Below are 144,179 nucleotides of genomic sequence, written 5' to 3'. Positions count from 1 at the left end.
AGCTCCCTGTTGTATCCTTATCACCAGTCAGGTTCCTCCTTCAGCGCAGTCCCGGCGCTTTTCACCCGGGGAGACCAGGCGGTAGTGAAGAAGGGTGAACTCACTCTTCCAACCCACTTTTTCTATGACTCCTTCCCAAGCTGTCGCACCTCTATCGATGTTTTTTTTTTCTAATCAACAAATCCATTTCAAGACTATTTTACCGTTTGCCTCTCCTTCCGTTTCATTATACGAAACGGCTCAAAGGCATTTATTGAACCAAGAGTCATCCCATGTTTCGCATTTATTTTGAGTAGGAAAAGTGATGAATCGATTCTGTAATTCCTTAACAAGGGTGGGCAATGTGACTGCCCTACCTATTTGTAAGGGTTTTTTTTGTGAAATCAAGGAGAAATGATGTTCTCTCTAGTAATGGAAATAAAATTTCGTTTCATTAAAATTATAGGACAAAATACGGGTCCCCAGCACTCTCTTAACAAAACTAAGGAACATTTGTACATAGGATGAGATTAAAGTTACTCCGTTCATCTGGAATAAGAACTGAAGCCTGCCTGATATCAGAGCCTGTTGCAGGGGTTCCTGAGTTCATCCCTCTCCCCAAATGATTCATTGCGCTTATATTTTCACGGGTGTAGGTATGCTAGTCTTGTTGTATTCGGGTCTTTTCCCGTGTAAGATTGAGATTGTCTTGACAACGTTTCAGCGAGGTCTCACTCGCCATTTTCAGGCTGGGTTTTGGCCTTAAAGCGTGTTCGGAGTTTTAACACAACAAGACCAGCATATATATATGACATATAGACATATAGACATATAGACATATAGACATATAGATATATATATATATATATATATATATATATATATATATATATATATATATATATATATATATGCGCACACACATATATACATATATACACATATACATATATACATATACATATACATATGCCATTAAAACTCTTCTTTAATTCCAGAAAACAAACTACTAAGGGTATTGATTTCTTTATTATTTGTTCCAAGTAATTTGGTAAGAACCAACCTTGTATTATGTGTGCTCAGATTTTCTGTGGAGAGAAACTTCCTGAAAAAGAAAGTATCAAAGACATTTAAAACCGAGGAAATACTCAAAACATCTCAAAATATTCTAAGCTGAATAAATGAAATTGTGCTGAAATGTTAATTTTAGCTCCAAATTACACTGAATTTAAAATTTGATGTAGTGGTATAATTCTAGTTTTCAAGAGGTTCTGGTGGGTATAGAGACTAATACATCATTTTACTACCAAACTTCATGGTATTGGTCTGATCCTTGAATACAAATTGCATGAGAAATAGAACTCAGATTTTAAGTTACTTAAAAAAAAACAGGTTGTAATTTAGGTATAAAAATATCTGCTGCAGCACAATTTATTTCCATACAAGGTTCGTCATGATTATTGCTGTAGATTAGTGACTGAAAAATAAATGAAGCAAAAGATTATATATATATAGTTACAACTGAGAGATTTATTGATGTTTTATGGATATAAATGGCTAGCTAGACTGAAATGCAAAAGTTCCAAAACTATACGTCAGTCTGCTGGGAATGTTCCTACAATATAGAAAACATGCTATTTATTCTGTAAAGCCTAAGAAACAAACTATGAGCACATCCTTTAAGAGCTCACTTTATCCTTTTAGTGGAGCCTCTCTTGATCTACCCCTTCTTGCATAAACAAAAATACAAAAGCTGATGCAATTTAATCTTAAGAAAATTGAAACACTCTGGTGTTAGCTGACACTTCAGCACGAAATGTATTATGGCTTCAATGGGATTTCCTTGTAGACGCATATAATGAGTTCACAGAAAACCTACAGAGAATGGTGGAGAATTTCTCTCAGAACTATACATTTGCACAAACCAATGCATTTTTAAGTAGGATTTCAGAGGATTTTGTTCTAACCATCACAAATTAACCTCTGACATTTAGTCAAAGGGTTAACATATGTATTAATTGTTCCTCAATTCAAGAGAACATCTTTGGCCTCCAAAAAACACTTTCTTGTGGCATAGTGAAGATTATCAATGCACACAGTTGCATCCTAGCACACACAGGTTAATAAATCACAAGAATTAGAGTTAGAACAGGAAACCAAGAGATCACTTTTAATGAAAACAACCATGTACAATAAAGGTCCAACTACAGCAATTCACAAACCAGTTGAGACTCAAATTCTAACCAAAACCAAAGCTCAAAAGCTGACTCCTGGAAACAGAATATTCTCTTATTTCATTGAAACTTCTTTGTGTAAAGTGCTTATCTGGTAGGTAAGTATGTAAGTAAGTGGGAAAAGGAGAGATCAACGCACACACACTTAAAGCAGAATAGTACTTTTGAAGATAATAAAAATGTTGTGATAAGCATTATTTTTTTCTTAAAAAACAAACAAACAGAAAAATGCAAGTTTTGCACATGTATACAGCAATATAACATTGATGTGTTGACAGGCTGAAACTTATTTCCAAGTAAGGGTCAAAAGGGCAACAAGTTTACACCTTAGCTTCAGGAACTTAAACATCTTTACTGCAGTCTTTACTGTACCATCTGGTGGCAATGTTTCCAATCTGACATGGAATACATGCAAATTTAAACCCCAGATTCTTTTTTAATCTTCACTTATTTCTGTGTTTTAATTGTTTCTTCTTCATTCACAAAATGAAGAAAAATCAAAAGAAACTGAGAGTTAATGAATAACTGAGAAAGACTCTAAATTGTTTTAGTTGTAATATTCCCAATCCATAGCACAAGTTTCATTTTTAATATTCTTTAGGTCCTGGGAAATTCATGTTGCTCTAATGTTCAAAATTATCAAAATTACAGTAACAAAAATATAACAAGAATAAATTTTAATTAAACCTTTAATCTTAATATCAGTCTCCTGAAATCATGGCATTCTGTTGCTGCTTTATTTAGCTTCCTTAATTTTTAAAAGCAATCTACTTTACTTCATTCTTGTTTGACACTGTCACTTTTGATCTAAATTTAATAGTTTGAAATAAGAAGGATTTAATAAGTTAATAAAGAATTCTGTGTGATTTAAAAGCTTGTATACCTTAAATTTGCAAGATCATGGTGGGGGGATCTTTATTTTACAGAACAAGTGGCAAACCCCAATCAATGACAAAATTTTCTGATTTTTATAGCTCATAGCCTACAGTGCTAAAATACTTCATTTGAGATATGTATATGTATATATATATTTACAAATTCACTCCAACTACACCTCACTTTTGCACATGCTAACATGAAAATAAGTGTCATTGAAATCACGAGGCTGACCCAATACTGGTGGAATTCTAATAGGCATTCATGTAACCTTGATTCTTTTCTATTGCAATAGTGGTTAAGGGTAACTTATTTTCAAGAAATTCAGGGAGGCAAAATTTACAACAATTGTATATAAAGTTTCTTTTGGGACTGGAGTTTGAGGTGTCTGTGTGTGTGCATGCGTGCTTGTGTCATTATATAGCAATTTGTGTGTTAACTGAATACAGCTTTAAATATTTCACAAAATTAGTATTATTTATCTGTCTGCTCTTGAAGACTATTTCTGGGTTTATGATGGCTAACATTGAACACAGAAATTCTTACCTGAACCTGGCATTGAACACTTTGATTTTACAATAGACAAAATACATGATAATTGTAATTATGATACAAAATGTTCTTTCCAAAGACATTTAGCAGGCCCAGACCAATCTTTGCCTTGTGCTTATATTTTAGAGGATAGGATTGTGTCAAGAGTCATACTTCTCCATCTTCCATTCTATGAATGTACCAAGGCAGAATGTAAGGAGATTTTGCCATTGGAGGAATTTGGTGGAATCTGTTCAAGAAGGGAAGAGGAGACACTGGGAGATGTTGTCTGACAGAGCTGCTGTGTGACATGGTTGACCGTCAGAGCAGAGATGGCAGTAGATGGTGCAATGGATGGGGTGGGCTTAATTGGCACAGGGATAGCAGGCAGTGTCTGTGTCGATGGGTGGCAGATGGTCTTGACCGGCATCCCGAAAGGTCCGTATTCTCTTGGTGAAAGGGGAATGCCACCCGCTGGCTCGAGCATGCCCACATGGGGCCACACCGAGCTGACCATGGTGCTGATCTGTTGACCTGCCATTGGATAGCCCAGGTGGTGCATTACGGAAGCCAAGGGCAATCCACTGCCCTGGATCACTCCTTTGTAGTCTCGGCCAATGAGGTTCTCGATGGCGAAGGGATGCTTGAAGCCAGGTGCCGGGCTGTAAGGCTGGAACGGAGGCAGCCTTCCTACGGCCGCAGCCACGGCCGCCGCCGAGTCTGGATGTCCTTTGGTTGCCGCTGGAGGCTGCAGGGGAGGCGGTGGCGGTGGCGGCGGGTGATGAGGGTGGAAATAGTGGCTCAGGTGGGGGTGCAGCACCCCCGCTTTGCCTGCAGCTGCTGGCATGTGGGGCTCCGGCCGCGGCACCTTGAAGCGCTTTCTGCGCCTGAGGAAGCTGCCGTTCTCGAACATGTCGCCGCAGTCCGGGTGCAGCGCCCAGAAGCTGCCTTTGCCGGGCTGGTCGGGCCGCCTGGGGATCTTAATGAAGCAGTCGTTGAAGGAGAGGTTGTGGCGGAGCGAGTTTTGCCAGCGCTGGGTGTGCTCGCGGTAGTAAGGGAAGCGCTCCATGATGAACTTGTAGATGTCGCTGAGGGGGAGCATCTTCTCACTCGAGTGCTGGATGGCCATGGCCGTCAAGGAGATGTAAGAATAAGGAGGCTTCTGGTCACTGTACGAGCTCTTGCCCGGCCGAGGCATGGCACATTCCTACCCTTCCTCCGGCTTGTCCCGCCCAGAAGGACCGCGCTCTAGGACCAGAAAGGGCCCCTACACCGCGTCAGGAGAGGAGCAGGAGGATCTGTCGTCGCTTCTCAAGGAGAACCGCTGCCTCTTCGGCACATTCAGCCGGCATTTCTAAGTCGAGAGTCGGAGGACACTTTGTAACTTCTCCTCCTGCCCAGTCCGCGTGCGCAACAACTGGCGGTCCCTTCGCCGCCTCTTTTCCCCTCACGCCGTTTTTCCCGCCAAGCCCGGCGGTCGCCGCTCCTCTTCTCCTGAGCTCGAAACTGAGCCGCTTAATTCCAAGGGCGCCTCCCGCCAAAGGTACGCGAAAGCCTTTCCTTAGCTCCCTTTGCCCCGCCTCGGAGTCAAACCCTCGCCAAGCGCTTCAGCTCAGAAGCGCCACAGAGTCCAGCCGCTCCGCTCCCTCCATCTTCGCCTCGATTTTGACCGAGCACAAGTTCCCCGCGAACCCCAATGACCGCCGGGCTCTCCTTCAGCTTTTCCCCAGTTTTCCTTCCCTCACACTCGTCCCTTTTCTCCGCGAGGAGCCGCACCCAGCGTCGCTTCCGAGTTTCTGGGCCGTTTTCGCGCCGCCCGAAAGCGGCGACCTCAGACGCCTGTCTGTGAGGCGGAGACTTCGGAGTCCGCTTTGAGATTCCCGGGGACTGCAAAAAAGAGGTCCCTCTCGCCGGCTTGAAGTGGGAAAGCAGCAAAGACCCGACCGGTTCTTTTGAAAAAGAAGCGGATGGAGTCGGTGGAAGCCGCGGAAGCCAGAGCAGGCGGTGGCCGGTGCCCTTGGGCTGAAAGACGCGGGAGCGGCCGGCGGGTTGGCTTTGGCGAGGCGGCTGGGCTTGTGGCGCGACGGAGCTTCCCAGCTCAGTTTTGTGCCGGTGCTGGGCTCGAGTCCGAGAGCCCCCCGCCTCGCTCCGCTTCCCTCGCGTCACATGACTGGGCTCGGGGAAGAGACGGAGCTGCAAATGGTCGCCTTTTTCTCCCGCTGCTTCGGCGGACGAGGAGGTGGGAGCCAGGGAAGCCTGCGGCGAAGCGAGGCGAAGCCGGAGGGAGCCTTCCACGCAGGTCTCTCTCCGCTCCTCGCAGGCACTTGAAGGACGGGCAGCTGGCTTTGGCTCCCGGCCTGGGAATTGGATTCCGTTCCGCCCCTAGTTCGCTCCTCCGCCCCGCCTAAAGCCTCGCTCGCCCTCCTCTCTGAAGACGCCCGCGCCTGTCCTCGTTATTGTCGACAGGACAATGTGAGAGAAAAGACCACGCCTCTCAGGGCACGGCGATGCTGGCTGGCTCCGTGGAGGGAATCTTCCAAACTTTGAAAGTTGGTGCCTGCGCTTTCTGCTAGAGATAAGGAAGGTGTTCCAGATGTTGGGACTCTGGAAAGAGTGCAGAGAAGAGCAACAAACATGATTAGGGGTCTGGATGCTAAAACAGACGAAGGACGGCTACAGGAATTGGGTAGGTCTCTATTCTAATGAAAAGAAGGACTAGGGGTGACATGATAGCGCTGTTCTACAAAGACGAGGAGTCAAACTATTCTCCAAAGCACCTAAAGGCGGGACAAGAAGCAATGGATAGAAACTAACCAAGGAGAGAAGCAACCTAGGACTAAGGAGAAATTCCCTAACTGTGAGAGCAATCAACCAATGGAATAGCTTTCCTTCAGAAGTTGTGTGCTCCATCAATGGAGGCTTTCAAAATGAGACTGGACTACCATTTTCTGAAACGGTATATAGGGTCTCTTGCTGGAGCAAAGGTTGGATTAGAAGACCTCCGAGGTCCCTTCCAACTCTATTGTTCTATGTTCTAAGGCTGCCTTAGCTTCAGGTATCCTTGGCCTTGGCCAAATCCATTTCCACGGTTTTTTTTTTGTTTTTTTTTTTGTGGTGAGTGGCAGAGTCCAGTTCACATCCTACTTACCTTTCAACTAAGAGTCAAGTGTTCAATTTGTCTCAAACAAGTAGCACAATCTTGCACCTTTCCTGAACTGAAAAGAGGAAGGCAGCAATTCGGAAGTCACTTTCTGGTACTAGAGATAGAATACAAAGATAGGAAAACGAAAGTTGACATCTCCACGATGGCTGATAGTTTATACTTGCTTTTATGGTCATATAATACAACGAATCTGAAGTGCCTCCAGGTTAGCATAACGGGCCAATAGGGAAAGGCTTAGCCTTCGGGTAAGATCTGTTGAAATCAATTGGACGTCATTGTAAAGCAGCCTTCCTATACTGCGTGCAGTCCAGAGCAATTAAAGCTAGAATTTATCTGCGTAGGGAGGCGGGAAGTGCTTTAAAATAATAGCATTTAGGGCTGATTGGTAAAAATGTGATCTAAGACTACCTGAAATTGATGCAGAGAAACCTTGGAATTGCACCCTATCGTCTCTGAAAGGATATATTACGTTTTTAGGCTTGTGGGCTAAATAGTGTCACTTCCCTTACCCCAACCTAAGCAAAAATTGGAAGGTGCTGCACTAAAATGAAGGTGCTTTTCCCCATTTCTGGGAGGAAAGTATGTTTCTTCCGGGCGGAGAATGCACTTTTGAATAGTATCTTCAGTCACTGAATCAGCACCGAGGAACGGTCAGAGCGAAAAGACACGGAGACGTTTCTTTCAGCGCTTCGCCCTTCGCAGCATAAACAAGAGCGCAAAGGGGCAGGTGTCTTTCTGCAGGCCAGAACTGAGACTTCCCAACGAGGAATTTTTGGTGGTCGGAAAACAACTACCGGATCCGGAGAAGAATGTGAAAATACCTTGAGTGGGAAAGAAAGGTTTGAAATGTCTGCGTAATTGTGTCGCTGTCTCAACCCTGAGCGATGCGCACCATTACCCTTTTTTCGAGCGTATTGGAATCCCCCTGCTGAATCGGTCGTGAAAGGATGGTGCTAAAGTTTACAAGCAAAAGTAACCCAAATTATCAGACAGCAGAGAGGACCTCACAGAACACAACACATTTTAAAGCAAATGAAAATACACACCCACAAAAGAAACCATGAGTGAACAACTTGTTGCATTGTTAAGGGGAGAAAAAACACTGGACAAAAGCATGAATTCAGTTTTGAAATGGCTCGTGTCTCTTCTCCAGCCAGAACGTTCCGTGAACATAAAACTATAGATGTATGTAAAGGATTACCCTCTCCCCAGCCCAGGCTATGTTCAGAGCTAGCTGGGACAAAAAAGGTTTGAACAACAACAACAAAACCTTGGCATCAGTATAGTAAAATACATTTCCGCGTAATTTCTTTTTCTGCTACACTCCCCCATCATTAGGCAACCTGGCGGGCAGAGGTTCGCCTCAGTCCCCAAGCCCGGGTCCCCCTTGCCTCCCCTGCCCGCTGCCTGACCTGCCGCTGGAAGCCGGCGAGACAATTCCAGAGGGCAAAGCAGCTCCGCTAATCGGGTTGGCATCAGGCAGCGGCCGTTTCGGGTTTCAGGAGTTGGCCGTGTGTGTGTACAGTACAATTACCGGCTCTCCAAACACTGGCTGCTGCCAGGGAGGCTGGCTGCCAAACTGCGCCCCGGGATTCCCCCAATTGGCAGCGGATCCGCTCCTTCCCGGCCGGCCCTGTGCGCGGACCCATTTCCCCAGCACTGACCAAAAGAGGCCATTCTCAAGCCCGATCGCCCACCCACCCCCAAGAACCCCCCTGCTCCTGGCAGAGCCGGGAGGGGAATTGTTCGCGCCCGGAGCAGGGCTGTCAAAGACAAGGGCTCCCTCCACCCCCTCCTCTGGGCAGCTCCCTGGGCGCTGCCGCCGCAGGTTGCCAAGCAGGCACCAGATTTCTGGTGGTGCCGCTGTGGTTGCAGCCGAATCGGATGGCGCATCCCCGCCGCCAGCCCAACTGTCAGCGCTCGGCTCTCCTCTGGCCTTCCAAGACTGAGGGATTCCCGGGGGATAACTGGGGTTCAGCTCAGCAGAATCGGGCGCCCAGGCGCGGCAGGAGGACTCTTTCTTGAGAAGGAGAGATCCTCCCGTTTCTCTCTCTGGAAACTCCCAAATATGTCCCCAGGTGGAGTCATTGACACGTGATCTCTGAAAAATATTTACAATATTTGACAAATATTGGGAAGACAGTGGTATGATTAATGATTATGTGTCATCAATTATGTGTAGACTCTTGGAGACCATATAGATTTTCTACAGGAAGATATCCCCCATATTTCGAAAAGGCTTAGTCTTTATATAATGTGTCCAATGTACAATATTTTGTATGTGTTTATTTGGGTCTGGGAGTGATTTGTCCCATGATTTTGACAATCCATGATATTTTCTGGAATATTTTCCTACATCAAAGTTAAAACTGTCAATCTCTTTCTATCCTACTTATTCAAAGTCCAACTTGTGCTTCAACAGAGTTTCATGGGGAAAGCCTGCACAATTGTGATCTTTGTAGGTATATACATATCTTTGCATGTGAATCACTTTTCCAAAGACTTATTGCTTCTCTATTGCTGGTTGGTGCTACCGGTAGTATCTTTGTTGTATTTCTTGGCTGCTTTTTAATGTGAACAGTTGGTCCTAAAGGCATACTGTATATCTTCATTTTTAATTATGTGGTTTATCAACCAATAAAATTGGGGATAAATGGGGTTAATCTCTTTGTACCCAAAACACCACCTAGCAATGGTCATTCACTCACATATTTAATTCTAATCCCATTTCAAAAAAGCAGAGATACTTACTCCCTTCATATTTGAACTTTGCAAAATTATCATAGTTTCAGCATTTATTCTGAGGGCAGCTTTTCTGGTTCTCTTTCCTAATTTTCTACCACCCTCAGAAGAGAAGATATGTATTTTTCAGGTTAGATTTTAGTTCCACCCATCTACCCTTCAAGACTTTAAGTTTGCTTTCATCTTGTCTTTATCTCTGAAGAAATAATGTTGAGCAGAAAGAGTGGTCCAAAGTCCTATAGGATAGTTCCGTTCCTAAGGATGGGCCTGAACCCATCCTTAGGAATGGACCTATCTAATCCTAATTCAGGATCTAAATCATTGCATCACATTGTCTGGTAATGTTGTGGAGCAGCAGAGAAAACTGTGCAAGTGATTAACCTTTTGAATGTTTCAACGTTCAGAAAAATTAATTAAGATTGGGACACAAAACCCAACCTTAAATATGGCTTTAGAAGCCAAATTTATGCTTTAGTCCAGCTTATTATCCAGTTTGCAAGGCCTTCCAAGGCTTAATTGTGATGGGCTTCAAGTATCTTGGGATCCTGTCTGGCAGCAGGGGGTGGCAGAGCCTAAAGCCAAGCTAAAGATGGATTTCCTTGTCTCTCTCCTTAGAGAGATTGCTGCAAGATCCGGTCCAGATGTCTGCCTCTGTTCTCTTTATTTCCAGTAAAAGTTTCAAAATCCAACATTTAATGAGAGTCAGGCTTCCTTATCTGCGAGATCTGATGCTCTGTTTTTGCCTTTTAATATTGCATTACTGCTTTTAACTGTTGATCATTTTTAATATTCCTATTTTATCGTTTCTATTGTATGCTGTCCAGAGTCATGTTCTCTGAGATAGGTGGTTATTTAAATCTGATAAATAAATAATTTTATAACATTATTACAGTTCATATATTTTATCCAAGAGTGATTTAAAAAAAACAACTATACTTGTGGATAGGGAATGGAGGCATCTAGGTGGTAAAACAGACTTTGCCTCTTCCATTGGAAAGATGTCAGAAATTGGTGCTTGGGGGGGGATTGCTTTAAGTCAAAAGGAAACTCAACCCCCCCCCCCACAGCTATAAGGAACAAAGTTTTTCCTTTATCTTGGAAAGAGTAACAACAAAAGATTGTTCATCAGCAGCCAGGTGTCACGGTGCAACTCTTGACAGCAACTGTCTTCCTTTTGAGCCAGCCAGCTCTGGAATACATTACATTAATTAAGTCTTTGGTGATTTAGCCTCCTTAGAGATAGTCCAACAATGTAATTAAGAGCATGGTGGTTATATTAGGTATGAATATTCAAACAGCGTCAATTAATTAGCCAACAGATCTCTCTCACTGTTTCTCAATAGCCCCTTAAGTCCTCTGATACATTTCAAGAGTCATTGTCAGGAAAAGAAGAAAGAATTTAAAATGTTTAACCACCCACCGTCAAGCACCCACACAAGCAGGGCAGAGCAGGCTTTACATGGTGCACAACATTTTGTAATATTGCATATTACTCTCTCTCATCCCCCCCCCCTTACCCCCTGGAGCATGTGTGGAAAGCAATGAAGGTGGGATTGAGTGACCCAGGAAAGCCAAGATCACTTACAATTAAAGACAGGAGCAATTGGAGTGGAAGGCCTTCCTTCCAGGCACCAGGAGGCTAATCCATTCTCCATCCTTTCAGACATGTTAGAAAGATAAATATTAAATCTGCTATCACAAAGGGAGCTGTTAAACAGATACTAAGCTGATATGCATAAAAAATTAATTAGGTAGTTTTCTCAGCTTCAAACTCCTGGACAAATAACTACTTGTAAAGTACACCTTCTGGGCATATTGAACATATGCTGGAATTATCCTTAATTGACTAATTACATAAATTACTCATTAATTTTACAGCACATCAATTATAAAAGATATATCAATTAATTTTGCATAAATTAAGACCCAAGCCCTCCCCAGAACACAAGAGAGAGAGGTTGGAGTAACAGAACATGCAGAGCAGGAGGAGAAAAAACAATGTTTGTGTATTGTAGATGGCAATAATAATTTGTTCTGCTCTGGGCACCAAGATTTTCTTAAAGAACACTTCCTTGGCAATTAAAATAGTCCTAAAGACCACTTACGATGTGATCATGCGTGCACCAAGGCGAAACAGACCATTTAAATCAATTAGAATTGCTCTGATGGAAAATGAGAGCTTGGCAATGACAAAGTACTTAGACATTAGTAATCACAAATGATTAACATCCACATTAAATGGCTGACTGGGTAGTAAAGCTTATTTTCCTAAGTCAGCAGGGTGCCTATAACTAAGTAAGTTATCTCTGTATATTCCAAAATAGACTTTGGCAACGATTTCACACACAATTGGTAAAATTAATTTGACACTCCTCATACCAAACACATGCATATCTGTTTTTCCTTCAATTTCCAATAGTCTTAGGAGCATACTTTTTATTTTATTTTCTCACATTGTGTTACCTTAAAATATAGGCCTGAAAAAGTTTTTTTTTAAAGAAAAAACCAAAGGAACAAATAAAAATAAAGACATGTTCCTTTATTTGTAAGGATAGTAAAGGCAAAGCCATCAGTTTAATCTTTTGGGGGGTCAGTCTAGGTACAATTCTGAATAACATCTTAAATTGTGTTAATCTTTCTTGATTTTTCATTATCAGATTAAATGAGTCTTGATGAAAAAAGTCTTACTTGGTTGATATGATAGATTATTTTGTTTTGCTTCACTAATTATTCCACCTATTTCCCAATATACAGTACATGGTATATTTGTAGTGCAAAAATACCTGGAATAAATGTATATACAAATATCTGATGTATAGTTTTTATATACATTATACATACTGTAGAGTTTCTGCTGTTATATACTTCTAATATTTGAATAGATTTTTTTAAAAATATGCAAAATCTTTGAATTAAAAAAAAGGTTGAGTAACAGTAGATATTGAGCAAAAATGCAATAAAATGCAAATTTAAAAACTGATTTAGCAAAACAAAAAATTATCTCAGAATAACTTTTTAATATTAAATAATTTTAGCAGCTAAAGTTAGATATATACATGTGAACATGCAGTTACACAGTGTATACAATAGCTAAATTTTGATCACAGAGATAAGACAACAATTCAGGCCCACATATTTTTTCTAGCCAACATTATAGCATTAATCCACTGCGCAAATTAAATATCTAGTTCTGGCTATCTAAATATCATGAAACTTGCCCTACATTGTCAAAAGGACTTTGATTAGACTTAGATTTGAGTAAATTTGTCAAGATGGAGACTTTAATATTTATATCAGATTATCACTTATGAAAAATAATATGTCACAATTAGTTACAGATAACATTTTGTATTTGGAAGTCTGATTGGATGTGGATAGGGTTTTTGGAAATCTGAAGCAATTATTTGTATTTTGTCTTATGAACACTGAAGGTGCAGTGGGACAAATTATTTCATCTGAACAATTATTTCTCCATGGAAGAATGAAGACCAAAGTCAGTGGATATCAAAGCTAAGATCAAAGTTTAGTGATAAATTAAAATCAGCATATAGCTAGATTTGAGTGGCATCAATTTCAGTTTATAATTGCTGATCATCTAGCAAGAGGATGATGCAAGACAAAATGTAGCTGAAAAAGCTGAGAGGCAAAATGTTGTGTTTCTTTCAGGTACCGAATATGTTACTGTTAGGAATATAATCTAACGGTTGAGTTGGCACTATATAAATCATGTAACAATGTTGTACCTGTTTCTTTAAATCATACTGTAAAATGTGATTGGTTGCTGTTTTCCTCAATTAGCCATAAGAGGGAGCCAGAATGACTGTTAGGTCTCTGTTAGATGCTGGGCTGATCTGATCTCAGTGTTTTGGAAGCTGGCTGTTAGAAAGTGCCGTGAGCTATTGTAAGTTTTGCAACTGCTAGCAAACTTTGAGTACCGGACTGTTTGTATGATTATGGACTATGTTATTTGGATTATCCCTTAACTGAAAGACATTGATGACTGACTGTCTTATCCGTGTATGACTTGGACTGTTTGATGGACTCTGATACCTCTATTTCCACAAAAGTAAAGCCTATTTAAACTGCAGTGTCTCTGTATGCTGGTTTGTGTGTTCTCGACTCTCACAATGCTTCTCTGAACCCACTCGCTCTCCCAACGAGGAGCTTACCTAACAGGATGATGCAAGGCAAAACATAGCTGAAAAAGCTGAGAGGCAAAATGTTGTGTTTCTTTCAGGTACCGAAAATGTTACCACTATAGTCACCTTTGTTTCTATTCTCATTTTGGTGTGTCCTAGGCAGCAAATGTCCTAAGCCAATTTTTACTAATTTTAAGTCCCTGCTGTTAGTCCTTCTGGAAAATTTAAGTGCCAGTGTAGAAGAGAGGACTTGGATAATCAATTAGCATTCTTATGTTCCTAGTTTAATATCTTCCAGAGAACATTTAAAAATTATATTCTGTATTGTATTGACAAATCAATGTTCTTGAAATTATCCATACTGCAGAAATGGCTGTCCAAAGTGAATTGCAAAACAGTTATTTTAAATCAGCATTTACCCTGAGACCCTGAGACTCAGCTTAATTTTTTATGGAGGGTAAGGATAAGCAAGACTCTCTTATACTCTTATAACAGTTGTCTGTTCATGTGAGTGCCACTTCTTCATCAGGGCCCGACTGAGCCCAATTAATTAGTGGCAAACTCTGTCATTTACTTTCATGAGATATCTATTAAATAAAAGAATGACCCAACACACAGTTTATGTAGTTAGTCAGAAATCACAGTGAAATGTCATTATGTTTCATCAAGGGATTTAACCGAAGTGAAGTGAGTTAAATGCAAAATTAATTAAGTTGTTAATTAGTTAATTAACTGTTATGCTTTTAAGTGATGCCATTAACAAACTGACATAAATTTCAGTTTAATTTCCTAAATGTAGAAAGTGTTTGTGAAGCTATAAAAGCCCGAGGGCTCCATTTACCCCACACAATTTTAAAGCAACTTTCATATTTATATGAAACTATTAGATTGCTTTTTAAAAACAGTCCAAAGTGAACCTTGCTCTATTTTTGGAGTACTGTAATGGTGGTGAATTTTTATATATTGTTTTGTGATTGATCCTCCATCATTCCAACTTTTTAAAGATGCCTCAGGTGGCTCTAGTCATGATGTTATTTATTCAGCTAATGCAATGGTTTGAGCGGTGGACTAGGAGTGGGCACCATCTGGGTTCAAATCCCCACTCAGCCATGAAGCTTACTGAGTAACCTTGGGCCAGTCATTATCTTTCAGCATAGTCTTCCAGGACTGCTGAGAGAATTAAATTGGATGGGTGGAGAACCTTATAAACAACATGGAATGTTATTCTCAGTGTTAATCATACTTCGCATTTTAACACTTTTCTCCCAAAGGATCAGTATTAAATAAGTTATCTAGTTACATCAAATTCAAAAAGGTACCACTGGATTGTCCTACTAACTGGAAATTCATCTAAAATGTATAGACTGTATTTATGTCTTAAATAATCAGCCCTTTCTAAATTTTGGAGCATATGGGTTGCAAGTTTACCTTATTTTACAAAGTTTCTCTCTGGTAATGCTATATTTCTAACTAGGGCATACAAAACCTTTGCCAGACCTATCCTTGAGTACTGCTCACCTGCCTGGAACCCACACTGTATTTAGGACATTAGAGAGGATCCAGAGGTATTTTACAAGAAGAGTATTCAACTCCTTTGCTCACAATAAAATTTCTTATACCACCAGGCCTGAAATTTTAGGCCTGGATAACCTGGATAACGTCTACATTCTGACCTAAGCTTAGTATACAAGATTATCTGCCACAACGTCCTACCTGTTAGCAACTACTTTAACTTAAACCGCAATAACCCAAGGGCTAACAATAGATACAAACTAAATGTAATAATCTCAATAGCAGAAAATACGTTTCAGCAATAGAGTAGTAAATGTCTGGAACACTCTACCTGATCCTATTGTTAGTTCCTCTAAGCCCCACAACTTTTACCTTAAACTGTCTATCGTGGACCTTACACATTTCTTAAGAGCTCCCTAAGTGGGTGTCCCCTACTGTCCCCATGTACTCATTTTATGTTTATGGCTATGGTTTGCTTACTTATATTCATTTATTTGTGCCATTTTTCATGTGTCCATGTCTATGTCTATATTGATATTTGTTTTCTTGTACTTTTGACAAATAAATAAATGAATAATGAATACATAAATAAATAAAGTTTGGAAAGTAAATTCAGGAATTGAAAAATTGAGGTGTTATCTTTAAAAATAATAATAATGGCTTGAATATAAGGATTATTTTTCTTTAGCTACACATACCATAACAGCACCTGCTGTAAAGGTCATTAAAACAATAATAAGAGTCTTGGGTTTCTTTACATAATTTATTGCCAATATTCTGTTATCTGAAAATAATAAAAAGCAATGAATCCATTGATTTTACTCAGACAAAGCTGATATTCGAATATTCATAAATGGTCATCTTTTAGCTTTAAATAGTTTACTTTCTATGAATCATCTTTTCCAAAATAATATTCTTAAGGTATTTGGATATAATTGTTGGAATTCCCATAGTCCATAGCATTTAGGAATCTTTGCTATTAGAGTTCCAACACATTTACAGATATTTAAGGAATCAGATATTGTTTTAAACCAGTTCTAAGCAAATGGATGTACATGTGAATGTTAATATGCTCCTAGCTTTGTCTGTGAAATAATAACCTAGTTATTTTTCCATTTATGTAGCTGCTATTTTCAATATAGCCAGCAGAGGAAGTAATACTTTAAATATAAAGCTTTAGTTTTGAAGAACTTCATTCTTAATAAATGAGGAAAAATACTGTTCTCCACTCTTTTATTTTTATTTTAAATTTACTTGAAGTATTATGAGCTATTCCCTTCCCCTAAATAAATATGTTTACAAAAGCTGATTGGGTTTATATTTAATATTTATAGATTATTCTAATAAAACTTTGCCAAAGGGATGGGTTGTTTCTTTTCATTCCAGTCTGGCTTTTTTCTTATCCTTGCCTTCTTTACATTTCAAATGATGATTTCCTGGTGTCGAAATCATCATCTGTATAACTAGAAGAAATGAAAGTTACAGTATCTAATAGTAGAATTTAATTTGAGTCGCTCTTAATTAGAGGACCAGTTTGGTATAGTAGAAACTAGGAGACATTGAATTCTAGTCCTTAGGCACAAAGTCAGCTTGGCCAGTCACGATCCCTCTGCCCTGGAAAATAACAAGGGCAAAATAACAAAAAAATATTGCCAAAAAAACTGCCTGCACTTGTCCAGGCAGTTCCAAGAATCAAAACTGTCTCAAAACCATAGGGGGGGGGGGGGGGGGAAGAGATAACAAAGGTTGTGGCTCATACATCAAACCTCTCAGTTCACGTTCTGGATAAATTAACTTCAACACTCATATTGTAGTCATATGCAATTTTACTAAGCCATAAGTAATATAGAATTGATTGACTGCAATACTCTGCGAATATATTTCAGTGTGCAGCCTTACAATTATTAAATAGTTATAACTTCTGAATATGACCAAATAGTGGGAAATGATATTTTTCTGCTTTTAAATAGAAAGACAAAATATATCCTAAGTTAGTCATAAAACTGAGCAACATAGTTAATTAATTGGCCCAATCAACACTGCAGGATTTCTCAGAGGTTATAAAAGGAAGGTGCAGTATATAAAATTCCTTAGAGTAGGAGCAGAAAATACATGTAATAATTATAAATATAATTCACTGGATATATTTTAAATTCTTCTCTGATGCTCATATTCTTCATATTAATTTTTAGATTCACAAAGCATACAAAATTATCTATTTCACCAAATCCCTACTGGATTACTCTCTTCATATAAAATTTGATACCCAGTTTGATCAGAAATCTTGAACGTAGATTTATAAATGTAAATGAATGAGATTTAGTGGTTATTCTCTGTTGAATCATGTGCTTAATTCCCATTGATGTTAAGAGAAGCTATGCAAAATATCAGTCGAGATGCTTCCCTTAAGGTTAGCTTGTGAAAAGAATGCTAATTTGATGTGTTTACAAGCATCAGAAATTGGAATAATTTATAAGTATAAATTCTAACTAAAAATGCTGTCTAAGTGGGACTGTCTGTATCCAATTGTCTCTTCTCATTCTATGACATTCAGCAGGGTGGGCTTATCTGAAATAATGTCGCCTAGTAGGATCTTTCTTTCTATTTTCATCCACGATTTGGATGGCCCCAATTGTGTTGTCTTTTGTGGAAGGCTTTGAAAATCTGGTTTATCTCCTGGGTGCTGGGCTAGACCTATCCTCAAATGACTTTGGGACTGAAATATATGGTGGCTTGGCCTTTCTGTTGTGTTTTAGGTATTTTGTTTTTGGTCCTTTTGTTTTTATGTTTTTAACCTGATTTAAACTACCCAGAATCACTACTTGCAAGATGAATGATCATATAAGTAATATAAATAAATACAGTTTTTTTTTCTAAGATGTCAGTCTGAATTAGAAAGAATCACATTGCAATGACTGTGTTTGCATCACTATATGTACTGCTATAAGGCTTGGCATTTTGACAGAAGCTAATCAATGGAGCCCAAATAGTGCTGGAAATATAAAGCCAAATCCTTACTTAGGAAAATTATAGTAAATGGCTCAGAAAGTTATTATAGAAGATTTGTTCTAATCACTGTACTTCCAAAGGCTGTGCAGTTTTGAACACTGACTATAGAAAAGACACAATTGAAAATCAATTTGTTAATTGGAAGAACAAGCCAGTTCATGGTCAATACTTGAAGAATATAGAAGCAAAAGTTGATTTAAAAACCCAAATGGAGTTAGTTGAAGTCAGTAGTGTTAAAGAAAGAAGCAATTTATCAGATGTGAACACTCTAACTTTACAGAAAAAAATCCTATTTTGCTTGAACAGCCAATATCCGTAGGTGCCACCTTAATAATACTTAGGTCTTGGTTAGAACTTGATATATTAAACTAGCACCAGTCATACACTGCAAATCTAACAACAAATTATTCATCATAATAATAATTTAACAAAAATGTATGTTGTCCAACCCTCAATGGCTCTTGTCAGCTCACAAACAATAAATCACATTAATAAATAGTAAAAATAAAAGACAGTTAGTGTGATGAGCAAGGGTTTTCACCAGTGGTGGGTTCTGGGTGGTACACCCCGGTATGGGTATACTGGTGGCAGCTGGGAGAGTGGCCACCATACTGGAACAGTGTTTTGGAGAGCCCGCCAGCATTCCTTACCTGTATTTAAGCCAACTGGGCCATTTGCGCATGTGCACATAGCTTACAGCGCCTGTGCAACTTCCTCCGAGCAGCTGGATTGTCACAGGGTGGTGGGTGTGCACGTGTGCACAGCGCATGTGCCCGGGGTGGACACCCAGCCCCGCCACAGCTCACTGGTTGCGATGGGATCTGGAATCCACCACTGGTTCTCACCCTTCCTTGCCAAAGTCCTTCACCACTCTTCTAAACATCTAGCCATCTGGATCTTAGGATGGTGGGAAGTTGACCCCTTTGGGGGTGAGTTTCCTGCTATATAAATATCTCATTGAGTTAAATTTGACATCTAGTGGCTATATTACGTTCTCCATGTAGTTTTAGCAATAGCAATAGCAATAGCAGTTAGACTTATATACCGCTTCATAGGGCTTTCAGCCCTCTCTAAGCGGTTTACAGAGTCAGCATATTGCCCCCAACAACAATCCGGGTCCTCATTTACCCACCTCGGAAGGCTGGAAGGCTGAGTCAACCCTGAGCCAGTGAGATTTGAACCGCTGAACTGCAGAACTAGCAGTCAGCTGAAGTGGCCTGCAGTGCTGCATTTAACCACTGCGCCACCTCGGTTTTCTTGACAAACATAAAGAAGTATTCAAACTTTGCCTTTTCCTGGGTTTTAGTTCCTTTCTTTCCAACTTCCCAGTCAAATATATAGCCCTATACTAATTTTACAGAAAAGAGTATTTTGAAAGGGTCGATTTGTTGTGCAAAGCAGAAAAGCTCCATACAGTAACATCAATTATTTCCTGCAACTACTAAATGCCAAGGAATCCTCTTTGGAAAACTTAATCTTCTTTAAAAACAACATAGTCCTCTAATTTCAAAGTGATGCTGTTTTACATTCAAGTTAATAATTGTGCAGCATTTTGTGCTTGGCAGGATTCTACAGGTATTAACCAACAATGCTATCTTTTTTATAAGATTACTTAAATTCATAGGGAACTTATGGATAACAATAAGTACTTTATGACTATCCATTTAATGGCATTCTATATGTGCATATAATTTATAGACATTCAGTAAAATACACCAACATATTAAGTACAATACTTTTCATTAATTAATATAAAAGCATTATTTTCTTGTTTATTCTCAATTATTATGAAAATAAGTAGCAGTCATGTAAGGCTATGTCATTCAGCAATTCATATTCCTTGTTTCAAGGTGTTCTTCAAAACAGAAGCTGATTGCCCAGTAGAACAAATTGTTACTGACAGGCAGCTCCGTAGTATATTGTACAGAATATCAAGAACTGGTAAATCAAATGGGAGTAAAGTAGATCTTTATGAAAGATTTGCTAATGAGGAAACAAATGCTCCAGAGTGTTGCCGTAATATCTTCAATGAACTGTAAAATAGCACAAGTGAGGAAAAAAATTCCCAAGACCTTGAAATGCACCACATTTATATCTGATTATGTGGCTTCTAATTTATGCACCATTGTAGGCTGTCTTTCTTTTTGTTTTGTTTTGTTTTTGTCCATTCACGTCTCTCTTGACTCCTGGTAATTGCTTGGACAAATCCTGCAGTTTTTTGGCAAGATTTCAGAAGTGGTTTGCCATTGCCTCCTCCCTGGCTGAAGCCAAGTGACTGGCCCAAGGTCACTTAGCTGACTTTGTACCTTAGGTGGGACTAGAATTCATTTATACTATTTGCGAGCAGTGGTGGGATTCAAATAATTTAACAACTGGTTCTCTGCCCTAGCGATTTCTTCCAACAACCAGTTCACCAAACTGCTCAGAAAGTTAACAATCGGTTCTCCCGAAGTGGTGCGAACTGGCTGAATCCTACCACTGCAGATATCTCACATGACGTATAACTATTTATTTTTCATTGGTTTCTGATGGCCAGACTCAAATAATCAGGTTTGTATCATGACATGATTTTCACAACCTCTTGTTGTGTTGAGAAGGGCCATGAGAGAACCCTTCTCCTCTTACTTCAGCATTTGCTCCTCAGAGTAGCCATCCAGATGCCTCTGGTTGTTGCAAGTAGGAAACAGTCACATGTTACTGTCTCATTTTTACTGCCCAGCAAGTGGTATTTGGAGCCTACAGTTTTTGGGACTCTTGAAGAGTAAATCTTGAATACCACTAGCTTGGATAGACTTGTCCTCCATGAATTTATTCAGCCTCTTTAAAGCCATCAATGCTAGTGGCCATTGCATGACATGAGATAATGAATTCCATAGATTAATTAAGCATTGTGTGGAAAAGTACTTACTTCTGTCTGTTTTAGATCTTTTATTTTCTCCACCAGCATCCCACCCTTCTCATTCTTGCCTTCACATTATTTATACAAAATACCTCAGTTTTAGCTTCATCATTATTTTTCCAGTGAGCTGTTTGGTTTTATTCATGCCACTATGGAATAATTTATAGGCCAAAATATTTTCAGCAATTTTAAATGCCACCACAATTAAAAGGCAAACCTTTTTCTTCATTAGCCTTTCTGATGATCCAATGTTCATACATACATGTTATAACTGGGAAAGCTATGTCCTAACAAGGCATACGTTTGTGGTCAATGCTAGTCTCTGTATATTAGTATTTCATCTGCATTTTTCATAAATTTTCTCCAAAGAGCATATGTCGCTTTTTTTGTAAACTACAGCCACTGTCTCTATAAAAGTCTGAACCTTCTTCCACCTAGATTTTCCAAGTTTTCTTTTTTTCACATATAATTCAATATTACTTACATTTTTTTAAATTAACCAATTAGTAATCCATAAAAAGATGAATTATCTGATAGTTGCTAGTTTACTCAAGAGCTGTTTGTAAAGTTTTTTGGCAAAGTTTTTTAATCAAGTTTTTTCCTTTCTACACAGCTTGTTCTATAATGTGTGTGTGTGTTTTAAACAATTTAATTTAAACAATTAAATTTTGCTTTAATTCTAATTCTATCACAGAGGAATTCAATAGGCTTAGATATATCTCGTACAACTTCTGTAGTCAAAAACAAATGCAGAGAATTCATTGAGTTCTTTGCAATTTCTATAAATTGATTGATGATTTCTTGCTTTCCTTCTTTTCTCGATTTTATTAATTAGTTTTGTGCTACTTGTGACTTGGTCCTACCCATTACGCACTTTGCATTTTTGAAATTGTCAGGCAAAAATTCAAAATAATCTGCAGAAGAATATTCAGTTTGCTAATATTATACACAGTTTTTTCATGGATAAACTATCTTCAGATGCAATTAAGAAAAAAATAGATGTAGTTGGGAACCAATATTCTAGGTTATAATAATGACTCTGGTTTGGCCTAACTGAACCTAATGAATAATGAATAATAAAATATCTGGCTTCAGATTCCTTTTACAGGTTACAGTCCTTGAATTGGCTGTCTGACATCTGGAAAGTCATTAACATACTGTTCAAATAATGGCCAATTTAATGAAAATGTACTAAGGTAAGCAGAAATAGAAACAATATGCAGATGGTTTAGGTTATAGAGAAGTGATAAGCTGCCTACATTTTATTGCCCCATCAATCAATTTTCACAATGGATTTTAATATGTAAAATGTTTTCATGAAAAGTAATAGTATACCTCAGGTATCTGTGCTGTTTGTTAAATTTAATGTATAATTCAAATTTGCTGGTGAAAATTATCTTAGTACATATTTCACTAAATATGTTCTGCAATGTTATTTCAGATCTTATAATCCATCTTGCCTACCATTGATTACCCATTACATTTTACTGGTCATTGCCATTTACAACTACTTAAAACTTAAAATCTTCTGGTAATTACTCAAACCTTGAAGAAACCTGATACTAGGAGACCCCAGGGTGCTTTACCTCTACCCAAAATCCTGGGGACAGCTAAGTTACAGTTTTTCAACCTTACTATTTCTTACATTGCTGTAATCAGTTATTATTTTGCCATCTCATTTGTCACTTCAGTCAGAATATGTATTAAAATCAAAGAACTGTAAGTTGGTCCCTCTAAGTTGCGCTTATTGTAAAACAGTAACTTCGTTTTTAGAGTTAGAATACAATGACCTTTGTCCAACATTTGGCATGAAGTCAGCTGAGTGACTTTGGGCCAGTCATTTTTCTTACCCTATGAAGGGGCAATGGCAAAGCACTTCTCAAAAACCTCACCACCAAAACTGTATGGACTGGTCCAGGTAGTCTCTGAGGAATGGACATGATTGAACAGAAGAGGAAAAAAGTAGTCTAATGTTACTTATGCTTTTGAGAGCTAAAGTAAAGCAAGCACAAAATTCATACAAACATATGCTTATATATAGTAAACATGCACCCCTTAGACTGGAATATAAAAAGTGGAGTTTAAAATCATATTCAAACTAGGGATTCTCTTTCCAAGCTAAACCCTTTTACTAAGTAATTATCCTAAGCTAAACTGAATTCTGAAGTGAAGGAGAAAAAAAAGATATATTGCCTTGTTGGCTCATTTGGAGTCTAGGATCTTGGCTTACTAGCAAGTATTAAAGAATTTGGGCAGTAATCTGAGTCCACTATGCCAATTTGAATTATGTTTAGTAATGAATTTAAACAACAGTTGCCTTGATATAAACACTTGATATTGCTAAAAGTCATCCTTAGGAATTTAGATACTTCAGTGGTCAGAAAGAATGCCAATCTAAATACATTTGGTTGTTAAATGGAACAACTGTCCAGTGACCAGAAGGGAAGAGTATTTCCACTTTATTGCATGTTTGCTAAGAAGCAAATCTTAATGACTTTTTGCAGTCTCAAAGCAATGCACAGAGATTACACAGAAGATCTCATTAAATGTTTTTTTTTAAATCCAGCTGTGGATGAGAAATAGGAATGTATGTTCTGCTTGACATGGGTCATTCCATGCCGACCTGGAAATTGTATTAAATAAAACTGTAGCTGCATTATTTCCATTTCTCCTTCTCCAAACCATCTTTTTCTTTAAAAAAAAAAAAATCCCTGTAACAATTCTTTTATGGCCACCAGAATTTCTCTGTCAATTTTATAGGTTTTTTCCCCTTCCTAGTCAACACTGAATATCATGTGACATATGGATGGTACTGAGAATGCTTTTTGTCCTGATTTTCTTCTTTATCTTGTAATGTATAATATATTTAAATGCAAATATTATCTTGGCACAAATAATCCAATGTTCAGGCTTAGGAAATGTCACCCAATTTGCTAAGTTAATATCTGACACTGGAAGAAGTAAGTCTGTAAGCATTATTATAATTAACCTTAGGAAAAATATTCAAAGCAAAGTCATTGTATCACTGAATTCATTATTAAGCAGAATCGTGGAATATAATTTGTACAGCTAAATTGTTCACCTCCAAGGCCATTATTAGTCAATTAAAAGTAGCACATTATTATCTGTGTTCTTGGAGATTTGTTAGAAGGTTTAAACAGTATCGGAAACAACAATAACAACAGAAAAAAGTAAAAAAGTAAAACATATAGTTTATACAAACCTATATATGTATATAAAGTTTACAGAATGGTTTCATTCACTCAATAGTTTTAATCATATTTTATTTAACTATCCCTCCATAACCAGATGTAAATAATTATTCCAATAATAATATCTTTCCAATGTTGAAGGTTGAATCTCTTAGGGGGAAAGGGGGGGAATGGAGAATCCATTTTCATTGTCCATAGATCAATTCCATATAAAATGTGTATAATGAAGAGTCTTGATATTAAAAAAAGCACTGTCTCAAGTTAATAAATGTAATTACAGGTTCCCAGAGTGCAACAATTTTAGCTTCTCAAAACTTGTTTAATGAACTGTTTTTTATGCTATCTTAACAACCTAATATACGTCTTTTCAAATGTGACCCAATAAATCTGAAGGATTCTTTTTCTGCTAAATTAGACAAAGTCTAAGCACTATTTAAATTTTGATACAGACATTGAGGCAATTTTCTATAGTTCAGACAAAATGAAGATCTCCAAATTCCTTTTTTTTCTTCGGGTTTTAAAATTTGCATATCAGATAAATTGATTGGTAATGCATTTCTACAGACTTTTTTCATAAGATTTGGTGATCAGTTCTACTAGGCGTCATGGTGTCAATACAAGTCACAGATACTGCCAATTGGCAGCAACAGGAAAACAATATTTATCTCAATATTCATTGAGTGAAGTTTTTTCTTCACAAATATGAATATTCTATATAAAGTACAAAATATTCTGGCTTAACGCCTCTTTTATCAATAGCCAAAGAAACCTCTTTATAGATCTTATTTTTATTTAATGTAATTATTTGAGAAATATCACGTGGAGTCAGAGTACCTAAATAGTTAATGAATTATGTACACATGTGAAACTTGTGAACTGTTTTAATAAACAAATATTTCTACAATGCATTAATTCTGATTTAGTCCATTAACAGAGTATCCTGCAGAAGAATCCTTCTGCAAGTCAGCCAAGTTTCCAGAATTGGAAGAAAAGTACAAAGTGCAGGGGGGGGGGGAGAAATCCAATCACAATCCAGATATTATGATTTGGACCCATTTTCAAGAAAATTTTCTTGAATCCTTCAAGAAACTTTAATTTAGTATGCCCAAGTATGCCTTTGTACATACCTAGTATAAATAGCACATTCTGTTATGTATGTATGCTGTATGTGCATATGAAATACGTTGGAGTATGTTTTACAGCAGTATATTAGAAAGATTTGAACAATACTCTACACTTGACATCTGTGAAAAACACCAAAATATATGAAGTTATTGCCATGCTTCACTAAATAAAGTAAGACATGTTGTTTACTTAGGTTCCAGCAAAGGATAAACACACGCTGACAAACATCACAGCCATGATAATCTACAGAAAAATGTTACCATTTTTAGGATATTTCTTTAGAAACCTCATTGAAGGCCATAGGATTTACTTCTAAGCAAGCAGGATAAAATTTGGACGTCGGGGCTGCATCTGGCAATCGGAAGTTTCCAGTACCCATAACTCTAATTACAAGGAAGGAATCGTGCATCATCACAACACAGTAAACAACGTTTTTTTTTGTGTGTGTGTGGAGCTTTCCGGCTCCAGATATAGCTCGCTCCTTGTTCCCACATATCAGACACCCATTGGGGCTCTGCAGTGCTGCTGGGAGGAGAGCGAGCGGACCGAAGGGAGAGAGGTTCTTCCCTCTGCCGCAGATCTCCGCATCTTGTCTTTCGCCTCACTTTTGGGCGCTGTCCATGGTTGCAGCAATGGTCCGCGTGACGTCAGCCCGCCCGAACGTCCCAGCCATTGGTGGAAGAGCTCGGTCGGCCTGTGGAATCATGTAAACTCTGCCCACCCACCCCTCGCCCCCCTCCCTTGCCCGGCGGGGACCCGAATCCACTTTGTTGCCTAAATAGGCAGAGGAGTCCACCGGCAGCGCCGATCTGTTGGGAGACGTATAGCAGCCGCGCGGCGGAAGAGGCAGAAGCCAAGGCAGCGGGACAGTCGATGCCTGGGAGGCAAGGAGCCGCCCTACAGAAGCAGTGCAGAGCTCTGGCATGGGACTTTGCCCTGGCTGAACAGAACCCGCAGGCCGAGTAAACACCATGGAAGACTTTTTGCAACGCACCAAAACAAGCTGGTAAGTTCTGCAGAAAAAGAGGGTATTGGAAACACTTTTTAAAAACCATACCAGTTTGTTTTGCTACACTTTCCTGCACGTTTTTGTTTTTTAAAGTTTTGGAAGACATCCAGATGAGCTTGTATGAATCAGCATTTTGAATAATAATATGAAATAGCTAACAATGACACCAGAATGTTGAAGGTTGCAACACCTGTGTTATTAATGGAATTCATTACTTCTCAAAGGTCCAGACTATTTTTTTAAAAAAACCACACACACAACAAATAGCTGAATTCTCACTCATTTCATTTGAAGAACTTGGTCTGTAGTTAGCAGGAATCCCGAAGAGCCGTCAAGCTTCTCTGTCTGTAATTTTTGTCAACCACAGAAAACGATAGCTTATGTTTGTAAGACAATTCAATCCATGTTTATTCAGAAAAGAGTTCTACTGTACTAAGTTAAGTATACTCTTAGGAAAATGTGTCCAGGATAATCTGTTCAATACTCTACAAAGTGCATGGAACCCCTTTTGATTCTGTGGGTTTAAAATTATGGAAGTAAACAACAATAAGTGAAAAGGTGAAAGTTCAATCAATGTCATAATATGAAAGCATCAGAATACCAAAACAAATTCACCACCATTGAGATCCCTTTAACTTAAAATGACTGTTGATATGAACCAAATGTAATGTAGACACAATAAAGCAGTGCAAATCAGTATCTGGTTCTGTATATTTCTAAAGAAAGTTGAGTTGACAATACATAAGGGCTACAAGGGCAGAAGGCACGAGCTGCTTCATTTTAGCATGTCATCTAACATTTAAAGTTATGTTTAAAAGTTTTAGCATATGGTCATTAATCAAAATTCATGCCACTTGAAATAAAATTACTCTTAGACTACATTCAAGTGCATTAAAATTAATATCTACAAATAACACCATAAACAATATTACATCTATCTTCAATAATATAAATTATATAATATATAAATTCAAAAATAAATAAATAAGCATTTCAAATATAATTAAATGGCATTATATGCCTTCTCCAGACTTTTTATTTGTTTTTTACCAAACATTTTATTTTTGTATTTTTAAATATCTTTAAACAGATATCAGTTATTTGAAAAAGTCCTATATAAGATTTCTTAAAGTGACTAATATTATACCTCTTTTTTTGAACCTCATTTTTGCTTAAGTTCTCTTCAAAGCAAAATAGAGCAAAATCTGATGACAAGCACAGAAAGCATGAATAATTGAGGACTTTCTTTTAACTCTAGAACCAGAACACAAGCACTCAAATTATAAAATTAACATTATACTATTGTAGCAGAAATTGAACATTAAGAATGTTGAATTACATTTTTAAAGTTCTGTTAAGATCTTATCTTGCTCATCTAGCCTTAGATGAGAATTAGAAGGTGGCACAGATCAGCACATCTGATGATGACTTAGTTATATTAGTAGAAGTAGCCTGAATGGGAAATTGTAGTGCTCTCCTTGACTTACCATGAGTATCTATGCTTGCTGCACTTGTAACACTTTGTGCATAGCTGAAATATTTTATCATTTTTTCAAACGTGGCTAATATGTATTATAAGCTTCTCTTTGGAATTGCTAACAACAATGAATATAAAATACAACCCCTATAGATTCTTAAGTAAGCAAATTGTGCTAAAGGATAAATTCCAGATGAGTTGCTGAATTTGTTTGTTCAGCAAGAATCAAAAAGTGCAATGGAATTACAGAAGAGCATTTATTGATTGAAGCAAAAGCTTTCATAATTAATAGCTTACTTTGTAAGATACAGTAAGGTTTTTTAACCTAAAGGTAAAGATGCCCTTGAATTAAACTCAACTCTTAGTGACAGATTTGTGGCAACAGGACCTGAATTGTTTTCAGCTACCTTTTTTAATGTTTTAAAAGTTTTTACTTTGGTTTACAATGCTAGAAGTCCATAGTGATGTCTCATTTGATATTTGCCAGGCAATTGCCTGCTTATTTTCAGGGGCTAGGTAGTTAGTCAGCCAGGGAATCCACTGTATATGTTATAATTATAAATATAATATAATGAATAAAATCTAAAAGTAGCCAAATAAAATTAGGCTTTGATAATTCAAAGAATGGATGAAGAGTATAGACATTTCCTAATGTCAAACAGAAAACAATATAGTTACCTGCGCTAAGAATTTCACAGAGGGAAGAAACAATTGTGGAAAATTTATTTGCTACTTGGTGGGAAAATTCAAATTGGCAATTTTTAAGTATGCATATGTAAATAATCTTTAATAGCATGGATTAGCAATATTTTTGATGCCTGGCACCAATGAACAACATTGCATTTTATATATTTATTACCAAAAATTGGTATGTCACACAATTTCACTGACTCTAAAGTAGCTTACATTGATAAAACAAGACCGAGCCATCTGATATTCAATGAGACTGCTGACTACTTTGTATGTGGGCATGTTAATCAAATGAATCTATAAATAGATAATAGTCAATATTATAAAAGACAAAGAGCCATAGCTAAATCTCATTTTGTGAGATTTAGTGAGCTTGAGATATTTGGACCATATAAAAACACTGAGAATCATGTCACTGATGCTATCTGTCATATTATGGTCTATACAGGTACTCCCTCCCTCTGGAATGAGCTGCCCCCAGAGCTTCGTATAATCCCCGACCTCCGGTCCTTCCAACACGCTCTAAAAAGTTGGCTTTTCCAGCAAGCCGGCCTGGCTGAACTAAATAAAATTTATTTATTTATAGGGTTTGTATGCCGCCCACTCTCGAGAGACTAAATGATTGATTATTGTTAATTTTAATCGATTTTTTAAAATGTTATTGTTAATCTTAATTGGGTTTGTTTTTTGGATACTCTAATTTTTTTAACTTTTGTAATATGTGTTTTTTTAAATGTTGTACGCCGCCCTGAGTCCTTGGGAGAAGGGCGGCATATAAATCCAGTAAACAAACCAACTGCTTGAGACATGACCATAATGAAGCCTATGTTGCAATGGGCATTAGGTGAAGCATCTAACATAATGGTCATTAGGTGAAGCATCTAATGAACCCCCCCTCATCCCTGCTGTCCCAATGAATTGTTAAATGAACACGTGGGTTATTAAGTGGAGCATAGGGTGTCTTGGGATGGGGGAAGCCATTAAAAGCCTAGCACAGGCACAGGCCTGTCTGCTCTGGCCTGCCCAAGGTTTCCTCCATCTCCTGAGATGCCCTGTACTCTGCTTCCCACCCCCTGGGTCCCACTAGTTCTCTGAGTCCTTAGGCCTCAATCCTACCTCACCAGGTCAAACATCCACCTACTCACCCTTTGAAGAGCTCCAAGCTTTCTAGAGCATTGGAATGGCTTGTTTGTTCTTATTTTATTGTTTTATTTATTAAATTTATTGGCCTCCCCATTTACCACTGGGTAACTATGGGTGGCTTACAATATAAAAAGATAAAATTATATAAAACCCATACAGAATAGAATAAAGTACAGCAAAATATAATTGCTCAACCCTATATAAAAGATGGGAATGGAGGGAGTAGGATGAGCAGAAGGGGGGAGGTGGAATCTGTTATTAATCTGTTAATCATCCCAATGTAAAGTCCCCCCCCCAATTAGATCCCCCAAACCAACTGCAGAGCCATGTTTTTAAACTTTTGCAGAAGGTGCAGTTGACTTCACTCTGCAGGACAAGATGTTCTAAAGGGCAGGAGCAAAATTCTACTGGACCCCATCCATGGAATACCCTGGCCAATGGAGCCCACAGCAGGCCTTCCCTGCTGTCATGGGTGAGGCAGGCCAATCCCATTAGGATGAGATGGTCCCTCAAACTACCTGGACCCATTCCAAGAATGGCTTTAAAGGTGATTACCAACACCTTGAATTGCACCCGGAAAGAAAACCAGCAGTCAGTGCACTCATGGAGCAGTGATGTGACATGGGCTACTCTTGGGGCTCCCAAAACTTCCCATGCCACTGCACTTGCACCACTTGTAGTTTCCAAATGCTTTTCGATAGTAGCCCCATGTAGAGTGTGTTGCAATAGTCCAAACACAAGTTAAATAGGGCTTGAATGTCCGAGAGCAGGGACTCTTGATCCAGGAGAGACCACAACTGGTGCTAAATCTGAAGTTGTGCAAAGGCTGTCCTAGCCACAACTGCCACTGCTCTTGGATTCATCAAGAAGAACTCCAAGAAGCAGACTGTATCTGTCTAGGGTAGTGCCATCCCATCCAGAACTAAAGATGTCCAAATCCCAAATCTTGGGGTTCCATCCATCCAAAGCCATTCAGTCTTGCTAAGGTTCAGTCGAAGCCTGTTTTTCCCTCATCCAGGGCCCCACGGTCTCCAGCCATCAAGAGAAGGGCAGCAATAACATCACTTGGATCATCAGGGTAGAAATATAGAGTTGAGTATCATCAGCATATTGAAGATATTTCAACCTGTGGTGGATTATCTCACACACTGCAACTATGGCTTTGCATAGTTGCAGGGTATGGTTCCAGAACTGGCCACCTCTATGCCCACCCACAAATAGTAGCCACATTTAAATCACCATCCCATAGCCTAGAGACAAACTGCTTAGTTTTGCTGCCTTAACAAGATTTGCACAGTACTGCAGAAGATTTTTTGGGGAATTCAAAAGTTTCTTCAGCACTGTGCAGACCTTGTGAAGAAATAAAAATGAAACTGTTCGTTTGTCAACCACCATTTTCATTTCACACAGGAGTAGGACAAAATGGCGGATGTATTCTGGTTGCCACTGTGTGGCCCAGGAACATGTTCCTAACATGAAGTTCCAGAGAACTTCAAAAGGGAAATGTGATGGGTGTGTGGGGAGCAGACCCAAGCACTGTGGGGTCCAGCATAGGATGGGGGAGATGTGAGGAGTGGCTCCAGAATCCCTATGGTTGGTTATAAGGGTAATTGACCACAGGGATGCTGTAGCCTTTGTAACTTTAAAGTAGAATTGAATGTAATTTTGGGGTGTCTGTTGTAACTGAACATTTGTTAAGAGACTCATCATAGCTCAAGGACTACTTTTATAGGTGTGTCTCATATTTTTAAAGAGAATAATTTGTTAAAAGTTTTCAGCTTCATAGAAATCTGATATTAATTTGAGAACCTTTAGCATCATACAAGTCTATACTCCATAATGTATTATATGATTTAAAAATTCCAGTAAAAACTCCATGTATTTATTTCTAACATCTTATATGTGAACTATGTATGCACCTATATTTTTATCAGCTTTATGTCTTTTTATTTTTACATAAAAGAAATGCCATTATGCAGCCAATTTAATAAGGTTAGAAGACTATCCCAGATGAAGGAGGGTATATTGGAGAAATATATAGGATATACATTATTGTAAAATAGACAATTTCTAACTATAATAATCTAACACTCCTGGCTATCTAGATAGCAAGCACAAAAATATATTGCCACATTTAACTGGGCTTAAAACAAGACTTTTCAGAAACTGGAAGTATATTATCTCTATCATCATACTACTAATTGATATAAATTTTTGTTTCTTGGAAATAATCAGAAGATTTCATGTTGAACATGACTTTTGTATAAAAGCCTAGTATACTTATAAAAATTGGACATGTTTATAAGAATACACATGTTAACTCTACCAGTGTTCTTGGATTAAAATATGAGTATTGGTATGTACATGTGAGTTATTAATTTAACATATTACCAGTATTAAGTGGTACAGGCGTGATCCAATGAACAACACATTATCACATCAGTTCATGTTATGATTTTGTTTGAAGTGTGGCAGAAGTGGGGAAACGATAGAGTTGAAATGAGTCTCTATTGGGGCTGTTCTTGGCCCAAAGTGGTATCATTCCAGTATTGTAAGTATTTATATATAAAATAGGATAAAGGAGGGTGACCTTGATTACCTCTCATGAGGGGAATGTAGCTAGTTATGTAGCTAAAGCTGATATGCATGAGTGAATTGATTCCATGAAATCAATTCATTCATCGCATATTGTTGAATCTAATTGATGTTTCCTTTATTCAAAACAGTTCTGGATATGCAATAAAGATTGAAAGTATTTCTTTAATTCTGAGTTGGTTCTCTACAGATCCAATTTCTTAATAAAATACTATGCATTCAGGGATTGGTCAGAAAAAATAGCAACAATAATTGAATGAAATATTTATCTTAATATTATGATCAGAGTTATACATAGTGCCTAATTATATGTTGCAAGTCAAACTGTTGATTAGAAGGCACAGAGATTACACAGTAGATTTATTGCATGCTTCCCTGGCATGTTGAGCACTCTAAAATATTCTTGCTATAAATCTTCAGAAGCAATGGCTAAAAACTGGTGATCCCATGTAAATGTTCTGCTAATTTGGATACTAAATATTTAATTAAAAATTCTGCAAAATCAGCTTTTAACCTTCTATTTTAAGAAACTATTGATATCTTAGAAGACTTATTGTCTTCTTAGAAACAAGATTGTTGTAGCTACTCTGTTCATTTGGCTCATTATCAACTTATTGATAATTAAATGAAAAGTATATTTTTCAAGCTTCTTTTAGTTTAAGATGAATTAAGGTGATTCAGTGTTGAATCCATTTACATTTAACTTGTAGTGGTTCCATGGATGAACGTTTTTAACCAATGGGGTGAGCTTAGAATGCCATAGATAATACACTTAGTTTAATAAAAATGCAACTAATGTAATTATTAGTATTATATAACTGATATGAAAATCTTAATTGTTCTTAAGAAACCATTCAAACTTGGTTTGGAAAACATTGTTCTGAAGACAGTACATATAGATCAAAGAACGAAGGTAAAATAGTAGAGATGATGTTTTTACTTGTATTTTATTATTTCAATGAAATGACATGTTGAAGATAACATGAAAAAATATTTTCATAAGTTCTCAAACAACTCTCTCTTCTGCATAAATGATTCAAAAATACAGCTGTGTTTAAACATTGCTGCCACCTGCACAATTTTAAAACATGCAAGATAAAATGCATATTTTTTGCACTTTGATTGATGATTAGATTTTAATTAGTCAGCTAACCACTCTGAAGTTATAGTAGCTTCTATTTAACATCCAGTTTGTGAATGATTTAATACTGAATGCCCCTGAAGAGAACATTAATGTGCCTTTTATTTTAATCTATTTGTGACTAAAAACCCCATTTAGTTTCAGGGAATTCCCTTCCTGAATTGTTTTGTCATGTTGCATTATTTCTATTAGACTCTCAAAAGTAATTTGCAGAAATATAGCATATAGTCCCATTTGTCAGAAATTGGTTTTCCTTTGTGGAACAGCTAGGCAAAATATTTAGCTGTTAATTACTGTGATTATAAGATGTTATTCTCCAAAGCACCTGAAGACAGGACAAGAAACAATAGATGGAAACTAATCAAGGAAAAGAAGCAACCTAGAACTAAGGAGAAATTTCCTGGAAGAGAGAACAATTAATCAGTGGAACAACTTGCATTCTGTTTAACTTCTTTATAGTGGGAGGACAAATGTCTTGAATAAAGATAATGGCAGAAAATATTAGGATATTAATACTTTTAAAAAAAAGTGATTTGGAGTCTTACAATATACAAGATCTGTTAAAATCCAAGAATCACATCCTCAATAACAAAAAGGCCAGTTTCACTACATAATCTGACAATTAATTTATTATATATCATGTTAGAAAACAGTTTACAGTACAGCATAAAAACAAATGCATGTTAAGTCCTTTGAAATATACCAGTTGTGGCCCAGGAATAAATATAGTGTATTATCTTACTTTTCAATAATGATTTTCTTGTTGATATGCAATTAGAGAAGAGGAAAAAGAGTGGTGAGTGTTTTTTCTGTTTGTTCATTAGATTTATATCACTGAGCTCTCCCTTTGGTTAAGTCCCCAACAATATAGAATATAGAATAACAGAGTCGGAAGGGACCTTGGAGGTCTTCTAGTCTGTTTAAAACTAGAAACAGACATGACAAGGCCCTGACATACAATACAATACAATACAATACAATACAATACAATACAATACAATACAATACAATACCAGAGTTAGATTAGATTAGATTAGATTAGATTTAGTTTATTTGTATGCCGCCCTTCTCCGGGAGGGACTCAGGGCGGCGAACAACTCAAAAGGGGAAAAGGGGATACAAACACAATACACGTAATTAAAATACACAAGAGTCATACAGCCATAAAAGTCGAGAGGGGAGGAGAACTCATCAACCCCAGGCCTGCCGGCACAGCCAGGTTTTGACAGCTTTCCGAAAGGCCTGGAGAGAGGTGAGGGTCCGAGTTTCTGCGGGGAGTTCATTCCAAAGGGCCAGAGCTGCTACAGAGAAGGCCCTCCCCCGGGTGGTAGCCAGATGGCATTGGCTGGTAGACGGAACCCAGAGGAGGCCGACCCTGTGCGATCTAACGGGTCTATGGGAGGTAATTGGCAGCAGGCGGTCTCTCAAGTACCCAGGTCCAATACCATGAAGGGCTTTATAAGTTACGACTAGCACTTTGAAGCGTATCCGGAGACCGATCGGTAGCCAGTGCAGCTGGAAGGGACCTTGGAGGTCTTCTAGTCCAACCCCCTGCCTAGGCAGGAAATCCTATACCATTTCAGACAAATGGCTATCCAGCATCTTCTTAAAGACTTCCAGTGTTGGGGCATTCACAACTTCTGGAGGCAAGCTGTTCCACTGATTAATTGTTCTAACTGTCAGGAAATTTCTCCTCAGTACTAAGTTGCTTTTCTCCTTGATTAGTTTCCACCCATTGCTTCTTGTCCTACCCTCAGATGCTTTGGAGATAGTTTTGACTTCCTCTCTTTGTTGGCAACCCTGAGATACTGGAATACTCCTATCATCTCTCCCCTAGTCCTTCTTTTCATTAAAGTTCCTGCAACCATTCTTTATATGTTTTAGCCTCTAGTCCCCCTAATTGTATGTTGTTGATTGGTAGAGGACTGGCATAAAGTCAATGAGTTCTCCTTGGCTAATGATGGAATTTAAACTGGTTTTTACCAAACTTAGTGCAATGTCTTAATTCTCCAGTAACTGAAACCTAATCCAGTATTCATAACACAAAATAGTTAAAAGTTAGGGACACAATTTAATGGAGTTTCCTCTTGTGCAAGGTCTTGCAAAAAGGAATAAAACCTCTTGCTAATTTGAGTTTGCTCATGAATTATTTCCAATGGCATGTGCCTTTGGATGTGTCTTTCTGGTGCAATTCGATTTTAGCTGTATAGTTGTAGCTAAACTGCAACAAATCTAGTAAATCTAGTAAATAGCAATTTTCAGGATTTTTGGAGCCCAGGTAGGGTTGCCCTACTAAACAGAAATTAAAAGGAAGGAAAAGGTTGGAATCTACTTTAGGCATTTGGGCAAACTGAAATATACAGAGATAAAGTGCACTATATAGTAATACTCTTATTGTTGTAGGATAATTGCTATGTGTTCTTAGCCCAATAGTTTAAAATTCTACTGCTATTTAATAATATTCAAATTAAATAAATTAAATAAAAATACTTCTTAGCTGATAAAATTTTATAGTATTACATTGTTATTAGAAATGATTGTGCTTTTCAAGAGCTGAACTTAGATAACAATTTCTCAGAAAATTCTGAATATATTTTTTTCTCAATAGGTCTTACTAAAGCCATGGTGTCATACTAAATGTAGCCCTTTGTAATTTTATGGATAAATGTAAAATATTAACTTCTGCCTTCCACTTGCTACAATTTGGATCTTCCTTGAAGAGAAAATCATTGAATGCCATCTAAGTTTTGAGAATTTACAATGTACATTATTGATTTAATCTAACATAAGAGCTTGAATCTCTTTTAAAATGCAGATTACTGGCCTTGCAAGTCTAATGGCTCTTCTGTAATGATCTAAATTGTGCTAATTCATTCTTAGCCATGCAACAGAATAGCTCTGTAAAAGGAAATAGAGCCTTCATTTTACTGACTATTGATAGTGGAATAATGACTCTTCTATAACATTTGATTGCTTTCCTTATCATACCATATAGTGCGTGCCATTTCTCCAATATAATCAAAGCAGAGTTTTAATATTTGCTTTTATTTTTTGCAATCCATATGTTTTTCTATAATACAAAGAAATGAATTTGGGATCAAGAGTGCAAGAAAAAGTAGATGTACTGGCATGTTTTTCATCAAATTGGTGGTATGCCATTTTTTCTAATGGTAGTTTACCATTGAATAAATATTTAGTAATTTAATAATAATTTGGAATGGCATAGCATATCTAATCAAGTACACAACAAAACTGTTTTTTCTCCATGTATATTCAATGTTGACATTTTTGTATTTTATGAAAGAAAGTCAGAATGAAATTATGTGCCCAAAATTGCTGAACTAATTGAAATAAAATGTATTTTGTTTTAATCTATTTGATGACGATTTTCACTGAATGAGAGAGGGTGAAAAATATTTCTGTATTATCTCAATTCAGATTCTAATTCTTAAACTTCCATTATTTTAATGGAAATTTAAAATTATTCCTTAATTTTATACATATTATATATTGCCAGTTAATTCCTTAACGTATGTCTTGTAGAATTCTTGAAACAATTATTGATTTTCTAGCATTAAACTAACATAACCAGATAAATAGCATAGATTACTCTTTCCATAACAGACAACTTGTATCAAATATACTCAAAAGAGATTATACTTACAAAAAAAGGAGAAAATGAGCCTCCCTTAGATTTATTTCCTGACACATTAATATGTATATTTGCAAACTTTGAGATTAATGAGGATGTCATTAAGAAGTGAATCAGAGGCAACTAGATAATACATGTAGGGTTAGCTGACTGTCTCTTTTAACAGAAAGTAATGTTGAAGCGATGGTCCCCTGAGGCCTAGAATGAATACCATCTGTAATTAATGTAAGAAGTGACTGGATGTCACATTTACTTTCTCTTGCAATGAAAGATATTCATCTTGAAATATAGAAGCCCTAACCTTCAAAACAAACAATTCATACATAATAGCTTAAGAAATCTGTTTCCCAAAGCATATTTGAAGCAGATCACACTGATATGTAGAATCTTTCTGAGAATCTTTTTTTTTTTGTTATATATATCTTTATTTCATTTTCATTTATACAATCACTTATATACTGTGCATAAAAAAAAAGAAAAAAAGGAAAAAAAAAAACCCAACATAACACTTCATTCCCCCATACACCCTCTCTTCTCCCCCTCCAACTTTCCTTTCACCCCTCCAGCATTCCCCTCTTCTACTTCCCTACCCCCTCAGACATCTCCCCCTCCCTCCATTTCACCCTCCTTACATTCCCTCTCACTCCCTCTTTACTTCTCCCTTCTCTTTCCCTCTTCTCCTCACTTTGGTGTATCCATACAATTCAATTGTTTTTACAATAAAAGTAGAAAAGAAAAAAAGAAAAAAAAAGAAAAACGAGCCGCAGTACACAAGTGAATTCTTATTGTTCTAAAGATTGAAACTGTAATTCCACCCTCCACCCTCCCCCCTATAATCCCCCCTCCCTAACCCCCTTACGGCTTCGCAGGTCCATGCCGCATAATTCTTTAACAAGCATTTGAGTATAATAAGGCCAGCTAACTTTAAAATTAAAAAATAAGATAAAAGTAAAGCCAAAAAGAAAAAAGAAAACTTTCGCTGCCCTTCCCTCTCCCGCGCACCTCCCAACTCCGTTCGTCCCAAACCGCAACTCAACAAGATCACAATTTCCGCTCTCCTCGCCTAAGAAAATAGTTCATGCACAATTTGAGTTAGAGTTCAGACAAAACTTCTGTACAATATATGTCCACAATCAGCAACGCTTCTTTCAGTCTCCATGTCTCATCATCGATATGCCACTTTTCCATTTTATCCCAGACGGAAATCATAAAACTTTAAAACATCGCTTAGTCTTTATTCTTTAGTCTTCTGCCCTTCCGGAAGAGAAAAACAACACCCTCCGCCTTGTAGCCACGTGTCCTCAGCTGTTTGTCTTCTCCTTCTCCTTGCCTCTCCCCAGATCCGATGAATCAGGAAGTCCCGCTTCAGGGTCTCGTAGTAAAATTTTCGGGCTTCACAAACAGAGTTAATGCGGTGTTTTTGGTTGCCAAATGTAACTGTAATACCAGCTGGGACTTCCCATTTGTATGGAATCTGAGAGTTTCTGAGTTCTTCGGTTAAGAAAGCGTACTGTCTTCTTGTTCTTAATATTTGAAATGGTATCTCTTTAAAAACAATCAAGTCCTCCCCATCAATTATCAACCTCTTTCCGTAAAGCCTCTGTATTATCTCATTTCTAGATTCCCTTGTAGTAAAGTATATTATTATGTCCCTCGGAAGCTGTCGCTGTTTTGCTACCCAGGAATTCTGGCGGTAAATTCTTTGAATCTGCCAATCAAAGTTAAGTCCCGGACTTCCCACCAAGCGACTGAAAGCCTCAAAGAATGTCTGTTTCAAATTCTCCTGTTGGTTTTCACGCAGTCCTCTAACTCGTATAGCAAAGGCAGTCTTGTTATAATTTATCATGACAAGTTCTTTTTGGGCAGATTCAATTTCCTGTTCTAACGTTTGAATTTTTGATATCAGATTAAGGTTAGTTTCTTCCAAAGTTCCAATTTGTCCTCCGTTTCAGCAATATAATCTGTCATGACTGTCATTACTCCGATCATATCCTGCTTTGCCTGAGCAATTTTAGCATCAAATTGATCACATAAATCCGATATCAGTGTATTAATCTCCTGTCTGAAATCATTAAGCGTTTTGAGAAGGAATTCTTGTGTTAGCAAATCTCCCGTGGAGGGTGTAGGAGACAAGGGTAGCGACTTCATAGCAGTTTTTGGAGATATGTTATTAAGGAAGCGCTTCTGTTTAGGTTTGGGAGCCATTCCAGAATAAAAATAAAAGACAAGCAATCAAGCGAGCCAAAAATCAAAGTCTGTGCTCCCCTCAGTTAATCTTTTAGCAATTAGTACGGAGAAGCCTTCAGGAGGGTAGGGTCAACTAGCTACGTCAGATCAAACACAAAAGCTACGAGATCGCCATCTTGTGACGCAGCTAAAAAAGAAAGGGAGCCTTTTGCGAAATTGAAGCTGGTATTTTAAATAGTAATAGATGAAATTCCTCGGGAATGGTCCCCGCCCGGATTGGCTTTTAAATAGCTTAGCTTTGTCCTGGGGGGGGAGGCAATCTGCCTAGGCTGCAAAAAAGGCAGCGCGGGAAAACTGGCCGGAGTAAAGGCTCAGCTAATGTTGAACCTCTTCTCCATTCACAGCAAAAAGAAAAGCTATGAATTACAAAGAGATCCTAACGACTGACCTCCTCTCTGCCCCTTTCTGCCAGAAAGGGGAGATATCTATAGATCTTATGAGATATACGAACCAGAGTCCTGGCAGGAGCTTTGTTGAGCTCCCGACGGCGGCAGCTCCTCCCTCGAAGCCAGTTTTTCTGAGAATCTTTAATATTCAGGCTAGTAGAAAATTAAACAGAAGAGCTAAATGAGATATAAATTCAATTTCAATTTTTTGTGGTCAAAGACCAGTACAGAACAGAACAAAATTTAACAGAGTTAAAAATACATTTATAAAACAACATAATTAACATCTGCAGGATCCAGTCTGTGTTGGTCATTGGGACCAGAGGTTTTGTCTTCCAAGCTTTTGGACTCATGCTGGAGCACTCCTCAATCTATATCTAAACACCCCAATCTACATCTAAAACACTACATACAACAGCCACCATATAAATACCACACCCAGAGAACAGTCGAGAACACACAAAAAAGTTTCCTAAAGATGGGCTCTAGCATCCTGAATCTAAAACCTCAGAAGACAAAACCTCTGGTGCCGGTGACTGACCCCGATTGGATACTGCAACAGATATATTTGCCTTCGTTCATAATTAACATCTGTATGTGAGATACAGCCTATATTAAATAATAATGTAAATCCTAAAATTATATGAAACATGATAATATCTAAAATTACAACAAATTAAAGCTATTAATACCAATGAAGTAAAAATATGTAAAATTTGAATGAATTATACTTGCATAGAATGCATTGCAGGATGTTGGCCCATCAAAGTTTGACAAATCTTCTGTGCATCTTGGCATAAGCTGAATCTGGGTAACCAGAAATGTCTACTAATGAGAGGCACCATGAATTGCAAAACATTCTTATAATGCTTTACTGGGCTTATACTATTTGTCTCCCTTACTGGTCTTTAGATTGATCTTTATTTGATTAGCATCACAGTCCTTACCTCATATGTCGTAGAGTACAATGTATGTCTTCTATTCCATTTATTCATGTTTCTAGAAAGAATCACTATCATCAGTCATACATTCAGTCTGCCCCAATTACAATTTTTACATATGCCTAAAATATAAATTGTTATCTTTTCTTTATGTTGCGGCAATTCAAATATTCCTTTTATATTTGATTTCATGCCTCTTTACTATGTAATGGATTGAAAATAATATTCACTTTACTTTAGATTATATGCTAGAGAACAACCCTTGGAGAAAAAAATTAAGAAGTCACATGAAAGAAAGATAAATGATGCTATAAGGGTCCTGTCCCCATATAGCATCATATTAGTTGATATTACATATTATATCAGTATCAGCCCATAAAATATAGCGATCCGAGAACCAGGATTCTAAATAAAGGCTATATATTGCTTTTAAATTGGTTTTATTAAACTAACAGTCAATTCTGCCATAATACAATTCTATCAGTTCCCTGGTCAAGGTACTGAGCAAGCAGCATGGTGACAAGATAAGTTGCTCTGTCTTGCTCCATATGTTTGTTGTTTCAAATTTTTCATACTTTTAATTGGTTCCCTGTAGAATAAGATTTACAAGCATATGGTATTGAAAAATGCTGACTTGTATCTGTTATCATATATTTTAATATGCTGGTGGCACAGATCACTTAATTTTAAATGTGATTATGAACTTACGTAGTGTAGACAACTGTGTTTTAAAAATGCTAACAGTCTGCAATGAACTAAAATTCATTCCAGTTCTTTTTAAAGCATTTAATGGAAAAGCAAAGTAGCCACATTTTTAAAGGTCTTGACATAAGAGTTTTGGTGAAATAATTATGCTAGTAATAGATATGAAAGACACATCTATGGTTAGTTGCAAGTGCAGAAGAACATGTAAAGTCTTGGGACCTTAGGTGAGACCAATAGCCTCCATATCGGTATTAAAAATATTTAGTATTTCAAAGCAGAAACAATGGAAAACTGAAATAAACCTCCAGCAATATGGTTACCTTCATATTGCTATGAATGTATCATATCCATATGAATTTATCATATTTAGATTCAGAGGCTTTCAGAGGCTTCAATGATTGTTAGAAAGATTATGAGTAAAGTTAATAACGTTTTTGTAGAAGACTGGCTGAGTTATATGCTTGATTTCTTAGGAAAAAATTGTAGTGCTTTTTAAGTTTGAGGTTTATGTGTATAATGTTGTGAAAAAGTTCTACTGACTGACATATAGGCTATTTCAACTTTCATTATGATTCTCTTGATCAAAACCTGACTATAGAGTTCTAAAATGCCACATATTACTTCCTCATTTTTTGTATTCTACTTTCCTCTATTAATTATCATTTTTAGAGTAGATCTTCCCTATTTCATCATCAGCCCATTTTTAAGGCAAAATGTGTAGTCGTGTTACTGTCTTGCTGTGGTTTCATGATGTTTATCTCATGCTCTCCTGTGGTAATGCTGACTGGAATTTTTCCAGTTAATTTCAAGAATAATTATTTTAACTATCCTTATTAACTTAGAACTTTCTTATTTTTAAAAAAGAAAAAAACAACTTTTTTAATGAAATAGAATGAAACCAGGACGGATTTAGGCTACCAAATCCAATTCTTGCTCAAAGCAGGAATCCAGAATAAAATATCTCTGACAGCTATTTGTCTAGTCTCTGAATACGTCTATTGCCAGACAATTAAGCAAATCCTTCTGTAATTGTTTTTACAGTCAAATCTCTGTTCCTGTTGGGAAGCTTTTCCTCACATTCAGTTGTGATCTGTTTTCCTGCAACTTCAGTAATAAAGACATTATCCAATGTCTTGCTCTCTGGAGAAACAAAAGACATGTTTTTGACTTGTGTGATCAATTGCACTTTATTTCCTTCTGGTCACCTTTCTGCAAGATTTTACATCATTTTTCAGTTTCTCTTAGCTAAGATCTGCTGTTTCCTGTGGCTGCTCTATTACATACTATTTTTATTCAGAATTACAATCCCTAGTGCAACTGAGGATAGTAGCCATTGAATTGGGATGAGCAAACAGTTTTGGGCTAAGCACCACTTTCTTTTTCACGTACCATTTTTAGAGATGAGTTTTAAAAAAGAGTTTGGGGGAAAAGGTAACAGAATTTAGATTTAGAGCAAAAATGGAGATTAAAATTTAATAATCAAATACAAGAATAAACACAATCAATATTCTCTTCTGACAGATGCTTCCAAAAGCTCCAGCAGAATGATGAGATAGGATAGTGGATTCTGATACATGATTTTCCTGTCCATTGGCCAACATTTATTGTTCTAAAATAGATATTAAATTGCTATGAACTGGTTACATATAGAATTCCCATGATGCAAATGTCCTTTAATTATTAATATTCCTGCTTAATATTTTAGAAAGAAGGCTCAGTTAATTCAGGGATTGTTTGCTGATTCTAATAATCAAGTATTCTATGCTACTTGCAAAAGAGAAAGCAGTTTTGTTGCTTTAACGCTTCAAAGGCAATCATTTTTGTTTAAGCCAAAACGCATTAACAAGTAAAACACCAGATCCATATACCAAGGAAATTTGGTTCAGCGCCAATGACTTGATATACAGCAGGCCAGCACAATTCATAGAGGGGAAAGGGTCACATTGCTACATTAAAATGTTTACTGGCCACAAAAGAAGAGTTGGCATGCCAATCAGTTATTCAGAGGGTAGTGAAGAGGCAACAGTATTGTTGCTGGCAGTGTTGGTGTCGGTGAGAACTGGAAACACTGGAGGTGCTTTGCAGCATGTCTTCAGGATGGAGGGAGTTATGAAAGCCTAGGCAATGGCAGCAGATCCTTTGCAATGGTGACATTTGGCAGTAGTGGATTGATTGAGTTTCAAAAAAAAATATTGCAGGCTGCTTGACACACGTTGTGTAGGTCTGCTTTAGAAGAATGCGTAGATACCCTGAAGAAGTGCAGTGCAGTTAAAGCAAGGAAAGGAGGAGGCGTGAAAAAGAGAACAGTCCTTATTTGGTACAAAAAGGGCCTACTTGGCCTATCTCTAAAAGCTGGCACTTGATGATTGTATGCATTATGAGAGTGTTTATATTATATTCAGTTGGCAACTCTTCCAAGTTTTAGAATGTGGTACTAGTGTGGAATGCAACATCTAACTAATTGAAGAAGGCCGCAGGGGTGGGCTGTTGTGGGTTCTCATGGGTTCAGGCGATCCTCTAGCTAAGGATCTGCCCAGTTCTGTGAACCTGCAAATCCCACCTCTGGCTAGCCCCACCCAACCCACCCCTCCCACCCCACCCTGCCCCTCCCAGGAGTCTCCACAGGTGACTCCTGTGATGCCAGGTAAGTACAGGGCCTGCACGGAGCCTGGGGAGGTTGAAAAATGGGCCTCCCAGAAGTTCCACAAGGCCAGAAATGGGCCCGTTTACAAGCTTTGGGGGGCCTCCAGAGCTTGGGATTGGCCACTTTTGTCCTCCTGGAGGCTTAATGAAAGCCTCCAGAGCCTGGGGAGGGTGAAAAGTGGGCCTCCAGGAAGTTCAGAAATGGGCACGTTTCCAGCTATCAGCTCTGGAACCCGGGGAGGCCATTTTTGCCCTCCCAGAGACTCGAGAAAAGCCTTCCAAGCCCAGGGAGAGCAAACACTCCCCCCCCCCGCTGTGGTGCAAGAGGCCAACTAGGCCATGCCCACCATGGCCACACCCACCCAACCAGGCAGAGAACCCGTTGCTAAAATTTATGAAGCCCATCCCTGGAAGGCTGGAAAAAAAAATTCAGCTAGTCCACAGTTATCTATGTAAATTGATTATTTTTCTTGCTGTCTTCTATAGAATCAATCATGTCTTACAGTTCTACAAACAACTGAAAACTACACCAAGACAAGAAATCAGAAAAAAGTGTGTGTAGGTACATATACCAACAACAGTTTAGTAAATAGATTAAAGTGGGTGAGGTTGTCTCACTGTGAGAGTATGATCCATGAGGGACTTGCCAAAAGTCAGATTTCTTTTTGACCCTTCTCTCTTGCATTTTGCTAATTCATTCACCCCATGGCAACAATTTGAAATAGACCAGATCTGGAAACAGACATTGGAAGAAATACTAGGACCCTATAGATATAGGCTACATTCTTGTAAGTCTGAAATAATTTCTCCTTCCCTTCCTCTTATATCAAAGAAAGACAAAATAGAACAATCATGTATTTTTTCCTCACACTTTCCTGTTTCCTTAGGCTAATCTTTTTTTTTTTTTAAATTTACAATCTCCACATATTTTTTTCCAATCTCTGAATTCTTCCTCTCTTTGTTTTTACACATCCATTTCTTCCTCAGGCATCTAATTCTTCTGCAGTAGGAAATATACAGCAAGGGAGGAGCCCTTAGGAAATATCACTTTAAGATTTTCCCAGAACCTTGATCTGACTGCTTTCCATTTCCAGAATGTAATATATACTGTTTTTATTGTATGCACTTTTGTGTAAGTGCATGCAACTATATTATTTTTGAAATGCATTGTAAATTTCTTATAATGTTTGTTGTTTGACATAGCCAGACAGGCAGGCAGCAGACATGCCAAGTTGGGAAACAAGATAGAATGGAAATTTTAGGAGCACAATTTTTGAGGAGGAAGAAAATACAAACTGGGCAGTAGACACAAATAGAGTTTTTGTTTGGATCTCGATGAGATGGTTACTAGCTGCTGAAAAGAGAATTGAGTGGAGTATGTTAAAGAAGATATGCACGCATTACGGGAACTTGTTTTGATACTTGATACTTTGATACTTATGAAAGATTTATAAAGTAATTGCAGTAATATCTTTGTTTTATAATCAGATAAAGACAAACTAACAGTCTGTTTGTTTGTGTAATCATAAAGGCTGAAAATACTCTTTGCTACAAAATGTCACTTTCAAATTTTTGTTTAGATCTTAATAAAACTCATACATTTATGTGAGTAAATATTCACTTTGCATTCATCTGGGTATGTATTTCATTTATCTCAACGCAGAAACTCAAGGCATTTCAGGATGAACTACATATGGGCAATGGGAGTGCTTCTAGGAGATATTTTATTCCTTTATTTGTTTAATAAATAGTATATTCCTTCAACTCACACACAGGTGATTTCAGGTGGCTTAAGAAGTTATGCTCCTTAGTTGAAGTTGCTGAAAAATAAATTATCCTATGAGGATTAATTATACTTTATTTTTGAAAACTTGACTAATTCCACCATTCTAGAAACCTGAGAATGTAGATACTAATCTGAAAAATTTCAGAGTAGATGAGATAAAAGACTGGTGCTAAATCTTTTAGTGGATTTTGTTAAGCCAAAGTAATTTTGTATCTTCTGTATGGCTATCAATAGAAGAACTAGTTCTTGCTTTATATAAGTATATAGAGATGGCGGATTGCCTTGCTATCATATTTTGTGTAATTTATTGACAAATGTTATAAAAATTATTGGTATATTTTGGCAATAGTTATATTTAATATCTCTGAGAGAAATGCTATCAGCAGATATGCTGATAGTCTGCAGAAATAAGTACTGTGTAATCAATTGATTACAACATTTCTATTATTCTCATCACATTTTATTTTGCTTTGTTAAATCAAAGAATAAGTACACTTAATTTTAAAATGAGACACTGTTGATGTCTCATCAGCACTTGTCTTTGATCAGTTTTAACAACTGCATTATTTGACAAACATATTTTGATCTTGAACAGCCTGGTTTCTAATATTACTTCTTTTTCATAGAGAATGAGCTATTGATAATAATTTTTTACATATTTACAAAGATATGCATGAAGCTGCAGATAAAATACAGTGGGCAGAAAGATTTCTTCCTCATCTCTTTACAGAGAATTTAAAATAGTTAGGAATGGATGTGCTTTTTTTCTTTAGACATATTACAGTAGTTCTTTCAATATCTCCACTATGTCTTGCATCATTACTCGTTATACTTAATGTTTTCTTCTGAATCTGTTTGCTTCAAGTCAAGTCTACTTTGTCCATCTGTTGTAATGTTTTATGTTTGGCCTGCCACATGGACTTCCTCTTCTTAGCTTAATTCATTTAACTAACATATTTACCAAGAAATGTTAATGCAATATGCAAAAATATTTATGGGTGTGGGTATAATCAAAGGGAATAGACCACTGGTGGGATTCAGCCAGTTTGCACCACTTTGGGACAACTGGTTGTTAATTTTCTGAGCAGTTTGGTGAACTGAAATCATTAGGGCAGAGAACCGGTTGTTAAATTATTCGAATTCCACCACTGGAGTAGACTCTGCGAGATAGTAAGTACCAGTGGTGGGTTTCAAAATTTTTTAGAACCTCTTCTGTAGGTGTGGCCTGCTTTGTGGGAGTGACTTGCTGGCCATGTGACTGGGTGGGAGTGGCTTGCCAGCCATGTGATCGAATGGGAATGGCTTGGTGCTTAGCAACCAAAATGATGACTCAGAAACTCTGGCATTTGAAGTCTTAAGCTGTCAAGTTACAAGACCCTTGCACCCCTAACCCTTTAGAAAAAAAAACCCAGGGAGTGTTCAAACTTGACAGCTTTAAGACTTGTGGACTTCAACTCCCAGAATTCCTCCTCTCACTTTTCTTCTTGATGATGTGCGGACGGGCAGTGGGAGGGAGCTGGAACCGGTTGTAAATGGCACTGTAGATTTATGGGACCTCTTCTATAGAAGAGATTAGAACTGGCAGGAACCCACCCCTGGTAAGTACCTAGACATATTTAAAATTAAGAGCAGCACTTATTTTTCTATCACTCCACATCCAGAAGAAGTTATTGAAGAGTTTGATAGTGAATAAAAATATAAATAATTTAAGAAATAGAAAACATTGATAATAAAAGCTATGGTACTTGAAAAAAAGTCTGGACGAGGAATATTAAAAAGTAGTTATCCCAAAATAAGGAATATTGGAAAGTAATAAGTATCTCTTTATTCAGATAACAACAATTAAGATACCCGATATATTCCTATGTTCCAGTCAACCAATCAGGATTAATGTTTCATATATTTATTGACCATCCCCTATAGAACTGATCATATTCTGTGCCCACTGTGCATTATCAATTTGTACTGATCTATTTTATTTTACGTGGGTTGTTGACCCCTGGTCTTCATCTCTCCAATAGCTGAATGTTTAACAAGCCATGGCGGCCTGTGCATGGAGATACAGTGGTACCTTGGTACTTAACTGCTTTGAAACTCATAAATTTGGTACTCAATGCATTTTGACATGAAAGATTTGTCCTGGTACTCATTGTTTGTTGGTTCTCAATGCACAAGCTAAACCTTGTCAGTGTCAGCTGCCTTGTGGCTCACTACATTATTCCTTATGGTAAACATGTGTTTGGTAATTGTTTTTTGGTACTCATTGCACCTCCCAGAAGCAATTACCATATTTTTTGGAGTATAAGACGGACCTTTTTCCCTCAAAAAAGAGGCTGAAAATCTGGGTGCATCTTATACACTGAATACAGCATTTTTTTGCCTCCTGAAACTTCACCCCTTCATCAAAATGGTCATGCATAGCCTTTAGGAAGCTTTCAGAGTGGTCCTGGGGGCTGGGGAGGGCAGAAATGAGCAAAAATGGGCCATTTTTGCTCAATTTCCTCCCCAGCCCCCAAGAGCACTCTACAAGCCTCCTAAAGGATATTAAAAAGGGGGGGCATTTTTGGGAGGTCTGCAGAGTGCAAAAACCTTTTTTAAATATTGCCTATACAAAATCTTGGTGCGCCTTATACTCCGGTGCATCTTATACTCTGAAAAATACGGTAATTATGAGTAACAAGGTACCACTATAATGAGAAATTATAGTCTGTTTAAAACTAGAAACAGACATGACAAGTCCCTGACATATAATACAATACAATACAATAGCAAAGTTGGAAGGGACCTTGGAGGTCTTCTAGTCCAACCCCCTGCCTAGGCAGGAAACCCTATACCGTTTCAGACAAATGGCTATCCAACATCTTCTTAAAGACTTCCAGTGTTGGGGCATTCACAACTTCTGGAAGCAAGCTGTTCCGCTGATTAATTGTTCTGTCAGGTACTTTCTCCTCAGTTCTAAGTTGCTTCTCTCCTTGATTAATTTCTACCCATTGCTTCTTGTTCTACCCTCAGGTGCCTTGGAGAATAGTTTGACTCCCTCTTCTTTGTGGCAACCCCTGAGATATTGGAACACTGCTATCATATCTCCCTAGTCCTTCTTTTCATTAACTAAACATACCCAGTTCCTGCAACCGTTCTTCTTATGTTTTAGTCTCCAGTCCCCTAATCATCTTTGTTGCTCTTCTCTGCACTCTTTCTAGAGTCTCCACATCTTTTCCACATCTGACCAAAACTGAATGCAGTATTCCAAGTGTGGACTTACCAAGGCATTATAAAGTGGTATTAACACTTCACATGATCTTGATTCTATCCCTCTGTTTATGCAGCCTAGAACTATGTTGGCTTTTTGGCAGCTGCTGCACACTGCTGGCTCATATTTAAATGGTTGTCCATTAGGACTCCAAGATCCCTCTCACAGTTACTACTATTGAGCAAGGTACCACTATACTGTACCTGTGCATTTCGTTTTTGTACCTGTGCATTTTGTTTTTTAAAAATGAAATGCACATAGAAAAGAAGAGCAAGGATATTAGGAATGGCTTGATTATTTTTTTGCTTGTTCTGTGCTGGTCTGTGATCATAATAACGATTCTTTGCTTGTTCACATAGATAGAACTACGGTTTCTCTAACATTTGAGCTGGGCTGCCACCTTTGTTATATCATTTCTAATCTCATATGTACCAAGCAGCAAAGATGGCCTGCTATTATCCAATAAATGGTGGTGTATTGTTTTTTGCTGTCTCAAGAAATAACATATGTATGCATTTCTTAACCACTTAAAATTGATTTTGTTTTAGAGTCACAATAAACATTTGGATAAAGTACATGTAGTCCTTGGAAAGAAATCCTGTGATTTGGATTCACTTATTTCTGCTTTAGCTTATGCCTACTATCTTGAAAAGGTAAATATTTTGTATGTCATTATGTTTTTGTAATTCCATTATCATATAAATATTAATCATTTACCATATATATAGCAAAACTGATTTAATGATCGTGAACAAATAGCAAGGCTATTTGTTTTAATCTCTGATGTTTGTCTAATAACTATAGCTCAGGTATCCAAAACATATTTTACTTATAAAATTTGTCTAAATTTAGAATTTTATTTTGACTATCCCATATAATTTTCTTTATATTTTTATACTTAAAATATTTGTTGCATGGAGATTTGTCTTGCTTACCTACACATATCCACTAAGTAAAGCTGCATAGTTTTTGGTGGATACAGGAAAGTCCCCCCCCTCCTTCCATAACTATACAACTGAAAAGAATTGCTCTGTTAAAACTGATCTCCAAGGACTGGCACCAAGGTTTGTTTGTTTAATAAATCATGTTAAAAATAAACCATAATTTACCATGATATATCTATTCTGTGCATTTATAGTAAATTTTATCTGTTGATGTACTTTATTGTTGAAGAAAAAAAACTTCAGTTACTTTAGATTGATACATTCTATCAGACATGAACACGGGGTACTTTAATATTCATATATCATAATAACTCTACACTGTTTTTAATCATGAATATGCTTGCATAATATCTATTCCATGTTATCTATTTCTGGGCTGGAAAAAATGTCAACTATAAAGTTGCAGTGAAAAATTTCCTAAGGAATCAAACTTTTTTTTTATAGAAGTGCAAACTTGATCCAGGGTGTAGTGTCAGTTCATAATGAAATTGTTATCCTCACTATTGGAGTGCTTTCTAATTTCCAGGAATTTTCTTGATGTAGGTCAGTTCATCTAACATCATATGTTTGCCAGTATTGAATATATCAAGAAGAGAAATCTGCTACCACCCAGAAACTAGATTTATTTTGGAGGAGCTGAATATCCCAGAGACTCTCCACATCTTCCGTGACGAAATCAATTTATATCAACTGAACAGCGAAGGAAAGTTGCTTCTTACGCTAGTGAACAGCAGTACATTGACAAGGTATCATCTCGAATTCCTTATTCATGGTTATTATTACTAGCAAACTCTGCTTAAACAGATTCATGTACATCTCAAAGATGCTTTTTCAAACAACCTGGATGTATGACCTGGATGACGGAAAATCTCCATAGACAGTTTCATGTATAGCTTTTTCTAGAAATCTTCTTTCCTGGCAGTTTATCTTATGCTTGGATAAATTACTTGTACTTTATTTTGAAGCTTTTGCATCACGCAATGACACTGATATTCATAAAGTTTTATAGTATTAAAAGGATAATGAAATGTTAGGGAACACAACACTCACAACAATCATTTACCACATACATTTAGGCAGTTCATGTTTGGAGTTGAAGATAATTTACTCAAGCCTTGTTCACTTATCTCTATCTGTAGAGTCCTGCCTCTGTTTAAGGAATATATTAGAATATATCTTTTAGTGATGTGTGACATTTCAGTTGGAATTAGGTGTGCAAGCTATGTTAAATGCCAGGTTCATAAAAATGGCATCAGCAAAAGGAGAAGAGTAGTAACACTGAGATTAACTGTAGAAGTAGAGTTCAATATTTTTATTTCCTTCTGTAGGTTTTGGGGGAAAAAACCTTATCTGGACCTGGAATCTCCTTTAAGTGAACATATCCTCTGGTTTTTACTAAGTTTTCACACAAAAAGTGTATTAATTTATATCAGGATATTCTTGGTGTAGACAGGATTTTGCCTGATCTTCCACACTTTTTCCCTCTCACTTTTTCCATGGGGGGGGTACCCATCCTTTCTGTGCTCTACTATCTCAGTTCTGAAATTCATTCTTTCAAATCTATATTACTAGAAAAGAGGGAAGACTGCTTCTAGAAGGGGAGAGGAATTTCATCACAAGCAATTCTTGTGCTGCAGTTTATTTTATATATGAGTAATGAATATATGTTCTTCAAGTGCTGCAAACTAAAACTCCCAACAATCCCACCCAAATGACAGGTGGTGAAAAATGCTTGAAGTTGTAGTTCATAAACTTGGCAGAACAAGTAGGACTGGACTGGAGTAATCTTGGAAAATTTTGGAGAATCTTACCTTTCCATAGCAAAATGCTAGTGTAAACATGTCCTTGGAATACCATAGAGAAAGTGTGTGAGAGTGAGATTTCTTATGAAACACATGTGTTCTAATGTCTGCACAGATCCTAGTTGCAAGATGTATTTATGTGCCATCATTAGCATTCAGGGGTTGATTCTGTGTAAAGCAGAAATTCAAAACACCCTTCAAAAATTCCCCCCCTCTCAGCAATATCACATAGGTTATAATTGTTAGAGTCTTAACAGAGCTGCTTTTCATCAGTGTAAAGATTTCTCAACAGAAAAAAACAGATTTTATCCAACAAGAGTTCTGTATGCTTAAGTCATTCTTATCACAGAATGGCTGGGGAATGTTGTTAGCACATACAATATTATAAATATGGAAGCAGCGAAATAAATTTATGGTGTTCTTTCTGTGCTGTTGGCTACCATTGGTTTCATATGCCCAAGTGATAATATAAAGCCATAATGGCGAACCTATAGCATGCGTGCCCAAAGTGGCACACGGAGCCATATCGCCTGGCATGCACTGTGTTGCCGGTTCCTCTTCTGGGTTTCAAGTGTGCATGCGCACACAACAATGAGCTGGCCTTCATGTCTGCGGCAGTGCCGGAAACTGGAAGAGCTGGTCTTACATTTTCGGCCATGAGCATGGCCGCTGGCCAGCTGACCATCGCGCGCGCATGTGCACCAGTAACCGGAAGACTAGGTGGCTCGCTGGAAACTGGAAGTTCATTTTACGGCATGCTCATGCCCGCTGGCAACTCCTCTTCTAGGTTCTGGTGAATGCTCCCTTTTTGGCACTTGGTGCTGAAAATGTTTGCCATCACTGATATAAAGGAATTATTAATATATCACAGTAGATTCATTTCTTATTTAAAAGCAATATTACTTAACTATATTTAGATTAAATCTCCATCTGATAAAAAGCATCCACAAAAGAGACCGAAAACAAGATGAAGCAATGACATCAAGCAAATATTGCGGGCCCAACTGGCAAAGGAAAGCTCAAGACCATATAGGTTGGAAACATGCAGAAAAGGCCTTCATCTTGCAGTGGATAGACAATGGTTAGAATATGACGATGATGATAAGATTAAATCCAATGTTATATTAAGAACCAGTTTGGTGTAGCAGTTAAAATACCAGACTAGAAACTGGAAAACCATGAGTTCTGCACAAATGAAATACATAAATGAAATAATGAACAATATATGCAAATGAAATAATGAGCGACATTTAACATTTCTCTTTTTATAGTGAAGATAAAATTTTAGAATCAGCTGTTGTCAAAGTCATCATCCCCAAAGAGCAAAATGAGTTGCTAGAATCTGCTTCCTGTCTTGTAGCAAAAGAGCTCCTCCGAAAGGCTCCAGAATTAATCACTCAGCAACTGGCTCATCTTCTCAGAGGTAAGAGATTGGTCTTCATATTAAATACTGAAAAGTTTAATGGAGTGTTTCTGGATCTACTCATGCAGTGAGACTGATCCATTCTTTGGTTAACAATCCTTTTGAAAACCACAGGAAGCTGCAAGAAACAAACAGAGTGAGAAGAGTTTGTTACATATTATGCGGAATATTAAAAGTAGGCATGGCTGGGATGTTTGTTGCATTGTTAGATACCAGTGTTATGTGAAGGCAGCCTCATGAAAGAACCAAAGTATATCTCATAAAACTCTATTTTTGATATATGTGGGATTAAGGAATAATGCCATAAGAGGTGTCATGTAGATTGTCCTATAATCTACGACCACAGTCGGAAGCAGAATTTTCATTGGTAAGCAAGGCAGTTGTTAATTGCCCAATTGTATGATCTTTGGGCTGTGGTTGTTAAGCAAATCACTGCAGTTGTTAAGTGAATCATACCATTATTAAGCAAATCCAGTTCCCCCCCCATTGAGTTTGCTTGATGGGAGCTGGCTGGGAAAATCAAAAGTGGTGATCACATAACTCATAAATACATGCCAGTTGCCAAGTGCCTGGATTTTTGATCACATGACCATAGAAATGCTGCAATGACTGTAAGTGCAAAGACTTTTTTCAGTGCTGTTGTAACAAATTGGTTGTAAGTCGAGAACAATATGCATTATGCCTTTGAATAGATATAATGTCTAAATACATCTGCCATTCCATTTTGACAACTTGTGGTGATGCAGAATTTTTTTAATATGTAGAGTCATACCATTGTACTTCAATTAACCATTGAAATGTTATAGAAGGCTATGTTAGCTTTCTTCTTTTATGGATTAAATAATCAAAATATTTTTGAAGGTTGAAATAACCAAAGTTAGGAGTTTGGTGAAACAATCCAATTTTGGAAGGATGATGTAAACTGTTACCCATTCACTCTTCTCCGCCCAAGATTACAAATTAAAAATTTCCTCCATGCTGGACTTCCTGGGCGGGACCTTGCTGATGGTAGCAGCTTAATAGAGCTGCTCCCAAGTTCCTGGTTGCGTTATCTGTCTAGACATCTGACAGGTACCTTATCCTTCAGGCAAAGAAGGGAAGGAGAGAGATCCAGCTGGCAAAGTGCCTTTTTGATCTTTGCAGCTTTTATGTCTGCAAAGAGAGGGGGGCCAGCCGAGGCTGAATCATCTCCGTGCCAGAATCTACAGCTGTTCTTTTTACAGCCCAAAGTAAGATCCTCCCACTTAGAAACAATATTTGAACTATTTGATTTTAATACAAGCAGAATCCGTACCTGAGAACTTCATTTGCTTATTTAAATCCTAGCTTCATTTTTTTTACAAGATCTTCCTTCGTTATTTGGCTACTTAAAAAAGCTTTAAAATGGCGACTGTGAATTCTCCGTAACAACGCTCACCTTCTTAATCTTCTTGCAAAGAACAGCTATAAAACTTCAAAGGAAGGGAGTAACTCATCACTCTGCCTTATAGCCGGCCAGCAGACTTTTATTAATTAGTTTCACTTCTACAAGATTTTACAAGACCTTTTTTTAATTAACTTTGCTAATATATATTTCTAATATAGAGAAGTCTAAAATGACGTTGAATATGCTGAGCTGTTTCATTACAATGCTTTTTTTGGAAACCTTCTGAAAAGTCCTATGGAGCTAATAAAGGGGTGATTTAATACCTCTCTTCGTAGCTGCAGAGCGGGCCAGTAGAGTTTGATTAATTGCTTGAAGATAAAACTTGGAATGGCCTCAAAACTAGGTTCTGGACTGAAACCCCCCCTAGAGGTACATCTCCAATACCTGGCACAAAGCCGCAGCTTCCACCCTCTATGCCCCCTACTGGAGACTTGCTAACGAAAGAACTTTTTTTGGAAACTTTTAGAGTTTTTAAAGAGGAGATAAAAGAGGAGATAAAAGAACTTAAGGCGGACTTGTATGATAAAATTGATACTAGGATTGATAAAATGAAAGATGATATGCTGGGACTTGTAACTGTACTGACAGAACATGTTTCTGGAATTGAAGATAATCAAGAGGATCTTAACAAAGCTAATACCAATTTGACATCCAAAACTGAGGTGATGCAACAAAAAATTGAAAATGCTGAAAAACAAATTATTATGATACAGTACAGGCAGATGGAGCTGGCATTAAGAGTAAGGGGGTCACGTGAGGATAAACAGGAGAACTTGAAACAGATTCTTTCAGAAGCTTTTGATTGTCTGGTGGGAAGACCGGGGTCTAACTTTGACTGGCAGATCGATAAAGCTTATCGCGTTAATTCTTGGGTGGCAAAACAGAAGCAACTTCCCCGAGATGTAGTTATATATTTCACTACAAGAGAGCTCAGAAACATGATACTACAAGAGTCCCTATAACACTAGGCTCCAATTGGGGGGCCAGGATTTGACTGTTCTGAAAGAAATACCACCTCAAATGCTAAGAGCCAGGAGAGACTATGCTTTTTAGTGGAAGAACTCAGAAACCGTCAGATACAGTACAGATGGGACACACCTTTTGGTATTATATTTACATTTGACAGGCAAAGATATCGTATCACCATTTTATTTTGTTCACTTATTGTTTGTCTCTTGTTATTGCACCCCCTTCCCTCATGATTGTAAGCCGCCCTGAGTCCCCTCAGGGAGAAGGGCGGCCTATAAATCTTAATAAAATGTCTTAATAAAAAAAATGTCTCAACTCTGTATGGAAAGTTCGAGATTTTATCACAATATTTTGAAGGCGGGACACCCTGCACTATCTGGATCCGGAGAAAGACCACAAGAAGGACAAGACAGACAGCAAACCACACAACTACCAGACAAGATGTACCATCTCCCCTCCCTAGAAGGGCAAGGTGTTATGGAACAAAGACCTAGCCGTATGACTACCAGACAAATGGAAAAACAAGCTAAAAGGCAACAACCTCAACAATCACCGGCCATCGATCAAGGAGTTATAGCAACAAGCTCAGAAGCCGTGGGAGGAGCTAGGCCAAAGGTTAAACAGGCCATGCAGGAGTCTCTAAAAAAGCTTCAGGTAACCAAAGATGACAACTAAGTTTCTAACATGGAACGTCAATGGATTGAATTCTCCACAGAAGAGAAAGAAAATATTTCACTATCTTAAACAGTTTAAAAATTATATAATATGTTTGCAAGAAACTCATATCAAATCAACTGACCAAAAATATTTGATTAACCCAAAACTTGGTCAACATTTTGTAGCTTCTGCTATGGAAAAGAAAAATGGTATAGTTGTATACTTAAGAAAAGACATCAAAGCTGAATTAATTGAAGCAGATCCCTTTAGAAGATATATCGCGTTAGATCTAATCTTAGAAGGGAAAAAGACATTACTTTTGGGAATTTACGCTCCTAATCAACAGCAAGATGGATTCTATAGAAATCTTCATGCTAAATTAGTACAGTGGGATTATAGGTCTTGCATACTATTGGGCGATTGGAATGGTGTGATAGTCACTAAAAGAGATAAGAAGATTTCTCGCCCAAATACTCATTTAACTAATGATAGAATATTGAATATTGAGGGACACGATCTGGTATATGGTTGGCATGCCTACCTGTTATTCAACAAAAAATTGGACAAGAATTTTAAAAAGTCATATTTTAAGAAATGCGGGTCTGGAAAAAATACCAATATAAATTAAATGACAAGATACCCATGTGGGCAATTCCTAGACACGTAATTGAAAATATGAATATAGCACAAAAACAGGATAGAATTACCTACAGACAGCTTCTCATTTTGGAAAGGGGGGTACTACAACTAAAATCTTTAAAGGTATTAAAAGAGGAGAAGGTAGTTCAAACATGGTTCCAGTATGGGCAATTACAGGCCAGGTGGAAAATAGATCAAAAAATTGGTTTTATCCAAATTGAGGATAATCTGTTTAACAAATAAGAGATCAAAGCTTAATGCATATAAAGAGGATATATAATGTACTAATACAGATGGATTCAGAAACAGAATTAGTTAAAGATTGTATGATAAAGTGGGCTCAAAATATTGAAGAACCAATAATGCTGGATACATGGGAAAGAATCTGGGTAAGAAATGTGAAATTTACACAAGCTCAAAACCTAAGAGAAAATTTTTATAAGATGTTCTATAGATGGCATTTAAATCCTAAAAAGCTGGCTTCTATGTATCCGAATTTACAGCCTAAATGTTGGCGATGTGGTTCTCTCGATGCTACATATTTTCATATATGGTGGACCTGCCAAAAGGTTAAGGCATTTTGGATAAAAATATGGTGGATTATGCAAAATATTTTTAAAAGAAGGATAAAATTTACTCCTCAGTTATTTCTACTAGGTATAAGTACTGATTTTACAGTGGTAGAGACTAACTTGATTCTGCATTTAATAACGGCAGCAAGACTGTTGGTGGTGCAATACTGGAAGAAGGAAGACTTGCCTACAACTCAAGAATGGACATTGAAAGTTACAAATTTAGCCAAGATGGCTAAAATATCAGCATATCTTAAAGATCATTCAAATGAGAGATATAAATGAGACTGGAAAAAATGGATTGACTATATACAAAACAAATATGGGACTAAGAAATTCCAGATAGCCTATGCTTAAGATCAGGAATGATTTAAACTGTTCAAAGTTAGCGTAGCAAGAAGAAGCTAAGATCAATGTAGAGATGTTATTAACCCTTTTTTTTCTTTATTTATTTTTTCTCAATATATTTTAGACTGTGTTTGCTAAAAATCTATACCGTGTACGGGCTCTGGGAAGTCGGGGGGGGAGGGAGGTGGGGTGTTGGGGGGGAGGGTGGGGGGAGGGAGGGATATATACTAGGTTGGGTTAGATTTCAATGTAATGCGACTTCACATGTGTATTGTTTTTCTTTAATTTCTCTGTAAAAATAGGATAAGTTAAGTACATTGACATATAGTGGAAATACACCAAGGGGAGGAGGAGGGATAGAAGAAAGAGGGGGAGAGAGGGCAGGAGAGAGGATGGGAGGGAGGGTGAGAAGGAAGGGAGGGAGTGGATCGGGAGAGAGGAGTGGTAGAGGGGGAGGGGAAGTAGGGTAGAGGGGGATGATGGAGGGAGGATAGAAAGTTGGAGGGGGTGGAAGACAGAGGTGTACGGAGAGTGGAAGAGGTATATTGGGTTGCTATTTTGGGGGGTATTGTTGTCAAGAGGATTTGCTGCGATTATTGTTTAATGTTGTATGGCTCCGGCTATGTACAGTATATATGTGAGTGTATGAAAATAAAAAAATGGAAAATAAAAACCTTTCAAGAAAAAAAAAATCCTCCATGCTGTTTATGATATTATTGTCTATGAATAGTGTTCCCAATTCAGATAGAATTGGCAGAGAGATATCAACAAAATTGGCGTTTCTGCATAGTGATGATGTATGTGTCCAGCAGACATATAGATTGTATAACTGGAAAAAAATAAATCAATACATGAGGAAGATAAAGTTTGGTCATTTCTGTAACAAGTAAAATAGTAATTAGTTTTAGAAGCATAGAGAAGAATAAGTGAAAAATTAGCAAATGAAGGTGAATGTAGGTATTCCAGGATACTGTTGCAAGATCCAATGTGGGTCGGGTAGTGGGACCAGAGGTTTAGTCTTCCGAACTTTCAGGACTCGTGCTACAGCCCATCTTCAGGGAACTTTCTAACAAAATATGTGTTTTGGACTATTCTATGCATCGTATTTATGTGGTGCCTAATTGTGTGGGGGATTTTTATTTGAAAAACTTAGCTTTTAAAAAAGAAGTGTGAGAAGAAGATTACCGAAAAGCAAACACAGAAGGACTAAGAATATAATCATAATAATTGCTACAATTTTACCTGTCCCTGCAAATACTTTTTTGCTCTGGAAAATTAGAGCCACAGGAGGTAAAAGGGGAGCCAATGAATTGTTTAACATATTCTGGAAACTTTGCCTTAATTTTGAAAATATTTTGTTCAGGAGTTGCTAAATTTGATTTGTTACAGAGAATAGCATAATTACATTCACTGTATGATTACTATTGGGCTAAATTATTTTAGGAAATTGAACAAGCTGTGGTAGGGAAGAAGAGCAGTACTGAAGCTGCAGCAGATACAAGAAGCCATATAATCAAAAGACTGAACAGGGAAAATGGACATTCTTTCTCTGCCTACACAATTTACCTTCCCAAAAACAGATATATGAATCAGTATGATTCAGAATAATAAGCGCAGAAATGAGGCTTGCCTGCCATTAGCACAAACAATGCTGCAAACTAAGAAAATAATTCAATACAGTATTTGCAGAGATAATTATGAGAGGTAAGTTTCATATTTAAAACATTTTTAAAGCTCTGCTTTTCAGTGGCACTCTTGCCAATTCTCCATTCTACACAATAAATTAATTCTTCCCAGTAGATTTGAGCAAAACTGAGATTCACTGTACTTCAAGACAGACTCTGCTGTTACTTGAGCTCTGCTCCAGCTTTGGATTTATGCCAGAAGCAAACAATTAGAAAACCTGCCGGAGACCTGAACCTGTATCATCTTATTTCCCTAGAGGTAGCTTGTAGGGAACTCTTGCCAAACTCAAGACCCATTAAATTGCTGAATCATTACATTTTTGGCTGCAGCCAGCTGTCAAGGATATAATTTGGTAACTGATTGTCAAGTATCTTGAGCCATTGCATTCTCTTCTGTTTGTTTATATGAGGCCATAAAAGATGCCACAAGGTGCACAGATTCTAACATAAATAAAACAAATTTAAGTGAGGGAAATATTACAGTACAAATGAACTATAGAACAAAAACGACATCCAGTTGTTAAATAATATGAAATAAATTGTGTTATTTTTCTTAGCAGCTTGTATTGAATACATGTGTTTAAAATGTCTTTTTAAGGAGTTTGGGAAGACAACCTGCATCTTAAATTCTTTGAACTTTTTCTATATGGTTATTAAAAACCAAATGGTCATGTGAAAGATGGCTTGGAGAAGGATCTTCTCCAAGCAGGATTTTCAAGGGCAGACCCATGTAGAGTGTATTACAGTAATCCTCAATCATACCATGGAAGACGACCAGGGTATGAGTGACAGTGACGAAAATCTTCCAATCTAGGAACAGGCACAACTGACGCTACACAAAGCTGTGCAAAGCCTTCCCTGGCCTGACTGCTACATGCTCTTTGAACAGAGTTGAGTTGAGAAGAATTCCCAAGTTGCATAACAGGGCTACATGGGGCAGTGCAATGCCAAAGATGACATCATCCAAGGAACAGAAGCCCCCAAAATTGAGAGCCACTCAGTCTTGATCTTTTAAAAACAAAACAAAACAAAAACAAACCAGGAGAGGTTGATGTCTTTCAACTATTGCTTTTGGGGTTATATAAATTGCTTTAGGAAGTTAAACTTGGGTTAGTACAATTTGGTAGATGTGATCAAACAGGTTCGATCTACCTTTCCTGACATAAATATCTTTCTCTGAGCCCCTTTGAAGCAAAGGATTTGGGCTGGAAAGGGAGAGTGGCAAAAGGCAGCATTAAAGCAACCATTTGTCTGGTTAAGTCAGAGAGAAGTAGAACAAGGAAGTTTGGATGCTTCTTTGTGTTCCTCTCTGCTGCCTGATTGAACAGCAAATATCCACCCACAAAGTTACTAAGCTCAAGAATTTATGTCTCACCTTAACTGATATTCTAAACTGACTTGGCAAAAGCTGGTGTGCAATTGTTGCTCAATTCACTATCAATTACATAATTACATTGTGTTGACAAGCAATAAATTAAAATAAAATTAATTAAATCATGGTACCACCATGGCTGTATTGAAGCACAGTCTTTTTTATCTTCTATTTTATGTACAACTAACCTCACAAATAGGTGTACATATTTTTGCCACCTTTAATTCTAAAGTAATGAGCCTTGGTTGTTTTACATGGTAATTTGGATCTGAGAGTTTAAACTATTCGATATTATGTACCTTTTCTTTTTCCTTAGAACATTTCTAAGAACAGTATCCAGTAGAGGGATAATTTAGGCCTTCTGGTCTGTAAGCTAGTTGAAGCTTCTAAAGGAATTTTGGACATCAATCTGCATTCATAAACAATGAAAACTACAGCATCTCAGACTTCTTTATATTTGTAATCATTTAAGAGACCAGTTCAGAGGTGGGTTCCTACCGGTTCGCACTGGTTTGGCTGAACTGGTAGTGGTTTGGTGGGCTGGGTCACTGGAACAGGCAGCAACCCAGGCCTGCCATGTCCCCGAATTGGTTTTCCTGGTGGCGTCTATGGTGTCGCCATCTTGTTTTTTTGCTTCTGCGCATGCGCAGAGCAATTTTTATTGCACTGTGCATGCACAGGCATGCAGCACGGCCACGAGAAAACCAGCAGTAGTGACTGCCGGAACCCATCCCTGGACCAGTTGATATAAAATAAACCTTATTTATTACCACTATGCATCATTCAAAATTTGCGCAATATTGTAAATATTATAGACACAGCAAAACTAAAGTACTGCAACCAATTTAGTGTTCATCTATATTTTATAATTGTTTGGTAACCTCAGGAAGTACAATGGTGTTGATTGTGATTTTCTTTCCGGAGTACTTCCAATTTTCTGCAACCTGCTTCTAATGATTATGGAAATGCTTCAAACTGTGATTATTTCTTACAAGATATTCTCCAACTTGATGTCCTCCAAATTTGTTGAGGTAGTGAACTGTAGTCCCAAAATACTGGAGGGTGCTATAATTGAGACTTATAACCACAATTGAGCCCAGAATTTCTGTTGCTTAGTGAGACAGTTGTTAAGTGAACTTAGCAACTCCATTTTATGACTTTTCTTGCCACAGTCGTTAAGTGAATGACTGCAGTTGTTAAATTAGTAACATGGTTATTAAGTGAATCTGGGTTTTCCATTGACTTTGCTTGTCAGAAGTCACAAAAGGTAATTATATGATCCTGGGCAATCATTATAAATATGAGTCACTTGCCACATGTCTGAATTTTTATCAGGTGACCATGGGGATGTAGCAACGGTCATAAATGTGAAAAATTGTCATAGGTCACTTTTTTTCAGTTCTGTCATAAATGTGAACAGTCACTAAAACTGTTGTAAGTTGAGGACTACTTGTATAGCCTTCATATGTGCTCAATCATGTTGTACAATCCTGTCAAGAGAAAGGATACACGTCGAAACCAACAATACTGTACAAAAAATAATTTATAAACTATTTAAAGATTCAAAATGGCAAAAGTCCATATTTTTCTATAGCCAAGAACTATATCCATAATTGTGATCTGGTATTCCCTGAAAAATCAGACTAGACATGACATGGGTCATCTATACTGAGATTCTACTATTTTTACAAAAAAGTCATTGACAGAGGCAGTGCTATATTATTATAGTATTATATACATTATTAGTTTGTTGGGACTAGGTGGATAATGGATTGAAAAGAATTCAACATTAAAATTGCCTAAATATTGTTCTTGGCTATAGAAAAAGTATAGACTTTTGCCATTTTGAATCTTTAAATAGTTTATAAATTATTTTTTGTACAGTATTGTTGGTTTCTCCCTGTATGGAAAATAGCAGTTTTTTTGAACAGGGATGAGAGATGGTTAATTTTGGTTCTTCACTACAGAACTGATCATGCATGTAAACAATTCCTATTTTATTAATTTGTTTGTTAATTAATTAATTAATTAATTCATGATACACTAATGCACATTGTGTATCATGAAAGTATTAAAAGGATGTATTTTTTTCAAATATGAATAGAAATTAAACCACAGAAAAGTACATCTAGATGGTATGCAAAGTACAAAAGCTCTATCAAGTTAAAATAGTGAATGTAAATAGTGAATGATGAAAAAAGAGTCGCTTAAGTGAGATGAGCAGTATAGAAATGTAAATAAATAAATAAATAGAAAGAAAGAAAGAAAAAGAAAGAAAGAAAGAAAGAAAGAGAGAGAGAGAGAAAGAAAGAAAAAGAAAGAATGTTTTGTCAGGGAAATTGCCACCTGGAGATATGAAACTAGGTGTCTTAGGTAGCAAAATAGTCTGATCTGTCATAAATATTCTTATGGGTGAAAAGTCTGCCTTTTGTGATAGTATTGTAGAAAACCTGAAACAATTATTATGCAAAAGCTCTTTGCAGTTCAAAAGTTAATCCATTTAGAGACATTTTGGAGCTGAGCGGCCAACAAATTTAATAAATAAATAATACATAAATACAGGTATTTAACCTTCAAAAACATCCCTTGGCTTTTTAATGTCATCCATTAACATACGTTGCTGTATTCTTATTTGCACAAATTACTTTAATAACATTATACAGTAGATGGGGAAATTACGCTTTGGGAAAAACTTTTAGTTCACTTAGAAGAAAGGCTAATTATTAGGTAGCTTTAAGGCTTTTTTCCTTTATTTTTCAGCATAGCCCAGCACTGGTAGTATAATATTATCAAGCAATCCCTTTTAGGCATGTATGTATATATGTATGTATGTACGTATGTACATACATACATACATACATACGTACGTACGTACGTACGTATGTATGTATGTATGTATGTATGTATTTAGTGTCACAACCCCTGGTATGCCCAAATATTTACCTACTTCCCTGGCTCAGCTGATAAAGGAGGAGAACCTTGTGGTTTAGTGGTTAACACAACTACTTAATATGTAATTACAGCACAGGTTCAAATCCTAGTAAGGGTATGGCTAGCTGATGAGAGCTAAATAGCTTGAAATAGATCTATACTAGTTCCCTTTATTTATTTATTTATCAGCACAAATGCAACACACACACACACACACACATAACTATATTTTTAAATTAGGCAATAGTTTGTCTCATCACTTTACAAGCATCCCCATTATTGAGTATTGTATGCCCAGCAACAGCCTGTGCTGCGCTCTAATTGGTTGGGTCAAAGCACAGCCTGTGATTGGAGGTTGTATTGACAGTTAAAATGACAGTTGGTGCCTGAGGGTATAAATATCGTGACAGTTGTAACAGAATCGGAATCGCTGTCATCTATGTTTAATAAAGATCTTGTTCCTCACATCCATGGCTCCTGCGTCCTTCCCTCAAGTTACAACACCCATGATCATGTGATCAAAATTCAGATGCTTGGCAACTGACTCATATTTATGATGGTTCCATGGTTCTGTAATCATGTGATCCCTTTTTGCAATCTCTTGACAAGCAAAATCAATGGGGAAGCCAGATTCACCTAGCAACTGTGTTACTAGCTTAACAACTTCAGTGATTCACTTAACAACTGTGGCAAGAAAGGTGGTAAAATGGGGAAAAACTCACTTAACTCACTTAATAACAGAAATTTTGGTCTCAATTGTGGTGTTAAATCGAGGACTATATGTATTCCCTGGACTGTGGCTCCTAAGATACATTTTTCCAGATTAAAAGCAAAGGATGATTTATTTGTGGTAAGAAGATATTTGTAGGAACAGATATATTAAAAAGATACACATTGAATGTGAAGAAATGTGACAGAAACTACTAGGAATAATAATGAATGAAAAGAAAGGATATATAGCTTTAAAAAATAATTATTATTTACATTATTTAATAAGTAATAGTTGTCTTTTTTAAAATTTCTTTTAAAAAATGTCAGGGAGCATTCTATCAAAAGTCATGAATGAAGATGCCCTCAAGATTCCTGAAGAACAGGAAGAAGTTCTTTCATGTTTGGAGGAGAAATTTCCAGAACTTTCCTCCCGAAAAGACATTATCACCTTCCTTCAGGAGGCACAGCTGCATGCCGATGGTACAGCATTGCTTTAATTTTTCCCTTTATTCTTTATTGAGCTGTCTGATACTTTCTCATTAAATGTCTGCCGGACTCTTAACTTTACTGGATTAATGGGTAGTAATTGCTGGTTTAGTTCCTAGTCTGACTTTTGGCTATAATCTAAACAACATAAGTTATGAGATATGTCTCCATATATCTGGCTTATTTTATATTCAGTACCAGTCATTTTGAACCAAAAATTCTGAAAATGCTTAAACAGTATATATTCTTTTATTGCATCAAAGTGTTTCCATTATATATGGCCCAAAAAATAATAATTTAGGAGAATATCTGGACTTTGATATAGATGTAAATATACAGTAGATCATACACAGTAGATCATATATTTAATACATTGAAAGCCAGTTCTCAAGGTCCTGAAATGCAAACACAACACTCCATCATGGACTCCAGCTGCTACTGCAGCTCTCTCTGCAATGGGTTGTTATTTACTGAATGTCTTTACCAGGGGTGTCAAACCTGCACCCCTTGGGCCGGATGCATCATGCGCGGGGCACGCTCACCCCCATTTCAGCAAAGGGAGGAAAAGTTGTGATGTGATGATAATGTGTCATTGTAAGTTTGACACACCTCCTCTACATGAAAACATGTCTGAGTAAAAGATTAAACAATAAAAATGATCTGATTACATTGTAAATGTGAAGTTCTGTAAAGCTGCTGCCCCTCCTTCATTCCTTTATCATAATCCTTTTTTTACAGAAATTGTTCTTGACTAGAGAGGAATTATATTCCAACAGGTTCCTATTATGTTTGCATTGATAGATACTTTTGATCATCTAGTTTTATCTCAGATTGACCAAGTATAGATGTATCTTGTTGATATCAAAAGGATTTTTAATTATCATATTTTCTTGGAAGAAAAATAGAAACCTTCTCTTTTGTATATGTTTGTACACACACATACACATACACACTCACAATTTATACTTGACAAAAATTATTTTAAGCAAAACTGAATGGTTTTCTATCTGTTTCACAGAGCTGAGGATTGAGGAAGCTTTGGTCAAAGATCTCAAAGAGGTGTCAGATGGAGAAATAAAAGTAGCAGTTAGTACCATATATATAAATTTGGAGGTAAGGAAAAATCAAACTGGAGGCTTTCACCAGAAATTACCTGAAGAGTAATTCTTATATCTTTTTTTTATTGCTATATGGATTTTTAAAACTGTTAATGGATTTCTTTTGGCTTAATTTGTGATGTTAATATTCTAGAATAGGTTTTTTTTCCAGTTTGGACATTTGAAATATATTCTCAAACAATCCTCAAACAACACAAGGCCTGAATCATTGTATCTATGGTTGTCAAGACCATAGATTGCAGAAAGCCCCTTAAAGCCTGGTAAGTGCATTTCCTAATTAAACCAGTTCCTAAACATGTGCCTTCATTACCCAAAACCACTTATCAGAAAGTCCTTCTTTAATGTCTCTGTAGAAATTAGATAATGGTTTTGTGTGTTGTTACCCAAAGAAAAACCAGCTTTATCCAGTTTGGCTTAATTTGCCTAGGTTTGGGAAGTATTGCCATAGGGCAAGGGTGCCAAACTGGCAGCCTGCAGACTGGATGTGTCATGCGCAGACCAATGCACACCCCAGTTCTGCAAATGGGAAAAAATGTTGCAAAATGTCATGTGACAGCAAAGTGATGCTGTCAGTTTGACATTCATACCATAGGGAGTGACTTATGGCTGGGATTTATCATTTTATTAACATTTTCTCTGTTGTGTATGTCTACCTACACATAACAAAATAGTAATGGAAGAAGGGGACCCAATCCTAATCTTACAAATAGACATGGCTACATGTTTCTATGAAAGAAATCCCAGATAACCTTCTATCATCTCCAATTAAAGTTTTGAAAGTAATAAGGACCAGAAAAACTAATCCAGACTTTTCCGGGCTAACAGCATTGGCAAAACAAGGTTTTAATATTATAATACACTCATAATTTGTAGTCTCATAATCTGTCTCTCCATCCTTACCTGTGGTTGTCCAGGTTGAAGGATTATAGAAGTAGTGCAACTGCCATTATACAGAGACAATTCTTAAATTGTTGGGGGCATGTTCTACAGTGGTGGATTCAAAGATTTTTATTATCGGTTCTGTGGGCATGGTTTGGTGGATGTGGCTTGGTGGGCATGGCAGGGGAAAGATACTGTAAAATCTCCATTCCCTCCCCACTCCAGGGGAAGGTTACTGCACAATCCCCATTTCTTCCTGATCAGCTGGGACTCAGAAGGCAGATAATAGATGGGGGTGGGGCCAGTCAGAGGTGGTATTTACCAGTTCTCCAAACTACTCAATAGCAGTAGACTTATATACCGCTTCATAGGCCTTTCAGGCCTCTCTAAGCGGTTTACAGAGAGTCAGCATATTGCCCCCAACAATCTGGGTCCTCATTTTACCCACCTCGGAAGGATGGAAGGCTGAGTCAACCCTGAGCCAGTGAGATTTGAACCGCTGAACTGCTGATCTAGCAGTAGCCTGCAGTGCTGCATTTAACCACTGCGCCACCTTGGCTCTCAAAATTTCCACTACCAGTTCTCCCACAACTAAGCAGAGAAAGGTTATGGGTATCAATGAACCTTCTTTGTCAATGTAGCCATAATATAGTTGCTTAAAAATAATTGGAAATGTGGATTAAATATTATTTGAAAAAAAATAAAAAGATTATGTGTTCACCCAGATAATACACTATTTTCAGCTTTTCTAATTTTCCCATTAAATAAATGCATGATATCAGTGATTGATTATTCTTGCAAACATACTTATCATAATGGTATCTGCTACATGGTAAGAGATATGCACCACATACTGTGATTGGCATATTTATCTCCTAGGAATTTAAAATTATTTGTTAGTGGGCGTATTGCTAAACATTATAGATTGAACTGTAGCATTGATATCTGTCATTCTGCTTGGTTTTAAATATTTTTTTTGAGGGGGGGGCATTACAAAATATAAATTTGTCAAATATGTCTAATATTGATGGGATGTTTTGAAAAGTAGAAGTAAAAATTTCTGATGGAATATTGTTCTTGGATGCCACTGCAGAAAGACATAGATAATTGCTGCCAAGAAAACTGTATAACATAAAATTACCAGGAGTTGAGCTGGACATAAGGAGACTTACATTTTTCAGAGTTTCGATCACATGAGAGGTCTTGTATTAGATCATAGCTAGACAACCATTGGGTCATCTTTTCAGAGATAGATTAGATAGACATATCTAATATTTTGTATTATGCCCTAAATGTCTTATATCTTTTATGTCCTAAAATGTTTTATAAAACTTGCCAAATTTCAATTCCACAGGAGTCACGGGTTATGGATTTTGGATGAATTCTCTAAATTAGCGCATTTGAGGTACCTTGGTTCAAAAATTAGAGCCCTAGGATATGCCCTTTTTCCCAGTTAAAATCATTACAAAGTGTTTTAATAATTTCTAGATTGTACAAAGCCTTAAATACTACTTTACAGACTACGTTCAGGCTGATTATAAAAATTCAATTTCAATTTAGAAAACCCAACAAAAGTAAGGCACTCTTTAATATTTTAATAATGACACATGAAATAAATTCCAGACTTTATAAAAAATATATCTCCAGATACTTCTTACAAAGACATAGGATACGAAAAATAAATGATTTATGGAGCTCTAGGAATGTGACTTTTGCAGGCTACCTTATGTCTAAGGAACATTAAACATGAAGTTTTTGTTTAGCAAATAAATAACCATTCACTTCAATGGCTGCATAGTCTGGACTTCTGTGCATATTTTTGCAAAGATAAGGAGAGGCCATTAGGGATTTAATATAAAATAAATCGCCAAGGGGTCTTCTTGTAGTCCTAGTCTTTCTGCCACATGGTGTGTTACTAATGTGCATAAATGGGCTTAAATGAATGTGTTATCTGTACTACATTTGCAGTGTGTATATAGATATTATTTTAATTGCATTCTTTGTAAAAGAACATATATCATATTTTTGGATCTTCAAAATATTCTATACACAAACAGATTAAACTTATTTTCAAGTATCAGATAATTTCTGCCTATAGGTGATGTTTTGATGTATCTGTTGTACAGCAGGAAGTATACTTTGATTTTGTCCTGTCATATGTATTCCTAGTTAAGTAATCACCTTCTAAGAATAAATGGGCCAGTTAGAGATCCATTATCAAATACCTTCTGTTCACAAAGCTATCATTTAAACTTGTGTACCACTATGGAGGAGAGTAGGGGTGATATTGTTGATGCTCTAGGTCAAATTAAAACTCACATCTGTAATAATAAACACCACATCTGCATAGGCTTAAAAATGTGATGCCTTCTGAGACTGCTTCAAATTTAGATAATTACTAAAATGGACTTGAAACATTAATTTGTCTGTACACTAAAGTGATACTTCATTGTTTTGTCAATACACAGATAGCCAGGAGGTTAGCTACCTTAGAAGCTTACTAAGTGAAAATAATACAATTCTTGAACCTAGTCGTACTATAATAATAAACAATGTTTTATAGCTTAACATTTGTCTACTTATCTATATAATGGTTTATATAATAAAGCGTAGTTAAACAAACTTTGATTCTACATGATGCATGTTGTTAGGGTGGGTGGGAATTCTTTGGAAATCCATATAAAAAGATAAATCAGTACAGAAATTATTGGCATCTTTGGGAGGCCTATTTAACTTCCCCGGATTGCCTAACTGAAACACAGACCTTTTCATCAGTAAATGCACCATTAGTCCTTATGTATACTTGTAACCAAATTCATGGAAGCTATTGATAATAAAACTTTGCCTTTCGTAAATTCCCAGTTCTGGGACACTTCTGTCCTGCAATGCTTTCATCTTTAGGAACATACAGTCCTACTTAATTATTGGATCTTCTATAATGCCTGTGAATGTCAGATGCTGCCATTTATTAGTGGGCACAGAATTGGGCCTTGCTGTTAAAATTTTAATATATGGAGCTGTTGAAGTCTTGTCAACACCTAGGCCTTTTCCAGGGAACTGAAATTCTGTTCTGTTCTACTCTACTCTATTCCTTGAGACCTGATCTAATCACTTAATATTTATGGTCCAATATGCATGCTTGCTGAGATGATTTCAAATTTTAGTCCTCAGGTTTTTGGTTTTTTTTTTGGTTTAAGGGCTCAGTAGAAACTCACTTGTAGGGTTGCGTGAGCTCAGTGGCTAAGACACTGAGCTTGTCAATCAGAAAGGTCAGCATTTGAAGGTTTGAATCCCTAGTGCCACGTAACGGACTGAGCTCCCATTACTTATCCCAGCTTCTGCCAAGTAGCAGTTCGAAGGCATGTAAAAAGGCAAGTAGAAAGATAGGAACTACCTTTGGTGGGAAGGTAACAGTGTTCCATGCACCTTGTCCATGGGTGTTTAGTCATGCCGGCCACATGACCACAGAGACATCTTTGAACAGTTCTGGCTCTTCAGCTTTGAAACGGAGATGAGCACCGCACTCTGAAGTTGGGAATGACTAGCACATATGTGCGAGGGGAACCTTTACCTTTAGAAACTCACTAGAATGTTGTATTTTTATTTTATTTTTAAAATCACATTTGTCACCATTGTTGCTATTTCAGAATATTATGGCGTAATATCAAAACAAAACTTGATATAGCCATTTTAGCTATTGAGGGGAGACTACTTTCTTAATCATTCTTCATGGCAAAAGACATTTTCTATGGAACTTACAGTACAGTATATTCATTTATTGTGCTAAATCATTTTATATCATGAAACATCAGCTTAATGCTAAAATTCGTGCATCTCCGGTCTACTATTAGAAATGCAAAGACTAAACATGTTTCAAATAGCACTCTGTGCTGCCAACGATGTATCAACGCCCTATGCCATTACTCTTTTCTAAATGTGATAATAATGTGATCTGTTAACATAAAAAAAGTTTGATGCCACAAAGCAGCTGGAAATGGACAACTGAAATATGCATATATCTAACTCATATCATCAAATGCACAGTTTGATATATGTTGTTAAAAGCTTTTCATGTCTTTCTGTTCTTCTCAAGCAAAAATAGCAGCTTTTTAATGTAAATCGACAGGTTTTGTAACACCCATTTCTAACTGTGATATTTTGCTAGTTCCAAACACTGTTTGGTGAATAGGGATAGCAATGTTTAACCTAATATATTTTTGTGCTAGTAATGTCAGGATTTGTAGGATAGATGCTCATGAATAATTGCTACAGTATGTGAAGGCTAGCATTAAAGGTAAAGTTCCCCTTGCACATATGTGCTAGATGTTCCCAACTCTAGGAGGCACTGTTCATCTCCGTTTCAAAGCCAAAGAGCCAGCACTGTCCGAAGATGTCTCCATGATCATGTGGCCGGCATGACTAAACGCCGAAGGCACACGGAACACTGGCTAGCTTTAGTAACTCCCTATACACTTGATTCCATAATAGTTTTGCTGCTATTTTCTCTTGTTTGTCCTAAGTTTAAATGTGAAATTCTTCTTTAGGAGGAAAAGGAAAGTTGCATAAGGCTTTTGCAGTCTTATTTTTTTTTAATTAACACTTTCTTTGGCATGCCTTAAAGATCTAGCGGTAAACATGCACTCTGGTGTAACCCAAGTGCATTTTTTGTGAAGTGCAGTGTTGGACTGACAGGCAGGATTGCAAATCCCCTTGGGATACCTGAGAATCAAGGATATGTGCTACATAAGTGCAATATTCACCCTTGATTTCCTGCGTTTAATACTGATCTTAAGAGCTTTCTACTCAGATTCAGTGGCTTTTACTCAGGTTTCCTCTTATTGGATATTGCTTTGCAACAGTGCAAATGTATCTTTGTCAGTAGCTTAGTTCAGGATTGACTCAATCCTTAGAACCGGTTCAATATAGAGATCCCCTTTTATGCCTGCTGAATGTAATTTGTAATGAAAGATAACGAATTACAAACATAAATAAAATACATTATAAATGTATTAGCAGCATGTATTAGCCAGAATTATTCTCTCCCTCACTTCCTGTCCAGTTGTTCTATTACATCAGCAAATATTAAGGAGAAAATGTTGTGGACTAGCTTGTATATACAGAAAATGGCTAACATGGTAGCTATGGTCAATCACAAGTATTCAATTTATCAGCACACAAACTAGGGAAGAAATTACAAGTTGACACACCTAATAATATCAAGAGTATATACTCAACTTTGGATGTTCTGGCTTCTAAAACTGGTACTAAGGTTGCACCAGTATTATCACCAGAGACACATGTTTTAAATTCGGAACAACTTTACCTATAAGCATAGACTTTTATATTTTACCTTAAATCTGTCCCTCTTTTCATCTTTTATGAAACACATTCTTTCGTTGAAAATTAAAGTAACACTTCTATTTCAGTTAGTTTTATCGTAATATTCTAATGTAGAATTTAACTTCCTATATTTGCTGAAGAAGGGTATGAGCATTTTTTTAAAAAATAGCTAAATATTAATGTTGACCTTTTGTGAATTCATGTCTATACTTAGTATTTTTTTTTACATTAATAAGTTCCTTTGCAAGCTTTCTTTTTGTTTAAATCTGGAAAGTGCAATTATATTGACATATGGTGATAATGTGATAAATCTTAAGGGTTAGAGGTTGAAGGAACCATGGCTTGTCAATTAGCAATGTAAATGAAACATTCATTATCTAACATGCTGAGAAGTTGATGAAGTGTACAATAATTTGATCCCAAGTTTTTTCTGAAATAAATAGGGTATTATGAGGATCAAGGACAATGGTTTGGATTTCTTGTTATTTTTATTTTGATTCAATATATAGTAGCACATAGAAAATACATTTTGAAATCCTATTAAATTTCAATGTAGGAGAAAAATATTTAAGCATTTAGAAAATTATTCTATGCAATCATCTGTGTTTTTCTCAATCCAGTATAACCTGACTTAATGTAGCTGAATTATCTGTATTAAAAACTTAAGGTTGCATATTAAAAAGTTCAACAACACATGAAGAACTATTCCTAATTTTTGGATCCACTTTAGAAAAAGTTGCAAATAATCCCGGGATATCAAGTTAATTGTCCTTGTGTTACTGTGGTCATCACTATAACGGAGTCAATTTTTGTTATTTTCTATTATGGAAGTTGAAATCAACCTTTCAGGGTAATATTGGTGTTGGTGTTGAGACTGTTGGCATCAGTATGAATACAGTTAGCATCACCATTCTTGGGCACATGGAAGAATGATATATAATAAAAACATGGAGTTTTACAATAGCTGAAAAAGTAAATTTATTTTTTAATAATTTAATTAATTGTATTTATAAGTGAACATTTATTATCACTCATTCATACCACTCATTCATAAATTATTTTTCCAAGAAGCTCAGAAAAGTGCATGCATTCTTCCCTATCAAGGCAAGAATGCTGGTGGGTAAAATACACTGAAAAGGAATTTCTTGTCTAAAATTCCTATGGACCCTATTCTGAAATTCAGATTGTGGCATCATAAACAAAACAATAACAACAACAATGAGTAATTTCCCAGCTTATTGTGACCAGGCATTGCATTGATGCAATGCAACTTATACCTAATACTTTTAAGTCTGCTATTGTGTCAGTGGAACTCAATGAATATAATCTCCCAAACACCAACTTGCTTGTTAGAAAAAAAACTTTGAGAAGCATTCTGTGTAAAATGATGTTTTTCTGGAAAGTTGCAGCCACCCAGTGGCCAGGAAACCTAATTTCAAAGCAAATGTTCATATCCAGAGATAGTCAAATAATAACCGAAATGCACAAAGGCATTTCTGTTTTCATATGAAACTAACAACTCACTCCCACATTGGATTAATGTCAATAGTTCATTAATTAAATATTTTAAATATACAGAATCTAATTATTGAACTATTGACATTAATCCAGTGTTTCATGTCTGATGCAATTCAACATTGTACATTTTTAAAATTAAAGATATTTTTTTAATTGTATGACAATCTGTAGATAATCTTCCCTCCAAAAACTCATTATGTCCTTTAAGTTTCATTGCTTAAAATAGTTTGCCAAAAGTTGTATATTTCTTTGTATGAGTTTGAACAGTTTCCATCGTTTGTAGAAACTTTTAAATGATTAAGAAAGCAAACATGAAGTTTTGTTGAGATAATTAAAAACCCAACTCACATGGATGCATATGAGTAGATGAATGCCATTGTAATGAGTAGCTAAAGAGCCATTATAATGAATTCAGAGTGCATGAAATATTTAGAGATATTAGAGTTCTAACATTTAGAAATAATAGTTTCAGAATATTAGCCTCAATTTTTATTTTGAGTGAATATTACTTGATAGGGGTTGTTATCCCACAACATAAATTATGGGGAACTGTTTAGGTATTTTGACACAAAAGAAAATATGGCCTTTATAATGAAGAGGCTCACGGAACTAAGCCTCTTTAAAGAGTTACTGCATGTTTATATACATGAGGGAGGCAGTGGCTCAGTAGCTAAACACTGAGCTTGTCGATCAAAAAGCTTGGCAGTTTGGTGGTTCGAATCCCTAGTGCCGCTTAATGGAGTGAGCTACCATTACTTGTCTCAGCTTCTGCCAACTTAGCAGTTCAAAAGCACGTAAAAATGTAAGTAGAAAAATCGGGACCACCTTTGGTGGGAAGATAACAGTGTTCTGTGTGCCTTCGGCATTTAGTCATGCCAGCCACATGACCATGGAGATGTCTTCGGACAGCGCTGGCTCTTCAGGTTTGAAACAGAGATGAGCACTGCCCCCTAGAGTCGGGAACAACTAGTACATATGTTCAAGGGGAACCCTTACTTACATGTTTATTAACACACAATCTTTATCACTGCATGTAAATACCAGTGCCAAGGAAACCAAGAAAGGCTTGCTTGTAAGCAGCTTTACCTCCTCCTTATCTGTCTGATCCTTTGCTGCTCATACCACTCATTTGTGACTACTGGTGAGTTTTCCCAGCGCTCCTTATCTGTTTCCAGAACAGATAAGTCCATGTTCTGGAAAGATGTGTCCATGTTGTCATCCTATTCTTCCAGTTTGTGCATAGCTTTTTGGGTTGCCAATCTGCCTAGAAAAATGAATGTATCATGGCATTTTTTGTAGTTTGAACCAAATGATTATAAATAAATGAAGGATGTCTTCTGGGATTAGACATAGAGCTCTTGTATACACACACACACACATACACACTCAACAAATAGCTATTGGGAAGGTAGCATTATGCTGCAATAGATGCTATTAACATCCATTAGCAACCTTGATGGATTGTTTGAGTTTGATGCATCATTTTCTGTTAAAAGGTTTTTGTTTCAAGGTTTTAGGAAATTGTTACTTAGTTTTCAGAATATGTTAATAATAGAGTACTACTCATTCTGTATTCTGAGATTAAAACTCATGTATTTCACATAGGTCAACTGGTGACTTCTTATTTGTATATTATATACTTGAATGTCTGGTTTTGGTATCTTCTATTCTGATTACACTTGGCTGTCTCTTTACATCTTCCATCTTCACTACATTTAACAAGCAAATGTAGTCCTTGTCTATATTTACAAATTGCATAGTCTGTTTTCCTAAAATGAAAGTAGGAAAAAATGTGTAAAATTGAGAAAAGCAACTTAATTATACAGTATTAAAAGGAACTATGTTTTATATAAAGCAAGGCTGGGCTTCAGTTAAGTCACTTCATTTGATGTTGCTGCTTCTGCCTCACTTCCTTCCTTCTCAGTGGCTCTCGGTTCTTTAAAGAAGAAATGGAAGGGAGAGACCTAGAACAATCTGACTACAATATTTAATTCAAGAAGAAAAACAAGATTGCTCTGAGTACAGATAGTTTAACACCGCCACCTGGTGGCTGTAATTGTTGGGAAATACAGATGTTTCTTCACTTGTACCTATACAGGCAAGTCCTACTTTGAGCCCAACATTTATGTTTCTATGTGAAACATTTGTTAAGTGAGTTTTGCCTTATTTTACAACCTTTCTTGTCACTGTTGTTAAGTGAATTGTTTCAATTGTTAAGTTAGTCAGTAGCACGGTGTTTAAACGAATCTGGCTTCTGACCTTGTCAGAAGGTTGCAAAAGCTCCACACGTGATCCCATGACACTGCAACCGTCATAAATATGAACTAGTTCCCAAGAAGCTGGATTTTGATCATGTGTCCTTGGGAATGCTACAAATGGTCATGAGAAAAACAATCATAGCTCACTTTTTTCAGTGCCGTTGTAATTTTGAACGGTCACTAAATGAACTGTTGTAAGTCGAGGACCACCTGTACTGTACACCTGCGTTATTTCCTTACAGGATTGGCAGTGTTAAGCAAAGTACACTAACAAGATGAGAAACACAGAAAATGAATAAATAAAATGTTAATTGTCAATATTAGGCAATTAAGGCAATAAAATATTAAAGGTAAAGGTTCCCCTTGCACATATGTGCTAGTCATTCCTGACTCTAGGGGGTGGTGCTCATCTCCATTTAAAAGCCAAAGAGCCAGCGCTGTCCGAAGATGTCTCCGTGGTCATGTGGCTGGCATAACTAAACACCGAAGGTACACGGAACACTGTTACCTTCCCACCAAAGGTGGTTCCTATTTTTCTACTTGCATTTTTACTTGCTTTTGAACTGCTAGGCTGGCAGAAGCTGGAACAAGTAACAGGAGTTCACTCCATTATGCCGCTCTAGGGATTTGAACTTCCAACCTTTCTGATTGACAAGCTCAGAGTTTTAGCCACCGAGCCACCATGCCATTAAAGGCAATATTAATTGTCTTTAATTATTGAAACCATTATTTCAATCCTAGTTTCTAGTCAATGTATTTTAAACTGAGGAAAAAAAGGATACTAAGTGTGGTTGTTGGATATTTGATTAGACACCAAAGGCTTTCTTCCATATTACTTATTTTGTTTACCCTAATACTTAGAATGTCTAACTGAAAATTGTTACAGAAGAAAAATCCTATAATAAGATTAGAGTGCGTTGGCAGGGTAAAAACAAGAATGGAAATACTTTCGCATTTCTCTGACATTTTCCAGGGTTTTATGGAAAATCTATGCTACTGCACAATAGAAGAGAGTTCATTTATAACAAATCTGAAATGTTATGGAGGCATACCCTCATCTCATTCTGCCTTACTGAAAGATTTATTATTTTTTCATACTATTTTTAGAGATTTTTCAAAGTTCAAATTCCCAATTTTGCACTCAAATACTAGTGTTCTGTTCCCAACAGAGTGGAAAATTGAACAGTATTGTATCTTGGAGGATCTTTTAACACTCATCTATGAAAATAATTTTTATTATGTCACTGGCCAAAATTCTATAGGTAGACCAATAACTGAAGCAATTTAATTGTTTCTATTTCAAATAAAATAAACCAGTATAAGTTATTAAGGCAATCACAGCATGTTTAGTTTTACAAATGTAACAAATGTAAATGTAACAAAATTTAGTCCCATTCAAGGAAACAAAATTGTATGAAATAAATGTTTGGCTATTTAGCCAGATAGGGAATTATAAAGTGAGTGTTTGCAATTTGATATAGCGGATTCTAAGAAGACATGACAGCTATGAATCCAACTGAGTTTTTGCCCACTCTGTCCAATGGAACAATGTTAGTTTGAATCTGGGAGGATACTGTAATGTGTTAGTGTCTTCAAAGTTTGGGGATGGTTATTTGTTTTAACCATATTTATCTTTCCAGGCTAAAGGAGGCCATAACTACTCATAGTTATTCCTAGATAGGTCCCTTTATGACCTGTGGACTTTAACTCCCAGAAATCCTGAGCCAGGTTGGCTGAGGAATTCTGGGAGTTGAAGTTCACAGGTGATGACTGAGTCATAGTTACTCGTACCTGTGCTAAGTCAAAAACAACACAAAACAACACAGAGTTTAGCATCACAGCAACACTCTAGATCATGGCTGTCAAACTCCCAGCTGCAGGCTGGAGGTGTCACACTCTGGCCACGCCCAGTTTAGCGAAGGGGGAAAAAGTCCAGCCGCTGCCATGACTACGTGAGTTTGACACCCGTGCTCTAGATTTATGTTATAGTATTAATATATACAACTGCACTGGCTTCCATGCTGAAGTACCTAATTATTCCTTCTGCTAGAAAAGGGTTGGGCTGAAAAGCAATTATGAAGTAAAATCAATGGGAGCTCAGCATCCTTAACTTGGTAAGTTGGTAAATAAATCCTTCTTGTCAGTGCAAGATATAGCATGATATTAAACACAATAAGCTTAATCCAGTTTAGTTCTGGTGAATATATTAATATTTTGTGTTCTGGATCTTGATTGCTATTTCATTGGTAAAGGGTCTAGGATTGGGAAGCAACATGTAAATTGTTGAGTTCATAAATTATAATCTCCTTTGTAATAAATCACTTTGATTATTAACTGTCCTCAAGAAATGCATTCTTTTCCCATCTCTAAGTTTCATAAGTTTTATTTCTAATTAACATTAAGCATTCCATAGCTTTTGCAAATGCTTAGTGCCCCTAAAATATTCAGTTCTCCTCAAGCTTTTAGATCTTTTTAACCAAAACACATTTCTTTTAGACTTTTACAAATCTCAAAATTCAGCCCTCCTTCTTTAGCTTCATATTTCCAGTTGGTTCTCACTGCATGTGATAGGTTTCTATACTTGGAGTCTACTTTTAAAATTAAAAATATTGACTGATTAAGCAGTTAGAGATCTCTGTCCTACTTGCTGTATTCCAGGGAAAATATGTGTTTACAGCTGGTGAATGTCCAACAGCAGCTATTGGAACATTTTGCATAGGATGGACATCTGGATATATTTTTTTCATCGTTGATAGGATAATGAGTCTTACCATTTCCTCTGAAGGAACTGACTGTTTAATAAATGAGTTGCTAAAGGCATCTTCTAATTCATATAACCATGAGTGTTTACTAGGGTCTTTAGCAAAACAGCAGTGGAATTACAAAGAATGATTAGAATACTTGTTTTATATTTCACCAATGTATTTTCAAATTTTTGGTATAAAATAATTTTTTTGATTTTATTTGATTGATGTGTGTGTATGTGTAAAAACATGCAAATGAGTAAAATAAATAATGAGATTCAGTTAATGACAAAATATTTCTGTGAAAATTGTATTGTTTTCTGAGGAAAGTGAAAACAGGACTGTTTTTTTCACTTTCAAGAGGATTTAATGAAGAACATAAATTTTTACCCTTGTTTTCAAACTCCGTTTCCTTGATATTCTTATTCCACAATATTATTAGTAGCATATTATTATAAGGCAGGCATTCATGGCAATATTTTGGTTTTATGCTTATTCTGCATTATGCCTATGGTAATGATATCTTGACACTGTCTGAATGAGAGTAATGGTTTGAAATGCTCAAAAAAAAAAAAGGAATTTGCACTTGGTTTCTGTGAAATGAAAGGAGAATTGTTAATTTGGCTGGGAATAAACCTTCACAAAGGAAAACCTGAACTTGCAGAAAGAAGTCTTGAAAAATGGCTTGCCCAGGGAACCTAGAGGCCTGGGGCTTAAGAGGAGAGAACAAAATAAAAGAGAATTAAAAAAAAAAGACACTGAAAGAAGACTATTTCAGAAACAAGGTTGGAAGGGACAAATAAGGGAGATGAACAGGAAGACTTACAATGGTTTTTAATGCTTTAGGTACCTTTGGTTTTCATGTTTTGGATTTCAATTATGCATGATTTGTGGAAAAAAAGTGGATAGAAAACTTTATGTCTAGCCTGTCTAGGGCTAACAAAAACCTGTATAAGCGCTGTCTTTTCTGCAGATGCCATGATGGTTAACAACTTTATTCTTCTTGTGATGTCCATTTATATGAAAAACATCATAAATGTTTTTAAATCCTGACATACTAAAATAAATTTTTCAGTGATAATATCTGGAAAATAGTTGGTTAGGATGTAGAATATACTGTATTTTGTGAAAATATCTGAATATTTTTTATGATAATCTAACTTTTTTTTTAAGTTTGTGAGCTTTTCCAGCCAAAAAAGTATTCTATATGCAATGCTTAATAAACAACTTGTTCTCTGAGTAAATATGTGATGGCATATAAGTAACTTGACTCTGCTAGTAATTGCAAAGATAACATCAGTAAAAGACATCAAAAGTTATTTTGGTGCGACAGGAGTTTTAAAACTATATTAATTGATACCCACAATACCAATTAATAATGTTTTTAGTATTATTATTTTTTAAATTAATCTATTTTTGAACAAATAAACTTGCATTTAAGAATAGCTATTCAGGGCTGTAAAAAAAATCAGGGATAAAATATTCTAGGTATTAGATATGAATTAAAATATCTAAGCAATATAAAATGAAGGATTCGCTAAATAGGAAAAGTAAAATACCCCAATAAAATTTTCATCTATTTATGACTAATAGATTTTAGTTTAAAGCAACAACAACAACAACAAAAACAATCTCTATAATTTTGAGCTAATGCCTCATCTTTTTCAGATCAGTAGTGGTTAAACCAATAGTTAATGATGTTCATCATGTAATTTGAGTGTCGAGTTTGTTTATGCTAGACCAACTTTATCTATACTCCAAACAAATTATCTCTTATAATCACCAGCCTGAAGATAAATCTGTAAATGTTTTTCTGATGATAGTGCTGTGGTTGGCAGGTGTTAAAAGTGCCTCCCAGGGACAAAGATTGAAGATGGGCTTGTTCCCATGAATCCTTTAGGCGATGGTGTTTAGCTTTCTATTCTGTCATCTGCGAAGAAACCTTGCATGGTGCCCTGCTAATGAAATCTAATGGGCAGAGGTCACATATCTTTATGAAAAAGAACTAAAGCTACTGAGTGATGAATGGACTCTGTGGGTTGTAGCACATTTATATATTGTTGCAGATTGCTATTTTTGCAGAAGAACTCTTTCTAAGCATGTGGATATTTGATTATTAGGCTATCATATGCATATCCACTTAAAAAGTTTCCCCTCTAACAGCTGCATTTATGTACGTATATGGGGAAAAAAGCAAGGTGCCAAATGGAGAATAGGGATACAAGCTCCACACATCTTGAATGTGTGTGATGATAACCAATACACATATGAAATGGGTAGGATTTGCATTGTGACGTTCTCTCTGCCATCCTGTTGGTTTTGACCCTCCCCTGCAGATTCTGTTGCCTATGGATTTAGTTGGAATGTATATCCAATCTGAGCAAATAGGACTATCTCCCGAGAAAGCAGTCAGCTTCATCGGCTAGAGTGCACCAAGTAGAGGCACCTGCTTTCTACTAGCTTTCCCGCAGATGATCCAAAGGAAAAAAAAGACAAAGTTCTCATTCAAAATAATGAGAGAGATATGCTTAAATATGTCAAAGACTAGCAGAATAGCCTATCTTTGTCCCCTTGACATTGTATCTCCCTTTAGGAAATTCAAATCTGATCATATATGGGGATTCTCAGTCATCCAGGTCATGGTTGTCCCAAAGGTGCTTATTTCAAAAGGCAACTGGACTTTCGCTTCTCATCCAAGAAGCTTCTTCAGCTCAGACTGGATCCTTCCAGTTAATCTTTCCATTCCCCACCATCCAGTCAGAGCTGAAGAAGCTTCTTGGATGAGAAGCAAAATGTCTTCAAAGAAAAACCAGGAAAGTCCAGTTGCCTCTTGAAAAAGCACCTTTGGGTTCAAATCTGACAGAAAGAGCTAGTTGCAGAGATTTGTGGAGAGCAGGAGGGGGAACCTGATAATGGATTTCACTCTTTGAAATTGGAATTCTCCATCCAAACCTGGAGTAGAAACCTATCTTGGATACTGTCTCAGAAGTTATATGAATATAACAATATATATTCAAGATACACAGAGAACTATCTTTATTCTTTTGCTGAAACAATTTGCCCATCAGCACAACTGTGTAAATGCAAATTTGCTGAATGACAAGATGTGCTGGAATTTAATTGCATCCATGCTAAAATGTATTAATATATTTGATTATATGCATGAGAAGGGCATTAGTAGCGTCTTTAAATTGTTTTCCAAATATGCTAACTTTTATCATTTTGCAATACTCAGTTGTTTGCTGAGCCACGATTCAAGACTTTTAAAAAATCTTTAATCTGTGAGAAGGAACTTAATGCATCAGATACTGCTGAACATTACTGAGTCTTTTTTTTAAAAGTTGTTATCAGTTCATTTGCTGTAGTAGTACTGCTGTGCTAAGAGACAGTTCAATAAATCAACTCAAGCTTGATGGATTCGATAGTCTATTGCAATGAGTGCACGGAACACGCAAAGAATCTCTTAGCTTTCCCTCTTTGAGAAAAGGGTATGCAAAGAGCCTGGATGGATGAATGGTTGATTAATTTTCCTAGACATTTTCTTGACAGCAAGAAATGTGTTTCTTTATTACCATGTTTGCATGACAGTGTTACTGCATGGGTGATGGTACAAATTACTGAATATAAATTTACACTTGGGACGGTCTTACTAATAGACAGCTCCTGGACAGTAACTATGCTGGTCATTTTTCTGCACAGTTTAGTACTTTATCACTTGCAGCCTGACCAGGGTACTTTGGTCAAATAGCACATTTCTCTTGGTGTCTTATGTGTAAAAACAGATTGTGGAAAGGCATACTATGGATATGTTTGAGCAGCTTTTCAAGAAAATGGCTTTAAGTGTAAAACAACAAAGTTTTGTACAAGTTCCATACTTAAAGTGCTTTTGTACTTTAGATTCCAAAATAAACAAGACAGTAGATAATAAAATGTCATTAGGGAAAACTGTACTTTTGCTTGTTCATAAATTATCTACGATTTAGATGAGCATTGAATTGATTTCTGGCCTCACATTACTTAAAATAGTTAAAAAGGAGCAGTGAAGAATTTTCCAGTCAGAAGACAGTAAAGTTAAAAAGGGAAATGTGACGTAAAATGATGAATATTGTGTCAAAAAACCCTTAATATGCATATGGTTCGAGTTGGTACAATTGACCAGGAAAGAATTCTAAGCCTAGTAGTGACTAGCTTGATGAAAACAAACTTCTGCTGTTAAGAAACAGTCCTATAATGGATAATTTTTTAAAATAGAAGTATTTATGTATTCACTTAATTTATTTGAAAATTTTATATGATTTCTCATGAATGTACTACTGAAATTCTCATTGTGTATATCTATTTGTCTGTTTGTACCCCAAAGTTGCAACAATTTTTGAATCGAGGTACTTAAACTCTGCTAAAATAAATAATGTGTAAAAAAATCTGGGATCCGTTAATCCTGTGCAATTGAAATTTCTATGATGACCAGTTTTAACTGCAAAACTATGGCCACTGCACCATCTCTACGACCACATGATCACGATCTCCAATGGTCCCTACAGACTCCCCACAAGTCAAGCCAATAGGGAAGCTGATAGAAAGTTGGAAGTTCTTTCTTCCCACTACTTTTTCTGTTTGCTTATCCTTGGTCGTTCTGTATATCTTTTTAGGTAAATAAATATTGATATTATTGAACTTCATTTGCCACTACAATCATGTATTTATTTATTATATATACTCTCCATAGATGATCTTGGGACTTTCTAGCATTGGATAAAATTAGTCATCCTAAAAGATCATTCTGGTCACATCAGGCTGCATTACCTTTCTCTCAAAGCATGAACCAATTGGTCACAGGGTTGACCACAGAGATCACAGAGAGGTCTTCGGACAGCACTGACTCTTCGACTTTCAAACAGAGATGAACACTGCCCCCTAGAGTTGGGAATAACTAGCCCATATGTGCAAAGGGAACTTTTATCTTTACCTTATGGAGAAACTAGACTAGGTAACATCATCAGTGTTGATGAGCACTGATGATGTTACCTAGTTTGAGTAATGAAATATCTGTAAGAAAACAGCTAAGCTCAGAGAGAACCAAGGATCTTTCAGGTTAAAAATACCTTGAAAGAAGAAAATGATTTAAGATTTTTGTATTGTTACCAAGAAAACTGTGTGAATATATCCATGTAATCATCAGGAATCAAACTTAAATTGTGGGTATTTTTGTCTTTACCGTACTGTTAACCAATTACTTTGCCTTAACTGGTTGCAAAAAAAGAAAAAAGAAAAAAGACCCTGGTTTCAACAACTGTAGGAAACTAGATAAAATAGGCATCCAATGAGAATGCAGATAATATACCTTTCTAGAAAGAAAACTATAATAAGAAGACTGGAGTCTGGGAGGATCAGTATCAGCTCCCTTTTGTTTTCACAACAAAGCAAGTCAGTATTATTATTATTACCTGAAAACTTTTATCAAAAAGTCATCCATATCGGGGTTCAGGAGGGGGGTTTGGAGTAATTAGCACACATTTTTCAACAAACAGCACACAGGCTGTTGGCACGGCATGTGTGCGAAAACATTGTTGTTTACTCTATTATATTGCAATTTAAAGATGTCATGAAGTTTGCCCATGAGTTCATAAAACAGAAAAGAGCAAACTGAAGCATTGTCCATGAAGAAGCTGTTCACCTTTCTGCTACTGAGCAGAGTTGAGTTTATTCCAGCTTGAAGATCATTGGGGTTCATGACATAATTGTCAATATGGGGGAAATGCAGAGTAATGAGGAAAGAAATATATTCCTCATTTATACTTTGCGATAGTTGGATATTTTTAGCAAATGAGTTGTCAGCAGAAAGGCTTCATTAGACCCATCAGGATATCTGGCCATGAATAACAAATCCCACACTGTAGTGACAGTTTCTTTGAGCCAAAATGATGGAGCGCCTCTGACAAAAGCCATATTGTGCTCCCCATGCAAGAAGAACAAAAAAGACATCTTATTTTTAATTTGGGCAGGTTAATATTGACACAGTTAGTTTCTCCAGAGAGTCTGATGTATGAACAATGAACATTTACACAGGGCTCACTTGAGTAATCAACTGTCATATGCCATCAATCAGAAAGTATTCTAACTATTGAGAAGGACAAAAACAAAATAAATTTCATTTTAGTCCTGTGCTTAAAATGGTGTTATTTTTAATTATGCAGGTTTACCACAGATTTCTCTCACAAAAAATGACAATATATTTGACTGTATATTTTCTTCCTGCACCTCTATATCTCTGTGTTGTACTTGAATTGCAAGTTAGTAGGATTTTTTTCCTGTCCTTTAAGTATTTTAAACATACGAAGGTTTTTACAGGATAAAATAACAAAAAAATGCAAATTACCATATTGCTTCTGAGCATAATTTAAGGGACTTATTCTTATGAAAATAATGGCAGCCCAAGGTATCGCACACAAAAGAATGGAAATAGCCAGTATTTTTTTTAAAGTAGGATTAGTTCCATATTTTTTGTCTAAAGAGCTTAGGAGTGGCAAAGCAAATTGAAATTATTTATGATTCAAGGAATTTAAGTAGATTTCGCTCTTAAACTATCTAGAAATAAAATGTGACTGTAACTTATTACATATTTGGGTTTCAGTATGTGGGTGAATGATTTAAAATTTAATCTAGAGTTATTGAAACTCAGTTTTAAGACATTATCTAATTGAAATTTGACTTCTAAATTTGAAAGAAGTTAAATTAAAATATGGAATTTATTGGAAATATGAAGCATGAAATGTCAATGGTTATATTTAGCATACTATATCTACTAGTCAAAACAGTATATTGAACAACCGTCAACACTAAGAGCTCTGCATATTAGATTGTTTGAATATATGTATGTTTTTATTTATTGGCTTATCCCTGCCTCAACTCTTGGGGGTATACAGTTAATGTAGCAGTCCTTGACTTACGACTACAATTGAACCCAAAATTTATGTTGCTAAGACATTTGTTAAGTGGGTTTTACCCCATTTTATGACCTTTCTTGTCACAGTTGCTATGAGAATCATTGCAGCTGTTAAGTTAGTAACAATTATTATTAACAAATATTAACAGTAATTTTTATTATATATTAATCCATTACATGTATTATTTATGATGAAATATGTTTGACAGCATTTCTTATTTATTGTAAGCCCAATAAACCCAAAACAGATTTTAATAATGGCTATAGGATTAAAATAAAAACTGAGGATTTCCATAAAGAGAAACAGATTTTTTAAAAAAGAAACTCTTCCATAGTTCAATGTGCTCGAATAAATGACCTGGGAGAATAGTTTGAGAGGGCAGTGCAGAAGAGGGATTGTCAGAATAATGCAACTGAGTTCATGTTTACCTCAGATTATTAATGTTTGAAAGCTCTGGCTCGATCATCATCATATCATACTCCAAATTAATATTTTGCATGGCCCAAGATGCTTTTATTTTTGCTGAAAATTGCATCCTAAGAAAAACTTGAGAGACCTATCATTAATCCAGGTTTTCAAATGACTTAAAATATCACTTTGTATGTATGGACATGACAGTGTCAGTTGTTAATTCAATTACTTTCTTCAATAAATAGTTGATTTGTCATATTACAGGATTATCTGTTTCACAGAAATATCAATGAAGACCTGAAAGCATTTGTAGATAAATATGGTTTTGATGTCCTTGTCATTTCGGCCAGCTACTTATCAGAAGGACAAGAAAAAAAGCAAATAGCAGTTTATTCAGAAAATATGGAGCTAGGAAATCAGGTATGTATTCTGGAAAGAGAACGAAATAATATAAAAACTGGCATTGTCATAGAGGATGCAATATTACATCACATTTTGCCATTATTTTTTAATAATACAGGATGTTAAATTCTTAAAAAATATTGCAAGAATAGAACAGAAGCTTCTACAATGATCTGAGAACAATAAAACATCATTATATGGTTATTTGATAGGAAAATTAGAGAAGAAAAGAAATTCTAAATTTTTAAAACTGAACTCTCTTTTAATAGTTTTATGTCATTATTTTCATTTAACACCTAAATCATGAATGTGCATGGATTTCTCAGTATAGTTTTTAAATTTGCATATTTAAATAGAATATTCATTAATACTATATATTAAAAATAACCCAGTTTCTGTATATTTTGCTTTGATTATTTAAATCAAAGCATATTTGTATTTATTGTTTTGGTTGAAGAAAAGATATGCTTCTTCTCCATGTCCTAGAATGCCCCCTACTCTAGTGTTCTTTACAGTATATTATACTATTTACTGTGCCTTATTTGCTAATTTTGTTATATTTAAATTTAAAATATATTTTCTTACAGTTATATTTAATCTTAAAGTCTATCTTGTGATAAAGTTATAGAAATAATTTTCTAAATTCAGGTGGAAAAGGTTATTTTTGTTTGTATGTATGAATGTTATATAAGTATTATGTAAGAATATAATAGAACAACAGAGTTGGAAGAGACTCTTTGGAGGTCTTCCAGTCCAATCTCCTGCTCAGAAAACTCTATACCAATGATGGCTAACCTTTTCCGGACTGACTGTCCAAAGTGCACGTGTGCATGCACCCACAAAATACAATGCATGTGTGACTCCCCCACATGCGCCCCAGCCCCACATGCACCCCGCCTCCCCGCTATGCACGATCAAGACCCAAAGACCAGCTGGGTGGTGGGAGATGCATGCGCATGCGTAGCAGAGCTGACATGGGGTGATGGCTTGCATTTGACTCTGTGTGCTACCTCTGGCACATGTTCCATAGGTTTGCCATCACGGTTCTATACCATTTCAGAAAAATGGTTGTCCAGTTTCTTCTTAAAAACTTCCAGTGTTGAAGCATTCACAATTTCTGGAGGCAAGTTGTTCCACTGATTCATTGTTCTAAATATCAAGAAATTTCTCTTTATTTCTAGGTTGTTTCTCCTCTTGATTAGTTTCCATCTATTGCTTCCTGTCCTGCCTTCAGGTGCTTTGGAGAGTAGCTTGAATCCCTCTTCTTTGTGGCAATCCCTGAGATATTGGAACACTGCTATCATGTCACCTAGTCCTTCTTTTAATTAAACTACACATACCAAATTCCAACAACCGTTCTTCATATGTTTTAGTCTCCAGTCCCCTAATTATCTTTGTTCTTCTTCTTTGCACTCTTTCTTTTACATTGTGGCAACCAAAACCGGATGCAGTATTCCAAGGGTAGTTTTACCAAGGAATTATAAAGTGGTACTCATACTTCACTTGATCTTGATTCTATCCCTCTGTTAATACAGTCTAGAACTTTGTTGGCTTTCTGACAGCTGCTGGCTTATATTCAAGTGATTTGTCCACTAGCACTCCAATATTCCTTTCACAGTTACTACTATTGAGCCTATTGAGCCTATTGAGCCTAATATCCCCTACATTATACCTGTGCATTTGTTTTTTACCTAAATATAAACCTTACTTTTCATTTTGTTAGATAGTACCCTATGTTCAAGTTTGTCATGATTCTTCTGTATCTTAAGCCTATCTTCTGGAGTGTTGGCTCTTCCTGCCAGCTTGATGTCATCTGCAAATATGAATTCCCCATCTATCCCCTCATCCAAAACATTGCTGAAGATGTTGAAGAGCACTGGGCCTAAAACAGAGCCTTGGGATACCCCATTGTGAACTTCCCGCCATGTAGATGCAGTTCCGTTGAGTACTACACTTTGAGTGCAATTGGTCAGCCACTTACGAATCCATCTGGTGTTGATGCTGTCTAACATATTTTTCTATCTTATCAAGTAGTAAGTTGTGATGTACTTTATCAAATGCCTTACTGAAGTCCAAGTAAATTATATCCACATCATTCTTCTGATCCACTAATTTTGTCACTTTGACAAAGAATGCAATGATCTGTTTTTGACAAATCCATGTTGCCTTTTGGTTATGACTTTACCTCTAGGTGTTCTCTGATTTATTGCTTGATTATCTTTTCCAGAATCTTCCCTGGTTTTGTGCCCCCTTTTTTGAAGATGGTAACTACATCAACTCTTTTCTGGTCCTCTGGCAGTTCCCTGATACTCCAAGATCTTTGAAAGATATAGTTCAGTGATTCTGAGATCACATTTGCCAGTTCCTTTAGAATCTTGGGATGTAATCCATCTGGTCCTGGTGATTTGAACTTGTCTAGGATGGACAGATTCTTACTTACCATTCCCTCCCCCCCTTGTTTTAACTTGTGTTCCTAATCTGTACTGTTTTTGATAGGTTGGACTGATTTTTCCTTTTGTGTAAAGACATTTGTCAGGCAGTTCTTTATGCACCCGTACTGGTTTCTTTTGAAAGCTGTTATTTTTCTTCTTCATTGGTATTGTACTAGACTGTGCTTTTATAATCTTACTTTTCAAAGTTTCCCAAGCTTCTTGGGTTGTTTTCTCCTTGACGATTCTCATCCATGGATTCCTTCCCAAGCTCTCTCTAAGTCTATTGAAATTAGTCCTTTTAAAGAGTCTACTTCGATTTTGTTCTTATGTTAATATAATGTTAATATGAATAAACTTGTTAATATGAATTAATGTGACACTGTATCATAGAAAGAATCTATCTGGTGGTGATGAATGGTGGTAATGGTATATCCAAATTGTCCATCAGACAATTTGGATATACTCCTATATGTGAGAGTGGAGGAGTGGAATTGTCCTGCTGACTTTATCTTTGAAATTGTCCATTATTTTATGCTCTATAGCAGGGGTGTCAAGCCTGATCACATCTCAGGCCATGTCATGACGTATCACAATGTTTTTTGCCTTTGCGGAGCCAGGGTGGGTGGGCCTGTGCAGGCCGTATCCAACCCACGGGTTGCCTGCTCTATAGGTAGTTCTCACTCATTGACCACTAAGCAACACAATTGTAAAGTGAAAAGTCATGTTAAGAGTAATCTCATATGACCTTGACTTGCAACTTCCTGCCAGCTTCCCCATAAACTTTGTTTGTTAGAAGTCAGCTCTTAAGGTTTCAAAGGATGATCATGTGACTGTCAGATGCTACAACTGTTGTAGGAACTTACTGGTTGCCAAGCACCCGAATCATAACCATGTGACTATGAGAAAGTTACAATAATTGCACCTTTGAGTACCAGTCATAAATCTCCTTTTTCTGCACAATTTCTGTAACTTTGAATGGCCATTGAATGAGTAGTCGGTAAGTGAGGACTACAGTGCTTATATACTTTTTTTGGCAATTCACTTTGAAATTAAAAAAATATATACAAAAATCTATTCCTCTTCTGAAGAATAAATTAACGTACTTCAAATATTATTATTAACCACTGCTGTGGTCAAATGTTTATTCCCACTAGGGAAAGAATATGATTAGCCTGTCTAAAATTGGCCATGCAATTAGGAATCCTGGGACTCATAATTCCAGCACATCTGACTTGTATATTTATAGGGTATTATTATTATTATTATTATTAGATAAATATTTTAATAGCATAATTAAGTCATGTAGGAATGATGGAAATGTCACTAATGTTTGCATTATGAACTCTTTATCAGAGTACATATTTCATGGTCTATTAATTAGAGGACTAATTAGTAATTAAATAAACCCAATGTTGAAATTAATTTTTTTCTTAAGCATTTCATTGGCTTTTGCTTTAGAATGATATTGAAATGCTCTAGCAGTCTATGCCTCAAGTCCCACATAAGTTTATTAGGCAGCGATTAGCAATAACTGAACTGAGCCCCCATCAAACCATAGATATATATTAGTGCAATGCTTCCTTCCCCAGTATTTGCCCCCATTCTAATATGGTAAGATTCTGGTGAATTCTGCGAAAGGTGGATGGCTATTATTATATCTAGTTCTTCTAAATAAGACTGAGAATACTGCATAACAATATTTTCAGTTCTTCTAAGGAGAGAGGAATATTAGGGACCAAGATCAGTAATATTAGACTCTCTGATACCCATATGCTAAAGTTTTATTTCCCTTAGGTTCCTGATGCTTAAGCAGAATACACTTGCTCAAGAGTATATTAGAACATGAAAAATATTACAAAGTAAAAAGAAGTAGAATTACTAAATCAGTATTAATTTTTACTAAACTTACTTTCATTATGTACAGTTGCTCAAACAAAACACTGGTGTTTTTTTTTCTTTAATAGATTTGCTGCGAATTAGAAGAGTGTCAGAATCCATGCCTGGAACTGGATCCTATGGAATATGGATGTGACCAACTTCTTATTTACCAGCAAGAGAATTACGTAGCAAATGGTGATGAAATTTTTTTGCTAATGAAAGATGTTATCAGCAGAAGACATCCCGAAATGGCACCAAATAGTAGAACATCTTCCACTGAAGCTGTGGCTGGAAGTGCTCCACTTTCTCAAGGTTCTTCTGGTATTATGGAACTATATGGTTCAGACATTGAACCACAACCAAATGTTGTGAACTTTATAGAAAACCCTCAAGATCATAATGGATCAGTGCAAGCCCATGCGGATGTTAACATAGATCTTGTGAGTCCTGACAGTGGTCTTGCTACTATTAGAAGCAGCAGATCATCTAAGGAGAGCTCCGTTTTTCTTAGTGATGATAGTCCAGTAGCAGAAGGGGGTGCATCTCATCACAGTTTTCTTTCTGGATTTGACTCTTATAGTCCCATTCCTGAAGGAGCAGTTGCTGAAGAAGAAAAGCCTCCATCTAGAAATAACAGTGACAATTATGATCTTTTCAATTTTGACTTAGCACCTATGCCATCAGTTGAGACATTGTCTTCACATTTGGCGGGCTGTTCTGTGGATGATTTCTCCCATGACAGTGGTTCATCAGAAGAACAGTTGTCAGCTAGTTCAAAAGCAGATGACAAGACAAATCTATCGGAATGTGATATTGCAAGTTATTCAATAGACTTTCGAAGAAGAAATGAGGAGGATGATATAGTAACATTGAATGAATCTGGCCACCAAGAAGAAAATCATAGAAGTTTCTCTGATAATAAATCAAATTTGGTTGACTTGGAAAATGAATTTTCCTCTTGTACAGAAATCTTGAAAAATGGTGAAAGAAGAACTCCACCAACCCCAATGAATAGCCTTGTAGAAACATCACCTTTAGATAGTGGGCCACCTTTATTTTATCCACAAGATATAATTGAAAGAATTAATGAAATTGATCACGTTAAAAATCCTCATTCTCACATTAGATATGGGAGCTGGTGGGATGGTTTTGAATTAGATTCCAAAAATGTTGATACATGGAATTCAACTGAGCCAGAATCTGTATTTCAGAGTCCTGATTCATGGAAAGATTATAAAGTAAATATGTTACTGAGACAGCAAACTGATAGAAGAGCATCAGATTCAGCATGTATACAAAAGCAACCAAAACATATGGAATTTTCTAGAACAGATACTTGGAAAAAACCATTTAGCCCTGCCCAAAATACTTTGGAGTATCAACAGAAAGATGATAAACAGCAAATAGAAGAATTTGCTAATGTGTGGAACTCCAGTCAACCAGCTTGTGGAGAGTGGAATAATAGTGGACATATAAAGACAAACTTGCCTAATGTTTGGGCAGAGTTTGATCATGATATCTCAAAATCCACAGAACATCCATGGAATGTTCCTCAAGTGGAATTTGATCACTTTTCGCAAAATTTTGATAAATATTCTACGTCTAAATCTTTGCTGGAATTCTCTGTAGATAATTTAAGTGAAAATCCAAAAAATCAAATTGATTTAAATTTTCAAAACAACAGGCAAGATAGCTCATTAGAAAATCACACAGCATATAAAAATGCAAAATCTAGTTTTGGCATAATGCAGAAAGATGTTAAAGAAAATCATAGTAACACTAAGTCTGACAATACCTCTGTATGGGATCCCTGTGATTCAAACATCAGGAAAGATATGCTTGGAAACCTTGGCTCTTGGGAAGATCCCTTCCTGTCATACAAAGATCCAGAATTTTTTACATCAAATACAGGTGAAGATCTGATTGTTTCTCCACCAGATACAAACTATTCAACATCTGATTCATATGTGTCACCCACAGGTGTTGCAGATGAAAAAGAAAGTGAAGACAAATATTCTGAGGGAAAGCCAATCTTTGATCAAATAAGAAACTCAAATTCAGATGAAACTGGAACAGAAATATATGATTTATCAGATAATAAATCATTGTCACAAACATTTCCTGTATGTTCATCTGATTACAGCGAAGCTTGGAAACCAACCCTTAATAATGAAAAAAAAGTAGAAGTTGAACCTTCGGACCTTATTATAAAAAATGCTGTTGTATATGATTCAGAACAAAAAGTTGCAGAACTTTTTTCAGGTGACTATGATGTTGATGACAGTAGTCCTTCTGAAAATAGTGGAATGATGTTGATCCCTGCACAAAAAGATAATAATTCGCCTCTAAGTAGTATCGTGTGCACAACAGAAGAAAATGATGAAAGGAATAATGAAATCATTTTTGAAGACATAGGATCTCCTTGTTTTGAATCAAATGGTACAGAAAATGACATTTTAGTTAATTATCAACTTAGACAAAACAATCAATCAGATCAAGAAAGTAAACTTCTGAATAAGCAATTTGACCAAAAGGTTGAGCATCTTCAGCACGATCAAAAAGTTGCATTGGAGGATAACAGCTTAACTTATTCTTCAACACTAGAAGTCATTGAAAATAAAACTATTGTAGGGTCATTCCCTCTTAATGATATTAGAAATGAAACAATGCAAAATGACATGCCATTGTCACTTTTACTACCTCTTTCATATGTTAATAGTTCAGAAGAAAGCAGAACAATTTCTGATTATCCCAGTTCGCCAGAAAAAACAATAACTAGTGGAAGTCTGGAAGAAGTAGCAGCAGAACCACCAGAAGTAAATATACCATTTTCCAATTGGACTCATCTTATCACAGAGAAAAAGAATGACATAACCCAAGACAGTAATGCAAAACATGTCATTACGTCTCCCAAGGAAGATAATGATAATTTGGATCATTTTAACATGATTGAATATCCAAACTACCATTCAGGAGGAGTGTCTACACTAGTTTCTAAACCTTTTGATAAAGATCTATTTGAACAAAATATTCCTGACATGGAAAGTCCCTCTTCAATTTCTCCCAGAGAAGAATGCAATCAAAGGAACCATTTTCCAATGATGGTTGAAAATGAAAACATGATTAATAGGTCAGAAATGAATGCTTCAGAGTCAGAACAATCAAATCTTTTTTTTGCTGAAGAACAACCATCAACAGGGGAAGAGTCAACCTCTAACTTGAACACTGATAAATTTGAATTGGAGAGTTGTGGAGACATTTCAGAAACGTTGGACATTGAAGACACAACTTCAAATGATGAAAGTCAAGGAATTTCACAGAATCTGTACACAGAAGATATTGAACCCCTGGATACAACAGATAAGCCACAACCAAGTACTTTATTACCGTATAAAACTGATTCTTCTGAATTAAGTGAAACTCCTGAAAGTGTGGAGAGTGAAAATGAGTTCACTCATGAAAAATGTATTGATATTATACTGCATCATGAATTGTCCCAAATCCTTGATGCTTGGAATACATCAGTGAGTGAAGAAATGCAGTTTGCTGGATTAAGCCCCATGAAGAATGAAATGTCAGAAGGATCAAGTAACTCCCCTGCAAATACATCCCTCAAAATTACTGGTGAGGAAGATAATAGCAGTGGTGGGTCCATTAATAATGATATATACTCAGGTCCAACCAGCCCAGATATAAGTGATTCTTTAACTAATATACATACCAGGCAGAATTTTCAAGGAAGCAATACTCAGAATGAAGGTATATGGGACGTTACAAATGATATCAAAATAGATGAATCTGGAAAGGAATTCCTTGAAAATAAAAGCCAAGAAGATTCCGAAACAAACACTGATCACAAAGTACCTAAAAATTTAGTTCTTTGGAATGCTCATGTGGATGATGATGATACATCTTCGTTATCAAGTCCTGGGACAGATGAAGTTTCAGAATGTTCAAATATACATCAGGGAGGAATAGTGTCAGATTTAGACTCTGACAAATTGGAGGATGCTACGAGAGAGAATGAATCTTTGCATTTCCATGAAACCAATCTTATAGTTGGTTCAAAAAATTCAAATGGTCAACCTAAGTTGAAGGAAAATGTTCACCCGGATGCATTAAATGAAATCTCTGAAGATGTTAATATTATAACAGAAAACCATGCCCATGAAACATCTGAATATTTTATAGAAAGGGAAATAGATCAGGAAGATGTACCTAATCACATTGAACAAACATCTGCTTTAAACAATGAAGAAATTTATAGTCCAAATAATTTAGATGCCTGGGACATTCTGTTGCAAGATAGTGGAAAAAGTGCATTAGATAAAAATAAAAAATCCATAGAAGAATGTTTTGGATTTCCAGATGATACATTTGAATGGTGGAATTTGGAAAAACAAAATGAGAGTTCACTTGGATTTAATTCAAGGAATGATTTACAAAGAAACTATGCAGGAGTTATCCCTGATAATACATGGGCAGTAAATCCAAAAATAAATGAAAATGTTGAAGAACCAAATCTTACAGCTACTTCCACATATGAAGAAGAATCTACACAATGTAACAATATACCTGAATATAAAAATGAGGAACCTGTACTGACTCATTGGTATGAAGGATCAGATCAAGCTTGTGCAAACATTGGAGAATATGATGGACTACCATGGTCACATATTGATGAAACAGAGAGAAGACAAGATACATCCCTTAACACTGTTAAACAAACTGCTCCAGAAGACTGGCAGATAAGCCTGTTAAATGCTGTTGCTCAGGAAGATCTAAAACTTGATCCAAATCTGATAACTAGAAATAAATTTGTCCCCAGAATAATAAATCAGTACAGTGAAATGCAGCCAGAGACTGTTAACACATCTCCATCTGATCCTTCACAATCTTTAACAAAATCTTTGAGCTCAACACCTACTGAAGAAAGAATTGCCCAAGGAAATCCATTTGTTCCTGACATATTACAGAACAGCACTCCAGGAAACTGCCAGATATTTAGTATTGATCCAGATTTGTGGACTGATGTAGACCAGCCCTTCATTTTGAAAACTAGCAAAGAAAATCCAGATATATTAAATCACTTTGATCAAGACAGCAGTTCGCAGGCCTCAAGCAGTCCTGACGTTTGCCAGTATGAAAGCAAGGAAACATATGCACAAACCTCTGTCCTATCTGAGCATGAGGAGCTTGGTGTGATGTCCCCCATCTTGTTAAAAGACACTGATTTTCATTTTAATCAGCAACTGGCAATGGACAGAATGGAATTATGTCCTGAAGAAAACGACTCATGTCTTTCAAATAAGTATGAGACAATCTACCAAGGAACATCTCCAAATGACAACCTATCTGAAGTTGAAAAAGAAAATATTACTCAGGAATCGGTTTCGGCCACAGATAATTTTATGTATGATAATTTTCCTAGAAATGATCAACTTTCACCCTTTGGCCATGTAACAGGACTAGTTGAACAGCTGGAAACAGTGCATACTGCACTTGATGATACTGGAAAAGAGTATAGTATGTATAACCAATGTATGATGCTGAATGAAACTAACCCTTTAACAGTCATTGACGAATCAGAGAAAACCGAAATTCATCCAACACTTACAAAGAAACAATTATCACAAGACTCCTTAGAAGAAAATGATCAACTTTCACCCTTTGGCCATGTAACAGGACTAGTTGAGCAGCTGGAAACAGTGCATACTGCACTTGATGATACTGGAAAAGAGTATAGTATGAATAAGATACCAATTATGAATAACCAATGTATGATGCTGAATGAAACTAATCTTTTAACAGTTACTGACGAATCAGAGAAAACCGACATTCATCCAACACTTACAAAGAAACAATCACCACAAGACTCCTTAGAAGAAAATGATCAACTTTCACCCTTTGGCCATGTAACAGGACTAGTTGAACAGCTGGAAACAGTGCATACTGCACTTGATGATACTGGAAAAGAGTATAGTATGAATAACCAATGTATGATGCTGAATGAAACTAATCCTTTAACAGCCATTGACGAATCAGAGAAAACCGAAATTCATCCAGCACTTGCAAAGAAACAATCACCACAAGACTCATTAGAAGAAAAGGAAGAAGAGGTCCTATATAATACAGAAATACAATATTCTGCAGATAGTCTACAACATCTTCAAAATACACAAGAAAGTTATAGTGCAGAGTTTATAGAATTACCCCATAAAGAATTAACACTAGAAGTTGTTTCTCCTTTTGGTTTGGAGACTCTTCAAAAAGATGGCATGAACATTTCAGGATCTAACACTAGTATCATAAAAGATGATGTTGCCGAATATTCTCAACAGGGTTGGGGATCCCTGTTATTAGAATCTGATGGGACTCCTGGATCTTCGTGTACTTTGAAAGCATTTGAATTTGAAACAGATTCAAGTAATATTGAATCTCCGGTTGCAGGCAGTGAAATTGACATTTTGGAATCTAAAGCTACCGATTTAAAAAATAAGGTTGCAGAAGATCAAGAAAATCAAGGCTGGGAGTCGTTTTTATTAGAATCTGATGAGAAATCGCAACCCTCATGTGTTTTTAAGAAACCTGTGCACAAAATATATTCAGCTACTATTGATTCACCAACTAGTGAAGATGAAAATAATCTTTTAGAAAAAAAATCTGATGATATAAATAGCAAAGCTGGAGAAAGTTCTGAAAACTGGGATTCTTTATTGCTGGACTCTGAAGTAATTCCTGAGTCAACAGAAGATTTGAACAAATGTGAATACAAAGCAAAATCAACTCATATTGATTCACCAGCAGATGGAGGCATAAGCATAGACAACGGTGAGTAAAATTAGCACATTTATTAATATAAAAAAACAATTTCTAGGGAAATACAATCTTTTTGCATATATTATAATCATGCAATGATTTACAAATAAATTACAAAAACTTCCAAATAAAATGTAAAACTGGAGATACTTTTTTAAAAAGTAATTTATTTTTAAAAGAATTTTTAAAGAATATTTTATTTCTTAAAAAATGTATATTCACAATCAATACCTATACTGTAAAAATATTCTTTTCCAGCTGTGAATTGTCTAGCATGTCTTATTTTAAATGAAAAACTATTCTAATTAAAACATAAAATGAAATAATAAGAGAGGCTATACAAATCAAATAGCTAACTATTTTCATGTTTAAAATTAGCAGGAAGAATTGACTGCTTTAACTAAAACTTTTTTTTGTTTAATTTCAGAAGCTGTCTGTGATGTATTTAATTTTGATAGTAAAGAGACCAGGTTCCTAGAAAGGATAAGAAAGGATGAAAAGGAAGATAGACAATTACAGGAAGCAGAAGAACAGTCTTCTTTAGAAATGGACTATGTCCTCATTAGCGGTGAAGAACATGTATCTTTGACAAATGACTTATTGGTAACCCAAGAAAGCAATGTCCCTTCAGCAATTGCTGAACAAATGGATTTTCTTGAAACATTTTCAGCAGACTCCTCGGATACATTACAGTCAATCTCCATAATAAATGAAAGTGAAGGACAGTCTACTCTGGAGAATGAATGGGACTCTTTTTACCTAGAGGAGAAAAGTTTTGCTGCTGTACCTCAAAAATGGGAAGGTGAAAAGAAATCACCCAGCATCCTTGTACAAGACCAGGAGTGGACTATAGTAGGCCAAAATGGAGAGCATGAAGTATCATCTGAAGATAATTGTAGTAAACCAGTCACAATAGAGTCACTATGCAGACAATCTATTAAAGAATTAGACAACGTTTTAAGCCAGGAACTGATCTCTGAAACCCAAGCTGAAATTCCACTAGATAAAAGCTCCTACCAAGCCTGGGAACAACAGGACAAGATTTCATGCGATACCAAAACAGATGCTCCTTTCTTGCAAGTGGTTGCTAATGATGTTGAATTGGATGATCATCCACAACAACCTCTTGGAGACAGCATGGTTAAAGAACAAAAAATAGAAGATGAGACTTCATCTGTGGACAATACAAGACATATCCATCGAATAGTAGGGTAGGAACAGATCTATAAATGTTAAGGTCTATAAATGTTATTGCTGATTTTATTATTGATGAATGTATTGGTACATTTCAGAAGGTTGCTCACACTAGAAGCAAGGGGTGGATAAATTTTATATTAGTATTAGAGCTTCCTTTTATTCAAGGCAGATATCTAACTTTTACCAACCTCTCCTATATTCTGCAACAATCCAGTATAGAGCAATCTAGCAACTGAAGATATGCAATTAATATATGCATTGATGATTAGTACTGACTGTATTGAAAGGATTTCGACTTTCTGCATGCGCAGAAGTGTTGCGTGTGAGCGCACACAAGCAAACCGGTAGTAAAAAAATGGAAACCCACCACTGATGATGTAGGAGGAAAATAATAGGTAGTCCAAAATCAGATGGAGCCTAGTAGTATCTGTCTTTTAATATTATTAAAAGACATAAGGTGTTCACTTCAGTTCACTTTAACAGATGCATAAAGAGGCTGTGCCAGTCCACATGCCTGAAAACATCTACAGTTTTGGATTATAATCATATATCATATCATATCATCTGGTTTAAAGTGTGTCTTAGGCACTCCATGCTAGAAAGGCTGGATGTAAATCAAATCAATTAATAAATACAGTTTAAATCTAATTTGTCATTCAAAACAATACTCAACTTTGATCTAACTTTTAAGATATCAAATGTCAAAGTTTGTAGTGAACAAAATTTTTCCAACCGTCTTCCTATTGTCCCATTGTCCACTTACCCACTCCTGTCCCTGGGCCTTTTTAAAAAAGACATTTCTCATTTATCACATTGATCGAATCTTTTCCCTTCTTCCTTTCAAATCAACTTTCTTACTCATTTATATTGTCACCATATTTTTAATCTACCCTGTACATAGGCTGTCCTCTTTCAGCTACTGCTTCATTTAGATACCATTTGCAGTTACAATGATGATGGAAAAAGTAACTGTGACTAGTCCTAGTATCTATGACTTTGTAGGTCTACAAAGCAAAAGAAAGTTGAAGTAAGAGCATAAACACAGTCACGGTTTCACTTAGCAACTGCTGTGTTAAATGACCTAGATGTTGGTCCCAATTGTGGTTCTACCTATAGCTCTTTTCAGAGTTCTTGACCTTTGTTCTCAACCTTCACAGATTCTTTGGTAGAACTTGGGCAAACTAGGATCTGGCTTATTTCTGAAATACTGCAGAGGAAAAAATGATGAAGTGATCCTATGTATCCGTTATTTTCAGTTCTGTGTTTCCTGTGTGGATATAATAAACATGAAATGATCCTAATTTTACTGGAGTATGAAAACTTGCTATAACAAGCTAATTGTGATTTAACTTTTTCCTCTAGTCCTATGCTTATGTGCATTACTCATTGATACCTTTTCTCAGAATGCTATCCAATTCTTGCAAAATATATTGCAGATGTTTTAGTTTGTCTTTTTGAAGGTGTCTCTTAGCTGCAAATCTCATGACCACAATAGGTGGGCCATATAAACATTTTTGGTTTTTCTCCTTCCCCTTATAAACTGCACCACTTCACCCTAGTCTATTAGAGTGATTTTCCCCCCATGTAAAGATAGCTAACTTTATCAAATAATTTTATCTCTCCTCTTGTTTTTATAGATCTAAGCAAATATTTCAGAACATTATATTACTAGTTTTAGATAAACGTATCAATTTAAATCATTTGACACAATCTATGTAACATATAAAAGTTAACATCTCATTTGCTCATGGACTCTTTTACATACATACATTCATACATACACATACATACATACATACATACATACATACATACATACAAAAAACTAATACCCATCCCTTTCCTAGAATAATGAATTATTTTGAGAAATATTAAAATGACAGAATATTATATTTCCCTGGATTAGAAATGGAGAAACGTGTTTTTATTAAGAGGCTGGAAGTAAACTCACTCTTAATAATCCCTACCTTTCTTAATAGCCCTCAGCAGACATCAGCACTTAAAAGATAAAGAGATAGATAGCTCTATTCATAAGCAAATTCCATGCAGCAAGGTCTGAACAAAGGTAGGGTTAGCCCTTAGCCACAGTAGGAATTGCCCAACAAGCAATTGCATCAGCTCCAGGCTTCAACCAATCTTAGCTCAGACAACTTATACAGTCAATTATGACCTCTACAACAGCCAATAGAATACATGTTGCACAGGAAGTTCAAGTTCAAAGCCCAAGAGAAAGTATAAAAACCCCACATTCTCAATTCCATGTGGTCAGCTACCCAGGACGGAACCAAAATATAATTGTGTATATTGGCTACAGTCAAAATCCAAGAAATATAAAATTATTTTAATTTTGAAAGCTGAGAACTGAACAGGAACTAGCTTGCTCTAGAGAGATAAACTTTAACCAACTGGCAGGAATTTTAGCCTCAGCACACCAGGAAGTCTCTCAACTAAGGATGGCTAATTTTGATATGACAAATATGATAAAACCCTGCATGGAAATGACTACATATCTCTCAATGCTATTTTCTACACACTGACACATATTTAAATATACTTTTCAAGGAAAAGAAATAGCCTTTTAATTAATTGGATAATGCAGAAAAAAGTGGCTTCTGCCTACAGATCCCAGTAAAAATTCTCTATTCTGCCTGAAGATACTCATTGAATCTGTCCCCTTGTTTTTTTTTAATAGAATTCTCCACCACTATACGACTTTAAATTCAATTTAAGTGATGTAGATTACATAAAGCTATCCAATACACAGCTTCAAACTTGCTTTTAAATTGATTATGAGGTTTATTTTATTTGGTTTTCACAGTAATGCTCTTGCCACCAAGAAAGGAAAAAAAACCGTTATTCTTAATAAGTCTGTTTGGCTTTGGGGTTCTTTGCGTGCCTATTAGAATGGCTGATTGGATATCCACACCGTGGTATCCAAAAAGCAGGTGATCATCTTCCTTATTTAGAACGGGCATCGGTCATGTGATCAGAAAAATGGTGAAGAGCTCGGTTTCTAGTAAGCTGCTATGGGAAGGAGATCCTGAAATAAAGTCCTAAAGCAGTTTTGCACTTTTCCTATTGCAAAACTGCTTTTTAAACCCGAGGAAGGTAAGCACGCCGTTGGTACGGAGCAATCGGCAAAGATGGTGCTTTTTTATTTATTTTTTTAACAGCTCTATTGTTGCAGTTAATTCGGAGGGAGGCGAGGGAGAAGAGAATATGCATCAGCAGGATTGCAAAACGTTTGCTGTCTCATAAGGAAATTAAGCTGCTGTGACTTAAAATTCAATCACATCTGGTTACGAAGGAAACTCTACCTTCTTTTCAGAGATCTGTCGAATTGCAAGATGACGTGATTTTTGTAATTGACGAACAGAACTTTACCGTGTGTTTTAATTGCGTAATCCTCCTCATTAGTATGATTTTGTTCTCTGCATAGCTTTTTGATGGTGGTGATGGAGAGGAAAGAAAGGCACTTCCACTATCTAATAGCGTGCTTAACTAAGGGGAAGCAACTAAATGCACTTGAGATTGTTATCAATCTTACAGCAGTATAATAGGTGATTGTGCTGTTTTAAGTCCTTTTCTGTCAGTGAAAAGCATATAAGATTTCTTTCTTGAAGTATCCTCTGGCTGTTCAGAAGGAATTGGATTTCAAGTGGACAAAGTGTGGAAAACACAAAGCTTGAAAAATGAGCAAGCATTTGGTTATGTCTGCCAGTAAAAAATAAATAAAAATGTAATATTTCTGTGGGAAACTTTGTTTTCAGAAAATGTTTTGTGCAGTTAAAGAAATGACCACTTTCACAGCAGCTTTCAGAAAAGAAAATACTTAAGAGGAGGATTTAATAGAAATATAGGAGAATAGAATGAAGGATTTGTGCTCTGTCTTCTTAAGCCACAAGAGGTTGATGTGATTGATTGGAGCTGTGTTTGAATGCAAGTCTCACATCAGCCATGTACTCTGCACAGCTCATTTGTTCTCTTGAGTCTGTAAGATGGAACTTGTAATGCTTTGCCTCATGGGGCTGTTTGAAAAAGAAGGAGCTTATAAAACTAAAGGAAAATCTTCCAATGAAATAATGTTTGCTTTAATGCTGCTTTTGATAAAGCATTGCATTTAAAAAAAATACCTAGGAAGTTGACTATATTTTCATGGAATCCTCTTCCTCATTTCCTTTTATTCCTTTTCTACCTTCTGAAGAAAAGCTAAGTGTCTCTTATGCTTGAGATAAATGGAATCTTTGTAGTTATTGCTGATCCAGGCTACCAAGAATATACAATATAGTTTCCTCTATAAAGTCAAGGGGTGAGAAAATTTATTTAGTTTTATAGTGAATAAGTTAATTTGAAGCAGTTTTCCCATCAATAATTCTTTGTCGTTTGTAAATTCAACTAATGAAAACTCTGTATAACCCACAGTTCCCTTTTATTGATGCAGCTCCCTCTCTTTCAAATTCCTGTCTCATAGTCACCTTATTTTTAGATTTTGTAAATCCCAATTTGACCCACTTAGAATCCATAAAAATTCTGTTGCTAAGGTCTGACTGGTTAATTGTTCATGTCCTCAGTTCTAATATTTCTTACTTTATAATCCTTTCTTCCTTTAGAAATAATGAACATTTTTGTCACCTGAAGAATTTTAATGTCAATATCCTTGATTTAATTATTACATCTTCTATGACAGTTTACAATATCCTCATTGGGCTGCATTAATCTGTTAAAACTATGTTTGTCCAAATCAATATTCGTTTTCTTTGCTTCAGTTCAGAGAACCCTGCAATGGAAGATTGGTGCCATGGCACCATGAGCTCTGCCATGATGCCTCAGTTGCTGCCAATACTTTGAATATTGTAGCTTCATGAATGAGTCATTGGCATAACTTTTATAACATCTAACATTTAATATCAAATTCTAATAGTTGATTCTTAATTAAGGTGATAGTAAATTCAAGTAAATGGAAAAAGGTTGTTTTCTATGCCTAATTCTCTCTAGCTTCAGAGTTTTAAAATGTTATGTGGATTTTTAAAATTGACTTTGTTGAGAGAAATATCCAGATCCAGTTCCAAGCCGGGAAAAAGGCCCTGGAGACAAAATGGAGGCTGGCGGCTGATTGGAAAGATGGTTTAATGATGAAGCAGAACCGCATGGGTAATTCTGGGCAGCTGACCACATGGGGTTGAGAGTGAAGGGTTTTTATACCTTCTCTTGGGCTTTGCACTTGAGCTTCCTGTTCCTGTGTAAGAATATGTATTCTATTGGCTGTTGTCAGACTCCCATTCAGCCACATAGCTGGCTTTATAGGCAAAGTACAAATCCTAGGTGTTTGTTTGAGCTAAGTTTGGTTGATGTTTCTGAGGATGATGCAATAATTCCTATTTTGGCTTACTGGTTTTGCCCTGTTTTGGTCTCTTGGGTGAGGGCTAATCTGCCTTTGTTCAGATTTTACTGCAGAGAGTAATGTGTTACCAAATCTGCATTTCTAAAAGCTTTCCCAGCTCAGTTGCTCCTTGAAGGCAGGGAGCTGGGGCTCTGAATTTCTGCCTCCCTTAAAATAGGAAAATATTTTATCCTGCCTTTTTAAAAATATTCCTCAAAATATTTCATTCTTCTAGGAGAGGAGGAGGTGGCTTCCAACAACTTATTATGTGCGACCAAGTCATTTTTTGGCTTGATGGTGACCACATAGATAGATTTTCATCTTGGTGATCTATTTATAACTTGGTCTTTCAAGTCTTCCAATATTGCATTCATCACCACTTTACTGATGGCATTGAAACCTTTTTAAGGTATACTTTAGGTACTTTACTTTTTGGTCCTTAACTGTCTTGGTACTTAACAATGTTAGATTTGAATAAAACATTGGTCAATGATTCTAATAAACCATTTGAAAATGGTTTGGAAATTTTTTGGCTGTGTCATAATTGCAGTGCTTCTCTGATGTTCATTAAAATAACCCCATAGTTTTCCAAGCTTTTGTGCATGCCTGAAAATAGATGCCAGTGATTTAAGTAATCCACTCATTAAGGTTAATGTGACTCTTTAAAACATCTTTTTCCCTCTCAGACCCTGTGAAAGTCTCAATAAAGTCGGGCTGCTTTCATGACTAGCCCAGAGATACTGCGGTCTAAAGCACTTTGAATAATTTTAGAAATATACACAACAATAATTACCTGTACTGATTAAATAGTTTAATCAACGAAAATTGCTTGCAATTAATCTGTTAGCAAATTATGAATTGTTTGCTTTTTTAAAGCACCAATCTTTGTGAAACAGGTAGCTTGAAATTCCCTTGTGCAAAGAAGCATTTGGTCTTTCATGAGATAGAACAGATTATGGTTTTGTTTTTTTGAGATGAGGAAATATGGTCTATATCTCCACTGAAAACTAAGGAAAATATTTCTTTACTGAAAACTGAGGAAAATGTTTCTTTTTCTCAGTGATTGCTTTTTCCAAATTGCAGTATACTTAATGAGAAATTCAAGCCATCGTAGTCAATTAACCATGTGAGTTTTAAATCAATCCATGGAGTTTTACCTAAAGTTAATATAGTTAATTGATTTCTTTCATGCCTAATTAATGTTGGCTTATTGATCATCTATCAATCTGTTTCGCTATCTATTCATCCCAAAAGTAACACCCCCGCCCCCAAGCAGTTATGGCAGAACTGTATGCTTCTGGGTCCAATTCAAGGTTTTGGTTTTACTTTTAAATCCCTTCATGGCATTAGTCTATCAAAAGAACTGTCTCACCCCAAAGAAATTGGCCCATCACACCCATTCTGGCAGAAAAGGTATGCTATGGGCTCCATTGTTCATGGAATTCCAGTTTAAAGGGCCCCAGAGAAGAGCTTCTCTACATGGCTTCTGCCCTTTGGAACATTATGCCCCCCCCTCCCCAAGGTGAGAGCTACACACCCCTTCTGAAAGGGCCTGAAGACCTGGCTTTGCCAGCTGGCCTGGAGCCCCAGTGGGGGTGCATCATTCTGTAGGTGATTAAGAGACTAACATAAGAACCCACCTTCCCCTACTTTTTCTACTTTCCTCCATCTTGATCAATTTTAAGCTATTTATTCCTTTGATGTTTTAATGTTTTTTATCAGCTTTTTAATTATTGTAAGCCACAGTCTAGATCCGTGATGGCAAATCTATGGTATGCGTGCCAGGGGTGACACGCAGAGCCCTCTCGCTGGCATGTACATGTTCGTCTGCACGCACACATCTTTTAGTTTGGGCATGCGCGCATACGCAGTTTGGGCACTTGGTGTCTAAAAGGTTCACCATCACTGGTCTAGATGGACAGTATATAAGTTGAATAAATAATTAAACAAAATAAACCTATGATCTTTCTCCTTCTTGCCTTCCTCTTTTCTTTCTTTCTTTCTTTCTTTCTTTCTTTCTTTCTTTCTTTCTTTCTTTCTTTCTTTCTTTCCTTCTTCCTTCCTTCCTTCCTTCCTTCCTTCATTCCTTCCCTGCTTCCTTCCCTCCCTTCTTCTTTCCTTCCTTCCTTTCTTTCCTCCCATCCATCCATCCAAAATGGGGAAGCCAGGAAAAGGATTTCTTAAGGAAACTTAACTGAAGCTTAACAGAAGCTTTGCCTTCTGTTATACTAGAGCTCCCAGGGTTTCCCAGGCAGTGTGACCATTTGGCAGTACTTGTGAGTATTGTGGGAACCGAAGCCCAAAATATGAACATAATGCCAAGTTTGGAAATGTCTCCTTTATCAGCAAGTCAAAAATAGCAGTCATTATTAGTTATGATTTTTGCCCCTTCAGCTGTAGTGCAAACATTAGCGCACAATATTTACACACCATATTGTACGGCATACAAAAATATATGCTTACAGAGCTCTCCTACTGCAGCAGTTGATTGTGGATACCGAAACATGATTTAAAATGTTCATGCTATGGAAATATGTCCAAGGTAAGGCATTTTTTACAATTTGGGGGAGGGGCAGATTCAGATCAGGACTCCTTGAACTAGTACCTGACATTTTCTTGTCGAATTGTTCGGAAGTTGTTTGCCATTGATTTTCTTTCCTAGGGCTGAGAAAGAGTAGCTGGCCCAAAGATTTTTAGTTGGTTTCATGCTTATGGTAGGACTTAGAAGACACAGCCTCCTAGTTTCTAATCTGCCTCCTTAGCCCCTAAATTGGCTCTTATTCTTTACATGAAATACTTAATTATAATTTGTTAATTAAGTTGTGTATGTGTGTGTATCTACATTTGTGGGTGGCAAGTTCATAAAATGAAATAGTATCTAGTGAATTATATCTCCCTGTAGGTTATCAGATTAATTAGGTCTAGTCACATGATTCTAATGTAAACTGTAAGTAAGGTTTTTTTTGGTTACTCCTTTGAGTCAATGTTGTCTGAAAGTTTTCTTGCAGAATTTTCAGAAACGTTTGTCATTTCCTTCTTCCTAGGGCTAACAGAATGTGACTGGTCTAAAATCTAAACCAATGATGTTTTCCATAGATGGCCTGTATAAAACTAAGGCATTATACTATCTAGTTTGTTTTATGCATGATATATAATGTGAATGTAGCGATATTATCTAAATATTGTTTAGATTTTACTTTTAAATTATTTTTAAACATTGTCTATATTATATATACATAATATATATTATATACATATACATAATATGTGTAGTATCCATACAAATATATATATGTGTACATAACATATCATGTATAATATGCATATATTATGCATAAAACAAACTAGATAGCATAATGCCTTAGTTTACACAGCATATTAAGACTATGCTTGGGTATCTATATTATTCTGAAACAGTTATATAACCTCATTAGTCTAGTCTAGCGTATTGTGCAATTCTGTTTTTGAGTGAATAACAGATCTATGCATGTTTGTGCATAAGTGAAGTCTGCTGTACTTTCATTTAACTAAATATATCCAGGATTTCAGCTTGAGAGAGAAAAGCTGCATAGCACTTTTTTTTTGCTGTCAATGAAGATGAAAGTTTTAACCTTGGATAAGCCTTACTGAAAGGATATTCTGATATTCTACTCATTGTAAAAGATTCACATAAGATTTGTTCTTACATGGGCTAGAGGTATATTGTGCTGCTAAGTCCTAAATTGTTTGGTTTTGGCAAAGTACAATGTATGAACCCATCCATATTTAGAAATAACATTGTTTAGCATTAAATTGTATCTAGGTTCACACATTTCACTGAGCCAAGACTTGTTATCCAGTTTTAATTAGATTCAACTATAATGCTACGTTATAAAACATGTTTGGTAAATCACAATGGGGGGGGGCGGTGATGGGGGAACCAGTATATTGTTTTTATTCTACCTTCGTAATCATTCAGGTTCTATATAGTACACATATCATTTATAGATTCTGCTTAAGCATCCTATGCATTTCACATTGGAAGCTTTCCTCTTTGACCCATATTGGCCAATTATCTATTAGGGTGGCAGCTGGCAGATACCCTACATTTCCAATGAAAGCCATATTTGAATATATTCATATAAAATGGTTGCCTCTGTTTTTCACACTATGTTAGAGTACTTGCTATATACTCAGTGGAGTCCAGAAATTGAAACTCACAGTTTCAATTGTAAGAAATTTTAATTGTTCTTCTGAGCAGGAGATACTCTTTTCCTCCTGCAAGATCAAGTCTCAGCTGTTTCCAAAAAAGCTATTTCCCACATTTATAATAGGTAGTTATGGCTTATTGAATCCACCTGCTGGTTTTCAGGCTTTCCTATGCAATGTTATTGCTTTTTATATTTGATATATAATATACTGTTATATTGTTCTACTTTTAAAATTTTACAGCCTTGGATTGTAAATAAATAAATAACTAAAACCCCTGAATTGTATTTCATTATCTAGATCATTGAGGGCCGCATCAGGGTTGTGTTTGACCTTGGAGGAGCCGTTGGGCTATGACCAGGATGGGTGTGGCCAGCTCGATGACACTCGTCGAGGCTCCGTTTTTGGCCCTGATGGCCTCCTGAAGCCCTCTGCCAGCGAAAACGGAACCCGGAAGGGTTGCGGATATCCCTCCCGAGCTCCGTTTTTGCTGGCAGAGGTGCTGCGGACTGATCCTTTGCTGTTTCCAGGGCAGCCCGCAGTCCAGATCTAAGCACTCTGTGGGCTGGTGCTGGTCCACATGTCTTGAGTTTGACACCCCTGATCTAGGTCATAGTGTTTAGGCTTATTGTAACTGCCCTGCAATAAGCTGGATGAACACTTGACGTTGGAATAGATTTTATCCATCTTAATCTTTCTGCTGCTATCAAGTAGTCATCTGGATTTTTGTAGCATTGATATAGTAAATATAATTAAGTTTATCTTGAAGTTACATTATAAGGGAGCAGGAAAAAACGTATCTGAATGCAAAACTATGAGCTGTGAGAAGAAATTTTTTTGACAGTGAGACTGTGGAGTAAATGTGAAAGGAAGAAGGTCTAATGCATGCAGGCATCTAGAAATGGTATGATGCACTGACCCTTGTTATCAGTGCATTCTTTTCAGGAAACAGATATCCAGCCCTGGGCTTCACTTGTAGACACAAGAGCTAAAATATCTTAGACTATTTCTATAGTGAAGCCTATGAGATAGAGGTGGCTATCAACACTCTAAATTCTAACAAGAGGCTGGATAGACTCAATAGGTAGAGCATTTGTGCAGTTTAGGGACAATTTAGTGAACTTGTTATGGCATCACCCTAACTCTAGCCTCATGGCACCACACTCTATGAAAGCTTGTAAATTGTATTCTACCAACAGTCTGGATCTTTCAGGTAGGAATGACTAAATGTTGATGTGATACTCCATATGTCAGGAATTTGTTTAATTCTAAAGAGAGGCCTTAGTTTCTGAGGTTGGCTGGGATCTTCATTTTCAAAAAGTCAGATCTGAAGCATTTATGGCATCTACTCATAAAATGCTCATGTGTAGATGAAGAGGGGCTCTCATAGGAGAGTGAAATTTTTTTCCACGATATAAACATAAACTTTGCATGCTGTAGTGCTTGTCTTGGATAGATGACAGAATCTTACTGGATTCCAGCTTCATGGATTCAGTTTCAGAAATCTGTATTTGCTTAGACTCCCACCATCTTTGTTGAGTACTTTTCAAGGGGCCTCTATCTAGTGCTTCCATCAAAACTGCTGTCATAATTTTCATTGTGGAGTTAACTGGGTCACCTGGGCTACCAAGGCATTGGTAGCTAGGTTGACAATCAACGGAATTACTGAAACATCAGTAGCTGTTGAGTTAAACTATGATCTCCTCGCATACAATGGAATTGAGCAATCAAGCTATTGGGGGTGTCCATTTCAAAACACTTGACATCCCAATTTAACTAGGCTCATAGATTAGATTATTGCTTCGTCTTATAAAAAAAATCCATACGAGAGTAGAATCATCCTTCTTTTTGATTGGCTCCTTAGTGTTTAATTTTCCAGACTCATCTCCTGGATGATTTAAGTTCCTTAACATTTTCAATGTCTGAACCTTTTGAATTGGAGTTTCTCTACGTTCACTACAATTATGAAAGAAGTACAGATAACCCTTTCTTAGCAACTACTTGTTCACTGACCATTCAGAGTTATGCCAGTGATGGTCAAGGACACTTATAAATGGTCCTCAGAGTTGTGGCTATCACTTGTCCCTGCGTTCAGAATTCAATTTGGGCTCTTGTATAGTTGTGATGGTCTCAGTATCCTGTGGTCATGTAATTGCAATTTGTGATCTTCACTGCTGACTTTTGACAAGCAAAGTCAGTGGAGAAGCTTTTAGGAAATCATAAGTCAAAGTCCTGTGATGTCACCCTTAACAACTATTCACAGTTTAATGATCACAACCAGAATTGCTCTAATAAGCTTAGACATGTGATTTTTGACTTTATGACTGTGCCACATAGCAACAGAGATCCCAGTCCCAATTATGATCATTAACTGATTACTCCCTGTACATAGAAGTGCTTGGTCATATAGAGAGTATGAATGAGATCCACAGTGCAAAAATAAAATGCACAAAGGAAGTAAATCATCTGAGAGACAGTGAAAGACTGAGAAAATTGTGTTTGTATAAAGTTGAAGAGTTAAAATGAGGCAGGTGAGATGTTTAAAGAACAAAATGCACTGTATAAATCAGTGTAAGGATTATATAGTTAAGTGTGGCCCTAGAATTTTGAGAGTCTATAAGCTCTCTGTTATAAGCTAAATCTATGTGAAACATTTTCTCCCAAAAGCTTAGCATTTACATCTATAGTAGTTCTCCTATATTAGGTGCTTTCCTTTTTCTGTGTAACAATTACATTTATTTCTCTAAAGTATCTTGCTACTTGCATAATTCAAATTGTCTTCTTCCTTTAGCTTTTCTCTTTCTTCTTCCAGGTGGATGATTATGACATGGTGTCATCTTGATCTTCTCTAGAAAAGAGATGGGAGTCACATTAGAATTCATAAGGAAAGGAACCTTACAATAATATGATTGGGAGCAAGGCTTATTTTATTTTTACTCTTTCACCTTGTCTTTGGAAAAGCTTTGTGAAAGTTAAATAAAGACTCACAATTGCTTTAGGTGGTTAGAGAAAAAATGTGTTACAATAGATAAGATTTTTAAAAAGTTTTTTTGTCAGTACGGTAATTTTTTCACGCATTATATATCATTTGTTTTTAAATAGTCCCTGGATTATTCCAAAATAATAATTTAATTTATATGCTGGAGAGGTTGTGGAGTTTTCAGCATGGAAGGGAAGGATTAGCTTTTAGAGTTAAGCTATTTGAGCGATGAGAACTTTTTAAGAACTTTAAAAAACAAATGGTAATTAGGGAAGGTTGAGGCTGAGGCTAAAAGAGTGCGTTTTATGACATACAAAGAAGATTTATATGAAAGCATTATTTACTGTTTTAAAAAATTACTTTTCTTTTGATAAATATCGTGTCTATATGTTTTGATATTAAGAATTATGTAGCCTTCAGCAACTGCTTGACACTTCTCAGAGGCATCTGATTGGTTACCATCAAACAGATTGTTGGATTAGATAGGCCTTGGGCAAGGCTGATTTTATGTTCTTGAGAATAACTAGCATAATTTAAAAATGCCCATTAATCTGTAATAGTTTTTATCACAAAATCCTAGTGGACATAAATCTCTGAAAACCTTAATTTATTGAGTTTATAAAGTGATCTTATTTATTTTCAAAAGTTCAAGGTCTTACTTCAGCAATAGTTCTCAGTTTGGATTCAGGTACAATCAAATAGTAACTTAAATCTGGGTTTAGTGGAATTTGATGCCACAGATGAGTTTTCATTCAGACATTAACATGAAATAACTGGTAAATCCATTATTTTGGGAAGCAGTCTGGACACTGGTTGCTGCTTCAACTAAAAGATGAGTATGCTCCCGTGCAAGATTTGCATTTGATAAGGCTGCAGGTGTAGATGGTGTAGCTGGAGAAATGTCGACACATGGATGCATTGTGCATATGGAGAGGATGTGTGTCTTGTTTAACATCAGATCTGCATGGAAACTGCAACTGTGCATAACGGTTGGAATAATGCTCTTATTATTCTGTACGAAGTGAAGGGTGGGAAAAAACAACTGGCAGGGATATTCTGTAAGCTCAGAACAAAACACAATTCTCATTGTGGCAGAATTTTCCAAGACAGGATTTGTCTTCATTGTCAGAAAAAATATAATTGACTTTGCATGCAAATACTAAAGTTTGGAGACAGCATAATCTCTTTTGAAACTTAATCATCTCAAAAAGTCTCTATTTTTTAACAAAGCCAAATTCTCTTCAAACCTCTTCAGGTCTCTGCATCTGTTTCCCCTTGGGCATACTGAGAACAGTTAAATCTTTACTTAGAGTGATTTGATTCTTCAAATACGGAAAACAACAACATATGTGTTTGCCTTGATGTTTTAGATTGGTACCAGAGGATGTGGGAATGGATATCCTTAATGAGGCCATGCTAGATTCCTCTGCAATAGAGATGAGACCTGGTGAGTCTACATTTTAATTGTCTTTTTAAAAGTTTCATTCTCTCCTGGGGCATTTAATTATTCACCGACTGAACTATTTCTGTACTGTGATAATATTATTTATTTATTTGGAATAAAAATGGTTCAATTTTGATATTTAATTAATTCAATGGTTCCCTTGATCATCATTTGCAGTTCTCATCCACTTTCTACCGTGCTTAATTTCATTAGGCTGCAAATGAACTTGCTGCATATGATAATTAGCTACACTGCACTTTCTTCACTTCAGCCTGTACAGATTTAGCTTCTATTTACCAGTAAAAACAACACAATTAAAATTGCTGGCTAAGGTGTCATCAGTTAGAAAAGAAGTCTTTGACATATTAGATTATTCCTCAGCCATTGCATTACATCCAAGACCAGGGAAGATATAAATGGCAACTGCCCAGGATTTGAGTAATCATGTTTCAGGAAAAGTATACCAGGAAAGGGGGATTTTACAGCTGTGCATAAAATCTTCATATTTGTTCTGTTAATTAGAGGGGAACTGATGCCTTATCAGACGTAACAAAAATAGACACAGGTTGGCTGGCAACAGCTTTCTGCTCCAATTGAAATGTTATCCTTATTTGAATTGTAAATACAGTATTTTCTGTATCTGCTATTAAATATTGGGTCCAGGCATAAGAATGCTTTGCGATAATGAAGGCTGTAGTGAAGAAGCTCATGCATTTCTAAGGATGAAGTGGCTGTGTTACTTCACTTTGGTCCTTCACTGTTTTTACTGGTCCTTGCTGTAGCTGATGGGAGCTTCAAGACAAATACCAGTCAAGGAAGATTTAGCAGTGAGACCCACCTAATTGAAACATTACATTGCCTTTTTGTGCTAACAAAAAGAATCTTGTTCATCTTCTCTCTGAAATGGGTTCATCCATCAGAACAAAGGGTGTAATTTATCCTGATAATGGAGAGAAGATCCTTGGCAAAGCAAGATAGGATAGCTCAGGTTGGTACCTCATTCCTTCCATATCATGAAGCTCTTCATCCAGGCCCACTTCACCTAGGCCTTCTTGTTTTCTGGAGTCACATACAACTATTAGATATGTTGAGTAATTTTTCAAAAGTCGAATTAATTTAAATGCTACACTTGGAGTAATAGTTTTAACCTAAAACAGAGATTCTTCTCTTTCCGTGCTTATTCAGAACCTCCCAATTCGCTAGACCTTAATGGCTCTCATCCCAGAAGGATAAAGCTCACTGCTCCAAATATCAATCTCTCTTTGGACCAGAGTGAAGGATCTGTCCTTTCGGATGATAACCTGGACACTCCAGATGAAATTGATATTAATGTAGATGATCTTGACACACCAGATGAAGCAGATTCTTTAGAATATGCTGGACATGGTAATGAGTTTAATTTGGTAAAAGTGATTATCTATCTGTGTTTATTATGGGAGGGGGTATACACTTTGGCATGAAATTTTACAATTTTCTAGAAACCGAGCCGTCAGCTCATGAAGACATATGTGCAGTATAAAAATGAACAGCTCTAAGGAAAAGCAGAACATGCTTATATATGTGTGTATGTGATAGATAGGTGGTAGATAGATAGATAGATAGATAGAGTTATCAAATTGTCAGCTGTTGGTTATTTGTATACAATAGTTTTGGAAGATTAAATGTCTTATCTGTTTAATTGGATAGCAGGAAAAATTCTAATATTTAATATTTAGGATAAATAGTATTTCTAGTTCAGTTATTTTTAAAGATTCCAGATGCAAGTATAAACTTTGGAGGATACATTCTTGTATGCAGCTGTGATATTTATATATATTATGTAACCCCAATCCTAAAATGTAATACATGTTTTGTTTTAGAACTATGGATTTCTCTCTTTTTCTATCATGTCAAAGGAATCTATATAATTTCTTCATAATTATTTGGCTCTCCATTGATTTTTTTCACAGATTACATTGTTCCTACAAATAATCCAATTTAAGCACATATCGATTATTAACTTCATTATGTTAGAAGGATTAAATGGAAGAGGGTTAATTTATATTTAATATCTGTAAGGTTATTGTTATAATGTAACAATTAAAGTAACCAAAACCTTGAAATTTAATTGTTACATAATGAATTATGAATTCATCAGTCCTTTAGAACACAAAAAAGTACAAAAACTTTCAATTGATGGAAAGTTAGGGTTATTCCAGATTTGTAGTCTTGAGCCTCAAATATCATAAATCACATATTTGTGATTCAAGACTATAAATTATTTACTGCTTATGATCTTGCTATCATTGTAATGGAAGAACTACTGTGTATTACTTTATGTGGTCAGGCTTAACAATACATTCTGGGTCTCTCATCAGGATATCATTTTCCTACCAGGTGAACAATCAAGAAATTAAATATTTCAGTTAATTTTATATTCAGAAAATGAATGGGAAATATCAGAAAGCAATAAATACACATATACAAATGCACACATACATAGAAAATGATGTGCTACAATAAAATTTGAAAAGAAGGTTTATTCATGGAACTTTTGAGAATAATGTCATTCAATTAATTGTATAATTGATTTCAGAGTTAAATGCAGAAATTCAGTTTTGTTCCTGGATGAAACAGGCTTTTCTTATATTAATGGCTACTTACTTAAATCCTCTACTCTTGTATTTTCAGAAGAGCAACCAGCCATTAAAGAACCTTCTCAAGAAGAATCTGAATCCATCCCAGAATATACTGCTGAAGAGGAACGGGAAGACAACAGGTTATGGAGAACTGTTGTTATTGGAGACCAGGAGCAGAGGATTGATATGAAAGCAATTGAACCTTTTAAAAAGGTTATTTCTCATGGAGGTACAGAAAAAATATGTTTTATTAATTATACTAGCATAGAGTAATTATAAAACACTTGAAAGTATCCTAATTTCTAAATGGTATTGCACATCTAACATAAATTTAGAATGTGTTTCCTTGGAATAAAACAGCATTTGTGAATTATTGAATGAATTCCTTCGCTACTGAAAACTCTATAATGTATCCATAACAACAGAATACTTTTGATGTGAAATATGTGAGTTGATGAGTCATTAAATCATTTTATTCTGGGCATGGTATGCTCCAGTTTCCAGATCTCTGATTCACACTTTCAAAGGAAAGACAGAGCTTAAAAAAGAAAAAAAATGAGAGAAGAAAACACAACATATTCAGTATTTATGGTACAACTCCAGGCCTGTGTATTACAGGAACATTTCATCCTATTGAATGTTTGCTTTGAAATTAATATGTGGTGTGAAACTAGCCATGGTTTGTATACCATAGTCCCTGAGACATTCTTACATCAAATAGGAGGATGTCATGAGACATTCTGGTTTGGAAGTAGCTTTGTCAATGGTTCAGTGTTGTTGAATACTTTAAATTGAGATTCCCAGGTTGCTTTTCTCATTAAAATGTTACCAAATATGCCACTATGCTATTGGTTTGCTTCCCAACTTGCTTTAGCATATTTGATACTTATGCCCCCTGACCCTGAATTATGCAACTGGTAATGTGTGTGTGTGTGTGTTCAATTTATGAAACCTTCCAATTCTATTGTGTTAAGAACTGTTTGTGAGACATATATTTTTGACTCCACAGGATACTATGGTGATGGCTTGAATGCCATCATTGTATTTGCTGCATGCTTTCTACCGGATAGCAGTCAAATGGATTATGCATATGTCATGGAAAACCTTTTCCTGTGAGTGTGGAAATATTGTAGTAAAATTCTTTCATGTGGTGAAATAGATGATTTTCATTAAGAGATAAGTGCAGAGTTGAAATTGGTTCCTTTGTTGCTTAGTTCTTTTGAGGCAAACAGAAATTTGGTTTGTATAAATAAAATAAAATGAAATAAAATATACTACAATGGAAAGAAGCCATAGGGAAGTGATTCCTGTTTTGCCATAGTTAAGAGTGAATTGAGCCTTGATATTTAAAGAAAGTTTTTCTTGAAGTGCCCCTAACCTTCCATGGCTGAAGTCCTGAATTCCAATACAGATAGTCCTCAGGTTACCACAATTGAGCTCAAAATTTATGTTGGTAAGTAATTTTGCCCCATTTGACCTTTCTTGCCACAACTGTTAAGTGAACCACTGCAGTTGTTAAATTAGTAACACAATTGTTAAATGACTTCCCTATTGACTTTGCTTGTCAGAACATCCTAAACGTTGGGACATTGCAACAGTCAGAAATATTAACCAGTTGCTGTGATTTTAATTTTGATCACATGACTATGAAAAGGTTGCAGTGATTGTAAGTCTGGTAAATGGTCGTAAGTCATTTTTTTCAGTGCTGTTGTGACTTTAAACATTCACTAAGTTGAGGACTACCTGTAAAACTATAATTTCTCATTGTGGGAAAGCCACATAGGTCAGGAGTTTTGTCTGAATTTCCAGACTATATTCTTGCTTTGAATCCTGTCCCTGAAATGCTCCTAACTTCTCTACCAATGGAATGAGTTTAATAATTTACTTATACTGAAGTTTTCATGCCCTGAACAGTATAATTAGCATGGGCTTCTTATTTAAATATTTCACATTCCCAAAGGAGTGACCTGTACTATGTAGGTTACTTAGCGTATGGGTGGAATTATACTTTTAATAAAGAACTCCCTCAACTGCCAATTTTGTTGCTGGAAATTATGTATTTGCTTAAGTGCTAAAACATAGGGCAGTATTTCTCGGTCTTAACAACTTTTAAGATGTGTGAGCTTCAACTCCCAGAATTCCCCAGCCAGTTGAAGTCCACATATATTAAAGTTAATATTTTAAAGTTCCTAAGGTTAAAAAAATACTGGCATAGGAAAAAAAAATGCTTGTGAAAATATTATTTTCCTCCTCCTCCTCCTCCTCCTCCTCCTCCTCCTCCTCCTCCTCCTCCTCCTCCTCCTCTTCTTCTTCTTCTTCTTCTTCTTCTTCTTCTTCTTCTTTTTGTTTAGATATGTAATAAGTACTTTGGAGCTCATGGTTGCTGAAGACTATATGATTGTTTACTTAAATGGAGCAACTCCAAGGAGAAGAATGCCCGGACTCGGATGGATGAAAAGATGTTACCAGATGATTGACAGGCGGTTTGTGGATCACTTATATTTTCTAATTATTATTTTTCTTAGGCTATTTACTATTTTAAATCCTCTTGCCCCCTTCTTTTTAAAAGCAAGCTGTTGCTTGTGAGTATCACTAAAGATTAAGAATACATTTTAGAATGCATGTCAAAAGCGTGTGAATTAGTGTGTGATAGTGGCCATAGTTGTTGAACATGTGATTATTATTTTTCTCAACCAATGAGTTTCATACTGAAGACTTAGGCCCAGTATTCTTCAATATCTTCATAAACAACTTAGATGAGGGAATAGAAGGGATCTTACCAAATTTGCGGATGAAACTCAGTTAGCAGGAATAGCCTACATAGTAGGCTCAGGATCCAGATTGATATTGACAAACTTGAACATTGGGCCCTCTCTAACAAAATGAAATTCAATGTAGAGAAATAGTAAAGTATTACACTTAGGCAAGAAAAACCAAAAGTACACATATAGACTAGGTGAAAGAAAGCTTAATAACAGTAAGTGTGAGAGGGATCTTGGAGTCTTAGTGGATAATCAATTAAATATGAACCAGTAAATTGCGATGTCAACCAAAAAAATCCCAATGCAATCCTAAATTGCATTAACAGAGGGATACAATCAAGATCAAGTGAGAAAGACCACACCTAGAATACTGCATCCAGTTTTGGTCACTACACTATAAAAAAGATGTTGAGACTCTAGAAAGAGTGCAGAGAAGAGCAAACAGAATGATTAGGGGAGTGGAGGCTAAAACATATGATGAACATCGTAACGAGTCTAGTGAAGAGAAGGACTATGGGAGACATGATAGCAGTATTCCAATATTTGAGGAACTGCCACAGAGAGGAGGACAAGCTATTTTCCAAAGCACCTGAAGGCCAGGCAAGGAATAATGGATGGGAAATGAAAAAGGAGAGATTCAAGGAATAAGAAGTTTTCTGACATTGAGAGCAATCAGTGGAACAGCTTGCCTTCAGAAGTTGTGGGAGCTTCATCACTGGAAACTTTCAGAAAGAGACTGGACTGCCATCTGTCAGAAATAATGTAGGCTATCCTGCTCAGGTGGGGCGGGGTGGTGGTGGTGGACTAGATGATCTACAAGATCCTTTCCAACTCTCTTAATCTGTAATCTTTCTTTTTAAATGCAGATTAAGGAAGAATTTGAAATCATTCATCATAGTTCACCCTTCTTGGTTTATAAGGACAATTCTAGCTGTCACACGGCCATTTATAAGGTCAGACATTATCAATTTTGGACTTTCTAAAATACTGAGTTTTTGCATGATCAGGAACTGCTTTGATTGTGAGATAAGCAGTTGGGGAAGTAAAGAACAGCTTCTGATTCAGCTTTGTGCTGATATGGCTCTTTAAAATGATACATATATTTGTTTAATTTTACCATGAGTAACATATACAAGAAATACATTTATCATTTCCTTATAATAATTATATTTTAACTTCTATATATGGCATTATTACAGAATAATTTATGCAGATTTAATAGGTTGATGCAGGCAAAATGAGTGTTTGTTCTTTTTCTATGTAAACTAAGGGATAAGAAGTCCCTGCCTAGGTATCACCTACTGTGTTTCCCCGAAAATACGACCTGTCCTGTAACTAACGCCTTGCCACATTTTTCGCATGGGCAAAAATATAAGCCCACCCCCAAAAATAAGTCCCCTGGCCAGGCAGAGCACCGCTCACGACCTAGCGATATCCCGAAGGTACCAAGCCGCGAGCATAACTTCTTCTCCGGCTTCCAAACTCCAAAACTCAGCTGCCGAATCTTCCAGCAGCGGCCGTTCTAAGAGTGCACTCTATGGTTGTGGGCTGGCTGCTGGAAGACTCTGTCCGGAAGACTCACCGTCCGGCAGCCACTCCACAACCATATAGCATACTCCTAGAGCAGCCGCTGCTGGAAGACTCGGCAGCCGAGTTTTGGAGTTTGGAACCCGGAGAAGAAGTTATGCTCGGAGCGCGGCAGGTGCGGAACAGGCACTCGCGCAACCCCCCCCTCTCCAGCCGGGCCGAGCTTCATGCACTGACCTATGGGGTATCCCGAATGTGCCAAGCTGCAGGAGCTGGGGGGCGGGCAGAGCGCCTTAGGGATAGTGGGGATAGCGCCCTAGGTCAGTGAATGGCGCTCTACCCGGCTGGAGAGGGGGTTTGCCGGGTGGCTGCTCGTGAGTGTTGTCACCTCATGGCTGCTTCGCCCGTGAGGCTGTGCCTGGCTCTTCGGGAGCCCGGTCGCAAGGGAGAAGCTGCCAGGCAATCCCAAAGCAATAAGCCCTTCACCTCTAATAAGCCCAAGGCCATATTTTGTGGGGTAAAAGAAAATAAGACCCTGTCTTATTTTTGGGGAAACACGGTAACAAGTAGGTTATCTTGGATGAGGTTTGTATAAATTACTGTGATATTTTAAGACAGTACAGGTTGTCCTCAATTTATGGACACAAAAGAGACCAGAATTTATATTGCTAAGCAAGGCTGTTGCTAGATGGATCACACCTGATTTTATGACCTTTTTATCATAGTTGTTAAGCTAATTGTGCAGTCGTTAAACAAATCCATTGACTTTGCTTGTCGGAAGCTGGCTGGGAAAGTCGCAGATGGCAATCATATAACGCTGGGACACTACAGCCTTTGTAAATACATGCTGGTTGTAAATTTTGATCACGTTGGGGTGCTGCAATTGTTGTAAATATGAGGACCAGTCGTGACCTTTTCAGTGCCTTTCAGTAACTTTGAAAGGTCACTAAACATCATTCCTACACTAGCCTGCAATTTAGCAGCTTATTAATTAACATGGAGCTGAATTTTATATTTTATTTTATCCATATTGCTTAACCAGTGAATTGTGCTTTTTGTTTTTTCAGTTCAAAATTCAGTAATAAGATACAATATGTCAACACTTTGGCAGACCTTAATGAACTAATTCCAATGGAATATGTAAATGTCCCAGAAAGTATTGTCAAGTAAGTGAAGAGCATTTGGAGAATAATAATGAGATATGTTATTACTATAAAATAAAACAATTGATATTTTTAATGAAATTTAATTTTATCTAAGTAATATATAATATTTACAAAAGTACTCAACATTGTGATTAAAACTGAACAATGCTAGAAATAATTGTTTAACTTGTTTACTTGATTAAAATTTAAAACATAGAAAGCCAAGCCAAGAAAACAAAAGAGGAATGGTTAAGAAATCAGAATCAGTTTAACCTATAGAAGAGGTGATAGGGGGAAGCTAATTAAGCACTCTTCAAATATCTGAAGGTTGAATCAGTGATCTTATTCTCAATTACCTCAAAAAGAAGAGGTGGAACCATAGGTGGTATGCTGCTGGTTCGCACCTGTTCGGGCGAATCGGTAGTGGTGGTGGTGTGAGGCTCTGCCCACCCACCCAGATGTCATCAAGGACCTTCTGCGGATGCACGTGCGCTCCTCCTACCAAACCAGTAGTGAAGAAAATAGGATACCATTACTGGGTGGGATCAGTTAGTTAAAACTATAAGGAAGAAAACTCAGGCTAGAAGTTGGAAGAAACTCATGACAGCATCAATTGATAACCAGGGAACAGGTTGCCACACCAAGTGATAAGTTCTCTTCAGTGGTGGGTTCCGTATCCTTCACAACCGGTATGGTTGCAGCAAGGCCCGGCATCCACTACATGAACGTGTGCAGCGCGCCACACATGCGCACAGCGCATGTATGTGTGCTTACCTCTTGCGATGCCCCTGCGAGCCTCCGCGACACTCCAGCTGCTCGGTGGAGCATCGCGCAGGCGCTGTGTGCTCTGTGCACGTGTGCAGAAGCGCTGAAGAGCTCAAATACAGGTAAAAAGCTCGGGGGGGGGGCTCCAGAGCACCGTACCGGAACGGTACCTGGTGCTCTGGGCAGACACCGATACCCCCGTACCGGGGTGTACCGCCTACAACCCACCACTCCTCTTTTGCTGGAAGTCTCCAAACAGAGACTGGCTAATTGTTTATCAGGATGTTGTCGTAGATCCTGCACTAAGCCACATTAGGTGGCCTCTTTGGTATCTGTCAACTCTGTGATTTTGTGAAAGATCCAAAAATCAATTCCAATGTGTTACTGTCTCACTAATTTATTCATGCCATTTCTTTGTAGTAAAAAAATTAATAGTTCTCAAAATATTTGTGGAATTGCATGAGACATTGTAGAATGGGAGTATATTTTATTCACAGAAAGTGAAGATAAAATTCTCAAAGTGTTCATGTTCTGAGCACTGATGTTTTGGGGAAGCATCACTGTTTCTGGTTTGGGTACTGTATTCTTTATAAATTATTCTCCTATCGGAATTGCTAAGGATGATAGGATATTAATTCAATATAGTTGGACATTGCCAAGATGGGGAAAATCCAGAACTTTTCATGATTTTACCAGTTCTCCCAGTATGTATAATAGGTCTTGGTGTGAACATGCCAGCCCACTAATATCAAAGCGAGTCTGGAACCCATTGAATAAGGTCCAAAGGAATATACTATGCATAATGAAACAGACATTGTAGTTTAAATTTGCATTGGCAACGAGATGCATATATAAGAGCGTCAGTGCTGACTCTACACTTCAACTTGACATTGAGAATAGTTGCTTGTGACGTGAAGGTGATACATTTGGCACAAATATGATGTCTGCATATTATTTGACCTTGAATATGTTTGTCCTTCACCCACTTTTATCTTGAAAGGTATGATGAAGAGCGATCCATTCAGAGAAGAGTAAGGTAAAACCCTTGCTCTGCTGCAGCCTGTGTTGATGTTTTTAAATAACTGAGGATATCTGAGGCAGTAGAGGATTTCAGCAGCTGACATTTAAAAAGGCCCCATATCTCTCTGTAATGAATGTCACGCATGAGCTATTGAGATCAGTTATAAATTTCCTTAATTTGGCCTGTTCCGGATTTAACTTCAATCACTTTGTCAGCTTTGCACAGCATGCATGCTGCAAACTCCTGCTAGTTTTACAAGACCTGCCTACACATGGGCTACACACACACACACACACACACACACACACACACACACAATCAAAATCAGTAACACATTAGAAAAAAAACATTTTGTTGGTGCATAATTTCAAATGCATGTTCCTTGCTTGATTGACTTTTCTGCTTTTCCTTGCTTCTATTTTATGTTCTGCTTGCTTCTTCTCCTTCACCAATAACCTTTACTCACGCAGACTGGATGAAGAGCTCAGGGAGGCATCAGCAAAGTAAGACAGAATTCTGATAATAAACTATATTCCTTTTTCATTCTTAAAAAGGATTAACTATTAAGAAATTTCATGTTAATCATATGCAGGACTACACAGAAGTGTCATTAAGAAAAAATGAATATTACTGCTACATAATATTACGTAGGAGTAATATTCACTACTCTCAGTGGCACTTCTGCAGAGTGGCCTGGGGGATCCTGGGAATTGTACTTCAGCAGCATCCTAGTTCAGTCTAATTATAACTGCTAGGTAAAATGTTATTTTTAGGACATGGTGCACAATTGGTAATTCTTAAGGCTTTGTATTTTCTAATTCCACTTTCAGTGGCTGCTAATTTTCAATAACAGTAACTTTTCAATAACCTGGAGATATTAAGACTGGATAAGTTGCCCTAATACAGATAGTTGAGGGTAAAGAAGGAATCTTACAAGTGAAATAAAAACAAACAAGTTGTCTTTATGCATCCACTTACTGCTTTTATGTCACCAAAATCCATAAATCCACTGTATCTTTGTTACAAATGAAAATGCAAATATTTTCAAAGACATTTATTTGAAAAGAGATTCCAGAGTATATGGACAAATTTATTTCTTAAATGAATGTGTTTTCTATCAGCTTTAGAATTTTTCTTTAAAACAGTAATTTTAATCATTTTTTCTTCAGTGGAAAGTTATTACCTATTCATTGGCTAGGCTACAGTTGGATATGACATTTGGCAAATTGGATGATAAAATGGTTCCATTGATGTATTCTAAATTAGTCTAGGTTCCTTTAACAAAATAGATAATGTTTTTAGAGAGTATAGTTCAACTCATGCCCAGGATTTTACATTTTGATGAAGATTGATTTTTAAAAAGATAGAGTGGCATAACATTACACAGAACCCTCAGTTTAATGGACTGATGGGGGAAATGTTTTTGAGTCAAATGTTCATTAAATGCTGAAATTTTCATATATAAAACACAAATAATCTATATCTTATAAAATTATAAAATATATGCACATGTACATAACATGAACATAATGTTCAAAATGTACAATTCTTGTGTCATTCATAACACTGTCTGTTACTTGGGGCAAAGTTTCTTGTTATCAAAAGTCCAGATTTTCTTCATTGCATCCACTAAAGTCTACTGAATAGAATTTATTAAAATGGGGGTCGACTGATAGAAAAAATCACTACTGAGTCATTGCAAGCCTAAATAATCTTTTGCTAGACTGGCTGTATCCATGTCAATTGCATGAGCTTTACAGCACGCTGAAAAATGCATATGTTATTACCTTATTATGTGATTATAGTGGTAACTTTATGGATCAAAGTAGCCATTTCAGAAAGCTTGAAAATGCTGCTGCTATGAAGTTCAACTCCAATATACTGTTGTGAAGATGCATCTATTTTGAACGATGCCCAAAAGTAATTTTAGTAAGCTGCCTATCTGCTTACAGTCCTAGTTCCCTTGATAATGACCACAAGCAAGATTTTGATAGATTGCATCAACAAAGCTGTTCAGAGCAGTTGAAAGTATGTCATGACTATCATCTCATACTGCTCTGGTTAAAACTTTGTGCCTTATAGCATATATCCAATGCTATATTTGGTAATAATGGGTGATATCAGTGCAATATCTCACTGAATTATAGAAAATAAAGTTTAATATATACATGATACATTTTCCAGTCAGTATTAAGGATGAAATGGTATTCATATGACTGTCTTATAGCCCCATCCTATTTATGCTTAGGCAAGTAGAAGTCTCTATAAGTACAATCAGGATTGTCTAAGGTCATTTTCATAGGAGTAGCATTTCAACTATACATTCTTAAAATGCATTATTTTTTAAACTTCTTGCAGTAATTGACTCTAATATTCCAATTAGTCTGCTTCTATAATAGCAAAAAAAAAAAAAAAAAGTCTCATAACACTCTACAACCGTGATGGCAAACCTATGGCACGCATGCTGGAAGTGACTGCAGAGCCATCTCTCCAGGCACGCAAGCCGTTGCCCATTGCTCTTCCGGGTTCCAGCGCACCAGCCAGCTGGTTTTCACATGCGTGGGAGTGCCAGAAACCAGAACAGCCACCCAGCGCGCATGTGTGCGCGGGGCAGCTGCTCTTCCGGTTTCTGGTGCATGTGCGCATGCTCCCGTTTCGCCAACACGGCTCTACAACCTAACATTTTTGTGGCAAGCATTTCTGATGACTGTTGGGGAGACATTTCTTAATGAACATTGATAACTTATGAAGCCATATATATGATAAAATTTGCTTGTGAAAATGCCTTTTTTCTGCTTTTAAAGTAAATATATATTTATAAATATCTGTCTCTAACAAGCAAGAATGTATTTATTAAGTTTCATTTTCCCTTGCCTTCAGAGCAAGCTGTCTTTCAAATGAGCCTGAAATAACGTCAGTCAAACAGGAGTAAGAATTTCATAAACAAGCCATTATCTATGAGTATTATTCATAATAACATTATGCAAGAGATATTGTAGAACTGGGTAAACTCCAGGTAGTCTCTTTGAGATCCAAATATTTACAAGGGCCTTTTATCTTTAGTTTAGATAAAAGTTAAATTTTTAACAAAGATAAAATATAGATAAAAATTGCTACCAGTTTTATTATAAACATGTAACACATGACTCTATTATTAAGCTACTAAAGTATGTGTTAATGCTTTCATCTTATTTATTTATTTAATTAATTAATTTAAGACAATAGGTACAATTTGCAACTTTGCTTTAGTGGAATAACCTTTTCTTACTATATCTTTCTGGAGTCTACCCAGCCTCCTTTTTTGTTTGTCCTGTCACCTTTTTATATTTACTGTAAAATCTTTCATAGAGTTGCATTTTCATTTGCCTTTGTGGTTTGAATAACAAATAGTACAGGTAGTCTTCAACTTAGGACCACTATTGTGAGATCCCATTGCTAAGCAAGGCAGCTTTTAAGTGATTTGCCCTTAATTAACAACCTGTGCTGCCACAGTTGTTAAGCAAATTACTGCAACTGTTAAGTGAATCGTGCAGTTGTTAAGAGAATCTGGCTTCCCCCACATCAACTTTGCTTGTCAGAAGCCAGCTGGGAAAGTCACAAATGACCCTAGGATACAGCAATGGTGCTAAATACATGGGGGGGGGGGGGGTTTTCCAAGCACCTGAACTTGATTATGTCATCATGGTGGGAGGGGGGAGTTGTAATGGTAGCATATGTTAGGATTGTTCATAGGGTTTTTTTCAGTGCCGTTATAACTTTGAACAGGTGCTAAACTAAGATTTTAAGTTGAGGACTGCTGTACATAAATCTTTTTATAAAAAAGGAGAAGTATTCTGCATGTGTTGCATATCATTTTATAGTTTATGAAATCTATATGATGTTAGAAGAAATATACATTAGTGTTTAACCATTAAAGAAACCAATAAATGGATGAGTCTGGTAGTAGTTATTTATTATTCTGCAAGCTGTAAAAGAAACATTAGATTGGACTGTACTTATTTTTAATTAGACTTCAGATGACTCATTAAGTCCTATTGTTAAAATTTGTATTCAGCCCAGTTTTGTAAAGGAACTAAAAGGTATCAAGGATCACATCCAGAGTTGGTTGGTCATGAAAGTTAATTATGACAATACCATTATTAATAGCTTGATTAGACCTATAAATGTTAGAATCTTAAAAGACTATAATTATAGAATATCCTTCTATAACAATAATCTTTTTTGACAAAGTTGTTTTTCTTTTATTGAGTTGAAAATGGTACTTTCAAATAAAAGAGGATCAAAGTGTGTTGACTATTGGTAATAATTTTTATCAGTTATGGTATTGCATGGCATTAGACTTTGGACTAATCCATTAATAAAAAGTGCAATAATGGTAACTACTACTAGAGGAAGAAAGCTTTTTCATGAATGTTTGCTCTACAGTGTGTAATTCCATATCTCTGTATAATATAATGCAAATGGGGAATGGGGTGGGACAGGTATTGTGTTACAAACGAACACTGAGGTTTCAAAAGATTTTGTAGTTCAGAAACAGGAAGATTCTTACATCATGTTGTGCTGAGCATATAGTCAGCTTTTATGGAGGAGAAATAAAAGTGATGGGATTCTTGTTAGAATTACAAACTATAGTCTCAGATTTGATTGATAGTTTCTAGGTGTGCCTAGTGTAAGCTGGGCCCTGGGAAAACACTTTCTGTAAGGATTTTTCAGGCATCTATTGGAAAATGATCACTTGGAACTGTTTGAATTACACTCTGGCTAGCAGGTCCTCTGGAACTGGCTGAGATACAATCTTGTTGATTATATGAGGAGTTGGGGACCTCTGACTTAACAATCTGCCCTACCTCCCAGTACATTTCTGCTACAATTTAAAGGGCTAGTGGCCATCTATAAACTCTAATGACAGGGATTATTTATGGAACCATCTTTCTCCTATTGTGTCTGTTCATCTTGTGTGATCTGACATGGTGGATTTTTTTCCAGGTCCTTTATATTAAAAGAATAAAAATTCAAGTGATGTTTGAGATAGTTCAGCTTTTATCACGTGTAATGTCTGAGTCTGGGCAGTAACCAGATAGGATATTACTAGGGCTAGTTATATGTGTGTTCTGCTCTTTGCTCCTTAGAGGAAGTCCTGCATACATATGCAATAACAATCCATTGTACTGACTCTTCCTTTTCTTTTTCTAAAGCATCAACATGACCATGAAAAGTTCTTAAATTCCATGGAAATTGGAGAAGAAAATTGATGTTCCTGAGTCTTGAAGATGGGACAGTTTGGCTTGTCATTGGAACACTCGGGTCTTCTTGCGCACAAATCTCTTTTGTTTCCCCAAAGCTGTCTGTGCAAGAAAGACTCCTGGTAGATTTAACCTTTGTTCTCTGATCACTTAGTGTTATTCAGAGCATTCTGAAATTAAAGTAGCAGAGGTGGCTGCTACAGCCAGAATAGTAGCAGAGGTGCAGATAATGACTTTGTGTAATATTATATCAGGAGTAGATTTACAGTAAGGAAAATTCTGCATTTTTGAATTCCAAATTATTTTGCCATTAATGTGCCTCACCTGTGATTTTATAGTGTGGTTCAGTCTTTTTTGTCTTCTACATATTTATGTATTAATGGCTAGATATTTTAGCTTCCATGCAGCAATGCTGATCTTCCTTCCTTTTTTCCCCATGACCCGATGATTGAGATATCTCCATAGATAACAATCAGATGGCTGCAGGAAAGAGAACTAACACGGTGCTGCCATCTAGTGTGTGCAGTCTGGGATCTTAGAACATTTCCAAGGAGCTCTGGGTTGCATACCGTATTCTTATAAGAAAAGATACAGGATCCCCCATTCACACACCATTGGTCAATATTTATGAGTCAATATTTTCTGGATTCTGCAATTTTCATGAAACCAGGGCAAAGTTTTGCACAGCTTGGGTCTCTTTTTCTTCTGGCTTTGGTCTTGTTTCACCTTGCTTCTCTAAAGTGGCTAATCCCTCGGTCACCGTCTGCTTTTTCATAATTAAGATAGGGGAAAAAATGCAGGTAAATGTATTAGAAAGCCAGGCAGTTCTAATCCTTCTAGTCAGTTTCATACTCCCTGTAAAATAACAACAATAATAGAAAACTCTGCTGGCTTCATGTTTTCTTTTGAGAAAAGTAAACTCATTGAACTTTTGCCTCTTCAGGTTCTTAATCTCATTCCCCCTTCCCCACGCTCCCCCAAGTTATAGTCCAGCCTGCAGTGATGTTTTGAACTATTGAAAAAAGTGTCCTATGGGAAATGCCACCATGCTATCCTTTGAAGATCACCAGAAGAGGATATATTTTAAATAGTAAAAAAAATATGGTAATTTCGACCTGTAACAACTTTTTTGGGGAGGACAAATGGCTAGATATGCCAAACAAAAAACAAAATAAAATAAAACCCCAGGTTCCTGCAAAAATGGCTAGAGATGCAAATAGTAATAATAATAATAACTGGCTACTTGTGGCCTATCTGTTCTCAGTATTTTGAAGCTGGCAGAAGTGAAGATAATTGGAAATTTGGCTTCAAACTTGGTTATGAGAGATTGTAAAGTGGAAAAAGGTTGCTTGTTATGGAAGTGTCCCAAGATTAGTTATTTCTTGGCTCTTTTAATATATAAATGCAGAGTATTTCTTGGGGAAAAAAGGAAAAGCTTTTAAGTGAGTTTTAAGTGAGATCCTAATGTGATTCAGAGCCTTCACAGATGTTGATTTGGCACTGTTAACTGCCATTGCCCTCTTTTGGCTCCTATAAATTTTGTGCTTTTTTTATTGTTTAAATTGCAGATTGGGAACCATTCCTATTTTTTTTTTAAAAAAAAACTTAATTATGTAGAAGTAATTGTGAAAAAAGCCAAAAGTTCAATGTTCTCTCATAGCCTAATAAGTGGAGAGAGGGATGACTACATATGAGAACATATATGGATAGAAATAAAACCCAATACATGGATTCAATAAAGCTAAAACCCTTGATAAAATGATAGGATAATGTTCTGAAACATTGGTACAAAATAAAGTAAAATAATATTTTTATTCCTATAATAGTATTCATGGCTATCATAGCATCAAGTCAACATTTACTGCTAATTATTGCATCAGCCAGTCATAGAATAGCATTCATATATTAAGGAGAAAGCTTACACATTTTGAAAAATGCTAGTTAATTTCAAAGCATGGTGACCAAGGAATCATTGGATGGACTGAAGTTTATTGTTAGGAATTAATAGCATTATATTTAGTTATTTAATAAGCATATTTATTTAATCAAACTTTGCAGTAATAAAAGGCATAACTTGTTCATAAGAATTTATTATAATAAGCTTAAAAACCACACAGTACTATCATCTTCTTGTAGCAATATAGCTTTCCATAGATTTAGATATACACAATGGCATCTAAGGTCATTTACATTATTATTATTAATCATTAATAGTCACGCTGAATAGAAGTGACCTAGAGCACCTATGTTTGCAGTTTTCTCCATTGATATACCATTCAGAATATATTGTTCATCTCCTGGGGAAACTATGAAACATATACTGTACATCATAAAGAAGCAGAAAGTCAGCATATAAATCATGAAAGTTGGGGGGAAAAGGCTTGCCTCCATTTTAATAAATTGAATTTTGTTTTAAAATGTTATTTTACCATTTATGAGATTATAACTATAAATTAGGTTATTAATTTATTAATTTAATAATTTAATAATCTTTCTTGTCTTTACCTCATGTTTTGTGCTTGTAATCGTATCTTGCATATTTACTCTGACTATGTCTCAGGTCTTCTTGTGTTATTGATATCAAACTTAATCAAATTTGGAGACTACTCATCTCACAGAGCAAGTTATTATTTTTAAAATGTAAGTTTAAATCTTTAAATTGAATCTTTAGACTTTAAAATAACACTAGAATGTTAAAATTGTATTCCTTGGAAAAGGCATTGATTTAAACCACAGTGTTGTTGTAATGATGACACATGCATCATAATGTCATCTTACAAAAAACATGATTATGTAATTATGTTATGAATCACATCATAATGCAAGCACCTGATTGTTTTGTTTTCTATTCTGTATTCTTAAATTTTTATTTAGTATTTTTTAAAAGAACAAGCAAGCAAGGAGAAAAGAAAAAAAGATACAAAACATATTTATATGTGGACAAAAGTTATTATCAAGATTGTACAGTTCGTGATTACTATATTTGTATGACTCTGTACTTTAAATCCTCCCAAGTCCTTGGAAAATAGGATGATATAAACACTAATACAAATAAATAGAATAAAATAATAATAATTTGCACAAAACCATCATGGCATGCATCTCATCACTTGCTGCCTCTTGCCATCCCTTCAGATGTCTATGTTCCTTGACACCACACAAATCATCTTATCAGCTCTTGGGAATAGCATCCTATTCAGTTTAGGATCTCTGCTTTGTTTATCACTTATTTTTAATTTCTGTTTAGTATTTTAACACTCGGGACTGAGCTGAAGTTTTCAAAAGTTTGTTTTCTTAAACGTTGCCTTCTAATTTTGATGTGGCATCATATTTATTTATTTTTATTTTTGTGTTTGTGTCGTTGCTAAGCTTGAATTTCCATTTAATGTTTTGTGTGCAACCATGGCTATAAAGTTAGGAGCAGCCATCAAGTGGCTTTCAGATTTCAGTGGCTGAGATTTTACAGTTATTAAGAGTTGAGTTGTTTACATCTTGGTTCCCAGGAAGCCTACTCCTTATCCTTTTATTTAGTAAGTGAAAGGTAACATTTTTAAAGTTAGCATTCAAATATTAAGATTTGTATCTTAATGAGCACTCCTGATTTGAATCCTCATTGGATCCCTGATAGCTGTTTAGATTCTACCACCCAGAACAAGAGAGGGTCAATTACTTAGATGTTATTGCAAAGCCAGTTATTCTCCACAAGTATTTGTAAACTGTTTGTACTAAGAAACAAGCATTTTGAAGGATGGGGTGATTTGTAGTATTGCCATGAGCTATGTCCCTGAACAGTATATCTTGTTACACACTATATTAAGAGTGAATAAGCAAAAACAGTCCTGTAATTAGTACTTCAATTATCATTAGAGCCAAAGTACATCCCGGTGGGCTACTTGAGTCCTACTCAGATTATTTGGAAAACTGCAATTATACAAATCAACATGCCTTTACAAAGTTTGTAATCAACTTTGTATTGTTTCTCAACTCTGTTTAAATTCAGAACTGATGGCGTTCTTTAAAAATCCTCATGTGGGAGGATGATGACAGGGTCAGATTCCCTTCACTACAACTTATGAATAGATATTGTTTACTCTTCTCATTTTACCATGTCCTGGGATCACAGTGAATCTGTGGAAATGATCAGCTTGCATTGGTTTGAATAAAAAAAGCAGTGTTGTACACAAAGGGGGTTATACGGATGGAGAAGGAATCAGTGTATCTTCAAGTAAATCATCCTAAGAGTATATGTGCCTTTGGGGTCGATTTTGAGCTGTTGTATGTACATACATACGTTTGTGTACACACACACACACGCACACACACACCTGTGTTGAATTCTTACATTCATATTGCTAATTCTTTTTTGTATAAAGATTTAAACAGACCATATTTAGCAATATGAATTTCCAAATAATCCTTAACTTACAACAATCATTAGTGACTTTCCAAAGTTACAACAGACCCCTAAAAATGGGATTTAGAAGTTTGACATTCTGACATCTAAGCCCTTGTTGGAATGCATTTGAGTGTAAGTAGCTCAGGTTGGTAGTTGGGCTGTTGGTTGGAGGTCTGAGTTTGGCAATTCGGTTGCAATTCCAGCAGACATCGTCAGTGGATTGTCAATTCAAAGTGCACTGACGATGTCTCCTCAAATGGTGATGAAACATTTGCAACCAAATTGCCAAGCTCTGAGCTCAGGCCAACAGTTCATCTAAGCCCTCCCCCACAGTCACGTGACTTCAGTTTGGGCACTTGGCAACTGGTCTTTAGTTACAACATCCTGCAGTCACATGACTGTAAATTTACAACCCCCCCCCCCGGAACTGGTAGTAACTTCAGGTTTCTGGCATAAAACGACCCATAGTGAAAAATGGGTTTGTTTATACAGACCACCACAAAAAAGGGTAATAAAATAATAGTTTTGAATTTTATGTTATTTTTTGGCTTTGAGATTAATTAATAGTAAGGAACAGCTTCGTCTGCTCTTACATGTTAATCAGAAGTTTAACTTTCAGTTCTTGGTGATCAACATCAGCTGCTGGAATTTTGAACTTGAGATTTGATGAGTAGAATGGTATGGGATTATAGAAGTAATGTATATTATTATGAACTTAAGCGTTTGCTGTATTTTATCTATCCCTGTACCAAAGAAAGTTGGAAGTCATTATTTTTCTATTCTTTTCTTTTTCTTTCATTTTTTTTTTTTTTGCTCTTTTATCTTGCTTTTTTTCTTGACTTTCCCTTTTTTCAATTCTTTTTCTTTTTGCTCATTTGCCTTCTTGGGTTTTATTTTAAATTAAGTAAAGACGTGTGTGTGTGTGTGTGTGTGTGTGTGTTTGTGTAATAGACATCACACATATACAGGTGCATACAAGATGTACATACCTCTACCATGCACCCGCAATAGAGAACTTGCATAGCTCAAAAATAGAAATTATTTTGAGCATTATATTTTAAGGTTTTGATCCTGTGCATCTTGTCTCTAGAGCAAATCCCACTGACTTCAGTGTATTTATTGCCTAATAACTGTACCTAGATCATCAACCTGATGATCCATCTATGGTTAAGTTACATGCATCTAAGCTCGTGTATTTAAATCACCTATGCATACCTAATTTCATATAATTAGGTATGAATTATTGCAATTCTTCTGGGGAAAAAATCCCCTTGTTAACTATTTGAACAAAATGTAAAATCAATCCAACTCCTGTCAAATGTTGATACTTGAGAAGATATGAACAATAAATGCCTTGTTAAAAATGTAATAGACTATCCATTATGATTGTGTATGCATGTTAACTAATACATATATTAACATATCTTTTGAAATGTATAGATCTAATAACAAAAGCAAATTATTCTAAGTCCAATGTTTTAGGGAAAATTCAACAAAAATGATTTAAAAATAAATAAATAAATGTTGTATACTTACTATGGGATACATAGAGGTCATCTCTTTAAAAAGCCCTTCTCTCATGGCTTACTAAAGAAAAGATAGTCCCATGTTCACATTAACTGTAACCACAAATTTGTGTGGTTTGAACTTTGTTTGTTATTGACTGGTGGTCATAGACTGTTGTGCTGATTTAATGATGGGACATGATATATCAAAAATTAAGAACTTTAAAGACCCACAAATTTTAGAGAAAGGGATTAAAACATAGCATCAGCACATCAATCCTCGGTGCAGGCTGGAGAATCCATACTGATTATTCAAACATACATATCTAAAGCTCTGCTCACTATTGTGGAGAGGGAAATTAGGGAGAAGAGGACACAAAAAAGGATTAAATTATACTCAAATGTTTCTGATTCCCTGATCCTTGACTTCATCAGGTGTCAGGTCTTCCCTTCTGCAGCAATCTGGGCCTTCAGAAACAACAGTGAAAAAAAAACCCCAAACTTATGAGCCCCTCAAACAGTTCCAGAGAACATAGCTCTAAATTCGGTTGGGCTTATGTTTTTGGTTAGATGATAGCTTTATATTGCATATATCATGATTATTTTTAAAAATAAGTTTACATGCTATGCAAGAATGGAATCTCTGGAGTGGATATTTTGCCATGATGCTATCATTGGTAATAAAATATAATTTATCCTTTATCTGGAATGGCTCTGAAGGTTTATTTTGTTCAGTATGCTATGTTATATAGGTTAAGCAGAATAAAATATGTAATATCAGTAGACATACAGTATGTATGCATGATTCAATAATAAAATGGATTCAAATCCAATTAAAAAAAATGTCCATTCAGGCCAAACCAGTTTCAACTGAAATGATCACAAGTGAATCTTACATATATTTTCATGAAATTCCATTGGTGCAGTCGAACACTTTTGTTCATGTAGCCTTTGTTCCTGTGGTATGTCTTAAGGTCAGCTTTAAGTGCAGTAAACAGTTGTGAGATTTCCAGAGCTTAAAATCACACTGAGAGGGGCCACAGATAGAAAACATTCTTCAGTACACATAATCATTGTCTTCAATAAATGTGAGATTGATATGTGTGGAACTAGTGGACATGCCTGCAGAGATACCCACACAGTTGCTGCTTCTCTTCATATGTGCAGAATTTATTTTCAAATGCCTGAAGGAATTTAGTTGTCAGCAATTGTTGTGTTGCAGGAAGGCTGGTGCTTGATAAAAGAGTTACACTGAACTGTTGAGGAAGTTGTGGCCTTCCTGCACCAAGTAACCGTTGGGCCCTTTCCAATTCGGGAATTTCACATGGCATATTGAAAGCCTTTCTCCAGAACTAAACTCTTAACTAAGCATACAGTGCTGTTTACATGAGTGGGACCATTTTTAGGGTCACCTCTGATCAAACCCCAATGTTTCTAGCAGTGGTACCACACTGGCACAAGATACGCCCATGTGAGTCAGCTAATCAACCAATCTAAAGCTTTCATACATTGTGGTAGGGAGATACACTAATTCATGTTGACTTTGTAGTGTTTCCATTAGTAACATAAATGGAGACAAATCGTGACAGATTCCTATCACACTTGGCTAATAAAGAATATTCTAATTCTAATGAACATTTCATTAGAATGATCAAGTAATGGACATGCTGATACAGTTTTCTTGGTAAAAGTATGAAATTAGTTACCATTGCATTATATTGAAATTGAAAAATAATACTCTATAAGGCTTATAGAGTATTATTTTTCAATTTCCTTATTTTGCCTCATGCCCTAAAATATCCTGTGGTCTCCCATTTTAGTACTCTGACCTTCAACTTTCAAGATCAAGCAAAGTTGGCCATAGCGCCATCTATCTGGGTGCTATGTACTGGCATGTAATTTTAACCCCAAGCAATATAGGGTAGTAAATGATAATGACTATAATTGCTGCTTTCATTTTCTGTTGTAATTGATTTTCTTTAACATTACATTTTTTTTTCTCTTTTCGGCTTTTGAGACTGGTTTTTGCAACTGGAAATGCAGTTTCTATTTTATCCTCCTTTTTAAAAACAAACTGGAGATCACCAATTAAGAGAATTTAGTAGAGATTTGCAGAATGATTGCAATTTATGAACAAAGAAAACCTGAACATAGACCATGTCAGGTATTTACTTTGCTTAAAATACGTATAGTAGTGGAATTATACAAACTTAGTTTGTGTTGCTTGTTAGAATCTTGTTAGAGAGGCATAGTGTGATGGGTGGAAGGATAAGTGACAAAGCTTTGACAGAAGGTCAGCGTGGGAGAAAGTAGCACAGCTGTTGTGTTTGCTGCTACTCTCTTTCCCCAAAAGTCATATTACAGGGTAATTAACCAAAACACTGAAAAAAAGAATTATTCAGCTACTACTGTTATACCTAACAAGTAATCTTCATGCCTAATACTGTTAACTATCTGATGTTTATCCTTCTCTGATGATATTTAGATAGAACTAGCTAGATATTTGAGCATCAGTAATATGTAGCAGAAATGAGACTCAAATGATGATAACTCTGGGCTTGTATTTCTTATTCTAAACAAAATTAAGATTTGGGCACAAACAATTGCAAAAGAAAACGGGTTCTTCAATGAGTGATGTAGCAAAACCACAAGGTATGTCGTTCAGTATCTATCTCTTTTTTCACACACAAATTAGCATTTCAGGATTCTTGTTCTTACCTTGTCAGTCACATTAAAATGTCCTTTTTCATAATTTTACACTACTGTATATAAGTATACAGGAATAAATTACTTGAGCTTATTCTAGAAATAAATCTACAAAAGTGTATGTCAAAAAAGTTTTTGATTTGCCACGGATAAATTAAGATATTTACTATTGTTTTTCTTCAATATAGGCGTTCACAACATTTTTTGGGGACAGACGGACTACACTTGTTGAATGACATACCAAGTGACATATCCCAAAATTGGCTTAACTTAATATAAATTGAACACATATTAAAATACAACTACCGACTTTGGTTAGGCTGAGAGAAAGTATGACTGGTTCAAAATTATCTGTGATTCAGGTTACTGATAAGATTAGGGTTTAAATAAAACTGTGTGTTAAAGGTTATTGCTCACATCTACTCTGAGGAATTTGCTCTTCTATGGTTAGGATTGCACTTAAAAACCTCAGTTTTCACTAAACTTCTGAAAACATTTTTTTCAGTCAATGTGCTGGCAAATCAGCATTTTTTCTTCAAAATTGCTTCTTGAAACACTGTTATATACTGTGATTTACTGTGCACAGTAGATTGTTTGATTCAGACTTACAAAAAAATAACTGCTAGGGGCCGGGTAATCCCCAGTTTCATAAGGAAACTAGTTTCTGGAAAGCCATTTTTGAGAGCTGGAGCATTTACACAAACTCTATTCATTTTAAAAATTGAAAAAATTAACCTCCTGTCCTCTTTGCTAGTCAGCAATGAAGACATTGTCTGACTGTGTTAATTCTTACGGCTTGATTAATTCTATCTACATTCCTCAGATATCTGGTTACTAGGAACACCTGTAGCTTATTTAGAGGGGGGGGGGCTTTTGCACTATAACAAGGAACCAATAAAGACCAGACTAATATTTCATAGATTAACCTGCTGTTTTTTACATGGCAATTTATTGAAGCAGATGCTTTCTGGATACTTAGATTTGGCTTATTCTGTTAGTGGCAGGCTTCCAGGATTGAAGCAGAACCATTCTTAGTTGTGGACATAACTGATATCTCTGTCTTAAATACTTCTGGCTGTTAGCTTACAATTCACAGTTGGCTTCTTTGTTTTTACCAGCTAATATATAATAACTCTTCTAAAATGCTGCTAAATTTGCAATGTTTAGAAACCAGCCTTTAAGGTGAAATTTAACAGTCATGAGTAAATGCAGCAATGTGATCAACAGCATAAGCATATGTATGTTTACTCATAAGTAAGTCTCACTACTTTAAGAAATTATGGTTTCGTATTGCAGCTTATTACAAATAGTATAATGAAGTACCTAATTTTGGTATATTAAAGGAGAGGTGGGTGCAGCAGTATATTGTGTGCCACTTTTCTATGGTTATTGTGGTTTTATCCTATAAGGCAGTGAAAATAATATGAAAGATCCATACAGAAATATTCATGTATTTATTAGATTTATATCCCACCTTTATTTTGTACAAGTTAAGGCAGTGTGTGTAATGATCTGTCTGTCCATTTTCCCAGATGACAGTTGGGTTGGGCTGAGACTGGCCCAAAGCCATCTATTCTGCTCCTATGTCCAAAGAAGTTTCTAGGCCAGTAACTTAACTACACCACACGGAAAGGTTTTTCTCTCATGCTTGCATATGGTTTATTATTATGTGTGCTACAAGGGGCTGCCTTTGAAGATCATGTGAAAATCAATTGGTGTAAAATGTGGTAGCGAAGGTGGTAATGGGCATGCCACAGAATATCCATGCAACATCTTTGCTCTGAGTTACATTGGCTGCCAATAGGCTCCCTATTACAATGCAAGCTTCTGTTTATCACCTGTATTCGTATCATAGGGCCTGATTATCTACGGGACATTCTGTCTCCTGTAGTGCCCTCCCACTCCATCCTATCAAAATAAAAAAATGAACCTTCTGTGTTGTGGTGCCTGCCCTCTGGAATGGCAACTTTGCAGAGATACTGTTCCTCTCCTGGTTTGTTCAAATGGATTCTTATGGGAAAGCTGTGTTCAGGATAGTGGACTTAAATTATTTCTACAAGTTCACTATTTTCCTTTTTCCTTGTTGCTGTTTATTTGTCTTTATTATTGAACATTGTGCAGAACCACTATGGAGTTGAGTGGCCTTACAGAGAAGAAGAAAAAGAGGTTTAAATTAATGTAAGTAAAATATCTTAACGTCACTTAAATGTATTACATAAAAACATCTTTTAATACAGTGGGATTTCGGGCCTGAACAGCTCAGACAATGAACAATTCGGGTGCAGACCGAAAAATCTGCTAAGCGTTTCACTCACACCATGAATACATCCTCGGGTGCCGAATAAACACAGCTGCGGCGATTGCCCCTTCCGCACCATTTTGTGTGTGTCCACACATGTGCAGTTTGTCTTGCTTCTGGTCATGATCAAATTGGGTGCAGACCAAAGTCCTGGAACGGATTAAAGTCGGCACCCGAGGTCCCAATATAATATCACAATAAGTTTAGGATGCTTTTTGCCTCCCCATGGAAAAGAAAGTAAGTAAACAGTATAAAAGATTAATCTCACTCCCAAAAGGTATACTGGCAGTGAGTTTTATTCTTATTATCTTGGTGCTAAATGCATCAAGTTCTATAGAGAAGCCATAAATACATGTCCTGTATTTATTTATTAAATTTTTATGCTCCATATCTCTGTAAAGTAATACAATAATATTACAATAGCAGAGTTGAAAGGGACCTTGGAGTCTTCTAGTCTAGCCTAGGCAGGAAACCCTATACTGTTTCAGACAAATGGCTATCCAACATCGTCTTAAAGACTTCCAGTGTTGAGACATTCACACCTAGAGGCAAGCTGTTCCACTGATTAATTGTTCTAACTGTCAGGAAATTTCTCCTCAATTCTAAGTTGTTTCTCTCCTTGATTAGTTTCCACCCATTGCTTCTTGTTCTGCCCTCAGGTGCCTTGGAGAATGGTTTGACTCCCTCTTCTTTGTGGCAACCCCTGAGATATTGGAACACTGCTATCATGTCTCCCCTAGTCCTTCTTTCTCTTAAACTAGACATACCCAGTTCCAGCAACCGCTCTTCATATGTTTTAGTCTCCAGTCCCCTAATCATCTTTGTCACTCTTTGGGCAGTGACTTTGGGCAGCTTACAAGATAAAATGCGTAGAAAAATAGTATATTTAAAAATTAAAACACAGGTTATGATTTTAAAACTGAATATTCACGGGAATGACAGTTGGTATTACCTGAACTGTTGTTTTAGGAGGTTTGCAGGTTAGCCAGGATTGGGTATTGTGATGTCCAGTTGGCCTCTAGACAGAGTTAAAACTGAAGCCACACCTCTGTGTTCCTTGTTTCTGGTTCCCAGTTTCAACGAGTCAGGTCCACTGCAAAACACCTGAAAACAAGTCATAAGGAGACGCGCCCTACCCCCTGAACTTCCCCACCCCATGAACCAATGCTAGGGTGGGAACCTGGCTAATCCTGCAAACCTCCTAAAACAACAGTTCAGGTAAGACCAACTGTCATTTTCCAGAGGAATTTTCAGGATTAGCCAGGATTGGGACATATCCAAGGTAATGTCCCTCAGGAGGGGCACTATTGGTCCTGGGCTCCTCATGCGCTACTACCTTTTGCAACACCCTACGACCAAACGCCGCATCAGCCGATGCAAAAGCGTCTAACCTGTAGTGCCTGATAAAGGGAGATGGACGCCCACATAGCAGCCCTGCAAATATCTGCAATAGGCGCCTGTGTGGCCCAGGCCGCCAAGATAGTCGCACTCCTCGTGGAGTGTGCAGTGATGCCCTGAGACACCGGAAGGTGCTGAAGCTCATAGGCCAATGCAATGGACAATTTGATCCACCTCCCTATAGCAGAGGAGGACACCCTCTTCCCCAAGGAAGATGGGTAAAAGGAAATGAAGAGCGCCTCAGATTTCCTGAGGCTCTCAGTGCGCCTCAGGTAAATGTGCAAGGCACGCCTGACATCCAGCCTGTGCCAAAGGCATTTCCTATAATGAGACGGTTCCAGACAAAACTCCGGTAATACCACCTCCTGTGATCTGTGAAAAAGGGAGTTAACCTTGGGAATAAAAGTCAGATCCAGTTGCAGGACAACCCGATTATTGTGGAATGTGCAAAGATCTGACCTGGAGGACAACGCCCCCAGTTTGGAGATGTGATGGGCCGAGGTGACTGCCATAAGGAACACTACTTTAAGGGTCACGAACTTCAGGTCAACCATCCTCAGAGGTTTGAATGGTGCTCCTGTCATTGATTGGAGAACCGTAGTGAGGCTCCATGTTAAAAACTGTGGACTACTGGGGGGAGACGGAGATTCCACGCACCCTTCATGAATCTCTTAACCAACGGAACCTGGGAAAGTGGAAGGAGCCCCTCTCCCCGAATAATCATAGATAGGGCAGCCACATGCCTCCTAAGGGTGCCATGTGAGAGCCCCTTATCCAACCCATCTTGGAGAAACTCCAAGACGTGCAGTATCGAAGCCTCACGGGGATTTGCTCCCGAGACCCAGCACTACTCTGCAAAGACCCACCAGGTGGAATCATAAATTCTGGTGATGGAACCCTTGTGTGAAGCCTCAATGGTGAAGATTACCCTTTGTGAAAGCTGGGCAACCCTCAGGTGCTTCCGCTCAATCTCCACACAGCTAGCTGCAGCCACGGTGGCTCAGAATGCACCAGGTTCCCCTGCCTGAGGTCCACATCTCTCCCCGGGATCCTCCCCGGGTGTAACACCGACAGGCACATTAGGTCCGCAAACCATGACCAGCACGGCCAGTAAGGCACCACTAAGATGAGCTCCGCCCTCTCTGAGATCACCTTCCAAACTATCCAAGGGAGAAGGGGAAGGGGAGGGAAGGAATAGAGTAGACCCTCAGACCATGGAATCCAAAGCACGTTGACCCCCTCTGTTCCCCGAGTCGGGAACTGAGAGAAGAACCGATCCACCTGAGCATTCTGCAGAGTGGCAAACAGGTCCACCTCCAGATGGTCGAACCTGGAGCAGATGGTCTGGAACAGTTCCGGAGGAAGACTCCACTCTCTGTGGTTGACCGTGGCCTGGCTGAGCCAGTCAGCTTGATGGTTGTTCACTCCTGTGATGTGCTCCGCTCTGAGCGATTGAAGATGCCTCTCCGCTCAGGCACCGAGTGCCATCGCCTCAATTTGAAGAGCCCTGGAGTGTGTCCCACCCTGTTAGTTGATGTGGGACACCGAAAAGAGATCCCCCAGAATAAGGTGATGAGGCCAGATGCCATTTCGCCTTGTTCTCAGCTTGTCACCCTCGCAGCCACAGGAGATGCCAGGTCACCGAGGATGCCATTGCCTGGGAGGCATACTTCATGGCATTCAGAGTGGCATCAGCAGAAAATTGTGTGACAGCAAGCAGCTTGTTGAGATCCCGATAAGCACGCACCTCCTCTGGAGGAATCCGCTCCTGTATCTGTTGGAGCCAAAGGATAGCCGTGCGGGTGAAGAATGACACTGAGGCAGCTGCCTTGATGGCCCACGTAGAAGAATGTTTTGAGAAGAGTCAGATACGCCTTCTTGTCATCAGTCTTCAGGTAGTCAGCCACATCGCCAGACACGACCGTAGACATGGAAGCTAATGTCACCACTGGAGACTCAACTGTGGGCACGTGCAAAGCCTCAGAAAAATGATGCTCCATGTTAAAAAATGTCCTATCCCTTCTACTAGGATTAGGAAATGTCCCTGGCTTTTCCCACTGCTTCTTAATTACTTCTAAGAACAACTTAGGGGAAGGGATATCCTCCTTCGCTGGAGGAGGCTCTGAGTAAATTCAGTCCTCCGGCTTCTTGTCTGGGCCACTTTCCTTGGCACTTTCTGTCTCGCCCTGGCCTTGCGCATCAATGATTTGCACAAATCTGGGGGAAAGAATGCTGAGAATGCTGCTGCTTCAGGCTTCAAGGATCCTCATCATCGGACATATCTACTTCTCTCTGAAACTGATCCCTAGCCATGGAACCTTCACTAGCCAGAGAAGGAGAAACTGGCTGGCGCACACCTGAGTGGGAGGGTCTTGGCCTGGCCTGGGCTGCACTGCCCCCCCCCCAGTGTCTTTTGCCACAGATGCCGGGCTTGCAGTCCCTTTCTGTAACCCAGTAGAAATTCCATGTGAAATTGCAGAGGAAATAAACCTCTGAATGCTTGCTGGAAGCTGCTCCATGTCTCTAATGAATGAATCCTCCTCCTCCACCTGTGCACAGTCATTAGGCTGTGGAGCCAAGCATGGCCTAGTGAGACTATCCCCCCTGGCCCCCCTACATTGAAAAGGATCCCTTAGATAGGGGCCCTGGTCTACCACTGAGAGGGGGGAAGGGGAAATATCCCCTGCATATTCCAAGATATATTGGGGAATCCCCCCTTGGAGGAGACCTAGACCTAGATCTAATGGGTGATCTGGACCTCAGGGGAGAACTAGGCCTACCCCACTGTTCAGCCCTGGACACCTGCTTTTCCAGGGCCCTGTGCTTCCTTTCTTCATCTCTCTGTAAAGCCTTGGAAGGCTTCCCAGCAGCCATGGTCTTTCGCAGCCTTGTAGAGGCTGTGGGCCTTTTCCAGGTCCCACTGGAGGTTCCCTCCCCAAGAGACAATGGGGGGGGGAATCAGGCCTCTCCACATCATCTGCCATGACTCAGGGTCAGGGTTCTTTCTCAGGTTTAGCCCACCCAACCAGCAGCACAAACCAGTTTCCCCCAGTCACTCACGGCCTCTGCACAATGATTGCAGCCACCGGTAGACCTTTCCGCCCCCTTTTCAAGCTACTGGCAGCACCACGCGGTGTGGCGCGCAGTCCCCATTGTCCTGCACCGCTCCCGGCCTCTTGGCCTCACTCTGGGCCCGCCAAGCCTCTTCGCAGCTGCTGCTGTGGATTGCCTCCTGGATGGCAAAGATGAGATCGAGGCCCCGTAGCAGCCTCTGACCCAGCCCATGCGGTTCTCCCAACACGAGGCCCAAAATGGCCACCGTAATGGCGTCCGGCCTCTAAAATCCCCAACAAGTTTAAAACCCTTACTAGCGGCCGGGAGCGAGCCACACCAAAGGGAGACTTCCAGGAATCAGATGGAGGCAAAAGGGGGAAGGCAGGAAGGAGGAAAATGCAGGATGGCACTGGATTGGTTTTTGGATTTTCAGGAACCAAAAGCAACTCATCCTTCTTCGGCCAGACAGAGTTGAAACTTCGGCCAGACAGAGTTGAAACTGGGAACCAGAAGCAAGGGGCACAGAGGCGTGGCTTCAGTTTTAATTCTGTCTCAAGGCCAATTGGACATCACAATACCCAATCCTGGCTAATCCTGCAAATTCCTCCGGAAAAATTGGAAATGCACACACACTTTAATCCCCTACAAATGTTTCCAGAAGACTTGTCCTTTCCTTTTAGTGTGAAAATATCAGTGCACAAATTTTAGATCTGTCCCTTGTTACAGTCCGTTTCTGACAAAAAATAGTGTGTGTGTG

General features: G+C 36.8%; 2 protein-coding genes across 8 annotated transcripts; one reads left to right on the top strand and one right to left on the bottom strand.

Moving 5' to 3' along the window:
* Positions 1–3,810: 3,810 nt before the first annotated feature.
* Positions 3,811–4,818, bottom strand: FOXB2 (forkhead box B2). Its single transcript, XM_032213842.1, has one exon. It carries the CDS (start codon positions 4,816–4,818, stop codon positions 3,811–3,813), a length of 1,008 nt encoding a protein of 335 aa, XP_032069733.1.
* Positions 4,819–26,202: 21,384 nt separating this feature from the next.
* On the top strand, positions 26,203–130,943 carry PRUNE2 (prune homolog 2 with BCH domain). Of its 7 annotated transcripts, XM_032214604.1 has the most exons (20): positions 26,203–26,427; positions 49,635–49,739; positions 50,574–50,776; positions 53,104–53,255; positions 64,893–65,045; positions 66,070–66,164; positions 86,528–86,683; positions 91,062–97,806; positions 98,222–99,005; positions 112,910–112,986; positions 114,169–114,369; positions 115,654–115,830; positions 116,611–116,713; positions 117,953–118,084; positions 119,230–119,316; positions 120,958–121,056; positions 122,801–122,836; positions 123,292–123,324; positions 125,702–125,749; positions 128,017–130,943. In XM_032214604.1, the coding sequence occupies exons 5-20, from the start codon at positions 64,913–64,915 to the stop codon at positions 128,042–128,044; spliced, it is 8,934 nt and encodes a 2,977-aa protein (XP_032070495.1). In that variant the 5' UTR covers positions 26,203–26,427; positions 49,635–49,739; positions 50,574–50,776; positions 53,104–53,255; positions 64,893–64,912; the 3' UTR covers positions 128,045–130,943. The 7 variants fall into 7 exon arrangements, with proteins under 7 accessions (XP_032070495.1, XP_032070490.1, XP_032070489.1 ...); XM_032214599.1 differs by lacking the exon at positions 123,292–123,324 and having other exon boundaries at positions 98,225–99,005; XM_032214598.1 differs by lacking the exon at positions 122,801–122,836.
* Positions 130,944–144,179: the final 13,236 nt, after the last annotated feature.

The sequence above is a fragment of the Thamnophis elegans genome, chromosome 3, assembly GCF_009769535.1.
Source record: "Thamnophis elegans isolate rThaEle1 chromosome 3, rThaEle1.pri, whole genome shotgun sequence".
Classification (NCBI taxonomy): domain Eukaryota; kingdom Metazoa; phylum Chordata; class Lepidosauria; order Squamata; family Colubridae; genus Thamnophis; species Thamnophis elegans.
The sequence above is the reverse complement of the archived record's forward strand: the minus strand, read 5'-3'. Positions and strand labels throughout refer to the sequence as shown.

Excerpts from the sequence above, each read along its gene's own strand:
- FOXB2 (XM_032213842.1), bottom strand. The coding sequence starts at position 4,818 with ATGCCTCGGCCGGGCAAGAGCTCGTACAGTGACCAGAAGCCTCCTTAT.
- PRUNE2 (XM_032214604.1), top strand. The coding sequence starts at position 64,913 with ATGAATGAAGATGCCCTCAAGATTCCTGAAGAACAGGAAGAAGTTCTT. Across the intron at positions 114,370-115,653 it reads TTTAGAATATGCTGGACATG|AAGAGCAACCAGCCATTAAA; the intron begins GTAATGAGTTTA and ends TTGTATTTTCAG. Across the intron at positions 118,085-119,229 it reads TACCAGATGATTGACAGGCG|ATTAAGGAAGAATTTGAAAT; the intron begins GTTTGTGGATCA and ends TTTTAAATGCAG.